The sequence below is a fragment of the Eschrichtius robustus genome, chromosome 19 (genome assembly GCF_028021215.1).
Source record: "Eschrichtius robustus isolate mEscRob2 chromosome 19, mEscRob2.pri, whole genome shotgun sequence".
NCBI lineage: Eukaryota > Metazoa > Chordata > Mammalia > Artiodactyla > Eschrichtiidae > Eschrichtius > Eschrichtius robustus.
The window spans coordinates 60,007,373-60,123,419 of NC_090842.1; the positions used below are offsets into that span (position 1 = coordinate 60,007,373).

At 53.4% G+C, this 116,047-nt stretch overlaps 5 protein-coding genes and 1 non-coding gene across 7 annotated transcripts; 2 read left to right on the forward strand and 4 right to left on the reverse strand.

The window, feature by feature from the left end:
- Positions 1-5,502: 5,502 nt before the first annotated feature.
- On the reverse strand, positions 5,503-26,975 carry EXOC3L2 (exocyst complex component 3 like 2). Its single transcript, XM_068527627.1, has 12 exons — positions 26,917-26,975; positions 22,564-23,102; positions 19,396-20,029; positions 18,047-18,158; positions 16,934-17,035; positions 16,733-16,833; positions 16,403-16,513; positions 14,905-15,040; positions 11,809-11,931; positions 11,180-11,335; positions 10,250-10,371; positions 5,503-7,985 (listed from the first exon to the last, which is right to left on the reverse strand). The coding sequence occupies exons 2-12, from the start codon at positions 23,084-23,086 to the stop codon at positions 7,706-7,708; spliced, it is 2,400 nt and encodes a 799-aa protein (XP_068383728.1). The 5' UTR covers positions 23,087-23,102; positions 26,917-26,975; the 3' UTR covers positions 5,503-7,705.
- A 4,267-nt stretch (positions 26,976-31,242) lies between these two features.
- Positions 31,243-60,619, forward strand: MARK4 (microtubule affinity regulating kinase 4). Of its 2 annotated transcripts, XM_068527519.1 has the most exons (18): positions 31,243-31,565; positions 36,097-36,297; positions 38,250-38,303; positions 38,401-38,449; positions 39,169-39,234; positions 39,315-39,385; positions 40,506-40,562; positions 42,871-43,107; positions 46,727-46,846; positions 47,314-47,413; positions 48,788-48,897; positions 49,004-49,163; positions 52,056-52,273; positions 54,684-54,787; positions 56,971-57,249; positions 57,393-57,472; positions 58,475-58,519; positions 59,307-59,469. In XM_068527519.1, the coding sequence occupies exons 1-18, from the start codon at positions 31,515-31,517 to the stop codon at positions 59,369-59,371; spliced, it is 2,067 nt and encodes a 688-aa protein (XP_068383620.1). In that variant the 5' UTR covers positions 31,243-31,514; the 3' UTR covers positions 59,372-59,469. The 2 variants fall into 2 exon arrangements, with proteins under 2 accessions (XP_068383620.1, XP_068383619.1); XM_068527518.1 differs by lacking the exon at positions 57,393-57,472 and having other exon boundaries at positions 59,307-60,619.
- A 3,052-nt stretch (positions 60,620-63,671) lies between these two features.
- On the reverse strand, positions 63,672-72,755 carry CKM (creatine kinase, M-type). The gene is made up of 8 exons (XM_068527491.1): positions 72,733-72,755; positions 70,466-70,676; positions 69,414-69,568; positions 68,766-68,898; positions 66,399-66,570; positions 65,328-65,451; positions 64,721-64,910; positions 63,672-64,199 (listed from the first exon to the last, which is right to left on the reverse strand). The coding sequence occupies exons 2-8, from the start codon at positions 70,656-70,658 to the stop codon at positions 64,021-64,023; spliced, it is 1,146 nt and encodes a 381-aa protein (XP_068383592.1). The 5' UTR covers positions 70,659-70,676; positions 72,733-72,755; the 3' UTR covers positions 63,672-64,020.
- Positions 72,756-82,678: 9,923 nt separating this feature from the next.
- KLC3 (kinesin light chain 3) lies at positions 82,679-91,364 on the forward strand. The gene is given in 15 exon segments (XM_068527214.1): positions 82,679-82,876; positions 82,878-82,969; positions 82,971-83,080; positions 86,221-86,486; positions 86,976-87,206; positions 87,534-87,603; positions 88,013-88,232; positions 88,657-88,744; positions 88,818-88,919; positions 89,457-89,630; positions 90,275-90,365; positions 90,440-90,480; positions 90,572-90,678; positions 90,871-90,934; positions 91,240-91,364. Coding segments are annotated over 15 exon segments (1,926 nt in total). The 3' UTR covers positions 91,312-91,364.
- On the reverse strand, positions 89,886-109,284 carry ERCC2 (ERCC excision repair 2, TFIIH core complex helicase subunit). Its single transcript, XM_068527213.1, has 23 exons — positions 109,227-109,284; positions 108,803-108,902; positions 107,730-107,807; positions 107,584-107,646; positions 107,310-107,423; positions 102,796-102,912; positions 102,591-102,707; positions 102,113-102,236; positions 101,920-102,016; positions 101,701-101,834; positions 101,448-101,616; positions 99,119-99,237; positions 96,884-96,953; positions 96,724-96,793; positions 96,531-96,632; positions 95,292-95,355; positions 94,649-94,770; positions 93,136-93,228; positions 92,964-93,036; positions 92,670-92,740; positions 92,422-92,565; positions 92,149-92,292; positions 89,886-91,714 (listed from the first exon to the last, which is right to left on the reverse strand). Exons 1-23 carry the CDS (start codon positions 109,229-109,231, stop codon positions 91,622-91,624), a joined length of 2,283 nt encoding a protein of 760 aa, XP_068383314.1. The 5' UTR covers positions 109,232-109,284; the 3' UTR covers positions 89,886-91,621.
- Positions 105,192-105,330, reverse strand: LOC137753970 (small nucleolar RNA SNORA46). Its single transcript, XR_011071652.1, has one exon. It is a non-coding gene; the product is annotated as a small nucleolar RNA SNORA46 (small nucleolar RNA).
- Positions 109,285-116,047: the final 6,763 nt, after the last annotated feature.

Below are 116,047 nucleotides of genomic sequence, written 5' to 3' on the forward strand. Positions count from 1 at the left end.
ATGTTCTCTCTTGTCTCCTTATGCTACTCCAATTATACCCATAACAGATCATTTAACAGTGACCCACATACCTCACGCACCTCCTTTGTTTTTTACTTCCGTTCTTTTGTCTTGGAGCTTCATTATGAATAATTCCTGTTGACCTGTCTTCAAGTTTACTGTTCTTTCCTTCTGTTAGCAGTAGTCTGCTGTTAAATCCATCAAATGAGTTCTTTTAAAATTAACATTATAGAAGTGTAATACACGTATGATAAAAATGCTCACACTACCCTTGTAGGGTTCACTGAGTTCTGAAAAATATCTACACTTCCATAATCACCATACAAATCAAGGTATAGAGTGTTTTTATTATCCTCTTTCCAGCCAATCTCCCTTAACTCCTCCAGGCAATCAAAACTCTGATTCAGGTTATGATTGATTAGCTTTGCCTATACTAGAATTTCATATAAATGAAATAACAGCACCTGTACACTTTTAGGGCTGGCTTCTTTCTTTCAGCATAATGGTTTTGGATTCACCCATGATGTTGCGTGGATGTGTCATATTCCTTTTTACTAATGAGTGGTATTCCTTTGTATGAATATACCGCAGTTTGTTTCTATTCACCTATTAATGAACATTTGAGTTACTTCCAGTTTTTTGATTTTATGAACAAAGCTTCTATGAACATTTGTGTAAAGTCTTTTTAAAGATATATATTTATATTCTTTTGGATAAATACCCAGGAGAATTCTGAATCATAGGGTAAATGTATAGTCAGCTCGACAAGAAACTGCCAATCTGTTTTTCAAAGTGCGGGTACTATTTTAGACTCCCTTCAATACTATGTGAGAGTCCTGTGAGTTCAATACTATGACAGTTGTAGCTGCTCTATATTTTTCCAGTGTTTGGTATTGTCAGTCTTTTAAAATTTTAGCCTTTCTAGAAGATGTGTAGTGATATCTCTTTGTGGCATTAATTTGAATTTCCCTGGTAATTGTAGATGTTGAATGTCTTTATATGTTTGTTGGCCATTAACATATCTTATTTGGGGAAGTATTCAAGTCTTTTGTCCATTTTAGAGTTGGATTTTAAAACATCTTTTCATTATTAAGTTGTAAAGATACTTTATATATTCTGACTTCAACTACTTTGGTAGAAACCATACTTAACACATATTTTCTCCCAGGTTTTGGCTTACGGTTTCATTTTCTTAACTTTGTCTTTTGAAGGGCAGAAGTTTTCCATTTTGATGAAGTCCCATTTATCTTCTTTTTTTTCCTTTTAGGGTTAGTGCTTTTAGTGTCCTGTCTAAAAAACCTTTGCTTCCGCCAAGTTTGTGAAGATTTTCTCCATTTTTTTCTAGAAGTTTTATAGTTTTAGCATTTATATTTAGGTCTGTGATTCATTTGAGGCAATTTTTGTGTGCATTGTGAGTTAGCTTCAGTTTTGTTCATGCAAATGTCCAGTTGTTTCAGCACCGTGTATTGAAAAGACTATCTTTCCCTCCCCTTGAATTACACTACATATTTATAGAAAATCAACTTTGGGTTTAGTTTTGCACTCTCTATTCTGTTTGTATGATATATATCCTTACACCAGTACCACACTGTCTTGATTACTGTAGCTTAAAAAAACATTTTATTGAAGTATAGTTGATTTACAATGTTATAAATATATATTCTTGGGCTTACCTGATGGCGCAGTGGTGAAGAATCCGCCTGCCAATGCAGGGGACCCGGGTTCGAGCCCTGGTCTGGGAAGATCCCACATGCCGCGAAGCAACTAAGCCCGTGTGCCACAACTACTGAGCCCTCGTGCTGCAACTGCTGAAGCCCACGCGCCTAGAGCCTGTGCTCCGCAGCAAGAGAAGCCACCGCGATGAGAAGCCCACGCACCGCAACAAGGAGTAGCCCCCGTTTGCCTCAACTAGAGAAAGCCCACGCACGGCAACGAAGACCCAACGCAACCAAAAATAAATAAATAAAATTTTAAAAAAAAGTCATGCCCAAAACTGAAGAAAATGTTTGCAACACATATATTTAATGAAAAACTTGTCTCCAGAATGTATGAAGAACTCAATAATTAATTAAAAGACAAAACACCACAACAAAAAATAGGCAAAAGCCTTGGACACTTAACAAAAGAAGATATATGAATAGCCAGTAGGCTCATGAAAAGGTGTTCAATATTTTTAAACATTATGAAAATTCAAATTAAAACCACAATGAAATGCCACTACACACCTACTAGAATAGTTAAAATTTTAAAAGACTCTCAGTATCAAGTGTTGGCAAGGACAAAGAATACCTACCTGCCTGGTACTACACAGGAAAGAGCCCAAACGTTCATCCACAATAGAATGGATAAATAAAGTCTGACAAGTTACTGCCATGAAATCCCATAGAGTAATGAGAATGAGCAAAGTACTACTTTGCACAACAACGAGGTTGAATCTCTCAAATACAGTGCTGAGTGAAAGAAGATAGAAGCCAGAGTCGCTGGAATGTATGATTCCAACGATATAAAGTTCATAAACTGGCAAAAGTAATCAATGGTGTTGGAACCAGGATAGTGGTTACCTTTGGGGGGCAGAAGTGGTTGGGAGAGGGTTTAAGGGGGAAAGGTCTATGCCTTGACCCGTTTTGATTACATAGATTCACTCTGGATATTCATTGAGCTTTGCACTAATGATCAGTGTGCCTTTCCGTAAAATCCAAAGAGAATAGTTTTATGAATCAGAAAGTGGTAGCCTTTCTTCCTCCAATCCTATTCCCCAGAGGTAGCTATGGATACAAATTGGGTAGTGTCTGTATCCAGTTATAAATATATTTACTGAGCTGTCTCCACTGTCCCTCACTTTGCATTTTTCACGTAACAGTGTATCTTGGAGGATGTGCCATATCAGAACTGTAAAGAGCTGCCTCCAGTCTTTTATTAGTTGCGTTGTGTTCCATTGGGGGCGATACCTACCAGACCCAGTATAACCAGTCACCTGTTGACTGTTTTCCATATTAGCCACTTTGAGCAGTGTAGCAGTGTCCATTTTGCACCTGTGTGAGTATTGCAAAGGGATGCATTCCTAGAAGTGGGGTTTCTGCGTTCAAGGATTTGAGCATTTTAAATTTCCATTTGAAAACCGCTCCATGTATAACAAAGTGCTTTAGGCGAGACTGTAAGAAAATGTGGGAGATCTATTGATACCATTTTCCGCCTCAGGGCCTCTGGGATATTGTGAACTGCAAGATGATATCTGTGTTCCAGGTGAAGGTTGAATTTCAGAGCAGATGCTTCTTCCTCCAGGAAGCCCTCCCTGATTTCCAGACAGGGTCAGAGAATTCTTGGGCTTCCCCAACTGCCTGAGCTCCCGACCTCTAGCCCTGACCACTCTGGATGATAGATGTGTCTCCCCACCCCCACCCCCCAACTGTCAGTTCCATAAGCACAGGGCCAAAGCTGTTGAGGTCACCACAGTGTCCCCAGCACCACCCTGCACAAGGTTGGGCACAGAGGATGAACTCGGATGGATGAATGGATGGAATTTATAGGACTAGAGAGAATGGAGACTCAGAGCAGACAGGACTCAGCTCCCAGGGGCTCAGAGAGGGGAGTAGAGACTTGAGGATTGGGAGGGGGCTTCCAGAAGGGGACAGGGTCTCAAGGAGAGAGAGACTCAGAGAGGGGTGGCATCTCAGGGATAGGCATGGGGACTCAGAGAGGTGACTGGGGTTTAGAGAGAGGAGTTAAAGCTGGCGACCACGGATGCTCCGATAGGGGGTGCAAGTTGCAGAACGCCTGGGAGCTGAGGCTCCAAGGCAGGGTGCGGGTTCGGTAAGGTCCCTCCTTTGTCCTCCTCCTTTTGCAGACAGCGAGACCCAGGCTTGTCTCCTCAAGCTTGACACCTGCTCAGATCTGGAGGGCTGGGGAGGGGCCCAGGGGCTTTGCTGGGTCAGCACTGGACACCGTTGACCTCTCCCCTACACCTCAGGGGCCTCTTCCACACTGTTCATCAGAAAGGCACTGGGCTGAAAAGGAGGGTCCCCACCCTCTCTGGGCAGGGATGGAGGGGAGGGGGCGGGAAGCCCCAGGGCAGTGTGGATCCTGACCCCTGGTGCCTCTCCTTTCCCAGAATTTCCTGCCCAGGTGACTTTTTGGTCCTGGCTGCAATGTCACGTTTAGATGGAGTTGAATTATCCTGATCCCAGTTGACTCAAGCCCAGTCTGAGGAGAGGGCATGGCCACCTGGAGGCTCCCTGCCTCCCTTTCTCTCATCTGGACCGTGGCCGTGGATAGCCCCCTCCCCATCTGGCTTCATCTTTCTCCCCAGTGGTGGGGCTGCTCAGCCACTTCCTGGTTGTGTGACCAGGGTGACCGTCAGAGCCTTGGGGACCTCATCGGTGCACCAGGAAAAGTAACGCCATCCACCTCACAAGGGTTGACAGGGATAGGACCCGGCAGTGAGGCACAGGGTACAGTGAGTTAGGTGCATGCTTGTCCTGGCACACAGCGGGGCTGGCAGACAGTGGCCAAGAGCTCTTGGAGTCTATCTGATTGGGGTTCAAACTCCGGCCACTGCCTCTAACATACTGTCCTAACCTTCTGAGCCTACTTCCTGCCTGACAGAAACAGTCCCTTCTCCCAGGGCCAGGGGGATGGTGCCATGAGATGCTCTGCATTTAAGATACACTCAGGGAACCCCTTGCACAGAACAGGTACCCAATAAACAGTTGCCACCCTGCCCCAATCCCACAGCCAGAAATCAGCTCCGTCTGAATCCAAACAGTTAGTGTTTTACAAGCGCTCTCTCTGGGTTAGGATCTGAGCCAAACGCCTCACACAGCCTCCTCGCTGAGCGCTCCCAGCCCGCTCGCTTGGCAGTGGGGCTGTTGTCAGAGCCTGGGGTGAGCAGGAGGGGTCCTGCCCCTGGCACGCGTTGGATGGTGACTTTAGCTGCACCCCTGCCCCCATCTGGGCCTCTGTTTCCAAATCTGCAAGTTTGTTGAGTGAATCCTCGGGAGCATGGCACTTGGCACGCAGTAGGTGCTAAATTAATGCAACTGTTAGGAATCTTTCCCCCATTTTACAAAACTGGAAACTGAGGGAGTTCCCTGGTGGCCTAGTGGTTAGGATTCCAGGCTTTCACTGCCGTGGCCTTGGTTCAGTCCCTGCTCGGGGAACTGAGATCCCGCAAGCCGTGCAGCGAGGCCAAAAAAAAAGAAGAAAAAAAAGTGGAAACTGAGGCTCAGGGTAAGGTCAGAGCTTCTCAGGGGACCAAGAAAATGTTTGTAATCTAGAAAAAAAGTGGAGCACAATGTTCATAACCAAAAAGTAAAAAAAGCCTAAATGTCCGTCCGCTGATACACGGGGAAATAAAATGTGGTGTTTCCATACAGTGGAATGTTACCTGACAATAAAAAGAAATGACATACTGACACATGCTACAACATGATGAACCTTGAAAATATTATGCGAAGTGAAAGAAGACAGACCCAAAAGATCACTTATTTATTCACAATAGCCAAGATACAGAAACAACCCAAATGTCCAGCAGCAGATGAATGGATAAAGAAAATGTTGTATAGCCCATAGAGCAGAATATAATTCAGCCTTTACAAAGAAGGAAATCCTTCCATTTGTGACAATATGATTGAACCTGGAAGCCATTATGTGAAGTGAAATGAGCCTGTCACAGAAGGACAAATTCTGCGTGATTCCACTCACGTGAGGTATTCAGAATACTCAGACTCGGGGGGTCGGGGAGGGATGGATTGGGAGTTTGGGGTTAGCAGATACAAACTACTATATAAAACAGGTAAACAACAAGGTCCTCCCGTGTAGCACAGGGAACTCCAGTCAATATCCTGTGATCAACCATAATGGAAAAGAATATGAAAAAGAATGTCTACATATGTTTTGCTGTGCAGCAGAAACGAACACAACATTGTAAATCAACTATATACTTCAATAAAAAAATAATAAAAAATTAAAATACTCGGATTCGTCAAAGTAGAGAACAGATGGGATGGGGGGAAGGGGGAGGGGGAGTTGTTTAATGAGCGTAAAGTTAAAGTTCAAAGATCTGCTGTTCAACATCGTGCCAGTAGTTAACGCTCCTGTGTTGTGCACTTAGAAATGTGTTAAGAGGGTAGATCTCACGTTGTGCTCTTAACACAGACACACACAAGACCACATATTCTATGATCCCATTTATACGAAATGTCCAGAACAGGCAAATCTATGGAGAGAAAAAGTAGGCCAGTGGTTACCAGGGCCTGAGAGGGATAGAGGGGTTGGGTTGATGGTTAAGGGGTGCAGGGTTTCTTTGCGGGGGTGATGAAAATTTTCTAAAATTGACTGCAGGGGTGATTGAACCGAATTGTGCACTTTAAAAGGATGAATTGTCTGCTGTGTAAATTATATTTCAATACAGCCGTTTTTAAGCGGGGCACCAAAATCTGAAAAGAATCCGGCCAAACCAAGGTGAATACATCTTTAATTAAATACGTACAAAATGTTCATTCCTCAACTCCTCTCTTGTATATCAATGACATTGAAAGTGTCATTTTAGGATGTCAAGTGAGGTGCATATATCCTCTGGGCATCTCACCTTGTCTTGGGCAAAGAGAGGTTAAGCAGTTCCTCAGGGAGGGACAGGAACCACAGCCCAGAGAGGGTCAGCTTCCTGTCCGGAGGCACACAGCCCTGGGGCTCCAAGAGTCCCGAGCCCCCACCTTCAAACGTGAGTTCAAATGTGCGTGAGGTTCTAACCCCAGCTTCCACGCTGACCCCTGGCTGCCTCCTCCTTCCGACTTCGCAGGGAAAAAAAAAAAAAGCCATGCCAGGAAGCATCCATCAGAGGCTGTCCAACTGGGCCGGAGGGGCAGGGGTCAGCAGGGAGGTGACCTCAAGGTCTCCGTGGGGACCAGGATCCGGCAGGGCTGGGGGTGAGAGCCTGGAATTTTTCCCACCCTGACATTTTCCTGCGTCAACCCAGGAGGGCGCCCTGGATGCCGCCAGCCCTGCCCCCAACCTCCTTCCTCTCTTGATACAGTTTCCCGGCTACGGATGGGGGAGGGGGGGGCTTGCCAAGGTGGAACCACTAGGCCCAGGAAAGAAGGCACTTTGGGGTTGACAAAATGAGGGACGCTGGCTCAGAGAGGCCAAGGGCCTGCTGTGGAGTCACGCAGCCTCGGAGACTTGGTGTAAACAGGGCGGCCCGGCTGCTCCTGCACTGCAGGGCCTGCCTCAGCCTCCACTGCCCTGCCCAAGAGTTGGACCCTAGCCCGGCCTTGGGCGTGTGAGAAGCCCTTGGCCCTGGGCCCTGCCCCGGGTCCTTCCTCCCCCCCACACACTGGGGACTCAGCCCTTCCTTGTGTTAAATAGAAACCTCTTTATTCTAAGTATCGTACGTTCCTTAATACATTGGATTGAGGCCAGACCTTGAGGTGAGGGGAAAGGGGGGGCCTGGGATATTTCTGTAGAGCCTTCCAAAACACCACCCACCACTCACTGGGCTGGGGAGGTGGTGCTGGGAACGGGCTTCATGGCCTTGGGAAAGTCCTTGCTCCTTCTGGCCGGTTTCTCTTCTGTACAGGGAGTTTGGGGGTAGGTGAGGAGACCTCTAAGGAGCTTTCCAGCCCAGGGGTCTGTGGCCCCAGACAGGGAGGCGGGAGGATGGTCTGTCAGCAGCAGAGATGGGGGGCACTGAGGCGGAGCCGGGAGAGTCTCAGTGTTGGGCCCGGGGCCGTGATGGAGACGGAGATGGAGGCCGAGGCCAGGGCAGGCAGGCCAGCCGGGAGAGGGAGAGGCGGCCCAGGAAGAGAGGGAGGCTGAGGCAGAAAGGCGGCCGGGGCACAGGGATGTCTGCAAAGAAGGCACGGTCCCGGGGGGGCGACAAGGTTCCCCCCTCAGAGAGTTCCAAGTCCCGGGCCACTGCCAGGATCTCGTGGCGGGCGACTGTGTGGTGCAGGCCACGGATGTCCAGGAGGGCTGCCACGTGCTTCCGCCTGGGGGTAGAGGAGGGGACAGGTGCACGGGGTCCTCCAGGTACACTCCCAGCCCACCTGTGGGCCCCACCCGGCCGTCTGTTCCAGAACCTGCCTTAGCTCTGGAGCCCCTTCGCTCCCTCTGGATTCCTCCTCCATACCAGTCCCCCCCAGATCCCGCCCTCCCACCAGCACCCCTAGATCCCCCCCTTCATACCAGCCCCCCTCCAGAGCTTCCCTTCCAAACATTTCCAAATCCTCCTACTCACAATGGATTCCAGAACTGTCACCTCCCAACCCAGCACAAGAATATTCCTTTTTGCCCCATCTCAGCTCCTGATTAAAATAACCTTCCATCTTCACCCCCAGCTTAGCTCAGACAGCTCCTGAATTTCCATTCTGGTACCCCTGCACCTGTTTAAGCTCTGGACTCTATAGCAACCCTTAACTTCATCTTCACTTTCATCTCAAACAGCCCCACAGCATCACTCAAATCCAGCCCGGAAGTGCTCACCCACATCCCTATCCTAACCCTCACCTCCCCCAACGCCAGGTCTGGAGTCTTCACCACTGCTGTTCCAGAACCCTCATCCAAATTCGGCCTTGGAACACTCACTTCACCTCTAACCCATTCCTGGAATTGTTCTCAACTATAATTCTCCTCCAGAACTTAAAATTCACCTTGGGGACCCTCACTCCAACCAGAAGCTTTGTGCTCAAAACTGACTCTGTTCCACAACCCTCGCCCCTAAATCCAACACAATGGAACCTTCCCTTCACCCCAATCTCAGCTCCAGATCCGGGATCCAGAACTCAACTCCAGAACCACCATCATATTTCAACTCAAGATCCTGAACCCAACATTCATTTCCAGAACTTTCATTTCAAACAGAGTTCTGGGGTCTTCACCACCCCCTTCAACCCAGCTCCGTCTCTTCACCCTCCCGCATCCCAAGTTTTGAATCCCCACAGCTCCAAAACACTCATCAAAAATGGGGCTCAGGAACCTTCCAGCTCAACAGAGGTGCAAAACACAGCCCCCAAACTCAGCTTTGGAACCCCTCCTCCCAGCCCAGCTTGAGACCTTTCAAACTCAGCTGCATATCCAAGTTCAGAGTCAAGTTCAGAAACCCCAATCCAGCAGGAGTGCCGGGACCCTGGCCCCCATGCGACTCCAGGGCTCTGTGCTTTCCCAAGGACATAAGCCCCACACCTCAGAAGCAGAACCGTCCGTCCTGAATCAGTTCCAGAATCCTCACCTTCAGCCCCATGTCCTCAACCTCAACCCAGCTGATGCCTTACTCCTGGGTCCTGGGGGGTCGTCTCTCTGGATACAGAATGTCTGTCTGCCCCACTAGCAGCGCAGGACTGCCACCACCTTATGCAAGTGGCAGTGTTGTGTGGTGGTCAGGTGTACCAGCTGTAGAGCCTGCTGCCTGGGCTCAAGTCCCAACTTCGCCGCTGGCTAGCTGTGACATTGGGCTCAGCTACTTAATTTCCGCCTGCCTCGGATGGTGCTAAGCACTCAGAACAGTGCTGCCTTTGACGTGCAAAGATTTTCTCAAATAGCTTATATTCTAAAATAACTCTTACTTGCTGCAGCCTTGCAGCCAAAAAATAAAAAATAAAATGCTCAAATACTGCCTACAGAAAATAATAATAATAATAAATTAATTAATTAATTAAATAACTTACTTACAGAGTGGGTATGTAAGATGCTTTCTTAGGTCTGACATAAGAACTCAATAAGCAAGAATTGGTATTGTTACTGCTGTCACCACGGGTGATGATTAATCAGCCCCCAATAATCCTATGAAAAGAGTATTATTGTCCCCATAGATCAGAAGAGGAAACGGGGGCTCAGAGAGGATCACAGAGAAAGGAAATGGTCCATCAGGATCTGAACGGCGCCTGCCACTGTCCCAGTGCGTGTGCGCCCGTGTGCCCGTGCGTGTCCCCGTGTCCCCCGCGGCTCCCCAGCTGGGCCGGCCCTTCCTGCCGCCGGGCGGCCCCGCGCCCCCCTGCCCTGGGCTTCCTGTGACTGCTTGTTTGTTTGCGAGCCCTGGTGGCGGCGGCGACGGCGGCGGCGGCAGGAGAAGGAGGGAAATCGTATTAATAATGCCCTGGTTCCAGCAGGAAACGGCCGTCAGACACGCTCGCCGCCTCCCTCCCTCGCCCAAGGGGCAGGAAACGCGGGGACGGATGCCAAGGCTCGCCGGGAGACCTCGGCCTGGCGGCAGCGCGGGCAAAAAGGAACCAAGGCGGCGTGGGGGCGGGGATCTCACCTGATGTCTGGGTAGTCCCGCACCAGCATCCCCACCTCCATCTGGATGCTGGGCGTGTCTTCCAGATGCAGAACTTCGGCCAAACGGGGCACCACGGCGTCCAGCCACGAGGCCTGGGATTCCTGCAGGGGAAGACCCCGGGCTCACACTCAACACCCACCCCCTCGAAACCCACAGCCTCCCAAGGCCTCGCCTCGCCTCGCCTGGCAGTTTTCTCGTCCGTAAAACCGGGCAGAGGGCAGACTGCAGTCAGAGGTTATCTGGAACCTTTGGAAATTTGAAGAAAAATCCATAATATAACCTACTCCCAGTTTTGCAGATAATTTGGGGCTCGGGGGCACCCCTCAAAACCTATTCTAAATTTGCAAAATGTTACCATTGGGGGAAACTTCATAAGGTATGCCAGCGATCTCTCTGCATTCTTTCGTATAACTGCATGTGACTCTACAATTATCTCCCCCAAAATTAAAAAGAAAATTCCAAGGACTCTAGGTTAGAAACTCCTGGAATAGCGGCTGAGTGAGACCCTTCCCGTCCAGCTCATTACAACTGGGTACAAATAAGATTTGCTGATTTTTAAATGCTTGGATTTGGGAACGCTAAGGTTCCGAGTTTCTCTTGCATTTAGCGACTGTCTGTGCTCATAATAATAGCTAATGTTTAGGTCCTAAGCCCTTTTAATGGGATTTATCTAATCCCCACAACAAGGCATAGGGACCATTTTTCTCTTCATTTGCGCCCAGAGCGCTCTCTCTTTCAGTTAGAAAGCCAATTTTTACCCTCAGAGGGCGAAGATCAGAGTGTTACTATTGGCTGCAAATTGGGTGAGGGTCTTATCCTAAGCCCCCGCCCCCGGCTATCGAGTCTGGGGATTCCGGAAGCCAGGGTTTTCCGTAGTTTCGGAGCCCCCCGCCCCCGGGCCGCACTGACCAGCCGTCGGAACAGCCTCTGTAGCTGCGCCGCGTCCTCCCGGAGCCTGCCGGCCACGCGGCTGCGGGTCCGCGCGGAGCCGCAGCGCAGGCGCCCGCGGAACAGGGGCCGCACGTACTCGACCAGCGCCCGCCGGTGCAGCTCGGCCACCAGCTCCTGGGGACCCGGTAAGACGCGAGGGGATGTGAGCCGCCGGTGACCCCCCCCCCCCCCCCGCTTCCCACCCGCCCGCTCCTGCTCCGGACACCCAACGGGAATTCCTGCCCACCCCCAGCCGCCGTCGGCCCTCCCGGCTCCCAGTGGGTGACCCCTGTCCTGCCCCCCCAAATCAGCTCGCGGACCCTCCCCCACCGGCCCCCAAAGGGTGCCCCATCCCAGCCCTCTCCGCTTTCTCCGGAGCTCCACCATCCAGAGGCCGCAATCCCGCCAGCATCCCGCGCTACACCCCGGTATCCGCGGGCACCCTCCGCGCAGACCCCAGGTAGAGCGCCACCTATCTCGCCCTGAGAGAGCTTCTCCCCACCTAGGACCGGTCTCTCCCCTCTGAGCGCTCTAGCTCCGCTCTCCCACTCTCCCCCCACCGGCGCCGGGTTCCACCCTGCGTCCCTCCCCCGCACAAGCAGACGCACCTGGTAAGGCTCATCTTGCATCCTGCGCAGTGCCAGGGCCTTAGCGCCCAGCGTGCCCACGATGCCATCCAGGGCCTCCGAGCTGCTCAGCCACTTCCTGCGCATCAGCTTGCTGAAGTGCGGCTGGGTGGGACAGAGTGGGCAGAGGGTCACAGTTCGCCTCCCTTCCGCCCTCTTTCTTCACAGATCAATTCAACATTTGTTCCCAAAACGCTGCTCCGAGCTGAACCAGGGCTGCGCAGTGCTGGGGACACAGCAGTGAGGAGACAGTCCAGCCCTACCCTCCTGGGGCTCTCCTCCAGAAGAGGAGACAGACCCGTTCCCCAGACAGTGACCACTCAGAGTGGCCACGGCTGGAAAGAGGGAGCCCAGGGGTTTAGGAAGCCCAGCCTGAGTCAGCATAGAGAGTCAAGGAGGGCTTCCCGGAGGAGGGGGCACCAGAGCTGAGGCCAGGAAGATGGTCACTGTTAGCCAAGTGAGCGGTGGGAGAGGGAGTGGCTCAATCCCAGGGGAAAGCCAGTGTGAAGAAGGTTCAGATTTCAGATGGGCTTGCGGGTCAGAGGACCAGAAAGAAGGTCAGTGTGGCTGGCAAGACCATCTATATAACTCACGGGCCCAATGCAAAAATGAAAATGGGAGACCGTTTGTTCAAAAAGTATTAAGAACTTCAAGACAGAGAGAGCAGAGCTTTAAACCAAGCTAGGACCCGTCTAATCAGGGGGATGGGGGGGGGCGCTGTATGACTGCCCAGTGAAGAGATGGGGCTGGTCAGGTGAACCTAGGAGAGCACACAGGCCTCCTGGGCTTGGGAGGAGCCCCAGATTTCTCTTGAGGGCACCGGGGATCCATGGCAGGTTCTAAGCAGAAGAGGGAGAGGGTCAGCTTTGTGCTCCACCGAGATGGCTGGGAGGGGGCAAGACTGAGGCAGAAATGGGGGGTCTGGAAGGAGGGGAAGGGGTGAGAAGGGATGAGGAGGGGGAAGGAGAACGCAGGTGGCAGATTCATAGGATGTAGTAAGTGGCCACCAGTGGGGGGAGGGGAGGGAGGCAGCTGGATCCTGGAGGTGGGATGGGCAGTGGGTCTGTCCCTCAGATGGAGGCTGGGAGGAGCGAGGGGGAGATGCTGCCGTCGGATGGACACTGGGAGCACGAGGTGCCCGGACACCTCTGGGGTTGGTGTCCATGGGGGTCTGAAGCAGGTTCCTATCCCACTCAGCCCAGCACTCCCTTCCTGCTTTCTCATCCCATAGTAGACCAGTTTTCTGAACCTCCAAAAATGAGGCCTGTGGGCTTTTGTTGGAAAGCAGGTGTGAATCAAATGAGCTGCCGCTCTTGGTACAGCACTCAGCTCAGGACGTGTTGCTGTTGCTGTAAACTCTGTACATTTATGAAGTTCCCTAATGGCCAATACCCGAGGGCCAGGACCCAAGCTAAGTACTTTATGGCCACAAGCCCATTGCTTCCTCACAGCCATCTGAGAAGCCTGGAATTCCTGGGCCCATTTCCCAGATGAGCAAACATAGACCCCCAAAAGGAAAGCCATTTGCCTAAGTCCCCCTACCTGGAAGCAGTACAGCCAGGCCTGGAACAAAGACTGTACCCCCTTCCCCCCAACACTCGCTTACTTTCATTCCCATGCTTGTCCATTTAGTCATTCAACAAACACTCTCTGAACCCTTCCTGTGGCCCAGCCCTGGGTGGATCACTGGGGATACGTTAGAGAACGCTTGGGGATACGTTAGAGAACGCTTGGGGACACGTTAGAGAACGCTTGGGGACACAGCACAAAAGGAGATAAAACTCCAAGCGCTTGATAATTATAAGCACTTGGGGGCCTCTGAATTCTGATCTGATATTTGATGATATTAAGGAATGATTGTTCCATTTGTTAGGTAGGAAAATGGCATTGCGTTTACATTTGTTTAAAAAGGCTGGGTTCCTTATCTTTTGGAGATACAGGCTAAAGTGTTGACGGATGATGACAGGATGCCAAAGATGTGCTTGAAAAGAATCCAGTGGGCAGGAGAGGTGGGGCGAGAGGTGGAGTTGATACTTGCTGGAGCCAGTCCACAAGAGGTCATTCTGTCATTCTGCCTACTTTTGTGTATGTTTGAAATTTTCCATAATAGAAAAGTTATTTTAGAAACATTCCAACAAATCCTTGCCCTTGAGAAGCTGACATTCCAATGGGAGGAGACAGATTGGAAAAAAAAAAAAAAAAAAAGCAAAGGATATAGCCTGGCAGGTGGTGATAAGTGCTTTGGAGACAAATAGAGTGGCGGGGCGGGGGGGTGGGCATGTGGGAATCTCAGGGGCTTCTATTTTAAATAGGGCAGTCAGGGGAGGTCCTTCTGAGAAGGTGACATTTGAGTCAAAACTTGAAAGAGGTGAGAGAGGGAGCTTTGTGGCTATTGAGGGAAGAGTAGTCCAGGCAGAGGGAACAGGTGCAAAGGTACTGAGGTTGGCATGTGTCTGACACCTTAAGGAGCAGCAAGGGGCAAGGAGGGAAGTGGGAGGAGATGAGGTCAGAGAGGGAAAGGGCAGACCATGTGGGCCTTGGGGGCCACAGGGAGGACTTCGGCTTTTGCCCTAAGTGAGCTGGGAGCCATGGACGGTTCTAAGCGGAGGTGGGACACAACCCGACGAACAATGTGGATTGAGCATGAATTACAGCCAGGGACATGCACACCTCTCAGTTCCATTCCCGGGTACTCCCACCAGCTCCTCACCCCGCTCTCACCCACCTCTGAACCTAGTCCCCTCTGGGCATGTGCAGGACCCCGGGGATGAGTGAATGAGGCCCTAGGGTCTAGGAGAGGCTGGGCAGGGATTTGGAGGACCTCAGTGAGGAGGGGCTACACCCAGTCCCCTAGGCCCCTTCGTGCTGATGGCTCTCTGTCCTCCCCCTGACCATATCCTCCCACCTCTTCCTTCCTGTGCCCCCCCGTCCCCCTAAACGGCCCAGACATGGCCATCACCCCCCCACACCCCCTCTGCTTCCCGAACACTGAGTCATGGGCTGAAAGGAACTGCAGGATGGGGCGGGGGCACTCCCCTGTCCTGGCCCCGGCCCCACCCAGCCCACTGCCTCTCTCACCTGCAGCTCCTGGAACAGCAGGTCGGTCAGGATGCGGTGGCAGAGTCGGGTCACTCGGTCCAGAGCGCTGGCTGCTGCTTCCCGGGCCGGCTCACTCTCAGGGGGTCCCACCCGGGCCAGGCGCTCCGCCAGAGCCCTGTGGGGATCAGTGGAGCCGAAAGTCAAGGAGCCTCAACATCTCAGCCCAACTGCCTGGACCTGTCTCCCATTAGACGGACCCTATTTTGTGGGGCACAGGGGCGACAGGTCAGATGGGGAGCTGGGGGAAGTCAGGGGCTCTGGGTGGGGGGGCCTGGGGGCTGGGAAATATCAGGGGATGTCTGGAGGGTTGGGGGTTGGGGGGCTCTGTGGAGTGGCTGGGAGTCTGGGGGATGGAGTGGGGAGGAAGGGGTCTGTTTTGCTGCTCTCTGGGTGAGAGTGGGGATGCTTCCATCCTAAAAGTTTGTGCTTCTAAAGGACTGTAATTCTAAAATTCGACCCTTCTCATTTTCTGTCATTGTGACAGTTGATGACCCTCTCCATCACTGAAAGGAGAATAACTTGGTTTGGAGGGCAACTGGGCACTTCCTGCCCAAATCCCAGCAGATCCCCTTCTGAGAATGTATCCCTGGTCCCCACACTTGTGGGAGTTGACAGATGTGCCAGGTTTTTCTCTACAAAAGAGTGGAGGCAACTGTCCATCCACTGGGGACAGATTAAATGAACGATGGCACATCCAAACAGTGGAAGACAGTTCAGCTATAAAAGATAAAAAAGAAGCTGGTGGGAACTCTTCAGGCGCTAACAGAAAGATCTCCAAGGTGTTAAGTGGAAAAGGACAGAGTGTGTTCAATATTCTACCATTTGTATTTTTTTTTAAAGGAAAAGAAATAATATGTATGCACATAGTAATAGATTTACTTGTGTATTATGAAATATGCATATGCATGGTACCTATGCATATGCATGAAGTGTGTCTATGCATATATACACTTATTTACACATATTTACTGGTAAATGTATCAAATACCCCTGGAAAGATATGTGAGACATTAGCAATAACCGGAGGGAAGGAGTGGGGGAGGGAGGCTTTTCACTGTGTGCCTTATTGTATCTTGAATGCATTCCCAATTTTAAAAATTCAATTAAAAATAAGTTAATAAAAAGGTAAAGTAATATAACTTGAATCACTTTGCTGTACAGCAGAAATCAACACAGCATGCTAAATCAACTATACAAGGAAAGTATTATAAGATAAAAATGTTGAAAAATATGTAATCCCTAGAGTCTGGCTTCTAGGTTCCTGTAATTGTAACACTCCCAGGTTCTGATTACTCTATAATTCTAGTGCTCTGTGATGCTACGGTTCTTTCTAGGAGTCCCAGGTTTTATGCTTCTAAGGTCCCCTGTATATGCCGCTCGGGGCTAGCTCTGCGATCCCCACCCAGGATCCAGGCACCCCAGTTCAGCTTGTCACCCAGGACTGGCCTTCTCGCCCACACACTGGGGGTGCTCTCACCTCAGGGGGGGCCCACAGTTGACCAGGGAGATGGTCCTGCTGATATAGGTGTCGGGTAGCAGCTCCCGGACTCCTGGGTTCTCATGGAATCGTTCTACGCGCTGCTGGAAGCTGGTGGGAGGAGAAAGGGAGGATGGTAGACAGATGGAGCACCGCTGGATAAGGGTCCCTGGCTGGGCACTCAGCCCAGCAGAGCCTGTGATCCCCACAGAGGCGCCCCTGCCCATTCTGACTTGATTCACTTTCATCTCTCCTCTCTCTGCTGGCTCCTGGGTCCAGATGCCCCACCGCCACCCCAGCCCTGCGCCCTTCCCCCCCAGCCCTCCATACCTCTGCAGGAATTCTGCCAGCCCCCCCAAGCAGCAGTGGGCCATCCGCTCCCCAAACTCCTGGCTGATGCGGGGCGCTCGCTCTGTGTGCTCTTCCAGCAGCTGCGTGGTCCGGGGGGATGAGAAGTGATGAGGAGGTGAGGTCCCACCTTCCCACTGGTCGCCATCCAGCGGATTCTCCGTCCTCTTCCCCGCCCCCTACCTCACACACATCCTGTGCCAGGCTGCTGGACCGGTCCTCCGCACTTCCCCAGTGCTCCTCGTCCTCCTGCAGCACTCGAAGCAGGGCCGCCCGTGTCTGAGCCTGGAGTGGGGAAGTGGGGGGAGAGGCAGGAGTCAGAGTCCCTGAGAGCCTCTCCCTCCCTTTCTCACACCGCGATTCCCCCCTCTTCCCCGCTCCCCCCCCACGCCCCCCCATCCCGCCCCTTAGCCCCCAGCAGGTCTGGATTCTGCCTGTGAGCTCATCAAGGTAACGCTGGGGAGAGAGCCTGGACCAGAAAACTTCCCCAGCCCCTTCCATTCCTAAGTCTACAATTTGGCACTTGATATTGAGTCTGTGGTTTTAAGCCTCCTCCATCTAATAGCCAGAGGGTTTAAGGGCTTATTCTCTCATTATCTGATGATTCTAAGACTCTGCTCTCAGGTCTGCAAGACAATTCTTTCCGATTTCCAAATTCTGTGATTCAAGAATTCCAAGTGTCTAGGATTCTAAGGTTTATACATCTCTTGATTCTCTGGTCCTATGTTGTCTTCAATTCAGTGAGTCTGAGAATGTAGACTTGTTTGGTCCTGAGATTCAGAGCTCTCAAGTTGCAAAGATACTAATTTCTGTGGCTGGGGCAGGACTGGCTTTTAGACCAGAAACACTCCTGTGGCTGGGATGGCTGTTTACAGCTTGGGCCATTCTGCTCAGCGGTGCCTGTGCCCGGCCAGTTATTAACCGTGTTTACTATCAGCCCTGCTTATATGCAGAGATGCTTTGATGCCCTCCTTCTGTGAGTTTTTGAGTCTGCGAGCTGAGGTTCTGTGACTGACTCTCTCTTGCTGTAAGATTTGAAGTGTCTGAATGTATTGAACCTTTACTGAGTGTCTCCACGCCCGGCTGGGTGCTTTGGGTACACTGAACATAAGACAGAAGTGATCAGTATGGACTTACATTTCTATGTCCTTTGGACAGAACTCGGAAGTCCATAAAGGGCAAGGGGAGATGGAAATAGGGAAGGGGGGCGGGGAGAGGCCCCCAAGCTCAGTGTGACCCCTCCCTCTCTGCAGAGTGCCTCCCGCTCCCTAATCAGCAAAGCCAAGTTCCAGGTACCTTAACGTCTGTGACACATTCATCCTCCAAGCCACGAAGGGTGCCGGGGGACAGAAGGGGCCCCAGCTCCCCATTTTCCAGGGCGACCATGTCCACCAGACCTAGGACCTCTCTGGGGGTGGGGGTAAGAAACAGGGGGGGGTCTGTGAGAGGTGGGGCTGGGCAGATGAACCCCTCCCCACCCCCATCCCTTCACAGCCTGTGTGTTTGTGACCTGGGCCTCTCCCTTCCTCTCTCGGGGCCAGCTTTGCTCATCCCTCAAAGGAAGTCTCTGGAATTGTTGCTCCCCTGGCTCCAGTTCCCTGAGTCAGCTCCCTGATGGATGGTGTCCGGGCAAGACTCGTAGGGGTCAAGTCCAGGCTCTATGACCTGGCACGCAAGAGCTTCACCAGACAGAAGCTCCCTTCCACCTCCGCCCCTAGTCCCTACGTCCCCACCTAGCCTTGGAAGCCTCGCCACTCCAGCCCTCACTCCCTGCCTCTACCCTCTTGCATGCCCCGGCCTGTGCCGTGCCATCACTCTCCGCACACCTCCCCACCACCCCTGCACACACCAGGCCTTTGCTCATGGCATCCTTGATCACCGTACTCCATCCCCCAGCCACAAGAATGGAAATGTTTTAAGATCCAAAGGCTCGATGGTTATCGGATTCTAGGACTGGGGGGGTCAATGGTACTCAGGTTCTAGATGCTAAGGTTATAGACTTCAAGGGACCAAAAGCGCTACCATCCTAAAACTGGAAGGACCGACTGTGTCAGAGTTCTAGGATCCAAAGGGGGGATGAAGCTAAGATTTAGGATTCGAAGGCTCATTGGCGCTAACGTTCCAGGATTGAAATTGTCATCAGTTCTGAAGTTCTAAGATTGGAAGAGTCATCGGCGCTGGTGCCCTAGGGTCTAAGGCGAAAGCAGTGTAAGGGTTCTAGAATTCCAAGGGCCAACAGTGCCAAGATTTTAGGATGAGAAGGGTCATTGGTGTTAAGTTTCTAGGACTGGAAGGGTGGGCAGTGCTAAGATTCTGAGAATGTTGATGATTCTAAAGATTCTTGGACCGGAAGGGTCAACAATGCTAAGATTCTAGGACCGGAAGGATGGCGGGTGGTAAGGTTCTAGGATCAGAAGTGTCCCTGTTGCTGAGGTTCTAGCGCGGGGAGCGTGGAGAGCGCTAAGATTCTCGGATTGTAAATGTCACCAGTGCTGAGCTGGAAGGGTCAACGATATTAAGGTTCTAGGAATGAAGGTCCAGGAGCGAGCGTCCTTAGGTTCTGAAGGGGCCGGGGCTGGAGGGAGTGGTGGGGAGCGAGGGTTCTACGCGACCTTGGGGCAGCCGATCCCTAGGCCCTCGCTCACCTGGGGTACACCTGGTTGTGCCAGTGCAGCAGCGCGTAGCGGTCGGCCAACTGCAGCCTCCGGCGGGCGGCGGCCGCGATCCACTCGGCCAGCGCGCCGTGGTAGCCGCGCAGGTAGACGCCGAAGGCGCCCAGGCCGGCGGGGTAGGAGGGCGCCAGGCGGCCCCGCACCACGCCCATATCCTCCAGCAGCCGCCCCCGCAGCGCCTCCAGCTGCCCGGCCAGGCCCCCGGGCGCCCCTGGCGCCGCCGCCTCCAGGCGCTCCCGGGCCGCACGCGCCACCGCCTCCGCCCAGCGGGCGCGCAGCTTGCGGGCCGCCTCGGGTCCCCGGCGCCCGTCGGCCGCCTCCTCCTGCACCAGCACCTGGCCCAGCTGCGCCACGGCGCCCGCCCCGGCGCCTGCGCCCGGCCCGGGGCCCGCCAGCGTCTCGCGCACCAGCGCCCACATCTCGCGCTGCAGGGCCTCGTACAGCAGAGCCACGTCCCGGGCCCGGCGGCCCCCGCCCGCGCCCTCGGCCTTGGGCGGGCCGGGCGCGCCGCCCCCCGACGACGCCAGCTCTTCGGCCTCCAGCTCCAAGATGTGCTCGTCGGCCCGCGCGAGCTCGCGCTGCTGGATCAAGCTCAGGATCTCCAGCACTGTGGGCGCAAAGCGGGAGATCAGGGGCTGGAAAACCGGGCGGAGGGGGCGAAGAAAGGAAACGGGTAGGAGGCGAGGGGAAGGGGGTCGGGAAGGGGGAGAGGTGGGGGGCAGAGAGGGATGTGGGGGCATTTCAGGAGAAGGGGAAGAGAGAAGGGTGTCAGGTGAGGGGCCTAGGAGAAGGGAGGGGGAGGAGATGGAGGAGGGAGCAAGGGGGAGAGCCAGGACAAGGGGGAGGGAACAGGAGGGGGTTGGGGAAGGGAAGAGGGGGTTTGGCGACGGGAGAAGGAGTCTGGATATAAGGAGGAGGTCAAAAGATTAAAGGGTGTCCGATTAGGAAGAGGATAAGATGAGAGGAGGAGTCAGAGAAAGTGGGGTTAAGGGAATGAGGAAGAAGGAAAGGGTTAGGGCTTGGGGTAAGGGCTCAGGGCTAGGAAGAGAGTATCAGGGCGTAGGTGAGGATGTGGGGAGGAGTTAGGGGAGTTGAGGGCGGATAGGATAGAAAAAGGGCATCAGGGTCAAAAAAAGGCATCAGAGGAAGTGGGGCGGCCAAGGGAGGACAGTGGGAGCCAGGTAAGGGGGTGAGGGATGGAGAGAGCCAGTGGACTGGGGGGCAAGGTGGGGGCATGGAGGTGGGAAGAGGGTATGAAGACCAGAGATGGGTCTTTCGGGGGTGGGGACAACTATAGGGGTGACCTGGCTCTCTGATGGTTTCACCCTCCCCCAGGAGAGGGGAGTCATGGGCTCGGGAGGCCTCTGAGTGAAGGCAGAGGGTCCCAGTGGCCCAGGGTTACCCCCAACACCTCCAGCCCCCTCCACTTCCTCCCTGGCAGAGAAACTATTTCCTGGCCAGTGCTATTTCTGCCCATCCGTTTCCAGAAGGCGGGGGCTTGAATCACTCCCTTCTCACCTCCCTGTGGTGCCCTCCCAGTCCCTAGGGAGCAGGGGCTGAAATAGCTTCTGGCGCAGGATGTGGAGGGCATCAGGTTGAAGGAAGGGCTCTCCAATGATGGGGCAGCAAGAGCTGTCCATGGGGGGAGGGTAGGAGTGGGGATGGGGGTGGGGGGATAGAGACAGGGTAGGGGATAGGGTTGAAGGAAGGCGGGGATTGGGCAGGGCTGGGGCTGGAGAAGAGGATGGGGATGAAGGTGGAGGCTGGGATGAGGGCGTTTAGGATTAGGGTGAGGTTGGGGCTGAAATCTGAAGAGGGAGATGGGAAAGGAATTGAGAATGTCATCTGGAGTTTGGGGTAGGGATGGGCTTGGAGATGAGTTTAGGTGAAAGTTGAGGATAGAAAGAAGGTAGAGATGGAGGTGAGTTTGAAGAAGTCTGGATGTGAGTTGGGGTTAGGAATGTGGACAGTTGAAGTTGGAGGTTGGAAATGGGGGGGTTAGGATTGAGACTCGGGATGGGTGTGGAGATGGGGTTAAGAGGTTGAGTTTGGGGTTAAGGTTGAAAGTGGGGGCTGGGAGTGCGACTAGGACTGAATGAGGAAGTTGGGGAGGTGCATGGGGTTGCAGGGGGACGCTGAGATGGACCTGGGGTTGGGGGTCGGGAGTGAGACTGAAGAGGGGAAAGGGTTGAAGCTGCACACAGGGATGGGATTGAGGATGGGATGGGAGTAGAGGAACGAGCTATGGCATGGGACTGGACCATTTGGCGGTTGTCATGGTGTTGGGCATAGCAGTGAGGTTAAAGATGGCATTTGGCGAAAGGGATGGATTGGGAATAAGCATGCGGATGTGCCTCAGGTGGCGATGGCTGATGGGGTTGGAATAAGTATGGATGGAAACCAAAAAGGCATTGAGGAAGACACTGGGGTTTGGGGTAGTATTGGGGTTGAGGATACAACAGGGTTCAGTGAGTTGAACTGTGTTTGTCCCCCACCCCAAGAAGAAGAGATATGTGAAGTCCTAACCCCCAGTACCTCAGAATGGGATCTTATTTGGAAATAGGTAATTTACAGAGGTAAGCAAGTTAAAATGAGGTCATAGGGTGGGCCCTGATCCATTATGACTGGTGTCCTTCTAAGAAGGGAAACTTGGACACCAAGATAGACATGCACAGAGGAGAAGATGATGTGAAGACAGAGAGAAGGCCATGTGTGGATGGAAGGTGGGAGGGATGCAGTTACAAGGCAAGGAGCGCCAAAGATTGCCAGCAAAGCACCAGAAGCTGGAAGAGGCAGGTTTGAAAGGAGATGGGATTGAGGTTGAATTTGAGGATAGTAACGGAAAGAGGGTTGAAACTGGGGACAGGGAGGGGATTGGAGGAGATGAGACCAAAGTTGGTCATTTGGTTGTCGTTGGACAAGGGGACGAGGTTGAAGGCAGATGGAGAGAGGGACAGATTGGGCTGGGGGTGGACACGGGGCTGAGGCTGGAGCTTGGTGATGGAGATTAGGACCGCAGCGGGGACGGGCTGGCCGTGTCCATGGAGGTGGGCAGATGGAAGCTGGAGATGCGAATGGCGATGGGGTCACGGGTGGAGACACTGTGATTCTCCCGGGTCTGGGCCAGGGCTCGCGACTCACCTGACAACGGCTCCTTCATCTTTGGGGGCTCCGGGACCTTGGGCGGGGGCTCGGGAGCCGCCTCGCCTGCGGGCACCACCCTCTCAGCCAGTGACGCGCGCCGGGGCTTGGGCCCGCGCCCCAGTCTCAGGAAGGCCAGTCTCCGCGCAGCCTCCCCAGCCGCCTCCTCGTCGCCGTGGGCTCGGGCCCCCTGGAGCCTGGCCAGGAGGCCAAAATCTGCTGAGCTCCTGCGGATCCCCGGTGTCAGCACACGGCCCAGGAAAGAGCGAGGCTGCCCGTCCCCAGGGCTGCCCGCCCGCCGGCCAGGGGTTCTGCCCAGCCGGAAGGGGGCCAGGCCTGCCAGCTTCTCCAGGGTGGCACGGCGGCGACATGATGTTCCGTTGGGCAGGGTCTCCCGTTCCCCAGCCTCCTCTTCTTCCAGCCCTGAAGCTTCCTCAAAGGGGTTCCGAGAGGACCTCAGGGGCAGTGTCCCCGCCCGGGACATCTTAGAGTCTGCCACCCCTAGACCCTTCAGGATGGGCATTTTGACAGGCGGGGACCTGGGGAAAAAATAAGGGACCATCGGTGGTGTTGATGACGGGTGGCATTGATGACAGTGCCTTTGTGTACCCAGCACTTTGGGGCATGTGTGCCGAGCACTGGTCCGAGCACTTACTTACCCCTTGAGTCTGCACAATCTCATGAAGAGAGTAATGTCACTATGCCCATTTTGCAGATGAGGAAACTGAGGCTCAGAAGAGCACAAGTGTTTGCCTAAGGTCCCACAGTGATTCGGGGACAAAGTCGGGTTTCAAACCCAGGCCTGTCAGATTCCAGACCCCGGGTTCTCTCCCCTGAGCATCGGCGTCCAGACCCTTCCCCTACCTTAGTCCTGCCCAAGGGTGTTCATCATCTTAGTGCACCCTCCTACTCCATGAGGAAACAGGCTCAGAGAGGGGAAGGGTCTTTCCCACGGTGGCACAGCCAGCGAAGGGCAGAGACTGCATGGGGACCCAGGCCCCACCCCACCGTCTACCCATGTGTCCTGTTCACACAGTTGGGCATCTGCTTCGTCTCCCCTGTCCAGTCAGTACCCCTGTTTCCTCTACCCTACCGCATTCATTCCTCCAGCAAACATTTTACCGGGAAATATCCAGAACAGACAAATCCATAGAGACAGAAAGATTAGTTGTTTCCAGTGACTGGGAGAGGGGGACTGGGCTGTGACCACTTAACTGGTACGGGGTTTCCTTTTAGAGGGATGAAGATGTTCTGGAATTAGTGGCGATGGTTGACAACATTGTGAATGTACTAGATGCCACTGAATTGTACACCTTAAAATGGTTAGTATGGTAAATGTTCTGTAGATTTTACCACACACATCCCCTTACACACATCCCCATGCACACACACACACACACACACACACACACACTCGTGCACACACACACACACACACAAACTGATTAGGTATTTGCATGGGCCCAGCCCTGAGCAGGCACTGAGGACACAGCCGTGGCCAAGGCAGACCCAGTCCCTGCCCTCATGGAGCTCGAAGCTTCCCGAGTCCTGCCCATTCCTTCTCCTAAATCCCTGTCTCCTACCTCTTCATGGCCCCTGCCCCAGTCCAAGCCCCCTCCTGCTTCCCTGCTGCAGCCTTCTCCCTGATCTCCAGCCTCTAGTTCTCCTGTCTACCTTGGAGGACCTTGTTAAGGCCTAGACCTGCCCCTCCTCCTGCTCTTAACCCTCCATGGCTCCCCAGTGCCCTCGAGATAAAATTCAGGCCCCCCTGCTTGCCAGCTGTACACCTCTTCAGCACTATCCCACCTTCTCCTCCTCCTCACCTCAGGCTCCTCTGGGTTTCAGCATCTGTTTATACATGGAGGCCTGTTCTCCATGTTCCATTCAGGCTTCAGGACCCAGCCCCAATGTTGCCTCTTCCCAGATGCCCAGGCTGAGTCAGGCGCACCCCCCTTGAAACTCCCACTCTGGGTCATCACTGTCTGGGAGTGGGTCTGTGTCCCCCACTGGGCTGTGAGCCCCAAGAGGGCAGGGGCGGGGCTGCCCCTGTGTCCACTGTGTCCACCACTGTGTCCCCAGCTCCCAGGGCAGGCACTCTGGGAATGAGTGGGTGCTAAACAGGAAACGAAGGAGACAAGGTCTTCATTCCTCGTGGGAGAGGAGGAATGATAAGTCAAAACGGAGAGGTGAGCAAGGAGCAGGCCACGCAGGGCCTTGAAAACCATAAGGAAGGGCTTGGGCTTTCTCCTGAGGGCACTGGGAGCCATAGAAGGGCGCTTTTGAAAATGATGAAATATTCCAAATGTTCAGAAAAGTATAGAAAATAAATTTAATAAACACCCCTGTGCTTACGATCCTAGCTGCATCTAATGCAAGCGTTTGCTCTTTTGGGTTCTTTTTTTTTGTTTTGTTTTCTTTTAAGAATCAAGCATTGCAGGAATTCCCTGGCGGTCCAGTAGTTAGGACTCTGCGCTTTCACTGCCAAGGGTGCGGGTTCAATCCCTGGTCTGGGAACTAAGAATCAAGCATTGCAAATGCACTGAAGCCCCCCAAGCCCCTCCCTGATCCCACCCACTCTAGCCCTCTCCCAAGGAGAGCCGTCCAAGCGGACTTTGACCCCGTGCCTGCCTACCCAGACTGGTATCCAGAAATAATGTACTGTTTTACGTGGTTGCGAACTCTCCATAAATACTGTCATACTACATGTATCCCCTGCATCTTGCTTTTTTTCCCTCACATTTTACATGTGAGATTTTCCATGCCTGTGTCTGTGGCACTAATCAAGTGCTGCACACTATTCCACCGTATGGCTATGACCAATCTGTGTTAAGTATCAGCTGTTCACACATCCTCCTATGACTGGACACATAGGTTGTTTTGAACCGGGACAGGTTCTGAGCAGGTTAGGGACAGGGTCAAGATGGGGCAGTGGGTGTGGGAGTGCACGGGGGGCCTGGGAGGAAGGCTGATGCTGCAGGGGCCCTGAGTTGGCTGAGCCATGGGCAAGAGCATCTCCTTTCCTGGTGGGGATGCCCCTTCTTTCCTCCCTGACTTCACCCTCTACACCTTAGCCATTGTTTCTCAAGCCTCCTGTTTCTAGAAACACTGTCCCAGCCTCTCTCCAGTCTCCATGGTCCCCGATCCCCCAGGGAGGCAGTCACCATGGCAACCCTTGCCTGGAACCCCCATGGCTGTGGGCAATCGATACCAGCCCCCCTCCCCATACACACGCTATTCACACACCGATTTCTCTGTCTTTCATCTTCCAAACTGGCCTCCACATGCCTAATCCCCAGAATGGCTCCATCATCCCCCCCAAAAAAAGTCTACCTCCCCCTCAAAACAGGGGCCTCCAGTTTCCCTCCAATTGAATTCAACATCACCCAAACTGGATTTGTTTTCACCCACGCTAGATTTGACATTCCCACGCTGGCTCCCATATCCACCCCTAAACTGGATCCCCCCTCAAACCATTTCCAACATCCTCAGACCTGGCTGCAACATTTTCCCAAAACTGGCCCCGATGTCTTTCCCCTTCCTGGCTCCAACACCCACCTCTGCAAACTGACATCCTGCCCCCTCCAGCCCCCTCGTCTGCCTCCCAGTGCCCGGCCCCTGACTCACTTCCGAGGCATCCCTCAAGCCCCCAGCCTCCCAGCTCCTGCAGGATGTCTTGGCCACCAGAGCTTCCCTCTTTGGGCTCCTCCTCCTCTTCCTCACTGCCAGCCTTTCCCCAAAGTCCCAAACCCTCTGCCGGCCAGCCGACCTGTTTGCAGAAGTCAGCACCTCCAGTCCTGTGTCTGCATCAGGGAACTGCCCTTACAAATTGTGTCCAGTACAACCGCAGTCCAGACCTTGCCCCCAAACAATTCTGTCACCAGCCCAGCCTGTTTCAGGCTCATCCACATCTTCATTCCCAACCTCATCCCATCTCCTGCTCCATCTGCATCCCAACCCTTGTTCCAGCTGCATCTGCAAGACCCCATCTCCTGGGGATGGAGCAGAATGCCCATCCCTCTCTGGCCTCAGCCTTCCCACCTGAACTCAGAGAGCTTCCGACCCAATGACATCTTGTCTCTCTTCTCCCTTGGTGGTTCCAAGCTCTCCATGGCTCCCTGGCAACCTAGATCGTCCGAGTCCCCAAAGTCTTCCCTGCACCCTCCTCCTGCTCCCCCATCTCCTCCCGCCACCCTCTTGCTGGTTGGCACCCTCCCGAGGTCAGGCTCTAGAGTTTCTCTTTGCCCCCAGCCTCTCCTGGCTTCAGGGCACACGTTCTCCCAAATTCTGGTCCAGCCCCCAATTCAGAGGGCCCCAGGGGCGTGTGAATCCTGCCCCCTCCTCCCACAGACTCACCTCCTTGTCAGTGCCCCTCTGTCCGTGCTGCTGTCCTGTCCTGAGGCTACTTCAGCCAGGACTGCTGAGAGCTTGGATCTGAGGAGGGGGGGGTTAGAGGAGGTCAATTTCCTGTCAGGAAACCCCTCCCTCTCTGGGGCCAGGGGCGGGAAGGACTTGTTATCTGTCTGCCCTTTTAGGCCAGGCTGTGGTTGGGCTGGGAAGAAGGACAAGGCCGCAGTCAGGTCCCCACCCTCAGCCCCCAACCCCAGGCCGGAATTGGCACCGCCCTCCCCCCCCCCCCCCCCGCCTGCTCTTCACACCTCCCAAGGTGGCAACACCATCCTGGGTACCGCCGGAGACACCCCATGCTGGATGTGAGCCCGAAGCTCTCTCTTGCGTTCCCTGCTCTGGGGTAAAGACATGAAGGGAGGTTCTGCTGGGCCCAGGGGCTGGGACTGGAGCCCTAAGGGGGTGACCCTGGGCATGACTTTGGAACAGTGGTTCTCTCTGCCTAAAAGCCCCCGTCCCCAGGTCTCCATACGCCCCACCCCTCCTCGTTATCATCCAGGTCTCAGCTCCAGAGTCCTTTCCTCAAAGGAGACATTCCCTGACCAGCAAAAGTACTTCTGCCAGCCCTGTACTCTCTCTCCCCAGGGGACATTGCTCTGATTTGCCAGTTCCTTTATAGCACCTTCTACAATCTGAAATGATCAAATTCCTCTGTCTCCCTGGTAGATTTTCTGACTGTCCCAATTGAATATAAATTCAAAGCAGATTTTGCTTACCATGTTCATCTGCTATCCCTAGATGCGTGCCAGGCACATAGTAGGTGCTCAGTAAAGATCTGTGAACTGATTGCACCAATGGGGATAGATCAGAGCTAAGGATTGGAAGTTGGGGATAGAGATGGCAGGTCTGTTGGGACTGGGAATGGGTTGGGGGTTGGATGGGGTGAGATGAAGGATTAGGGTGACTTTGAAGGCTGGGTTTTAGGTGTAGGTGGCCCTTTGGGGGCTCAGGCGTAGCATCCCAGGTGTTTGGCCTGAGAGAATGATCACTTGCCTCAGCAAAACTGGGGTTGGGATGAGGTAGGGTTGACATCGGGGTCAGGGGCTGGACTCAGGGATCACTGCTATCCCCCAGCCCCAGCGAGGGCTCTGTAGACATTAGGTTGGGATAAGTGGATCAAGGGTTAAGATTCCAAGGTCTGAAGGCTTCAGTTCAAGGACTGGATTTGCCGGACAATGGGCCCTGGGGAAGGGGCTGGTTTGCTGGCCTGGGGGACGGGGAGAAACAGGTTATGTCCTCCCCGAATCAGTGTGGACCTGTGGTAATCGGAAGGCAGCCCGAGCTGGAACCAAAGTGGCCTGTTATGGGCCGTGGCCACTGTTGGATCTCTCCCTCTTTTTTTAAACTTAATTTTTTTATTGAGATAGAATTCACATGCCATAGAATTCACCCTGTTAAAGTGTGTAAGTCAGTGGTTTTTGTTTTTTGTTTTTTTTTGGCAGTGATGGTTTGTTTGTTTGTTTGTTTTTAATTTATTTATTTATGGCTGTGTTGGGTCTTCGTTTCTGTGCGAGGGCTTTCTCCAGTTGTGGCAAGCGGGGGCCACTCTTCATCGCGGTGCACGGGCCTCTCACTATCGCGGCCTCTCTTGTTGCGGAGCACAGGCTCCAGACGCGCAGGCTCAGTAATTGTGGCTCATGGGCCTAGTTGCTCCGCGGCATGTGGGATCTTCCCAGACCAGGGCTCGAACCCGTGTCCCCTGCATTGGCAGGCAGATTCTCAACCACTGCGCCACCAGGGAAGCCCGTCAGTGGTTTTTAGTACATTCACAAGGTTGTGACAACCATCACCAGTATCTAATTCCAGAACATTGTCACCAAAAAGAAATCCATGTAACCCGTTAGCAGTCGTTCCCCACTCCTCTCTCTCCCGCAGCCCTTGGCAACCCTGAATCTACTTTCTGTCACTAAGGATTTACGTATTCTGGGTATTTCATATAAACGGAATCATACAATAAGTGGTGTTTTGTATGCTTCTTTCCCTAAGCATAATTTTTTAAGGCTCATCCGTGTCATAGCCTCCCCTCTTTAAGCCTCAGTCTCCCTATCTGGGAAATAGGGTGGGGATAGTACTGGGAACTGGGGAGCCAGTGTGCACCCCGCAGTGTGGTGGGCAAACGTGTATAAGGAGGTGATCTTCTGCCCCCGTGTGGTGTGTAGGAGAACTGCAGCTCTCAGCGCTAGAGCTGGGATGGGATTGGGCTGATTCAGCCCCCTAACCCCAAGACCCCACCCCTCATCCCGCAGAACCCTTGAGATCCCAGAGCTTCTAGAACAACATCCTGAACTCCTCCCTCTCTGCCTCCCACCCTCCCTGAGACTCCTCAGGCTCCATTTGCTGAAAAATAATATCACCCATTTAAGAAATTCTAATCTGTTCCCACGTGAAGCACTTTACTTACATAGTCTCATTAATTTGTTGCAGACAGACTTTGCTGCTATTACCATCCAGGGATAGGGGACCGTAGTGGTTAAGAGCCCAAGTTCTGGAGTTTGGCGACACTTTTGTTCAAATCTCAGCCCTGCTGCTCACCAGCTGTGTGACCTTCAGCGTGCTGTTTTTCCTCTGTAAGTGGGGGTGATAATGATGGTCCAATCTCATGGTGTGGCAGAAAGGATAAAGTGCTCAGAGCCTGGCACAGAGGAAGCCTCTGTGAGTCGATGTAGCTGATAGTATCAACCAGTGATATACTGGTAAATGTGTAACGACCAGCTCTCTGGGGAATGAGGGTGGAAAGTCTTGCTTTGTAGCACTTGCCAATTTCCATGGTGTAAATATTCCACCATGGCTAATTTCAAGCTACCAGGGTGACATCACTGAAAGCGTTTTGGGAGGAAGAGATGTGCAGTCACCCCTTACACAGCAGTTTCACTATGTGAATACAATAGATGTAAATAGCCACAGGATCACACATAGGAGTAAAATGTAAAATAATGAGGATGTGATGAGTATTTATTATCTTTGTTTTAAATATAATTTAATTGTATGTTTGCATAATTTAATTTTTAATAATGGCTGTTTAAAAACCAGTTCCAAAATCTCTGAGACTTCAAAAGTCAGCTTGCTTGAGCTGGCTCCAGCACACTGCTGTTATTTTCACACCCATTTTTTAGAAAGGGAAACTGAGGCTCAGGAAGATGTTCAAACAGACAGGGGCAGGGCATAGGTCCCATGCAAGGGCTGTGTGACTCCAAGGCCAGGACAATGCCCCTCTTTCTTTCATCCCACCCTGATCTAGAGGGAATGCGTGGTTCCCAGGGCACTGTGTGATCTCAGCAACGCCCTTGACCTCTCTGGTCTCAGTTTGCCCATCAGGAGAATACCTGCACCGAGTTCCTTTGGACCTACTTCAGCCCCGCTACGAAAGCAACATGCAGATCCTCCCCCTCACTTTATGGACTGTGAAACTGAGGCCCAGAAAGAGCAAGTGCCTGCCCTGAGTCACAGAGCTGGACAGAGTGAGTCCTGGGACCCCAGCTGGGGTGCAGAAGAGAGGAGACTGCAACCTACAACCTTGGGGTCTGGAGTTTTCTGGGAGGTGGGAGGCAGCATTGCTAGAGAGGTAAGTCACCCTTCCTCAGTGGCTCCGCCCATACACCATCCCCCCAGCATCCTTAGCCCTCGGTCCCCAGAGCTTCCTGGACTGGGGAGAGGGGGGCTGGGAGAGAGAATGTGGACAGCGCTGCCTGCGTGGTTCTTGCCTCTGAGGGCTTCTCTGTCAGTCCTGTCTCCATTCTCTTCACGGGTCTCTGCATCTCTGTCTCTGCCTCTGTCTCCGTGCGTGGGTCTGTCAGTCTCTGTCGCTCTCTGTGTCTCTGTGTCTCTCACTCTCTTTGTATGTGTCTCTCTTTCCCTACGTTTCTCCCTCTTTCTGCCTTTCTCTGTCTTTTGGTCTCTCCGTCCTTTGGCTGTCTTTTCATCTCTGTGTCTCTGTGTTTCTCCCCACCTCTGTCTCTCTATCTCTGTGTCTCTTTGTCTCTCTCTTTTTGAGCTTCTCTATCTCTGCGTCTCTCAGTATCTTTCTCTGCGTCGCTGGTGCTGTGCCTTGGCGTTTCTCCCTCTTCTCTTCCGGTGAGTCTCTACTCTCCAGTGAGAACACGCTCCCCCTCAGCGCGCCCAGACCTGCCTCTGCCCCCTGAGCCCCCGGCCGGCCCTGGCCTGCGCCTTTAAGTGCCGGCGGCAGGGGGCGGGGTCTTGGCGGCCCCGCCCTGCCCGCCCCTCCCCCTGACGTCCCTTCCTCCCCGGCCCCTCCACCGCCTCCCTCCGCCGCCGCCCGGGCCGGCTCCGCGCCCCCTCCCCGGCCCCCGCCTGCCCGCCGCCCCCATGGCGCCCCGGGCCCCCGCTGTGCGGGACCACTAGGACCCTCAGCATCCCCTTCCCTGCCCCGCCCTGCCCCCTCTCCCACGGCGCGAACCCGGGTGTCCACGGCGCCCAGCTTTTGAGCTCGCGTCCCCAGGCCGGCGGGGGGGGAGGGGAAGAGAGGGGACCCCGGGACCCCCGCCCCCCCCCCCCGACCCGGCCGCCCAGTCCCCCGAGACCCGGAGAAAATGTCTTCGCGGACGGCTCTGGCCCCGGGCAACGATCGGAACTCGGACACGGTGAGTGGGGGCCGGCCCCTTGGGGAGCCCCGGCTGGGTCCGGCCGCCGGACCCCTCGCCCTGCTGTGTCCCTCGCCGCGCGAGCCCCTACCCTCATTTCCCCGGCCCGGCCTGGCTCGCCACCCACCGACCCTCGCCTGGACTTCCAGGCCTCTCGACCCTCCCCCACTCCTCAGCCCAGCCCGACCCCTGGGGGCGCCCCTCTCGCGGGACCCCTGTCTTGTCCCTCTGCAGACCGCTTCCGCTCGGGTCTCTTCCCTCCAGGAAGCCCCCTCCCCTGCCTTGCAGGAGCCCCTCCCTTCTCCAGCGGGTTCTTAAGCCCCTTCCCCTCCAGGCCTCCCGCATCCGACAACGGGCCCCCTTCCGGATTTGCCGGGCTCTTGACCCTAAGGCCCAGCCCCAGCCCTCTCCCAGGAAGGCCTGGCCCAGTCCTGCCTCTGGCCTTCCCTGTCTGGATCTGGGTGCCGGGCTCCCCAGGATCCCCCCCGTCCTCTCATTCCCAGCTTTCTGGCCCTCCGGGATCCTCCCGGCTCCTGTGGGCACCCCCTCACAGGAAGCCGGTTCCACCTTTCCTGGGCCGAGGGTCCTTTCTAGCTTGTTCAAGGTCTCTCCACTTCTAGGCCTGGTCCCCATCTTCCAAGCAGCGCTGTCCCTGGATTCCCAGCATCTCCAGTCCCCCCAGATCCCCCCAGACCCTCTCTGGTCTCTTCCTCTCCCAGGAAGCCTTGGCCTCCAGCTTCCAGGCCCCCAGCTCAGTCTCGGATTTCTAGGCCCTGAACCAGTCTGACTCCAGGCCTCATCCTCCCTGTATCAACTTCTCCACTTCAGGCAAGCCCCCTCCCCAAGCCCCCAGCCCCTTGACCCCACTCCTAGGCCAGGCCCCTTCTCACAGGATACTACCTCATCCCTTAGCTCTCCAGGCCCGCATCCCTTCCGCTGCCCCAGGGCCTCCCCCTTCCTTGCCAGGGGTCTGGCCTCCCAGGGAAACCCCCTCCTCAGCTTCAGAGTCCTTCCCCAGCTCACAAGGCCTGGCCCCAGATTCTTCTTACAGAAAACTCCTGGATTTGAAGCCTCTGGTCTTGCCCTGGCTCTAAGCCCTCTTCTCTTGGGGTCTGTCCGCTGGGAGCTTTCTCCCCAAGTTCCTAGGCCTCTTGACCCCCACCAGGCTCAGCCTTTATTCCTTGGATCTGCCCCTTGCCTGGGAAGCCCCTTCCTCAGGATTTCAGGCCCCTGGACTTTTCTCTGGTTCCAAGGAGTGCTCCTAGAAACCCCTTTCTTTGACTTCTAGGAGTTTCCTCAAGACCCAGGCCCCTGGCTCAGGTATCCTTGGCTCCTGACTTCCATTGTCCCATGGCTTGGACCCTTCCCACTATTCCCAGGCCCCCCTGTCCCTACACCACAGCCAGGAACAATCCCAGAGAGACACCCCCCCCCCCATTTCCCTGATTTCTGGTTACTCTCACTGCTTCAAAAGACCCTCCCACCAACCATTGCCAGACTCCTCCCCAGCTGGGGTCTTTGCCCCTTTCCCCCAGGCCTTCTGCCAGGTCCCTGCCAATCCTCAGCCACCCTCACCCCAGATCCCCACCAGAGAGATTTGTCTCTGTCCCTTCACTTTGTAGGACCCTGCCTCATAGAGATCCCCCATCACCACCACCACTGCCGTCACGACCCATCATGCTGTAGGCCAGACTCTGATTTGGAGTCTTCGATGAGAAACCCACCTCTCCCCCACCCCACCCCAGTCACTCCAGAAAGTGACAAGGAGCCCACAGGCCTGGGTTCAAGTGCTGCTTCTGCCAGCCACTTTGCACTGTGACCTCAGGCAACTGGCTCTCGCCTTCTGAGCCTGTTTCCTGCCCTGCAAAATGGGGTGATGGCTTGAGTCCCTCAGAGGGTTAGTTGAGATGATAGGGGCAAAGCCTGACACATAGGATGCACTCCACACATGTTCGCTGCTATTGTGACTGTGGATGTGAGTCAGACGGCCATGGATCCTCAACCCAGGGCTGTCATTAGTTGTTATTTGAGCTTACAGACCCACTCCCTGCTCGGAGCCTCAGTTTCTTCACCTCTGAATGGGATTGATGGTAGCACCTCCCTGTTAGGGACGTTATAAGGAGCCAAAGAGACTATGCGAGTGAGATGCACAGGGCCAGGCCTATTGTAGCTGCTATTATTATTGTTGTTGTTGTTATGACTTTGATTTTTCAAAGACGCGTAAGTTCAAATCTAGTGTCTGTCCCTCCCTAGCTGTGTGACCTCAGGCAGGTGACCTCACCTCTCTGAGCCTCAGTTTCCTCATCCGTAAAACAGGGCTTGTATGAGCACTTCCTCCTCCTCTTATTGTTCAGATTTGTGCATCATGGGGACTTGGGGATGGCTAATTCTCCCCTCTCCTCCCAGCTCCAGTCTGTAAGACCTGCTTGTCAGTCCTGGCAGAGGGTCACCTCTCTCCGTCTGGAATCTGAGGTCATAGCCCCCTCCTCTGCCACTTGGTTACCATGATGACAGCCATGTGGGGTCATGCTCCCCGACCCCAAGTTCCAGGCCCCCCACCACCCAGCCTCTCTGGAGGTTCCCTAGCAACAGACCCGGTGTTGGGGCACCAGCCGGCGGGAGGGAGTCAGGCCAGCTGGTGGTGCCAGCCAGTTTTAGCTCCCGCCCCCGGCCCCTGAGGGCCTTGTCACCCACTGCCCCAGCTGCCCCTTGCAGGGGTCCCTCAGCCAGGCTGCCTTCAGTGGGGTGCCAGCCCAGCCCCAGTTGGCTCCCCTCGTACCACCTGCTGGGGATTCTTCTCCAAGCCCTTATCTGGGTGAGAATCAGAGGTCTTATCTGCCAGGATCTCCAACTCCCTTCCTGCCCTCCCCGGGAAGGAGGCCTGGGGTTGTGAGCAGCCCGGTGGGGGATGTGGGAAAGAGCTGGGAGCTCAGGAGTCAGCAGACCCGGGTTCGAATCCTAGGCACTCTGCTCCATCTGCCCTGTGACCTTGGGCAAGGTACTTAACCCTGCCCTCAGCCTTAGGGTCCCCATGTGGAGAGTGCGGGTCATAATTGGACCCACCTTGGAAGTCAGGTGAAGGCACAGTAGGCAGCAGGCATGTGGTTAGGGCTCCGGCAGTGGCGGCTGTCTTTCTGCCCCTTGTGGGGAGCATTACCTTTCTGCTTCTTATGAATGAACTGTGTGACCTTGACAAGGCACCGTCTCACTGCAAGCCTCAGTTTCACCTCTGGAATATGGGGATACAGGTGCCGCCCTCATTGGGCTACTGTAGGAATTAAATGCAGATGAGGTGCTTTAATGCCCAGGATTTGGCCAATAGTAAAGCCTATTTAATAAAAATGACAGGAGTGTGAGACGGTGTGGCACGGCAGCGGTGAAGACATCAACTTGGGGGTAAACTGTCCGGGTTCAGGTCCCATCTCTGAGCCTCAGTTTCCCTACCTGTAAAATGGGAACGATGGTGCCTTAATGGCCAGCGCTCATTAAATGGTGATCCTCATCACCGTTAAGTGGCCCGGCAGATCCCTGCAAGGAGCAGCCCGGGTCCTCCTCTTCGTTGCCTACATGGCCTTCTGTCTTCCTCAGCTCCCTGTGTCCTCCTGCGTCCCACCCCCAGCTTTGGGAAGGGCGCAGGGATAGCCCAGGGTCTGAGCAGAGCCGTCTTGGCTGGGGCCCCTGTCACCCACACCTTGGGCCCCAGCGCTAAAAGGGAGGCACAGTCCCTGGGGCTCACAATCAGGATAGGATAGCCAGGAGCAGGCAGGTGACCTGCGGGGGAGAGAGGCCCAGGGGGGACAGGATGGCAGGAACACAACGTCGGGGACAGATCGCGGTGTAGCGTGGGAGTCAGCGGGTGAGGGCGTCGAGGGAGCAGGAGCGGTTCACAGGCACGCCCACCGCAGTGAGGAAGCAACAAAGTTTCCCACAGAAGGAAGGTTAACAATGTGCGGCTACAATGTCAGGGCGAAATGAAAGACGGTTGGTTACAGTGCTTGGAGTAGAATTTGGGGCGGTAAGGATCAGAAGAAAGCATTGCAGGCAGTAAACTGGAAGTCAGGTGTTGAAATATGGGCTTGCCATAGAATTGGAGGGCTGGATGGGGACGGTGATGGATGAAATGGAATGTTGGAGGCAGTGAGGGTTGGGGTAGAGGGTTGAGTCCACACTGAGCCGGCGTTGATTGGGGGTTGAGGGCTGCAGCATTAGGATGCGATATCTTGGAGCTGATGGAGGGCCTAGTAATTAGAAAAGGAAGCTGGGGGAGTGGGTAGACTGATTGCAGGGAGGGCTGAAGAAGGGACCTGATATCTGGGGTCCCAGGTGCTGCAGAGTTGGGGGAGCCCCAGCATCTTTGTTCTTGGAGGTGTCTTTTCGCAGAGAAAGATGGGGGACCCAAAGCCTTCTCTCTGGCGTGGGTTTGAAAAGTGCCACGAGGGGACCAGTGGCTGTGGCTGGACTTAATCGCCCCAGCACACAGGTGGATTGGATGGGCGCTGCCCACCTCTCATGCTCCGTCTCCCCCGCCCAGCATGGCACCCTGGGCATTGGCCGCTCCTCGGACAAGGGACCGTCCTGGTCCAGCCGCTCCCTGGGTGCCCGCTGCCGGAACTCCATCGCCTCCTGTCCCGAGGAGCAGCCCCATGTAGGCAACTACCGCCTGCTGAGGACCATCGGGAAGGGCAACTTTGCCAAAGTCAAGCTGGCCCGGCACATCCTTACCGGCCGGGAGGTGAGTGAGGGGAGAGGGCGGGGCTCGGGGCAGAATCCTGCAGCCCTCGCACTTGGTGGGAGGTAGGGAGAGGTCAGGCTTGGCCCTCACTTTGCTTTGTGACCACATATAACTCCCTCACTCTCACAATAGAACATTTCGCATTTTCCCAGAACAGCTCAAGTAGGAAAAGGGAGCCAATTTCAGGCATCCCTGAAATTGTTGGGCTGTCTCAGATCACAGACAAGCCATGTGTAGTGTTTCTAAGAAGTCGTATGGTTTTTGTATCTAAACCTAGGCCACCTCCCTGTTTTAATGGTGGACTTTGGTTCCACCAAATCTTACAGTGATCTTGATTGAGAACACAAGAGGCTTATTCATATCTACACAGTCTCACTCTCCCCACTTCGCCTTCCAGGCTGGGTATATGTACTGAGTATGGCAACATTATTGCAGAAAGGGAGAGGACGCATCTAACTCACACTTAATGGGAAAAAAAAGATGGTGGGTGGGTTTATGACCCCTCTGCACCTCTTTCAATTTTAGAGAAAGTAACTGGAGCAATTCATCCTGCCTTCACACTATCTGTGCCATACATACAAAAGTCACCAGGCCCCAGTGGTTTTATGGGCAAATTGTATCAAACATTTCATTTTTATGCTAATACCTCCAGAGACTAAAAAAAGAGGTTCCACTGCCAGACAGATTTTATGTGCTCTTTGGTGACAATAAAACCAGATAAGGCATAAAATTGTGGGCCCGTCTTACATGTGAATGTAGGTACAAAAATCTTAAACAAAATGTTAGCGAAAAGAATCTGACAGATCAATTAAAGAAAGCTGTGTGGTGGCAAAGCTGGGTTTATCCGAGGGATGCACAGTTCTTTTCAAATTGACAATTTATTCATGTACTTCACCACATTCACAGATTCAAGGGCAGAAACCATATGATCATCTCAATACTGGCATAAAAAGTGCTTGACAAGATTAAAAACTCGTTTGTGAAAATATGAAGAAAGCTAAGGGACCCTCTTCCCCCACAAAGAGCACATTGTTCCTCTCATGTGGTCTTGAACGTGATTCCAGGGTTTTCTAAGGGAACAGAGCCTCCCGAGGGAAGAGTTCTGTAATCCAATGGATCTGGGGTGATTGGGGGGGGTGACCCCAAAACCCTTTGGGAAAACTAAAGACCTAAGCTGGATTACGGCTTTTGAAGTGCTGTACCCCAGTGTGAAATTCAAAATAAAAACTTAACTAAACTTCAGGATAAGTACAAAGAGGATTCAGTAACGTTCTGATTTTTCCCCCATGATGACTACCTCAAAGCTCTTTCAAAGCTATCTATAGATTTTAAGTGTTTAGGAGGTTGACTCTGTCAGGCTGCATAAGTTCAAATCCCAGCCCACAAACTTACCAGCCAAGTAACCTTGGCCAAGTGACTGAACAGCTCTGTGCCTCGGTTTCCCCATTTGTAAAATGAGGATAATCTCATAGGGTTGTTGTGAGGATTAAAAGAGTTCTCATTTGTAAAGCGCATAGACCAAGGCCTGGCCCATGTGACTGCTCGGTAGATGTGAGCTCTGGTTATTATTTCTTGTTCCACAGTTTGTGCCTTCAAAACAAAGATGTGATGGGTGAATGGTCTGAGATGCCCTCCCAGAGGGGCCCCTTCAAGGTCTCAGTCACCCTCACACTCACTCACACAGGCCCTTGGAGCCGCCCCACCCAGGCCCCATGGTGGTATAGGGGATATACTTCCCTGCAGAAGTAAGGGTAGCACTGGACATGGTAAGAACAGCATGTGCAAAGGTCATGAGGCTCAGAGCCCACATCCACTAAGAATGGCCCAGGTTGAGAGCTGTCTCTGAAAAGGGACAAAGGAGGGATATCCTAGGCTGATCTGGGTTGGGGGAACCTTTCCCAGCTCGAGGGCCTGTGGTACCTTGACCTTTCCCCCCTTTCTTCCGTCTCTAGGTCGCCATCAAGATCATCGATAAAACCCAGCTGAACCCCAGCAGCCTGCAGAAGGTGAGGGCCAGGGCGAGGGAACAGGGCAGGGGCAAGGTTGGGAAGAGGGTCCTCGAAACGGCCCACCCTCATCTTTCTCTTTCTTCCTTTCTTCCAGCTGTTCCGAGAAGTCCGTATCATGAAGGGCCTAAACCACCCCAACATCGGTGAGGAGGGGAAGGGAGTGGGCTCGGTGGATACCAACCAGGACACTTGGGAAAAGAGAGTCGGGGGAGGAGAGAACTGGCTGTTATAGTAATTAGAAAGACCTGTTTTTTTGTAGCAGTATCCCTGCTTCCTGGCTGTGTGACCTTGGGTGAGTCACTCAACCTCTCTGAGCCTCAGTTTCCTCCTGGGGGGGTGATAAGAGGGCTTACTTCAAGGTCATTGCGAGGACTGGGTAAGGTCATGCATGCAGAACACTTAGTTCGGAGCTAAGCTGTGGGAGCTGGTCTGATTATTGTTATCGGCAGCATCCATTGTCATTGCCATTATCATTAGGCAGAGTGGAGAAAGTGGGGTCTTTACAAAAGAAGCAGGATTTAGCCTGGCCTGAATGCGGCCGTAGCATTTATACATCCATTTGTTTATATATACTCAGTGAATATTTATTGAGTGGCTGCTTATGTGCCAGACTGTGGGGCACAGCGGTAAAGAAAACAGGTACAAACCCCTGGCCTCATAGAGCTGACATTCTTGTGCGGAAGTGGAGAAGGTGGTAAAGTGGGGCCAGGGAGTTTGGAAAATCTTGCCACCAGTAGGGAGCCATCGAGTGTTCTTGAGTAAGGGGTGTTATGGTCAGCACATGCGCAGGTACCAAGTGCTGGTGGAGGGTGAGGGGTCTCTTCTCTTGTAACTCCCCACCCCCATCCCCCGGCCATTGCAGTGAAGCTCTTCGAGGTGATCGAGACAGAGAAGACGCTGTACCTGGTGATGGAATATGCAAGTGCTGGTGAGGCTCCTCCCCTCCCCGCCCTGCTCTCTGCGCCCCCCCATTCCCCGCCCTGACCCCGCTTGACCTCTGCCCTGCAGGAGAAGTGTTTGACTACCTCGTGTCACACGGCCGCATGAAGGAGAAGGAAGCTCGAGCCAAGTTCCGACAGGTTGGGGTCACGGCTGCCGGTGGGGCTGGGAGGGGAGCCCCAGTCTCTGGGGATGAGGGTCTGATTGCTGGGTGTGGGTCTGGGCTGTCCAAGGACCTGGGGGCATGGCTTAAGGCAGGGTGGGGGTGAAGGTGGAGAGCTGGGTGGCTGTGGGCGTGCAGATGCCCAGGTGTGAGGATACCTAGATGGAGGGATGCAGGTACCCAGGTGGATGGGCAAGAGGGTCAGGCATGAAAGTGCCCAGGTGTGCCAGTGTCAGATGTGTGGGTTTGAAGGTGTGCCCCGTATATAAGAGTGTGCCTAAGAGGGCACACAGGTGCCAGGGTGCTGAGGTGTGTGAGTGCCCAGGTATAGAGGTGTGTAGCTGTGTGGGTAAAAGTGCATGTGGCAGCCGGGGTGTATGGGAGAGGGGGGCCCAAGTGTGGGTATCTTAAGTTTGTGGGTAAGAGGGCACACAGATATGTGGGTGCCCAGGTGTGTGGGTAAGAGGGCCTGTGGTTTCAGATGTGTGGCAGAGAGGATGCCCAGGTCTGGGCACAGAGGTTGGTGAGCAGGAGAGTGTACGGTGCGAGGATGTCCAGGTGGATAAGAAGGTGTGTGAATGTCCAAGTGTGTGGCAGTGAGGGTGCCCAGATGGGTAAGAGGGCGTTCAGGTGTGAGGGTTTGGTGGGTGACGAGATCTGAGCGAGGGTGTTGGTCCGGGACTGTCCAGCTGCTGCACGCAGCTGTACTGGGTGCGCGGGGCTTAAGCCCTGGTATGTTGGGCCGCGTGTCTGTCTATAGCTGTGCGATGTTCTCATGCGTGTTTCTTGACATGAAGGTCAGGAGGGGCCAGCCCTGTTGTCTTGGTGCTGATGTCCTTGCTGGGAGGGTGTCCCAATGTCTGGGTGCAAGGATGTCCAGGTGTCCGGGTGGAGGTGTGTGTCTGTGCAGGTCCCACATCATTTCCTGCTGTGGCCGAATTGGGGGGTGGGGAAGGGCACCAGCCTCACAACCTGTGCTTGGGGAGGCCTGGAGTCCAGAGCTCAGTTGAGGGGCGGGTTCATGGGGTCTCTGAGGGAGGCTGAGGGGTTTGGGAGCCATAAGTAACTGACCTCCCCTCCTCTCCCCTCCCCTCCAGATTGTATCGGCTGTGCACTACTGTCACCAGAAAAACATTGTACACAGGGACCTGAAGGTGAGCCTCCCAGCTCAGCCCACAGACCCCTGCTTGTCCCCAGCACCGCCCCCCCCCCCATCCCCTGGGGTGCCCTGTACCCTCCACCATATTCCCCTCCCTTTTGTCTTCGTGCTCCTCCCTCAGCATCCAGAGCCCCTTGACTGTTTCCCAAGCTTTTGTGGCAAAAACAAGGCCAGCTGATGGGGGAGCAGGTGGGGGGTGGGGGCAGGAGGAGTGAACAAAGGGAAAAGAAACAAAGTGTCCCCCGACCAGCCTCAGACGGTTATGTGCCTCCCGGACAAGGTCACTGGAATGCAATAAAAACTTAGTCACTCCCGGAGCCTCTGGAGACTTCAGAACATTCAGGAAACTTCAAGAATTGAGATCTTAGAGCCCCAGAGTCACACAGCCTCCAGGGTCTTAGATTCACAGGCATCTTTGAACTTGAGAAGGACCTTTGGGAGGGCTAGTGCCCCTCGGGGAAGGGACTGAGCAGGGCCTCCCCCCACCCTCCCCCCACTGCCTGGCCGAGCTGAGCAGGGGCAACTCCTTGTCCCAGGGCCCCCGCTCCACAGCCCCACCCAGAGAGAACCTCCTGTCTCAGGACTTCTCGTCCTAGACCAGCGAGAGAAACATTTGTCTGGTGCGCATCAAGTTGTCTGTTGTCTTCACCGTGATTTCTTGAGCATCTACTGTGTCCCAGGCCCTGGTCTAAGTACTTAAGGAAGTGCTTCTCAAGGTTTCTGTAGCAAAGGACCAGGTTTGTTTGAGTATTTTCAATGCCCAATCCACTGTGGACAGGTACTTTGGTAAAGTATAGTAAAAATGAAAGGAAAAGAAAGACGTGCAAAATACAAGCCCGATTTTTAAGATGATTATTCATAGATTCAAAAAACATAAAATTCCACTGTCAAATTGCTGTAGACGTTTTGAAGCACTCCCTCTCTCTGTACTGCCCTGATGTCCCCACACAACCCCCTGAGGAGGCACCTTGGAGGCTTCTGAGTTTGCCCTGCCAGCGGGGAGCCATCCATGGTGAACAACCTGGAGGAGGCACCCCCCCTGGTGGAAGGTCCTGGAAGTGGCTGAAAGGGGATTTGGGGATACAGTCTCCAGGGGGACCAACCACGGGGACCAACCCGGAAGTGAGGTTGGGGCTGAACTGCGGAGCCTCAAATGCCACGAGGGGGAGTGTCACCACTGAGCAAGACGGAGATGCCAGTAGATTGAGGTTTGGGGGAGATCCCTCTGAAGTGTGTGTCTGTGTGGGTTCTATCCCTTCGTTGGGCCAGAGGTGGGGAAGGGTGGTACTGAAATGCAGCAGGAAGTAGGGAGACCGGGAGGAAGCCAGAGATGCTGGGCTAGGGAAGGGCGGTGGTTGGGCGGGGCAAGGCACGGGCAGCAGTCTGAAGGGTGGATTCATGCATGAATTTGTAGTCAACAAGCTGGAAGAGGCGGGATGCCGGAGGCTCCTTCCACGCTCGGGCTGTGGAGATGGCAGGCCTCTTTTGGATTCCAGCTCTGCCACTTTCATGCTGTGGGCATGAGGTGGCCTCCCTGAGCCTCAGTTCCCTCCCCCCACGAAATGGCAAATAACAAACACGTGCCACCAAAAACAGACAAAACCTCATAACAGTACAAAGTATTTCTTGAGTGCTGACTCTGTCCCATGTGCTGTGGTAAGCACTTTCCACTTAACCCTGCATCCGCCCATGAGGCAGGTGCTATAATGACCCTTCAGTTTACACATCGGAAACTGAGGCACAGAGAGAGCCGGTAATCCACCCAAAGTCACGCAGTGAGTGAGTGGTGGAGCTGGGATTTGAAGCTAGGATTCTTCCAGAATCTGTACTTTAACCCCACTGTATGTAGCCACTCTTATAAATGATAGTCTAAAAGCCCGGCGCATAGTAGGTGCACAATAAATATTATATAAAATGATTGTTTTCATTTTTGTAAGTCTTGAGCGATCCGTCCTCATTTTTTTTCTGCTGGGTGAATTGAGGCTCTGCGAAGGGCAGGAGGTTGCCTGAGGACTTCCAGCTCTGCAGACCACACGGGATAATAGAGCTAACGTTATATAGCACTTACTGGGCATGAAATATTGTTCGAGGACTTTGCACGGAATAATTCACTTAATTCTCAAACGTCCCCGTGAGGTGGGGGCTATGATGATCCCCATCTTATGGATGAGGAAACTAGGCCCAGAGAGGTAAAGTCACTGCCCAAGGTCACACAGGGAATAAGGGACAGGGCCACAGTCGGACCAGGTCAGCTGGCTCTGGCGCCGCACACGTCCACCCTCTGCCCTCTCCTTGCCTCGCAGGCCGAGAACCTCTTGCTGGACGCCGAGGCCAACATCAAGATCGCCGACTTTGGCTTCAGCAATGAGTTCACGCTGGGCTCGAAGCTGGACACGTTCTGCGGGAGCCCCCCGTACGCCGCCCCGGAGCTGTTCCAGGGCAAGAAGTACGACGGGCCAGAGGTGGACATCTGGAGCCTTGGCGTCATCTTGTACACCCTCGTCAGCGGCTCCCTGCCCTTCGACGGGCACAACCTCAAGGTGCTGGGCGGGGCTGGCACGGGGGGCTGTGACTCCCCCCCGGGGAGGGTCTCTCTGGCCCTCACAGTCGGGCCCCCAAACACCTCTTCTGCAGAGGGCTGGAGGGGTGGGGCCGAGCTCACAGGGCATGACGGGGGTCAGGTAGGACCCAGGTCCCCCCAGCCACACGGCCAGCGCAAGTGGACCAGGCTGTGTCGGGGTTCAGGGTGTGGGCTTGGCCGCCAGCAGGCTTGGGTTCAAATCCCGCTCACTCACTCATTCATTCAGGACATAGTTATTGCTTACCGTCCACGGGTCAGGCTCCGTTTGAAGCTTTGCTGACACAGGGTGAACAAAAGAGACAGAAATCCCTGCCATCATACATGCTGCTCCCCAGGCGATCCTTGAAAACACTCTAAGTGGGAAGAGCTGGTCACAAAAGACCACCCGCTGTGGGCTCCCTCTCTGTGAAATGTCCAGAATAGGCAAATCCACAGAGACGGAAGGCAGATCAGTGGTTGCCTAAGACTAGGGAGGAGGTGGGGGTTGGGCTACAGGGTTTCTTCTGGGGGTGATGGCCATGTTCTAAAACGGATTCTGGTGATGGTTGCAACAACTCGGTGAATATACTGAAAGCCGTTGAATGGTGCACTTAAACAAACAAACAAAAAATCCTGCTCTCATGGACCGACATTCTTGCAGCAGAGCCAGGCAGAAAATAAAAGTAATAAGCAAAATATGTAGCACGCTAGATGCTGGCCAGTTCTGTGGAAGGGGGTGGGAAGCGTGGGGTGAGTTGTAGTGTTGGGGTGGATTTTTTTTTTCCTTTGAACTTTTTGTTCTGAAACACTGCTGGTCAACAGAGAAGTTGTCAGCCTAGAACAGGGGACAGGTGTGTACCTTTCAGGAGATGCTCCGATTGCCTGTGGCCACGTGTGCCATGTGAGTGTCTGTATATTCTTGTGGTACCGCTGTCATCACCGTTACTGATGGAACACATGGGAGTCAGTTGCAGACACAATGTCCCTTCATCCCTAAAGGCTGCATACAGCAGGGATCTCATGAGACGCGGCCTTTCCCCATCCACGATCACGCTCAGGAAATCCAGCGCTGACGTGTTCCCGGCCTCTAACCCATGGCCCATGCTCGGGTTGCATCAGTCATCCCGAGAATATCCTTGGCAGCCGTGTCTTCTGCTCCAACATCCGCTCAGGCGCCCTCATGGCGTTCTGTTGTCCTGTCTCTAGTCTCCTTTCATCTGGAACAGTCCCTCCGCCGTTCTTTGTCTTCCATGGTACGGCAGTGATGAGTTCAGGCCAGTCATCTTGCAGAAAGAACCTCCCTCAGCCTGGGCTGCACAGTGTGTCCTCACGCTTGGATCCAGGTGGTGCATTTCGGGTGGGAATTCCTCAGCAGGAGTGCTCAGGCCTGCTTGATGTGGCCGTGAGGAGCCATCAGGGGCTCAGGGAGGTCACTGCCGAGGACAGGCCAGCAGAGCCCTGAGTGATGAGGAAGGGGACCCCTGTGTCACAGTGGCATCGGCCAAGCAGCCGACTCCGCCGAGCCTCAGTCTCCACCTGTGTTCAGTGAGGACCCTAAGGTACCAACCTCACAGCAGCGATTTGAGGACTTGCTGAGATCACAGAATAATCTTTCTGAGCCCCAAGCATGAAGCCAAGAGAACTTTCCAAAGGGCCAGACCAGCCTCTCACCTGCCCCAGGCCCTTGTCACCTCCTGTTGTCCCAGTTTCCCCACCAGGCACTCCAAGCCTTGCTGGGTGAAGGAGACATGCAGCTGGGGGCAGATCCCTGCTCTATCATTTACTTGCTGAGTGACATTGAACAAGTCCCTTCCTGAACCTCCGTTTCCCCACCTGTAAGATGGGGACACTTACAGCCAGACTGGGTGTGTGAAGCCCTTCACAGGGACCTGGCATCTGCCCAGGGTGTCACGCTCGGGAGCTGCCCTGGTGGTGGTGTCAGTGGCCTGATGGCTACTTCTCACCATCACGTGACAGAGGCGGCGTGGAGTGGTGGTTACACAGCACAGGCTCCGGGGCTTGACTGCCTGGCTTTGAACCCTGGCCCTGCCACTTTGTGGCTGCACAGTCCCAGAGCAAGTGACTTAACCTCTCTGGGCCTCAGTTTCCTCGTCTGGAAAACGGGGCGTCATAACCGTGCTTCACAGCATCCTTGTGAACACAGATGTCATGTGTGTAAAGCACTGAGAACGCGGCCCAGCACCGGGTGAGCGCTCTGAAAGCGATCCTCATTGCTATGAAATATTCACGACCCTTCAGGCTGTGATGATCTGCAGGCTCCCCAGGCACAGGCCTCATCCAGCCCTTTCAGGAGAAGCCCCCGGAGGGAGCTCCCAGCCCAGGCCCTGGCAGAGGGCTCCTCCCCAAGAGACCCCTTCCCCCATTCACCCTGCCCTCCATTTTCTGTCTACCTCGGTTCTTATTTCAGGATGGAAGGGTCTCTCCCTAGTCTGCCATGCCATGGAGCGTGGAATTTATTTTTTCTTTCATAACCTTGGCAGGGCCCTCCTAAAAGGCCCTTAAAAAAAAAAAAAAAGTCAGCATATAAATCAGTGCTCATTCTTTGAAACTGCCAGGGCCTCATAGCTTTTTGGAAAGACAAATGGGGGATGGGGGGCAGGATGCCCCTCTCGCCTCCCCTCTTGTAAACCTAGCATTAAAAAAGCACTTGCGGGGACTTCCCTGATGGTGCTGTGGTTGGGACTCCGCCTGCCAGTGCAGGGGACGCAGGTTCATGCCCTGGTCCGGGAGGATCCCACATGCCACGGAGCAACTAAGCCCGTGCGCCACAACTACTGAGCCTGCGCTCTAGAGCCTGTGAGCCACAACTACTGAGCCCACGTGCCACAACTGCTGAGGCCCGCGCGCCTAGAGCCCGTGCTCGGCAAGAAAGGGAGGCCACCGCAATGAGAAGCCCATGCACTGCAACGAAGAGTAGCCCCCGCTCGCCGCAACCAGAGAAAGTCCGCCCGCAGCAACGAAGACCCAATGCAGCCAAAACTTAATTAATTAATTAATTTTTAAAATAACACTTATGGAATCCGTGACGGTCCAGTGGTTAGGACTCCGCGCTTTCACTGCCGAGGGCCCAGGTTCGATCCCTGGTCCTGGAACTTAAGATCCCACAATCCACATGGCACGGTCAAAAAAAAAAAGGTACTTGCTCTGGGCATGACTCGTGCTAGGCATTTACTTCTACAAACTCACTCCTACCCTAGCCTGGGAAATGAGTGCTGTGATCCCTGTTTACAGATACGGAAACTAAGGCCCCAGAGGCTGACTCATCGACCCACCTCCCCTCTTATCTGGCTTATAGAACTCACCCTTTCTGTAAGATTAACTCAGAGTGAAAAGTTATATCGCTTTTTAAAAAAACTTTTTTGAAAACTGCTGCATCTATGACAACGTTCCCATTTTACAGATGGGAACCGAGGTCGAGAAAAAGTGGTGGGGTTTTTCCCACTGCATCAGGGCTGGGACTTGGAGCTCCTATCACTTTTGTCGGGGGATTGGGAGAAAGATGTGTGTGTGTGTGTGTGTAATGAAAACGGGTGGGGAGGCGGGGCGGGCCCCCTCCCCCAGTAACCCCGTCCCCCCAGGAGCTGCGAGAGCGAGTCCTCAGAGGGAAGTACCGGGTCCCTTTCTACATGTCAACAGACTGTGAGAGCATCCTGCGGAGATTTTTGGTGCTGAACCCAGCGAAACGCTGTACCCTCGAGGTAAGCTAAGCCTCCAGCCCCACACCCCTCCCACTGAAGCCTTCTTGGCTGGCACTATTCCTCTCCCGTGCCCGACCTGCTGCTGGAAGGTGAGGGGAGACAGGCAGCCCAGGAAAAGGCTCCCAGGCCCGTCCTGACACTGCCCCCCAAACAGCCTCGCCCACTCCCCGACATGCCAGTAATTAGCTAATGAGCTCCTAGAGTGATTACAGGGTGCCAGGGACCCAGATGATGCGGAGGAGGGAGGGTGGCATCAGGAGGCTTCAGCTGGGTGGGTGAGGGATGGGGCGAGGAGGTGCTAGCTCTCAGGAAGCTCTTGATTCTGGGGTGCTAGGCCTTGGAGGTGGGGGCGGGGCAGGGCAGGAACCCCATCTGGGGGCCTACGTGGGAGGTGGGAAGCTATATTTTTCCCAGTTCCTTCTGACATCTCTCTTTCCCCTTCCCTGTCCTGCTCCCGATTCCTGTAGCAAATCATGAAAGACAAATGGATCAACATCGGCTATGAGGGTGAGGAGCTGAAGCCATACACAGAGCCCGAGGAGGACTTCGGGGACACCAAGCGAATCGGTGAGGGTCAGGGGGAGCAGAGCCATAGGCCGCAGAGCCAGGGGTGGGAGCTTCCCAGCACCTACCCCTTTGGTTAGTGCATCACAGAAGTTTGCAAGGCAATTGGAGAGAGCAGAGAAGTCTGGCCTCCAGTCCCTGCGCCGCTACTTTCTAGCTGTGTGACCCAGGGCCAGTGGCTTCCCCTCTCTGTGCTTCTGTTTCCTCATCTGTAAAACAGGATAATCAGAGAACCTATCTCATAAGTTTGTTATGAATAGTCAGTGAATGGATTTATATAAAGCACTTATATCAGGCATGTAATAAGTGCTTTTGTGTTAACTTTGACTATTAAGACACAAGAAATCACAGTCACTTCCAGAAGAGTTTGGTCAAAGCCATCAGTAATCTGCATGTTTGAGAAAAACTCCCACCTTGGCACATGCCTCACCCTCCACCCGTTTGGTCCCAGTCCCTTCAGCCTGGAGCCCTTGGACATTTGACCCCAAAAGCATTAGCCCTGGAAGAGCCCCTTAGGAACTATCCAGTAACCTTCATTCTACAGCTGAGGAAACCAAGGCCACCATCAGATCTGACTGTATTAATCAGGACTTCCTGGTTGCAAGTAACAGAAAACCCAAGCCATTCTGGCTTAAACCAGATAATAATAATAGGTTGAACCATGTGTAATTGCCATTGTAATAGCTCAAAAAATTTTAATACCAGCAATTTCATGTGTTTTAACCTAAAAGTGATGTTATTCATTCACATAACTGAAAAGGCCAGGGTATATCAGCCTTCAGGCACAGCTGGATCCAGGTACTCAGAGACAGTTGTTAGGGATCTTCTCAGTGGTGGCTTCTTTCCCAGGCAGCTCTCCCTGCCAGGAGCAAGCTGACAACAGCATATCCTAGTGGCCTGGACACCCCATCAGGAAGAGAAGCCACTTTCCTAATGTTCCAATAGAAGCCCTAGGGCGGTGCCCATTGACTACTCCTGAACCAGTCAATTTGACCTTGGGGATGGAACACTTTTATTGGCCAGAACTGGGTCATATGTCCACCCTAACCAGTCACTGTGGCTTTGGGTATGGAGCATTCTGATTGGCCATACCTGGGTCATCTGTCCACCCTGAACCAATCAGTATGGCCTTGGGGATGGAACACTCTGATGGTCCAGACCTGAGTTATATGCCTGCCCTTGGGGCTTGGAGCAGGCAGGAGTCAGCCAGGTGATCTGAGCTGGGAAGAAATGTTGTTCCAAGGAAAATCAGGGTGCTGCTGGCAGAAGGAGGAATGGATACTGGACAAGCCAAAGAGCAGGCATTATGTGATGCAGAAACGAGTGGAAGGGAAGGATCTGGGGAGACTGAACCTCCTCTCCATCCCCCTCTCCCAGAGGTGATGGTGGGTATGGGCTACACGCGGGAAGAAATCAAAGAGGCCTTGACCAGCCAGAAGTACAACGAAGTGACTGCCACCTACCTCCTGCTGGGCAGGAAGACTGAGGTCAGAAGGCGTCAGGGACGTTTGGGATGCGCGATACCCGGGGTGGTGGGACTTCTGGGGCACAGGGGACAGGGTCTGAGGTTCCTCGTCTGTCATCTTCCTGCAGGAGGGTGGGGACCGGGGCACCCCGGGGCTGGCCCTGGCACGGGTGCGGGCGCCCAGCGACACCACCAATGGAACAAGCTCCAGCAAAGGCACCAGCCACAGCAAAGGGCAGCGGAGTTCCTCCTCCACCTACCACCGCCAGCGCAGGCATAGCGACTTCTGTAAGTATCGGCCCCGCACCCTCACATGCCATCCCTGGTCCCAGGGCCTCGGACCTGCATTACATCAGGGCTCTCTGGCTGGCAAGCAGCAGAAACCTGCTCGAGCCAACTGCAACGAAGGGGGGAATGTCTTATAAAGGTGCAGGGACATTGCATGAAATTTGGAGGCAGCCAGACTCAGTAAGGGATTAGAAGCTGGAAAAGCAGCCAGACCCAGAGCAGACACTCTGTGTCTTGCTTCTTCTCTGCTCGTCTGGGTTTTTCTTTCTTTCTTACATATCCTGCCTTATCTTTTTCCCAGTCTCTTAACTCCTTACAACTCGGTTTTAGAGGCCAGCTCAAATAATAGCTGGAATCTCTTTGGTCCACTTGATATCAGGGTCCAGTTGGGATTAATCCACTTGACTAGGACACAGGATGACACATTGTACAAAATGGCTGCTGAGAGCCTGCCCTCTGGCCTCTCCTCCTTACTTACTAGTGGGAAGGGAGTGGGCAGACACCTGATTGTATCCCACATTCTGCAACTAACAGATATCTCATCCCCTGCAGAAAATAGACCCACCACCACTACCACCACAAATGAGACATGGGAACTTCCAGGAGGTCTCTTACCTATACCCTCAACAAATGTTAATCATCCCCACTATTTTTTAACAGCTTTATTGAGATATAATTCACATACCTTTAAAGTGTGCAGTTCAGTGGCGTTAGCATAGTCACAGATTTGTGTATCCTTCACCACAGTCAACTTTAGAACATTGTCAATACCCCATAAAGAAACTCCATAACCCTTAGTCATCTACTTCAAATCTCCCATCCACCCCAACCTCCAGCCCCTGACAACTACTAATCTATTTACTATCTCTGTAGATTTTCCTAGTCTGGACATTTCATATAAATGGAATCATACAGTATGTGACCTTTTGTGACTGGATTCTTTCACTTAGCATCATGTTTTCAAGGCTCATCCGTATCGTAGCAGTATCAGTGTTTCATTTCTTTTTATGGCCGAATAATATTCCATTGCATGGATATGCCATATTTTGTTTATCCATTCATCAGCTGAGGGTCACTTGGGTTGTTTCCGCCTCTAGTTACTGTGAATAGCATTGCTGTGTACATTCATGTACAAGTTTTTGTGTAGATCTGTGTTTTCATTTCTCTTGGGCATGTACCTAGGAGTGGAATTGCTGGGTCATATGGTAACTCTACATTTAACAGTTAAGGAACTGCCAAGGTGATTTCCAACTTTCCGTTATTTTTGCAGCCCTACTTCTCTCTAGGGGTGAAATTCTTTACTCTGGGACGGGCACTAGTACAGGAAGAGGGGAGTCAGGGAAGCTTAGCATCAGTCCTGAGCAGAACCTGCTTTGTTCTGGATGGTCAAGCCATTCCCCTCCCCTGGATCTCCTTTTCCCCACCTATAAAATAGCGAGATTGGCCCAGAGAGTCCGTAAGAAGCTTGTGACGCCAACATCCTATGGTTAGAACACGGTAGCCTTTAAAAATAACCCACACGGAGACCTTCAGGGTTCTGGGGTTCTCGGGATAAAAGATGGTTTATGAGTGCCCTGTGTCCGTCATTGTAGAGCTTGTTATGGTTCTGGGACTTTTGCGCATTAAGTTTCCTGAGGATTTAACATGCAGAAGTTCTGACTCTCTGAAGTTCTAGAACACGTTTAACCCCCAGGTTCTAAAACTGTAAATTCCCAAGATGTTCTAAAGAACAAAATTTGTTTTGTTTTGTTTTTGAAACTATCACACTCACATCCTTCAAAACTTGATAGCGCAGGAAGGGTAGGTGGTAAAAAAGTCTTTGTCCTACACGTATCTCGCAGCCCCCAGTCTTCCTTGGAGGCAGCCGCTGTTACCGGTTTTATATCAATTCTTTCGGAGAAGTTTCATTCATATATAAATATATAAAGAGACAGATGTGAAAAGAAGGAGAAAAAGAAAAATTTTTAAATGCATAAAGATGGATAAATGCAATATTAATATATTAATATACTATAAAAATATATTCTCTCCTTTTAATAGAAATGATAGCCTTTGGGCAATGTTCATTTATAAACAAGTATAGATAAATAGATACAGTTAAACACTTTTCCCCTTTTTTTTTTTTTATATTTTATTATTTATTTATTTGGCTGCGTTGGGTCTTCGCTGCTGCGCGCGGGCTTTTCTCTAGTTGTGGCGAGCAGGGGCTACTCTTCACTGCGGTGCGCGGGCTTCTCATTGCGGTGGCTTCTCTTGTTGCGGAGCACGGGCTCTAGGCACACAGGCTTCAGTAGTTGTGGAGCGCAGGGTCAGTAGTTGTGGCTCATGGGCTCTAGAACGCTGGGTCAGTAGCTGTGGCGCACGGGCTTAGTTGCTCCGCGGCATGTGGGATCTTCCTGGACCAGGGCTTGAACCCGTGTCCCCTGCATTGGCAGGCGGATTCTTAACCACTGCGCCACCAGGGAAGTCCTTCCCCCTTTTTATACACATGATAGCCCACTGTAGACCTCATACCTTGCCTTGCCTTTTCTACTTCACAGTCTATCTTGAAAATCTTTCTGTATTGGAACGTTTTTTATAGTTGCATAGTACTCCATTGTGTGACAATATCTTGACTTACTTAGTTATTCCCATATTAAGGGGCATTTAGCCTGTTCCCAATCTTTTGGCCTGAAAAAAAAAAAAAGGATGCAGTGAATAACCTGTATGTGTGTCATGTCATTTATGTGGAGCTTCTGGGTCAGTATATATGTTGTCACTTAGATGTTATCAGAATAGCCCATGCAAAGGTTGTAACCTATGTGAGGAATTCTAAGGTCCTAAGGATCATCTGGAGTCGGTTCTGGCTTTTCCAGGTGACGCCAACCCTAAACTGTCCCCTCCCTCTACCAGGTGGCCCATCCCCTGCACCCCTGCACCCCAAGCGCAGCCCAACCAGCACAGGGGAGGCGGAGCTGAAGGAGGAGCGACTGCCAGGCCGGAAGGCGAGCTGCAGTGCCGCGGGGAGCGGGAGCCGAGGGCTGCCCCCCTCCAGCCCCATGGTCAGCAGCGCCCACAACCCCAACAAGGCAGAGATCCCAGAGCGGCGGAAGGACAGTACGAGCACCCCTGTGAGTGGAGGGGCTGGGGGATGGGACCAGGGGTGCCACCACCTGTGGCCCAGCCTATCGATGCCACCTGGGTCACATTTTTCAGACTCTGCCGTTTCCTATCCTGTTCCCCAGACCACCACACGGGACTCTTTGTTTTATCCATTCAGTCATTCACTCAACAGACATTTATTGAGTGCTCTCTCTGCCTAAGCTTGTGCTTGATTCTAGTGTATAAATTAGGATTCAGTGTCAGAAAGAAGTACTCTGTGCTTTCGACGGGAAGGATTTAATACGGGGAATTAGGTGTGGTGTTTACACAATTGTAGGAAGGGCTGGAGGGGCAGGCAATAGACAAGACCTACAAGAATGACATATTGCCACAGCAGAATTGACCCACCAAGGGAGCTGCCACCTCTGAGGCCACCTCTAGCTCTGTTGAATTCAAGAACATACGGTCATGGCTGCAGTGCAAGACTCAGAAACTTCATTCTCCAGAAGAAGAGCCTCTGCTGCCCAGAAGTCTGGAGAACCGGCACTGGTGCCCTGCTGAAGCAAAGACCCTCATCTCACGGATTTGCCTGTGTGAGCCCCAGTCAAAGGGGGCAGGAAAGTGGCTGCCACCCCTTTTCCACCTTCCAGATCTTCATGAGTGCAAAGATTGGCAGAACCCATTCATATCCAGAACCTGGGCTGCAGAGGAGTTTCTGGGGAATGTAGCATTTGGCTTTCTTGCTTCTACAGCTCCTTAGAATAATATAATACAAGCTAAGGGAACCAAAATATCCTCATCATCAGAGACAAGGGTGGAGACAAGTTACAGGAAGGTGGTCAGGATGCTGAAGCTACATAGACCGGAGTTTGAATTTCACTGATGAGCTGTGTGACCCTGAGCAAGTAACTTCCCCTCTCTGAGCTTCATTATTCCACCCTGTGAAAATGAGCTCATCAAAGAACTTGGGTTGTTGGGAGGATCTTGTACAGTCTTCACACAGTGTCTGGCTCAGTAAGCACTCAATGAATGAGAGCTGTTGTAATTGTTGAAATAAACCCACACTTTAAGAAAGTAGAAAAGGAACAGCAAACTACACCACCACCCCACCCCCCGCCCAGAAAAGCAGTAGAATGAAGGAAATAATAAAGAGACGAAAGGAAATCAATAAAGGAGAAAACAGATGTACCCTAGAGAAAATCAACAAGCCAAAGTCTGATTCTTTGAAAAGATTAATAAAATCAATGGACCCCTAGAAAGACTAATTAATAAAAAAGACAGTACGTAACATTGTAAATCAACTATACTTCAATTAAAAAAAAAAAAGAAAGAAAAACTACAGCAAACACAAAATTACCACGATCAGAAGTGAAAAAGAGAACTTTGTTCTAACATAAAAAGGTAGTAAGATGGTATTAGGAACTACTCTATGCCAATAAATTTGACAACTTAGACAAAATTGACAAATGTCTTTAAAAACACAGTTAACCAAAACTGACACGAGAAGAAATAGAAAACCTGAACAGTATCAACATCTTCCCATAAAGCAAACTCCAGACCCAGATGGCTTTAAGCTGGTGGAAGTCTTCCACACACTGAAAGAAGGAATAATACCCAACTTAGGCAGACTTCCAGAGGAAAGAAAGAGGGATCGCTTTCCAACACATTTTGTGAGGCAACAGAATCCTGATTTGCCATTCCTGTCCTCGGAGAGCTCCGTGCAGTAGCGGGTGGGGATGTATGTGTGAACAGATGTGGTCACTCAGAGTGATCAAGGCTGTAGCAGGGAGTGCAAAGAAGGTAGCTGACTCAGCCTGGGGCCAGGGCGCGGATATATTATGAACTGACACCTGAAAGATAGCTAAGAGTGAGTCAGAGGGAAAGGTAGGAGGAATATCCAAGCAGATAAGACAGCATGTGCAAAGGCCTTTATGAGGAGAGACAGCATGGCATGAATAAGTATGTTTTTCAAAGTTTGATGTGGCTGGAGGTGGGGGAGAGCTGGGAGAGGAGAGAGGGGCCAGGCTGCCCCCTGGGAACCTTCCCTGACCTTCTCTCCTCCCAGCTCCAAGGCCTTCTATGACTCTCAGCCTACATTCTGGGATGGCCCACTAACCCTTCATGTCTTTAGCCAAAGTACAATAAACCACCTACTCACTTTCAGTTCACACACAGGCCCCTGCCTCGTTCCTTTTATTTTTATTTATTTTTTTATTATTATTATTTTTTGGCTGCGCCTTGCAGCATGCGCGATCTTAGTTCCCCGACCAGGGATCGAACCCGGGCCCCCTGCATTGGGAGCACGGAGTCTTAACCACTGGACCGCCAGGGAAGTCCTCCCCGCCCCGTTCCTAATGAGGGAGGCCAGAGAGGGTAAAAGGGGGGATTAAGGGGTATCCCTTTGCTCCCTCACTCTCCTCCTGGCCTTGTCTCCTGCAGAATAACCTCCCCCCCAGCATGATGACCCGCAGAAACACCTACGTTTGCACAGAACGCCCAGGGGCTGAGCGCCCATCCCTGTTGCCAAATGGCAAAGAAAACAGGTATGGAGGGAGGGCAGCAACAGGGAGGGGGCAGTGGGGTGTAGGTGAGCAGGGCCCCCCTTGATCTCAGATGATAGATGCGGGGAAGGGGTGCCATGGGGACTGGGGAGTCTGTGTCTGCCCTTCCCTTGGCAGAATCTACCCACGTCCTCCCTCTCCCAGACTCCCCTGAAAATCCTCCACCCTTAATTAATTAGCCGTCAGCACCAGGAAAGCAGTCTGACCCATTCTCTGCCTACGAGCCTTGGGAACCTGAGTTGATTCTTTTTTTTTTTTTGAATGATCCATTTTTAGAGCTGGAGAGAAGCCCCAGATTGTCACAGCTTCAACATCCTCTGGTTGGCTGGGTTTCAAACTTCTTTGCCTGAGTCTGTTCGGTCTCTTTCAGCTAGCATGTGAGGGAAACCAGTACAGACTGGCTGGAGCATAAAAAGGGAATGAATTGGTTCACATCCCAGTTCAAGTCTGGGAGTGGGGCAGACTTCAGGATAATGACACTGCCGCCCACCGGGACTGGCAGGCATGACGCCGAGGTGCACTCTGGGAAGCACCTGATAAACAGATGTTACTCTTTGGTGGGGGCGAGGTAATGGAGTGGCTGAGGGCATTGATTCTGTGGCTACTCAGCTCCGAGTTGGAATCTTGCCTCTTAGCCCTTTGGCAGGTATCTGAGCCTCCATTTCCTCCTGTGTAAGATGGGGCTGCTGTTCTCTGCCTCCAGACCCTATTAGAGGGATCCAGTGGAGATCAGGTGTGTCCTCGTACCTGGCACAGGGCCTGAGACACAGAAGGCATTTGATGAATACGAGCTTTTTTGTGGTTGTTAAATAAAAATAATAACAGCCAACATTTTTCAAGCAGTAACCATGTGCCAGGCCTCTGTACATTAGCTAGTTGAATGCCCCTAACAATTCTATGAGGTCGATCCTGCTATCTCCATTTTACAGCTGAGGAAATGAGGCATAGATGGGTTAAGTAACTTGTCCAAGGCCACACAGCTGGTAAGTCAAGGAGCAAAGAGATTCCAGACTGATTCCAGAATCTGTACTTGTAACCACTATAATATATAGCCTCCCAGTTCTGGCCGAGAGATAAGTGTATAGTTAGATTATAGATTCAGGAATGAAAAGACCCCAGAGTGCAGTGGATGAGATGGAGGTTTAGTCCTCTGTGATGCAACCATCCAGAGGTAGGAGGCAGGGTCCTCCAAGGATTCAGGACCAGTCTCAACATGAAGCTCCAGCTCTGGATCTGAGGCCACTGCACCAATTGCCACTATTTCCCAACCAGCAAGTAGGGTGGAAAGAAAGTGGAGTGCAAACTGCTTTCTTTTTAGAGGCGTGACCCAGAAATGGTACAGAGCACTTCTCTTTATATTCTGTTGGCCAGAGCATGGTCACATGACCACCCCTAGCTGCAAGGGAGGCTGGGAAATGTAGTATCTGGCTGGGCAGCCATGTGCAATGTTCATACTCTAAGGGGTTTGGTCACTAAGAGTAAAACAAGGTGTATGGATTCTGGGAGAGAGGTAGTGGTATCTGCCAATCAGGGCTCCCTCTTTGAGATCCAGGCTGGTCCCGGCTCCCTAGGATAGAAATTGGAGGTCTGGCTCCTGCTGTCAGGACTGGGAGCCTCAGAGGGCCTAGAGGAGGGTCCTGGGCTAGTGGAGCCACCTCTGCCCACACAGCATCTTGAGAGAGTTAGGGAGAGGGTGCCTTCCTCTTTCTGTTCACCTGTTGAAACGTTTTCATAATGAATGTAGGTCCCCTTGATGTTCACATCTATTCCTTTCCCACGATTGAATAATAGCAAAGTGTTTGCACACTTGGTTTGGTTCCTGAGGTTTGGATGGCAAATAGCAAGGGATTCATCCAAAAATGTATCTGAATCTATTCAATTGCCGAGTTTGGAGAGAGGAGAATTGGGATAGGGGACAGATTGGAGGGGGCAGAGTTTAAAGAAAGGGTAGTTTGAAGGAGGGACAACTTAGGAGTTGAGACGGGGAGGTAAGACAATACTAGGGCTGCACAGTGCACCGCCTGCACGACGTACACAGCAGCCCTGTCTCTGAGCCCCAGGTTGCTAGAGGTTTCTGATCTCAGGAACGACCAGTGGAGAAGCAGGGGGCTGGGGACTTGGCCTGCCTCAAGGCCCCACCCTGACTTGTACCTCTCTGCCCACAGCTCGGGGACCCCACGGGTGCCCCCCGCCTCCCCCTCCAGTCACAGCCTGGCTCCCCCGTCAGGGGAGCGGAGCCGCCTGGCACGCGGCTCCACCATCCGCAGCACGTTCCACGGTGGCCAGGTCCGGGACAGGCGGGCAGGGGGCGGGGCAGGTGGGGGCGTGCAGAATGGGCCCCCCGCCTCTCCCACACTGGCCCATGAGGCCACACCCCTGCCCCCTGGGCGGCCCCGCCCCACCACCAACCTCTTCACCAAGCTGACCTCCAAACTGACCCGAAGGTGAGCCCCACGGGATGTGGGGTCTGGGGAGCGGGATGGGGGGGCTGACGGGGCCTAACCTGTCTTCTGCTCTACTCTGCCTCTGTATCCCCACGTCTCCTCCTCTTCCTCCATCACCCTTCACCTCCCTCCTCACGCTGCAGGGTTACCCTCGATCCCTCTAAACGGCAGAACTCTAACCGCTGCGTTTCGGGCGCCTCTCTGCCCCAGGGATCCAAGATCAGTAAGTCCCCTCCACCCTCTGCTTTCACTGGCTCTGCCTCTCTTATCTGCATGTCTGACCTGTGTGCGGGCCTGGCGGGAGGGGGCGCTGTGAGTCGGGTAGGGGCTCCGGTTGTTCATTTCCTCACTCAGTTAATAAACGATAGTCTGGCCTCTGGAGCCAGACTCTTGGGGTTCAGACCCGAGCTCTTCTGAGTGCCCTTAAGCAAATGACTCAACTTCTCTGGGCCTTACTTTCCCCTTCCCTAAAATGGGGATAGTGATAACCGTACCTTCCTCATAGGGTTGTTGTGCGGTGAGGTATATCACTAAGTGAGGTGATGCATGGACTGAGCTTAAAATCTTGCCTTGGAAAATGCTTTATAAATATTTACTATTACTATTCTGTGAGTGTCTACTGTGTGCCTGGCACCATCGTGGGCCCAGAGTAAAGTGAACAAAAGGGATAAAATCCCTGCCCAGGACATTCTACTAGGGGACCCAGACAGTAAACAATAAATAAGTAAAATATATATACTGTCAGGTAGTGACAAGTACTAAGGAGAAAAAGGAAGCAAGGAAGGGGGGGTCAGGGGTGTGGAGAAGGGAGAGTGCAGTTTTAAATGGGGCAGGCCTCACTAAGGAGGTTTCATTTGAGTACAGCCTGAAGGAGGGGTGTGTGTGTGTGTGTGTGTGTGTGTGTGTGTGTGTGTGTGTGTGTGTGTGTGTGTGTGTGTCCTTCTATATGTAGGTATGTGTCTCTGCCCACCCCCACCCCCCTCTTTTGTCTTCCAAATCCTTCAGTATCTTTCCTCCAGCCTGCACTAACCATTTCAAACAGGGTTCCACTTCTGGGCATGGAGAGGGAGATCAAATCCTGACTCCCAGCCCTCCCCAGCCCAGCTCCATACAGCAGGGAGGGACCAGGGCTGAGGCAGGGCCTGCCCAGAGTCCTGGAGCCAGTGGGTTGAGGGAGAGGCCCCTATGTCCAGATTAGTCACTCTTCCCCCCTCCCCTCCCCTAGGGTCACAGACGAACCTGAGAGAATCGGGGGACCTGAGGTCACAAGGTGAGTGCATGTGCCTCCCCTGAGTGCCACACCAGCCCCTCCCCTTTTGCCTGTCTCAGACCCCACTTGTGTAAGTACCTCTCCTCACCCCCCCACCAGACCCTTAGATGGGGCCCAAGCCTCATCCTCATCCTCCAAGGCCAACTTCCTGAAATGTCCCTATGACCCTCCCTTCTCTGCTGGCTCCTCTTACCCACCCCCGCCCCCTTGATTTCCTCTCATTTCCACCTCCATCTCTGAGCATTATTCCTTGACCATCTTTAACTTCAGCCTCTCCCATCTCTAACCCACTCCTCCCCCTGTTGACACCACACCTCCTTTCCCCTCTCATCCAATGAGGCACAAGGGTTGCCAACAGCTCTGGGCCATTGTAGAAACCCAAGTGGAAATAAAGAGCCTCCCCGGCAGTTCCAACAGTCCCAGGACCGAATCTCATTGGCTGGAAATGGGTCACATGTCCATCCCTAAACCAATGCCTGGGACCAGAAGGGTGGAGTATTCTGATTGGTCAGACTTAGTGGTATGCTCATCTTTGAACCAATCACTGATTGGTTGCATGCTCTCATTGACCGGAAGTGAGTCATGTGTTCACCCTTGTGTTCATGCCCCACCTAAACCAGAAAGACTAGATCTGCAGTGCTTCTCAAGGGGAACACTCTTGGTATTTTAGGCGAGACATTTCTTTGTTAGGCAGGGAGTCTGTCCTTGGAGTCTGTCCCAAAGTGGGAACAGTGGGTTACCTTCCTCTTCTCCCCCATCTTTAACCCCTAATATCTTCCCACCTCAGTTGCCATCTACCTTGGGATCAAACGGAAACCGCCCCCCGGCTGCTCCGATTCCCCTGGAGTGTGAAGCTGACCAGCTCGCGCCCGCCCGAGGCCCTGATGGCAGCTCTGCGCCAGGCCACGGCGGCCGCCCGCTGCCGCTGCCGCCAGCCCCAGCCGTTCCTGCTGGCCTGCCTGCACGGGGGTGCGGGCGGGCCCGAGCCCCTGTCCCACTTTGAAGTGGAGGTCTGCCAGCTGCCCCGGCCGGGCCTGCGAGGAGTTCTCTTCCGCCGCGTGGCGGGCACTGCCCTGGCCTTCCGCACCCTCGTCACCCGCATCTCCAATGACCTCGAGCTCTGAGCCGTCACGGCCCTGGGTCCCCTCCTCTTTTCCTCTCCTACTTCGCTTCGGCAGGAGAGAAAGGGGATCAAGGAGGGGATTCTCCCTTTGTCATCACTTCAGTTTCCCTGAAATCGATCTGGGGGCAGAGATTGTCCCCTCTGCTGTTCTCTGGGGCCGCTGGGCAGGAGAGAAGAGCAAAGGGGCTTAGCAGGGAAAGCTGGCACATTCCTGGAGCCTCCAGCTTGTCCTGTCCCCCCTCACCCTGCCTCGGGGCACCTGAGGAAACTTTGGGGGCAGGGCGGGGGCAGAAAGGGAAACAGGAAACTTCCATTCCCCCCCAACAGCTCAAGAATTAGGCCTTGGGCAGGGGCAAGAAGAGTTGCTGAGCCTAAAGGCTGGAGAACTGGGGTGGGTGGGGTCGGGAGTGGGGGTCAGAGAGGCAGATTCCTTCCCCTCCCCATCCCCTCCTGCTCGAACCCCCCCTTCCTGCCCCAGGCTGGCGCGGGGCACTTTGTACAAATCCTTGTAAATACCCCCGGACCCTCCCCTCTGCAGAGGTCTCCCGAGGAGCTGCCGCTCTCACCTCCGGTTTTTAAGTTATTACAGCCCCACCCTCCTCCTGTCAGCCCCTCACCTGCAGCCTGTTGCCCAATAAACTTAGGAAGTCCCCCCTCTCCCACGCTGACCCTGGGGTCTTCCTTCCCTGCCCTCACCTGCAAGTGAGATGAAGAGGAGGTGTGTGACTGGGCCAGTGGTTTCTCCTTTCTGAGCCTCGGTTTTCTCATCTGCAGAATGGGAGTAGTGGGGGTGTGAGGGTCAAGGATGATTGTGGAAGAGGGCAGGACAGGACTCGGCCTCATCCACGAGGCCCCAGTTCCTATATCGGACCCCCATTCATCCATTCACATACCCACCCACATGTTATACTGGACTCTAAGCCACTTCTTACTCCAGCAGTACATTTATTCAATAAACAGTCATTGACCGGTGCCTACTCCATGCCAGGCCCAGTGTGGACACGGAGACACAGGGAGCCCCTGTCTATTGTGGGGGGGTTCTGATAGACACTAGAGAAACCATTGCTTTGGGGGCCACAGAAGAGAAGGTGAGGGGGTTTGGGGAAGGCACTCCAGAGGAACTGGTGCCAGAGTTGGGCTTTGAAGGATGAATAGGAGTTGACCAGGTATTAGGTATGCCCTGGGCACAAGCCTGGAAGTGGAAGTGCATGGTATAGCTCAGAGAACTGTGGGTAATTTCAGGGTGGCTGCTGTGTTGGGGGTGGGTGGAGAATTAGCAAGAGAAATGCTGTATTAGGACTCAGAATCCATCTACACTTAAGCAAAAAGGTATTTGTTTGCTCATTTCATAGGCCAGGGGTGCCTGACTTCAGGTACATCTGGATCTAGGCAGCAGGCCAGCTCACCTCTGCTTTTTTCAGTGTGAGTTTCATTCTAGTAGTTTCATCCAGTAGGCACTCCCTGATGGCAATGATGATGCCAGCAGTTCCAAGCTTTCATCCTTCCAGCTTAGTTGCTGCAGCAGAAAGTCTGCTGAGCTTAAAGTCATGTGATCGTCCCTGGACCAGTCGCTGTGACTCTGGAGTGGCCTGTGCCTACAACTGGACTTAGAAGGGGCTCCCCAAAGGAAAGTCAAGGTGTCAGGAGCAGGAGAAGGGAAGTGGAAGCATGATAGACTTAAGCAGTAGAGGGCTGTCCAGTGCAAGAGGGCGGGGCTGCTTCACCCAGGGCCTTGTGGGCCAAAGTGAGCAGGCTGGGCTTTCATCCGAGGACACTGGGGAGCCATGGAGGGTTGCATGCAGGGAAGAGACTTAGTCAAACTGCCTCAATTGCCCAATTAGAGCATAGTAGGGTCAACTGTTGTATTCTTCACGGAGCTGACAGGAAAGTCAAATGAGAAATGAAGGGTGGTAAAGATTAAAGAGTGGCCAGTGTTGAAAAATTCAGGGTCTGGGGCAGAGCCAAACTCCTGTCATGAGTGAGGCCAGAATAGGACTCTGCTGAAAGAGAAGTGTTTACGGTTGAGAGGGTAGAAAAATGAGGTGTGTGTCGGGGGAACCAACCCTGTCACGAAACCTCAATCCCGGAGGGCTTCCTTTGTGCCCAGCCCTGTGCTGGGGACACAGTGGTGACCAAAATAGCCCCAGCCCTGCCCTCGTGGGGCTCACGGTCCAGTGGAGGAGACAGCCGTGTCCTCAGTGATCCAGAGTGGGCAGGGCTGGTATGGGGGAGTCCAGAGCCCGCAGGAGTGCAAAGGGGGAGACTGCCCTAGCCAGGGAGGGCTTCCTGGGAGGAACAGCTTGGCTGTGATGGAGAGAACGATGAGCAGCTAACCAGACATGGCGGGGTGTGGGTCACGTGTTCTAGGCAGAGGGAACAGCGTGTACAATGGCTGGGAAGCCAGAGAGCGTACAGGTCCTTCAGCAAATGACACATGACTTGAGTGAGTATAGAGTCACTGTGAGAGATGAGGCTGGAGATGCTGGCAGGGCCTTGATGGTTGCGGAGAGGCACCTGGGCTTTGTACCAAGGGTACTGGGGAGCCATGGCAAGGTTGTGAGTAAGGGAGAGGCAGGGGCAGGTTTGTGCTGTGAATGGAGGGAAGGAATCAGGTCAGAATAGTAGCGAGGAGGTCAGGACCGGACAGAAGGTGAGGAGAGAAGGGGTGGACTTCAGCCTTATGAGGCAAAATGGGCGGGACAGGCATGGTAGCTGACAAGTGCCTGGACTCTGGATTCGGCTGGCTCAGACCTTACTGGCTGGAGTGTGTGTGGTCTGTGTGGCCTCAGGGGTGGAGCTGGGACTAGTGATGGGATCTTCATTTGGGGACCGTATTGTAAAGGGCATCCCCATGTCTAACAGGCCCTGCGTGCTTTGACCTTTGGGGTCTCTTCTAACCTTTCTGTTTTGGTAATCTCTCTGGGAACTCTGACATCCCCGGGCCTCAGTTTCCCCTCTGGAAAATGGAGAGAGTTCTTGATCTCTAAGGGCCCTTTACCTATGTGACAAGGTTTGAAAAAGTGCCTCCTCCAGGTCCCTGGGGGCTCTGTCTTCTTAACTGCCTCACCTTTTCTTCTGAGGCCTTTGTCTCTTTAGGGGCCCACGTGCTATGCCCTAGCAAATGGAGGCCTCAGCCTATTGGGTCAAGTAGAAGTGATTGACGTGGCCAACACCCAATACATGTTCAGATGTTTCTTGACGTCTATTACCAGCTTCTCCCACACGCGACCCCAAGGCCCCTTCCTGCTCTTTCCTGGGACCAAGCTCTCCGAAAGTCCTATCCTTAAAGACTTCACAGGTATGCTCTGACCCAAGCCCCAGTCTGGAGGAGGAAACAGCTTGGGCAGACATTAAGGTGGGAATTGCAGGGTGTAAGGAACAAAAGAGTATATAGAGGAATCATGGGAAAAGAACTAGAAGGATGAGCCTTCAGCAAATGGTATGAATTTGTTTGGCCTTGAAGAATCGCACTTAATACGAGAGCGTTCTAGGCGATGTGGGGAGCCATGGCAGGTTCTCGAGCAAAGTAAGGAAAGTTGGAAAGACTGCTAGCAGCTGTAGAGGGCTGAAGTCAGATCGCACAGAAGGAGGCCAGTGAAAAGCATAATGAAGTAGACAGTGATGAGATGCATGGGAGGTCTCAAACCGGAGGCCGGGGGGCCAAATTCAAGTCTCAGACATTTTCTTTGGCCTCTGTTTCTCCCTCGCGAGGACCCTGTGTTTGAGATCTGAGCGTGAGTGATTGGGAGCCGAGGTTGGGAAGGGCCCAAGCTCGGCGGTGTGACACTGGACCACACCTCTCCGGGTCTCAGATTCCCCATAGAGCTTTGTAATGTTTGTATTAGACTCTGTACCCTAACTTTGCCTCATTTTAGAGATGAGATAAAGCATGTCTAGCCCTAGGACATGTCTAGAGACGGCAAACCACTTCGAGGTCACACAGTAGCCAATTACAAAAGTCTTTCCTCCTCCTTTTCCTCCTCCCTCCCCCCCCCCCCAATAACTATGGCGCACAACGCTAAGGCCACCATTGCTTTTATTTGTTGCTTTGAACGGAGAAAAAGCATGAGCCCCAGGTGAGCTAGGGTGCTCTCCATTAGCCAGAGCTCCTGATGGTGGGCGGAGCTCAGGGAAAAGGAGAGGAGAGCATAAGGGAGGTTATTCATTGGCCAGAACCCAGAGAATGGAGCCCATTGGTTGGAACTCTGGTTGGAACTGGAACTCGAAAGAGGGTGGCTAGAGCCCCGGGTAGACTAAACCTTTATCGGCGGGACTCCGGGATAAAGGGGCGGGTCAAAGGCTGAAGGGCGGGCCTCCGGTGGGCCGGGTCCTCCCTTTGGCTGGGGCTCCAGCAGTCGGCGGCGGGCGGGCAGTGCGCCTACTTCTGGGCGGGGATCATGTTGTCGATGGATTGGCCCTTTTCCAGCTTCTTTTCCATCTCCACTATGAGCTTCACACCATCCACCACCAGCTGCACCTGTTCTACCTCCGACGAGCCCAGCCTATCGGCGTTGGACACGTCGAACACTGAGCCCACGGCGGCCGTGTCCACGCCACCTGTGGGAATAGGAGGCAGGGGCTAAGGAGCGAGCAGAGATGCAGGAGCGGGGCCCGGGACGCAACCCCCGTGCCAACGGCGACTGCCGCACGTACTGAGTGAGTGCCTACTGTGTAAAGGTTAAGTGCACGCAGTTTCCTAAGCGTCTGTCTATTCACGGGCCCACATCTCCGGCTTTAGGTACCTCACCCCTCGACCATCCAACATGGTGGGTAACAGAGTTGAGCTCTGGAGCCGGGCTGCCTGGGGTCGAATCCTGACCATCCTCCCCTTTACAGATGGGAAAGTGAGGTCCCTAGGCGGCCAGGGACATACACAGTGTATATTAATTATATAACCATGATGGTATATTGACTCATCTGAGATAAGGCGTGCTGATGCCTATTTGCAGAGGAAGGAACTGAAGCTCACAGAAGGGCAGCCCTTGCCGACCCCCAGAACTCGTGGGGATGCCCCACCTCCCCTTCAGCCGCCGCAAAGGGCCAGCCGCAGAGGCCACAGGAGGGGATGTGGGCCGCACCTGTGCCCCGCTTCTGCAGGCGCAGACGAGTGAGGATTTCCTCGAATTTGGGATGCTTGCTCAGGTGCTCTAGTTTCACATGCACGCCTCCACGCAGCCCGGTGCCCAGGTTTGATGGGCAGGTGAGCACGTAGCCCAGGTGCTCATTCCACATGAAGGGGTGGCCGGCTTTCTTGAAGATCTCCTCAATCTGAGGTAGAGGGAGAGGACCTGGGATCAGCGCCGGCGGGCGCCCCCAAATACACCCACAACCCGGACAGGGTTCGGAGGGACAGGGTGTGAGAATGTCAGTAGGGGTAGGATTCCGAGGGGGCGGGTCTGGAAGACCTGGAGGCACGAGATTCTGAGGGGAGGGGCCCGACCGCACAGGTGGTGGCAGGATTCTAAAGGGGGCTGGGCTTGAGGACGCCGGGAAGGCCGGTTCGTAGGGGCGGGGCTTGAACATAGGGGTGGGGCCGGTTTCTCAAAGGGCGGGGCCTTGGAAAGCGAGTGGGGCGGGTGCTGAGGGGCGTGGCTTGGGTATAGGGAGGAGCCGGGTTCCGAGGGGAGGGGCCTCGGAAAGCAGCTGGGGTGGTCACGTGGAGTCACGCGAGAGGCAGGCACCTACCTTGTGCAACCCCACGCAGAAGCGGCGGAAAACCTCCTTCATGTTGCCCCCCTTCTCCATGGAGATGACTCGGAGGTGGTCCTCCTCGTTCACCCACACCAGGAAGCTCTTGTTGTCATTGTGCCTAGGTCGGGCGCGGCAAAAGGCCGAGGAATCATTTCCGCGGGAACCCCATTCCCCTGCGTCTTGCAAACACTTACCCACCGCTAGGGGGCAGCGGGCCTGAAGGGCAAGAGGTGGGAGCACCTCAAAGTCTCAGAAGCTAACACCTGTAGACTCTAATGTCACTGGACCTGTGGAATCTCGAATCCTGGGATCAGTGACTTTTAGGGTCTTAATTCTTTGAACATTATAGACTCTTAGAATCTCAGAATCTTTGAAAAACGGAAGCCAGGATTCAGAATTGATAAATCTTCCCATCACATTGTAGCATCTCAGAAAGAGTTTTAGAACTGTAAAACTCCAGGATCTGGAAATGTTTGAAACCACTGAATCACAGAATCGGAAATTAGTGGAATCTAAAAATATTTAAAGTCTTGAAATCTTACAACCTACACTCTCCAAATCTTTTGAAACCTAGGTCCTCAAAACCTTTTAAAATCTTTGACTATCAGAATCAGGGATTCAAAGATTCATGGAAAGCCCAGCTAGCAACAACAGCTGGTAATAAAAATCATACTAATGGCCAATATGAGCACTTACTATATACCAGGCACTTTTTCCAATACTTTACATAAATTAACTCAATTAATCCTCACAAGAACCCCAAAAGCTATGAATTATCATGATCGCCATTTTATAGATGGGGAAACTGGGGGCAGAGACATGTTAAATCATGTGCCAAAGGTCACACAGCTAGTAAGTGGCTGCGCTGGGATTTGAATCCAGGGAGTCTGGTTCAAGTCTAAGTTTCAAGTTTCCCAAAATGTGACATGCAGATCACAGGGTGGGCAGGGGTGGAGGGCAAGATGATTCTGGATAATTACTGTTATGGTCTTGGCTTTGGTGGAAAGTCACGGGAAGGCTGGAGGAGGCAGGGGCGAAGGGGGCCATAGGGCAGGGGGGCCTCACCAGATGCCACGGGCATCGGGCCAGTCTCGGGCCATGCCTGAAGCCAGCAGCAGCGGGGACACGGGTTTGTCAAACAGGAAGTGGTCATCGATGAGTTGCTGCTGTTCCTTCTCTGTCATGCTCTTCAGAGGATAGTATTTCCCCTTGAACTCTCCCGTCAGGCTGTTGAGGGCTGAGGGGCCGCAGGAGGGAGTGGTCAGCAGCCTGCCCCACCTCGAGTGGGGCGCAGGGGCCCTGGGGACCCCACACTGCTACCCCTAACGGGCCTGGACCTTGGCCCTGTGGAGGTCCCAAAGGCGCCTAAACACTGTGTCTAAACCCAGATTCATGACCCCTCCCCAAAGCGTGCTCCTCCCCTGTCTGCCCTGGGAAAACCCACACCAAGTGCTCAAGACAAAAAACGTGGATTCTCCCCTTCCCGCCACCAAGCCTCACATCCAATTCACCTGCGAGCCGTGGTGTGCTGGTGCCTGCTCCTGCTGGCTGCCAGGACAGAGAGTCAAAGTCTCAGGAATCCGGGAGCCATCAGTAAACATTATTATATTATAGTATTTATAGTATTTGTATATATTCATATGTATTCATAATACATAATAAATATGTATTATGTGTATAATAAATTTATTTATATAATACATATACGTATTTTTATATATTTTATACATTATTTGTATAATATACCACATAATATAGTATATATCATATACTATATACTATATTATGTTGTTAAAAGTAAATTATAAAAACTTACAATTAGGGCTTCCCTGGTGGCGCAGTGGTTAGGAATCCGCCTGCCAAAGCAGGGGACAAGGGTTCAAGCCCTGGTCCGGGAAGATCCCACGTGCCGCGGAGCAACTAAGCCCATACGCCACAACTACTGAGCCTGCGCTCTGGAGCCCGCGAGCCACAACTACGGAAGCCCACGTGCCTAGAGCCCGTGCTCCGCAGCGGGAGAGGCCACCGCAATGAGAAGCCCGCGCACCGCAACGAAGACTGGCCCCCGCTCGCCGCAACTAGAGAAAGCACGCACGCAGCAAGGAAGAGCCAACGCAGCCAAAAATAAATAAATTAAATAATTTTTTTAAAAACCCTTACAATTAAATACATTATATTTAAAACATAGGGAATAAATACTCAGAACTATCACTTTCTAATTATTTTACTACACTTACTATTTTCTATGTTCTTGAAGTTATTTTCATCTATTGTATCTGTATGGTGGAAATGCTACATGACGATGTGCTACTGCACGTTTCCTCCCATTGCCCAGCTCTGTATGATGTCACGTGATCAGCTTAAAATTGGCCACAGTAGGAGAGTTTACACCAGAGAAATTGGTAGTTGCTGGCTGCAAATCAGGGCTTGTTTTTTTGTTTGTTTGGGTTTTTTGTTTTTTGTTTTTGAGAGCCAATTGTTAAAACATTTAGCAGAACAACACTGCCTGCCAGCCCTAATAGTTCTACCTCCCAAACATACCCACTCTTTCTCCCCATTCCATTGCTACCCCTCACCCCCAACCCGGACAGCTGCAGTTGCCCCCTCTCAGCCTCTCTCCTACCTTTGCCCACAGTCTGCTCCCTGCACAGCAGCCAGAGGGATCCATATTAGTCTGAACCTGTCTCTCCTCTGCTCACCACCCTCCCGTGCTTTCCTTCTCCCACAGGGTCAAAGCCATAGTCCTCGCAACAGCCCACAAGGCTCTGCACGACCTGGCCACGCACACCCCTCTGACCTCATCTCCTCCCCTCCCGCCATCAGCCACTCGGCTCCAGGCACACTGGTCTCCTTGCTATGCCTCCAACACACCTTCCCATCCCAGGGCCTTTGCACTTGCTGTTCCACCTGCCTGGAATTCTTCCCAAGCTTGGCTTCTTCTTGTCAGTCAGGTCTCAACTCCTTTCTAACGTAGCTCTCGCCTGTCATTCTGTGCCACAACCCTTGTTTCTTGGCTTCATGGCATTTTGGAATTATCTTGTTCTTTTGTTGGTTTCTGTGTTTCCTCTTATCTCCCCACCAGGCTGACAGCTCTGTGAGAGCAGTGACCTTGTCCATCTTATTCATCACGGGAGCCCCAGCTCCCCACACAGAGCGAGAACAACCGTAAATGTTTGCTTAATGGATGGGTGGATGGATGAATAGATGGACGAAGGTCAGGACCCTGGCGCAATTGGGTGTCAAGTCTCGACAGCACCCCCAGGCTTCCACCAGGGGTAATGCTGCCAGCTGTCACTCACCAAGTACTCATGACTTACCAAGTTCTTTCAGTGTTTTGGAAAATGGGGGCCCAGGGGAGTCCAGAGACCTGCCCACGGAGGAGCAGAGCCACAGCTGGGGGACCCCGGCAGTGTGCGGGGTGGGAGCTCTCACCTTCCACGGCGAGTTTCTCCACGGCCCGGCGCTCACCGCGGGAGCAGTGGGGGGGCAGCGAGAAGCCCTTGATGCTGCGGCCCGTGCGGACGCGGCTGCTGAGCACGTAGTTGGGGTCCAGGTCGTCTCCACCCTAGAGAATAGGTGGGGGGGTCAGGGCAGGGCGGGCCATCCTGTGAGCCCTGCCCCCCCCTCCCCAGCGAGGTCAAGTCTCCCGCCAGGCCCTCCCAGCTCTCTCAGCCTCTCTGCTGCTTCCTTTGGCTCCTCCCTCCCCACTGGCCTCCCTCACCACCACCCCCCCTTCTCTCTCTCTCTCTCTCTCTCTCCATTTTTCTCTCTCCATCTCTGTGTCTCTGTTTCTCCCTCTTCTACATGTCTGTTTTGTACCTGCCTTCCTCCCTGCCTCCCTCTCTCTCTCTCTCTCTCTCTCCCTCCCCACCCCCACTGCCCCCAGCCCCATCTCCTTGCCTGACTTCGTGTTTCTCTGTCCCTCTCTCTTCCCATCTCCCTCTGTGTTTCTCTCCATCTCTGTTCGTCTCCCTGTCTCTCTGGGTGTCTCCCCCACCTCCTCCCTTCTCCTCCTCTTCTCCTCATCCCTCTACCCTCTCTCTCCCACCCCTCCCCTCCCCTCCCCTGGGGGCAGCCGACCTTGAGGTTCTCGTGGTTGAGGTCGGTCTTGTGCTTGTCGGTGGGTTTGTAGCCCCCGTGCCGGTTCTGGATGATGGGGTCAAAGAGGTCCTTGAAAACCGTGTAGGACTCCTCGTCACCAGCCACACAGCCCACGGTCATGATGAAGGGGTGACCTGGGGGGGTCGGGGGGGGAGGTCAGAGGCGCTCGTCCCCAGCAAGAAAGGCCTGGGCTCCTGGGTCCAGTGTAGACAGTGTGTGTATGTGCGTGCGCATGCAAGGGAGTTCACTCGACACCTCTGGGTCAGAACTGAGAAGGCTGAGGCTTGGTAAGAATGGGGAGGGAAGGCTGGGAAAGGTCAAGGTGGCATCTGGGGGGGGTGGGAGGAAGGCTGCGGGCAGGACAGAGGAGAAGGAGTCTGGGGGGCCAGTTACTAAAAATATTACCATGTCAGAGTCCCCAAATCATGGAATCTTCCCCTAAAAAATTTCAGAACCTTAGACTATCAGCCCCCACAGATAATAAGAGACTTGAAAGACCCTCTTATTTCCCAAGTGGGGAAACAGAGGCCTGGAGAGAAAGGGCCTCTCCCCTCAATCACACCATGAGTTGGGGGCTAAGGCTAGAAGCTGGGCTCCTGCCCAGTTCCACTCGCCCTGGCGGGGTGTCCTTGGAGAAAGAAGCGCAGCACTCACGATACCCCCCTGTCAGAGTCTGAGCGCTCACTTTGTGCCAGGCGCCGCTCCATGTGTACTGATGCCTATGTTTTCCCAACATGGGTGCCCATTTTGCAGGTGAGGAAACTGAGGCCTGGGAGATGCATTAGCTTCCTCAGGGGAGTCTCACATTATACTCCTGCACATTTAGCGTGTGGTTTACCACGTGCCGGACCCTGTCCCAAGCACTTCACCCATCTCAACTCATCTGTTTCTCACAACAGCCCCATGGGTATGGTCTCCATTTTACAGATGGGAAAACTGAGACCCAGGGAGGTGGGATCGAGGCCTGGCAGGCAGCCTCCAGAGCCCCCCCAGCCTTCTGGTCCCTGTGATGCTCCACCAAGGAGGCTTACCTGGGTTGTCCACACCTGTCTGGATGACATCGTCCACAGTGAAACCAGATGGCGTCTCCTTGTCCCGCAGCTTCTTGTAGATCTCAGGGGTCAGTGCCTTGGCCATGTAGTTGTTGTGCTTGCTGAGGTCTGGGTATTCCTCCTCAGCCTTGAAGTTCAGCTTGTACTTGTTGTGGGTGTTACTGAACGGCATGGTGGCGGCGTGGGGGGCCTGGTGGACAGGGGTGGAGGGGAAGATTAGTTCACATCCAGTAGAGACCAGCCAAAGAACAGAGCCAGTCTCTGGGGTCAGGCAGGCCTGAGGGTCAGTCCTGACTCCTGTGCTGTGTGACTTGGAGCCAGAGGGATCCCCTCTCTGAGCCCCTGCATCTCGACAGGATGTATCAAGAGTTTTGTGTTAGGATCTTAGCTCCACCGCATCCTGGCAGGTGACCCTAGACTAGTAACCTTGCTAGAGACTCCGTTTCTCCAGCTGGAAAATGGAGGGGGGAACCCCTCAAGCCAGAGTAGTAATCATGGCATGGGTAAGAGTGTAGGTTCTAGAATCAGACAGCCTGGCTTTGAATGCCAGCCCTGCCACTTACAACAAGCTGTGTGACCTTGGGTGAGTTGCTTAACCTCTCTGTGCCTCAAAGTACTCACCTGTAAAATGCGGGTATAATAGCATTCACCTCATGGAGGTGTTGGAAGGATGAAGTGAGTTAATTATGTAAAGCACTTGGAATAGTGCCTGGAACACAATGATCATTATTTTGCTCAGCTATTATTATTATTGTTGTTGTTATTTTAAACTGTGAGGAGCTGGTGAGAAGATGGAGGGTGTTTCTGGCAATGAGTGTGTGAGCAGAAAAGGGACATTCTCTCCATAAACGTTCTTGGGTGCTCAGTCGAGGGATGAGGGGCAGGGTGGGAGTGATGGCTGGGTCCCTGCCCCCACCTCTGTTTGCTGACACCTCTCCTGCAGGGCACAGAAGAACAGCTCAGCCTCTGAGTTTGACAGAACTGGGTTCAAATCCCATCTATGCCATTTCCGGGCTGTGTGACCCCAGGCCAGTTACTCAGCCTCTCTGAGCCTCTGTCCTCTGTGAACTGAACGTTCCCCATGGGGTTGCCGGGAGGATTCTTTGAGCTCAAGCATGTGGCCGGTTGAGGACAGGCCCCATCATGGGTTGGGGCCTGATACCTAGAGGGGTGGCTGCTATTATTGTTATTATTACTTTTATCCACAAGACCCAGGAGAAGGGACCCCTTAGTGGTGGTGGTAGGGATGGGATACTCATTCCCAGCTCCAGGAATGGGAAGCAGGTAGGATGGTGGGAAGGAGATGGGGACCAGGGTGAGAGGAAGGCCGAGGCATCAGGCCAAGGGGGATGAAAACCCACGAAAGCCTTTGGAGTTGATGTCCAGGGTTGGGGATTTATTTTTAGAGTCTGGCAAACTCCTCCTCCCCCGCCGCCACCCCCCACATTCCAGGGTCTCGGCTTGCACCAAGTCAGCAGGCCAGAGACAGGTGGACCAGGGTGGCCGGGAGGATATGCATTCAGGCCGTGGGGCTCAAGGGCTTTCAACCCAGAAAGCCCCCTTCAGAGCATGTCCCCACCCCCATCCCTGCTGGGGAGAGGCCAGGAGAAGGCACGGAAGCAAGGTTGGTGAGCCCAAGAGACACCAGGAATCATAGCCCCAGAGCCCCACGCACACACGTCACCATGGACCCCCAGATCACACCGTAAACGGACCCACACTCGCACACCTCCAAGCTCAGAGACACACCCAGGATACAGGTACTCATGCAGGAGCCACGGAAAGTTAGCCACAAGGGCACAGTGTGTGGAACACCATAGGGACCCACAAGGTCACCAACGCAAAGACCCCGCAGTCCCTGCCCTCGCAGAGACCCTGACAGGTGACACACAGACCCCTCCCACAGTTTATGGCACCCAGTTCTGGTGGCAAAGCATCATGAACAAGGCCTGGCCCGAAGCCCCTTGCAGGGGGTGACAGCTGGCATCTGTCAAGACTCCTTCCCGTTCTGGGAACCCTCCCCAGGACCCTGTGCCGCAGAGATCACAAGTCACAATCGGGAGTCAGGGGCTCACAGGTAGAGGGGACTCTCTGACACGAGGTCCACCTTGCCACACACTGACCCACCTGTGTGCAGGAGGACGCGGGGGAGGACACGTAAGACCCCTTCCAGAGCCAGCTCGTCCTCTGATTCCAGAGGAGGACCCCACTCTGGACCCCACCCCAAATCCCACCCCAGGCAGTACCTGGCTGGGCTGTGCTGGAAGGGGCTGTCTGTATCCCGGAGGCAACACTGACCCGAGGGAAAGGCCCGCAGCCCTGGCCTTATATAGGGGGGAGCCCAAGCTGTGCTATTGGCTGGGAGGGGCTGCCCCCCGGGAGGGGGCTGGAAGGCAGCTGAGCCTCTCACCTCACCGCCCAGGCATCGTGCCCACCCTGAACCCAGGCATGCCTCACGCCCATCCCCATGGCCTTGTATGGGCCGCCCCAGGGTCTGGGCCCAGACCCCCCCCACACCCGACCAAGCTGGTCCCCTGACCAAGTGCTGAGTCGGGCTGGCGGGGACAGCTGGCCCCCCGCCGGGGCCACGGGATAGTGTCAGGGAATGTCCCAGGCACGTAGAAGCCACCCTCCCCTGGCCCTCCGCTGGGCCACCAGCCTCTCCTCAGCCCCCAGCGGCCTTGACCCCAGCAAACAGCAGGTCCTGAGCCCTAGCCCTGGGGAAACCTTGCAATGGCCCCTGAAGGTCAGGTGTCTGGTTTTCCAGCAGAGGAAACAGAGATCGAGAGAGGCTGTGTGATTTGCCTGCTGTCACCCAGCTACAGGGAGCATCTGACCAAAGCCGAGGTGGGAACAGGGGTGGCCTGACTCCAGAAGCCTGTGCTTGGATGTACTTTCCTCCTTGGGAGCGGGTGGGAGGGAAACAGGCTGGGCTGAGTCGGGGCTGTTCTAACTCAAAGCCAGGTTGGAGGCGGTGGTCACCTTTCCCACTCCAGTCCGCCCGCCTGGTGACACTGGGAGATTTCCGCTGTGGAGGGGATAGGGAGGGACGTGTCCTGCCGGGAAGGGAGGTTATTTTTAGAGCTAGCTCTCTGTGTCCTCTGGGAGACCCGAGGTGCTGGGGATGGGGGGTTGGGGGGGCAGGTGTGAGGAGGTGGGGTCGCCACGTGTCCGGGTTAATTATAACCAGGCTTCTCGGGTGTCCCCAGGCCTCGCCTCCTTACAAGGGCAGCCGCGGAGCCCGGGAGGCCAGCCCCACCCGCAGGGGAAGGGGGCTGGGTGGCGGCTCAGGTCAGAGCGCAGGACTCGCTGGGATCCGGGCTTTCAGCACCTCGACCGTGACGGGGAACCTCAAGGGCCGAGGATGAGATTCTTCGGAAATGGGACGGCACAGAGGAAATTGCTTCCTCCGCCTGGAAGGCGCCAAGACTTGGGCAAGCGGGGGCAAGTCCAGGGAGCAGGAGGAGTTCAGGGAGCGCCCGGATTGAAACAAAGAAGAGAACGTTCCTTTCCCTCTGAGGTTCCTCCCTCCTGCCCGATCTTCCCCACTTCTTCCCAGGCATGGGGGCACTGATCTAGGGAAAGGGGACCCTCTCTACCTCTCCCTAGGTTACTATTGGGAGGGGGAGCTGCTTAGAAAACTTTTCCTTGGGGCCCAGCCCCTGATCTCTCCACCAACTTCCCCTTCCCAGTAAGGTCAGAGTGGCAAAGTTCTCCTTCACAGTTAGGGAAACTGAGGCTCAGAGAACTAAAAGGAACTGGTCTAGAATTATTATGCATTTATCATTTCAACAATTATTTATTAAGCACTTAATGGGAACACAGCAGAAAATAAGCAAAACCCCTGCCCTCGCGGAGGTGACATTTTAGTGAGAGTAAACAAGTCAATATATGCTCTAATGTCAGGGACGATGGGGCTTTGAAGGAAAGTGACAGAGGGTAAGGGATGAGAGTGATGGCACAGCAGAGGAGATCAGGTCAGACCTCTCTAGGGAGGTGACATCCGAGCAGAGACTGGAGGGAGCCAGCCATGTGGGGATCTGGAAGAGGGACAGCAGGTGCAAAGGCCCTGAGGTGGGAGTGGCTTGGCATATCTGAGAGACAGGGAGACGGCTGGAGGGCTGGAGCAGATGGGGCAGAGGGGAGAGTGGGAGGGAGAAGATGAGGTTGGAGAGAAGACAGGAGCAGACCTGTAGGGTCCTAGGGGCCGTGGAGGAGTCTCCATCCCACTGTGAGTGGGATAGGAGCCCCTGAGAGCTATGAGCAAGGGAGAGACAGGATCCAGCCACATCACACACAGCTCAGCCCCCTGGATCCCTAATAACCCCTTGTGTGGACATTTGACATTCCTTTTGGCCACACAGCATCCGAAGCCCTTTCTGTGTCTGGGGAGCCCCCCACCCTCTGACCACCTCCTTTGGAGAAGCCAAAAATGTCAGAAACTCGGTTTCCCATAATCCTTTGCAGCAATGGTTCAGTCATGTGACCAGGGCTGAGCCAGTTAAACACTCCAGCAGACCTTGTATCATAAGCTCTACCTCCTTTATCTTCTTTGAGTCTCACAGAAACAGTTGGCCTTGGGGAGCACTGTAATCCCCATCATATATCTTCCTCCCACTCCCAGCCCCTGAGCCCATCAGTCTCCAAGGCCTGTCCATCCCTCCTACCCTAGCTCAAGACCTCCACATTCACTCCTGCCCTAGCAGCCTCGCTGGTCTCCTGCCCCAGTGTTGCCCTGTCCCACCTACTCCCTACTTGCTGACCTCTCCTGCTCAGAACCTGCCATGGCTCCCCAGTGCCCTCAGGATAAATGAGTATTTGTTGACTAAATAATAGTAGCTTTATCAGTCATTTGGAAACCCCTTCACCCAGCTTAAGTAGAAAGGGCTTTCCTACCAGATATTAGGTGCTCACAAAATTGTTGGAAGGGCTGAAGGAGCAGGCTCTAGGCTGGGCCTCCAGGAACACCTCTTGCCCCCAGAATCATGCTTCCTCTGAAAAACTGGACGTGCTAGAAGGAAGTTAGCATGGATATTGAGTGGCCACTCCACAGTCTCCACCCTAACAGTTAACTCTCATGGAGCACTCCTATATGTCAAGTACCAGGCTAACTGCTTTACATATATTAGCTCATTTAACATTCCCAACAATAAGGGTCAGAGAGGTTAAGTGACTTGCTCAAGGTCACACAGCTGGGAAGGGGCAGAGCTGGGAATCAAACTGGCACAGGGCTGCTGAGAGTGGGTTTAGGCTTTGGTAAAGATAATTTTCAGGCCTCTCAGCAAGGTCAGACAATATTGTCAGCCCAGAGTCTCTTTCTGGGTCTTTAGGCCCTGACAATTTGTACCCACATCCCCTTGCCCCCTTCATCACCCTAGCAGTCTGGTTTCAGGATTCAGTCACTGTATGTGTATTAACCAATTTAATTCTCCAACAGTCCTATGAGGTAGATATGCAAATTTTACAAGTCAAGAAAGTGAAGCCCAGAGAAGTTGAGTCACTTTCCCAAAATCACACAGCTGGGAAGTAGCAGAACCAGACTGGACCGGGTAGTCATTCCCTTCCTGATTCCACCTGTTCATGCTAAAGCCTCATTTTACAGCGGATGGATGCTGAGGCTGGAAAAGGGCAAATCGCAGATTTCTGGTATCCTCAGGTGGCAGAAGGTACAAGAGAGCTTTGTGGGATCTCTCTTATAAGAACACCGATCCCATTCATGAGGCCTTCTCCTCCTACTAATACCAAAGGCCCCAGCTATTAATGCTATCACCTTGGAAGGTTAGGATTTCAACATATGAATTTTGGGAAAACACAAACATTTAGATCATAGCACCAAGATATATTGCTAAGTGGGGGGGGGGGGAGAAAAAGAAAAAAATATATATATTCCTGTTGCCACAAAAATGCTGTGAAACATACCATCCCAAAATGCAGGAGCTTTGAAATGGATGTGGGGTTGACTGAGAGTTGGCTGATTTGGGATGGGCACAACTGGGAAGCTTTGCTCCGTACTCTTATGTCAAAAACAAGACAACAGGCTCAAAATGCTAAGCCCCATGTCACCAAATCAAGACTTAATGACAGTTTCGGCTCTCCCAGAGATGGAATCTTAAACCACCCACTCAGATCAGCACTAGTTAGGTAATCTGCCTGATAGACCCCTGCCGTCCCTAAAGGAAAGTGACCTTGCAATAACCAGCCTGCTTTTTTTTGCCTGGTACAACTTTCTTGTTTCTGCTCCCTTCCACCTATAAAAGTCTTTCATTTTGTTTAGTTCCTCGAAGCTCCTTTCTATCTGCTAGATTGGATGCTGCCTGATTCGAATCGATTTTTGCTCAAACTCAATACAATTTTAATATACCTCAGTTTATCTTTTAACACTACAGAGACGTTGTGGTGTGTGGGCCAAAGGGGGAGCAGTCACGCAGGGGAAGCTTTTCTCATGCCTGTGCCTGGGCGCAAAAGGCAACGTTCAAGGCCCCTTAGGTCGAAGCTCAGAACTGGCATGACTGGCACTTGTGCCACTCTGCTATTGACTAAAGTAAGTCACGTGACCACACTCAAAGTCAAGGCCATTGTTCAGTCTACCTCCATGGGTAAGGTTTTTCTCATTTGTGTTTTTCTTAAATGGTCACTCATGCTCAGACATCCACACACAATTCATATCCCTGGAATATCTCAGGAAGGATACTAGAAACTGGTAATCATGTTTGCTTCTGGGAAGAGTGGGGATCACGGAGTGACAAAGACCTACTTCTCACTCTATAGTCTTTTGTTCTCTGTGAACATCCTTTCTGACAGCACTTTACTTCTTAAATTAAAAAAGGGGGTAAATATAATTCACACTGCTGTATGTTACATGAAAGTTAAGGGAGTAAAAATAAATAAATAAATAAAAATTTAAAAGGGGGGAGGCTTTTTAAAAACTATGGCCAAGAGATGAAAATAGAAAAGCCCCCATCACATCCACCCATTTTCCTGACATGGCAAACTGAGGTCTTAAGTGATTGGATGGGGATTTTGTTGAGTGCCTTCTTCTTTTTTTTTTTTTTTGTCACTAGTTAATATGAGTTCATTTGGAATGATTTTGATTTTAGAAGGAAGACAAGTTCAAAGAATCGTTTCATAGAAAATGAAACCAGGAGTTAGTTGTATATGGATGGATGTTGAAAATACATTTATAAGCTAAAATGTATGACAAATTTCTCTTCTACCCAGTGTCTCTTTTGTTTTGTTTTCTAATTTATTTTATTGAAGTATAGTTGATTTACAATGTCGTGTTAATTTCCGCTATACAGCACAGTGATTCAGTTATACATATATATCGATGTATACATTCTTTTTCATATTCTTTTCCATTATGGTTTATCATAGGATATTGAATATATCCCTGTGCTATACAGTAAGACCTTGTTGTTTATCCATCCTATATATAATAGTTTGCATCTGCTAATCCCAAACTCCCAATCTATTCCACCCAGTGTTTCATTTTTTTGTTTTCTTTTTTTTTTTTGACATAGGCTCTTTTTTTTTTTAATTAGCTGTGCTTTATCTTTTTTAAAATAAATTTATTTTATTTATTATTGCCTGTGTTCGGTCTTCGTTGCTGTGCACGGGCCTTCTCAGTGCGGTGGATTCTCTTGTTGTGGAGCACAGGCTCTAGGCACGCGGGCTTAGCTGCTGCGCAGCATGTGGGATCTTCCCCGACCAGGGCTCGAACCTGTGCCCCCTGCACTGGCAGGCAGATTCTTAACCACTGCGCCACCAGGGAGGTCCCCACCCAGTGTTTCTTAATGGATACTTCAAAATGAAACAGTTTGAGATCTTCACATTTGGTTGCTGCATTTTTATTTAATTAATAAATGTCTTGGCCATTTTTCATCTGGTAAAGCAACCTAACCAGGAAATATTCCTGGTTAGGAAATATTCCTGGTTAGGAAATATTCCTGGTTAGGAAACCAGGAAAGCATTACTCACCCTATTGCCAATAAATTAGAACATGGCAACTGAAGACATCTGAGTTTGGTTGGTCCTTGATCTTTTCATGGACCATTAGGAATAATTTCCACAGCGTTCTTGCAAGTGGAGGAAAAAGGTGGAAATGCTAAAAATTGAGTCCAACAGAGAAGGCGACCAGGGAATTGGTTATGCTTTGACTGAACTAGAGCTGCCTTCCGCCAGCTAGAATCAAGTTCAAATGCTGACTGCCTTGTTGACTGTGGTCTTGGGTGAGGGATTTCTCCTCTGTGAGCTTCAGTTTCTTCCTCTTTCTTAATTTTTTTTTTCAGCCAAAGATGCTTCTACTTTATTTTCAATTCTCACCATTACAAGTGTTGGATTCTGCAAGATCATAGTTAAAACACTTTGGTGTAGGATATCAATTTTACACATAACGGCTGGATCCAAAAAGCCAATTTTGGGCTCTGATATTAAATTAAATTTTATATGAATACATGAATTTGAAACTCAAAAACAACCTAAATGATAACAAGAACTCATCAATACATTTATATTCTCTATCATAAATGATACATGAGTAAGAATTCAACTATTTTTACATCTGCAAGTCAGATGCTATCAAGCCAACTGCCTTGTACCATCCATAATCCTCTTACATTTTTAACTCAAAGACAAATAGGAAGATTCAGTACATTTTAATTTCCCAAATGTTCTCAGAAAGAATGATCAGAAGCATCCTCCAGTTGTTTTTTTTTTTTTGAATTTTATTTTATTTATTTTTTATACAGCAGTTTCTTAGTAGTTATCCATTTTATACATATTAGTGTATATATGTCAAGCCCAATCTCCCAATTCATCCCACCCCCCCCGCCACCCCCTGCCACTTTCCCCCGCTGGCGTCCATACGTTTGTTCTCTACATCTGAAGCACCCTCCAGTTTTCAAACACAGTTGGGTAAATCCATTTACCCCACAGGAACTACCTGTGTGTGTTGTAAGGTAGCAGTGAAAGACTATGATCCTCTGCGGTAGTGATGCCTTCAATGCGGAAGCCTTCCCTCTTCACATGAAGCGTGTGACTAACAGGAAGGGACAGAGTCACCCTCATTATTTCCTCAACTATTGGTGTTTTCATAGGATTTTAAATGCCTGATTTCAATTTTACAACAACAATACCAATATTCATTCTGAAAGGTAATCTTATGTTCCAAGTAGCAGATATTTACAACTTCCAACATGATCTCTAGGAACAATTTGCAGTTCTTTTTTTTTTTTTTTTTTTTGGCCACACAGCTTGCAAGATATTATTTCCCCAACCAGGGATCGAACCCGTGCCCCCTGCAATGGAAGCACAGAGTCATAACCACTGGCCTGCCAGGGAAGTCCCTAATTTGCAGTTCTGAACTATGCTTTGGAAAAACATTTCCAGCAGTCTGTGCAGGATTTACGCCTATTCCATTATGGGTAATAATTGCAGTTATTAGATGTTGCAGGAACTTTAAATTCTTCTGTTGCAAACTTTAAGACTGCTGTGAAAGGTGTACTTTTGGGAACACAGAGTACTTTGTGGGGCAGCTGAGAGTCTGACGTCAGAGTGATCTTAAAGAAAACCTTTGACATGGCAGAGCCAGTCCAGAGACCCCACCAATTCCACCGGCTAGCCCCACGTCCTCTGAAGTGCAGCCTGGCCCAGTTTCCTCCTTTTTAGGTATGGCAAGTAAGAGTGCCTATCTCAGAGGGTGGCTGTATGGATTCAGGGGCTCTGCTACTCCTTGGCTGTGTGATCTTGGACAAGTCGCTTAACCTCTCTGTGCCTCATCTTCTTCACCTGTGGAATGAGGACAATCATAGCAGGTTGGTGTGAAGGTGAACAGAATTAATCTACAAGACAAGACCTGACATAGGGCCTGTCTTGGGTAAGAACTCAGGAATGCCAGCCCCAGCTGACGCTGTGCAAAAGTGCTTGGCACAGGGCCAGCCCAAATGGTCACCTTGGTTAACACCTTCTTTCAGCCTTTATCTCATTTAATCCTCACCACTATGCTATGTGATGAGTGCAATCATCCCTGTTTTATATTTATTTATTTGTTTATTTATTTATTTATTGGCTGCCTTGGGTCTTCGTTGATGCGCGTGGGTTTTCTCTAGTTGCAGCGAGCGGGGGCTAACTTCATTGCGGTGCCCGGGCTTATTGCGGTGGCTTCTCTTGTTGCGGAGCACGGGTTCTAGGCGCGCGGGCTTCAGTAGTTGTGGCACGTGGGCTCAGTAGTTGTGGCTCGCGGACTCTAGAGCGCAGGCTCGGTAGTTGTGGCGCACGGGTTAGTTGCTCCATGGCATGTGGGATCTTCCCGGACCAGGGCTCGAACCCGTGTCCCGTGCATTGGCAGGCGGATTCTTAACCACTGCACCACGAGGGAAGTCCCCATCCCTGTTTTATAGATGAGGAAATAGGTGCTCAGAAAATCATGGCTTGCCCCAGGTGACATGGAAAGGAAATGTCAAGACCAGGATTTGAATGCAGATCTACCTGGCTCCAATTCCCTCCCTCCCCCCACCCCACATACACACACAGTGTTTACCATGTGCCACTCTGTTCTAAGCCTTTTACAGGGATTACCCATTAATCCCCACATCAGCCTCACAAAGTAGGTTACACATGTGAGTCCATTTCTACAGATCAGGAACGTGAGGACCAGAGAGGTTAGTTCCTGGCTCAGGGGTCACACAGCCAACAAATGACAGAGCAGGGATTTGCACCTAGGTCATCTGGCTCCAGTCCCTGCACTGCTTCGTGGTAAGCGTGTGGCAGTTCCAGAACCAATGTCCAGTGTCCTGAGGCCAGAACAATGGGAGACAAGGACTCAGCTGCCCCCTTCTACCCTGTTCCCTAGAAATACCTGGAGAAGTTAGAGCATGAGTTTGAGTTTTATTTTCCATCAGTCAGTCAACAACCATTGCCCCGAGTGTCTTCTCTGTGTTCGGGCTGTGCTGGGTAGCACTGGGCACACAGCAGGGACTGAGACTGCCTTGGCTCTGTCTTCCTTCCTGGGTCTTACAGTCCTGCATGGGAGACAGACAAGTGATGACCCAGGATGGGCATGGCTGGAACATGGGAGCCCAGGAGGTTGCAGGAGCCCAGGAAGGGCGTTTCCTCCAGCCTTGGGGTGGTCAGAGAGAGCTTCCGGCAGGAGGGAGCATCTGCACTGAGGCTCGGAGAACTCGGGAGTAGAGAGCCGCGCGGGAATCTGGTGCCTGGTCTACGGACCAACAGCGCCCTCTGCTGGAAGTATCCTGTAGTGCAGCGACCGGTGTACTGCCAGGGTTTGGCAAAGCTCGCCTTGAACCAAATTCGATGATGCTAGAATCCTGTGCGCCCAGCTTTGGCCAATTTATATTTCTAGGACTTGATTCATTGAGTCAGTCACTCAACAAATATTTCTTGAGCACCTAATTTGCGCCAGGTTGTTTTAATGCTAAAGATACCGTGCTGACAGTACAGAGCCCTGCCCTCAGGGAACTGGCATTCTAGTGGGGGAGAACCAATAATGTAACACCATAAAACCAGTAGCTAATAGTTGCTAAATGCTTCCGATCCATATATTAATGCATTCAATGCTAACAGGCTCGGCTTCCCTGGTGGCGCAGTGGTTAAAAATCCGCCTGCCAATGCAGGGGACACCGGTTCGAGCCCTGTTCCGCAAAGATCCCACAAGCCGCGGAGCAACTAAGCCCTTGCGCCACAACTACTGAAGCCCGCGCGCCTAGAGCCCGTGCTCCGCAACAAGAGAAGCCACTGCAATGAGAAGCCCGCGCGCCGGTAGACCCCGCTCGCCGCAACTAGGGAAAGCCCGCGTGCAGCAACGAAGACGCAACACAGCCAGAAAAAAAATTCTCACAGCCTTTGACTACTCCCATTTTACAGATTAGGGAAACGGAGACAGAGAGGTTAAGTTACTTGTCCAAGGCCTGCGCAGCTAGTAAGTGCTGAAATCGGATGTGAACTCAGAGCTCAATTTTTAGCCTCACCAATAATGTGATGTAACACAACATAGTAATTATAATGTTACATGAAATAATTTTAGGTCCTGAAAACTTTTGTGAACAAAATCAAGCAGAGAAATGAGGTTGTCTTTTGGCGGGAAGGTGTAATTTAGAAGAGACAGGCAAGGGAGGCCTCTCGGAGGAAGCGGCCTTTGAAAAGGGACCAGACAAACGTCGAGATCTGTGTGGAGAGATGTCCAAGCAGGGCGCACAGCCAAAGCAAAGAGCCGGCGGCTGGCACTGCAAGAAGGCCATCCGTCTGGGATCCAAAGTTTCCAAGATTCTAGTTTCGCTGAGACTCTGCTTTCCAGGCCTCCTGCGCACTGGAATCATCTCAGATTCGACGTGCCCTAGAGGCTACGGACTACGCGCGCGCGAAGTTCTGCGGTTGCCGCAGGGCCGGGGCCGCAGGTCTTAACTTTCCCCGGGCGGTGGGCGGGGCCGGTCTCACCTGCGGGGGCGGGGCTCCCGGCCACCCCGCCCCCCGGAGGACCCGCCCGCGGCCCGAGACTCGCTGCGCAGCTGGAAGCGGCGGGGCGTGCGCGGCGGGTGGGCGCAGCGCGGCGAAGCAGGACCGGGAGCTGTCTGCGGTCAGGTGGGCGCCGGGAATGCGGGGTGGGAGTCCCAGGAGCTGCGAGGATGGAGGCGAGGGCGGAGGGTGTGGGCTGGGCCTGGCGCACCCCTGGGCCCTCTGGCCCGGAGACGGGGACGGGTTTTGGGGCCCCTGGACGCCCCCTGTCCCCCCCTGGGGCTCCCCGGGGTCTGGAGGCCCAGCTGGGGCCGCGCCCCCTCCCCCGGGCTCAGGTAAACAGAAGCGAGGACGGGGCGGGGCCTGGGGGCGGGAGGGGGCCCTTGTGACGGCCTGGCGGCGGGCGGTGAAACCGGGGTGAGCGGGGCTGGGCCGGCCGGCCAGGGGTAAGTTGTGTGGTTTGGGGGGCTGGCCATGATGGGGGCCTCCCGCCTGCGAGTGTATGTGTGTGTGGAGATGGTGTGTGCATGTGCATGAGAGATGGTGTACGAAGCTCAGGTGTGTGTGATGGTGTCAGGCTGTGGGTACAGGTGGGTACAGGAGATGGCCTGTCCGTGTAAGCCTGCGAGGGCACAGAGGGACTGCTTGAATGATGTGAAACTGTTTCAGTGATGTGAAAATGTGGGCGACCTCTGATTGTGTGTCTGTAATGCTGTGTGTGTGTGTGTGTGTGTGTGTGTTTGGCAGGGAGTTTAACTGTTTATAGGGTTAGGTGTGTCACCAAGAAATTGTGTGACCGTGGTTGTCTCTCTGCCTGTAAGACTGGGGGGGTGACAAGGAGGTGGGCACTGTGGGTTCAGGATGGATACGTGTGGGGTGTCACTGTGATTATCGTTGTCAGTTGCGTGGTTGTGCGCACGGGGCTCAGCTGGTGAAGGGGAGTTTGCTGTTTGGAGGCCGGCATGAGTGTGGGAGCCAGTGTGTGTCAAGGAAACAGCCCGAGTGATGTGTGGCTGTGCGTGTCGCTCTGTTACTGTGCAGAGGTTGCGTCTGGAACATTCGGCTCAGCTGTCTGAGATTGTGCGTGATGTTGTGGGAGGTTGTATGCGTCCGCAAACTTTCGTGAATGATAGTCATGGTTGTCGGGATGACTCAAAGAACGGGTGTGGTTGTGAGTGTGACTTGCGTGTGGAGTGTGAGACTACGTATGGTGTGATATACCTACACACACTTATATACTACGTACACAGAGAGATTGATATATGCATGAATACGTATATACATAGAGAGATTGATGGCGATGGAGAGACTGCAGTATATAAAATCCGCAGGATTACACACCTGCCCTTACTCTGTGTCTGAGTGGATGTGATTGGGAGCATGTGCACAGGTGCTAAAAGCGCTGGGCTGTTCCGGAGAACACAGTGGCTTGAGTGAAGTAAGCCTGAGAGACTGTGTGCGGAACGCATGGAACTACCCGTGTCTCTACAGCTGTCTGTGTCATGGGCACCCGCTTGTGACGGTGTAAGAGCCTGGCCTCAGGGGTCATTCGCACGTCCGCGTGTGAAGCTCTATAGTGTGTCTGTGTGTGCGAATCCCTGGCTGGCCAGGTGGGGAGGAAGGAAGGAAATGGGGAGGATGGTGACGGGTCCACCGTGAATCCTGGGAGCATGGAGGAGGCGCTGGGCATAGGATGGAGCGCTAGGTGCTGGCAGGACTGTGGGAGTGTCATGGGCATAAAAGTTCAAGGAGACAGTCCCAGTGGAAGTGATTCGGGATTTGGTTATCTTTTTTGCAGGTGAGGGGGGCTGAGGGAGGAGACAGTTTCTTTGTGTGTTGGCTTTTATTTTGTTTTTAAATTTTTATTGAAGTATAGTTGGTTTACAATGTTGTGTTAGTTTCAGGTATACAGCAAAGTGATTCAGTTGTAAGTATTATATATATATATATTTTCACAATCTTTTCCATTATAAGTTATTACAGTGTATTGAGTATAGTTCCCTGAACTACACAGTAGGTCCTTGTTGGTTATCGATTTTATATACGTATATGTTAATCCCAAACCCCTAATTTATCCCTCCCCACCCCTTTTCCCCTTTGGTAACCATAAATTTGTTTTCTATGTCTGGCTTTTATTTCTGAAAGGAATATATACCTGTGTGTTGAGTTGTATTTCTCAGAGGGGAGTGTGTATATGTTATTTCTGAAAGAAGAACATATTTGTGTGCGTGCCTTAGTGTGTTGCATTAGGTTGTATCAATATTTTGAAAGGAAAATGTGGATGTGTGTGAGGGTGTGCTGAGTTGTATTTTTAAACGAAAGTGTGTGTGTGTGTCATTTCTGAGAGGACAATGTGTATTACGCTGTATTTCTGAGAGGTGTGTGTGTATGTATGTATGTATGTATGTGAGGGCCCCAGAGGCATTGTCACCAGATGTGTCATTGACCTTGTCACCCATATACAACCCCATGAAGTCCCACATGTGAACCCCCCCATCCATTACCATCTGGGCCTCAGACCCTCAGCTGTCACATGGCCAATGTGACATCCATGGGCCACGCCTGCCACACGTGTGTCCCAACACACCTTGGGCTGGCTGAGCATGTCTGCAGTGGTGGGGTGGAGCCCGTTTCCTCTGGGTCTGTCGGGTCCTCGGGCTCCGGGAGCCACCACCTGGGGCCCCCCTTCCTGACCTCCCCAGTCTAGAGGCCTCTGCTTCCAGCACCCCAGCCCCTTGGCCCTCTCCTCCTGCCCCACCCGCCCCCAGTGGTCTGACTGGTTCCCAACAAAAACACCCTAAGAATGAGCTCACAGAGAGGCTGCCGCCTCCACACGTCCTGCCCCACACGCCCAGCGGGAGAGGGCACCTCTGGTCCCAAGGTCACACAGCCAGGAGTGCTGGGCCAGGGTACCCAGGCTCCTTGGGGTGGGCTGGGCTGGCCGGGTGAGCTGAGGTGGGTGGGAGGCCTCGAGATGGCTGTTTGCCCTCCTCTGGTTAATCAGACATAACGAGGTTTTGGAGTTGCCCTCAGGGCAGGGCCCTGGGCCGAGGACAGGGAAGGAGACTAGGTTTCCAGTTGCCCGCTGGCCAGGATGGGCGTGGGACAGGGTGCTGGCCGGAGTGAGGAGAGCACGGAGGCAGAGGGCTGGCCGGGATGGGCGGACAGGGAGAGGGCTGAGGGGACCTGTGGCGCAGATGGCGCGGAGGCAGAGGGGCTGACTTGCCCGGCCCTGGCAGTGATCCCCTGATCCCGGTCACCCCCAGGAGCAGCAATGTCCGTGAAGGTGGCGGCCCCGGGAAACATGGGGCTGGGCCCGGAGCACCTGAGCCCTGAGGAGCTGGTGCGACAGACGCGACAAGTGGTACAGGGGCTGGAGGCCCTGCGGGCGGAGCACCGGGGCCTGGCTGGGCACCTGGCGGAGGCCGTGGCAGGACAGGGCCCGGTGGCTGGCCTGGAACTGCTGGAAGAAAAGCAGGAGGTGGTGAGCCACTCACTGGAGGCCATCGAGCTGGGGCTGGGTGAGGCCCAGGTATGAGGGGGCCAACTCAACTATGGGGGATGTGGCTCAGGCCTGGGGGTTGCCCAGGGATGAGGGGGCAGCCTGGGTAGAGGGAGGACTAGGGGAGCCAGGCCCGGGAGGGGGAGGCTCCAGTCCTGAGATGGGATCCCTGGGCTGCATTGGGGATGGGGGTCCTTATGTGCGACAGGGACCCCTGAACCAGGTGGGGTCCTTCCGTGGAACTGTGGGTCCCGGGGAGACTTTGGGGTTGCACGGGTGGAATGTGAAGTATCCTGAGGGTAATTTGTGTGCCTGGGTGAAATCAGAGGGGTCCCGGGGCAGGATTGGGGTATGTCCCCGAGAGCCTCTGAGCATCCCTGGAGCCACAATGGAGGGGTCTCTGTATAATCCGGGGTACCCTGGAGAGAATGGGGTGCTCTGGCTTGATCCGAGGCCCTGGGCCGGGTCGGGGGCGGGAGGGACCAGGCCTCTGACTCGCCACCCCCGCCTCCCCGGCAGGTGCTGCTGGCCCTGTCGGCACACGTGGGCGCGCTCGAGGCTGAGAAGCAGCGGCTGCGAGCGCAGGCCCGGCGGCTGGCCCAGGAGAACGCGTGGCTGCGGGAAGAGCTGGGGGAGACGCAGCAGCGGCTGCGGGCCAGCGAGGAGGCTGTGGCCCAGCTGGAGGAGGAGAAGAGCCACCTGGAGTTCCTGGGGCAGCTGCGGCAGTACGACCCGCCTGCGGAGAGCCAGGTGCTGCGGGACCCAGCGAGGCGGGGGCCGTGATGTGCTGGGGACCCCGCACTCCTTAGCTACCCCACAGCCCCCATCCCTCCGTGGTGCCCCCCAGTGCCCCAGACCCTCCGAAGAATCCCCCGACCCTCTGCAGAGCCCCACAAATCCCAGACCCACTAGAACTTCCACAGAAGCCCCCCAGCTGCTCCACAAAGCCCGAGGATCCTCCCCAAGCCCTCAGGAGACCCCTGACCACCACCTCCCTCAAACCCTGGGATCCAGGACCCCAGTCTCTGACTCAAACTCCCAAGCCTCATGACACCCACTTTCCTGTCCTCTCCGCAGCAGCCCGAGTCCCCCCATCGGCAGGACAGCCTGGCCTCCCTGTTCCCCAGTGAGGAGGAGGAGAGGAAAGGTGGGTGTGGGGAGCTCAGCCAGGAGGATGAATGGCCCAGGCTGGGGGGGGGATCTCTGATTTGCTGGACCCCCAAGGCCTCTGAGGGAGGATGGGGAAGGTCAGGGCGGGGTGTCAGGAGGATGAAGCAGGGGGCTGTGGGGGTCACAGCGGGCAGGTGACGCTGGAAGCTGCAAAAGCAGGCCTGCCACGGCCCCAGGAGCCAGGTGGCTCCCATGTTTCTGTCCCGCAGGCTAGGACACATCCCACGGGCCAGTAAGATGCCTGTGATTCCAATCTCAGACGTCAGAACAGGGGCCCGTGGTCCCAGGGGCCAGCGAGGCAGCTGCAGCTTTGGGGTGCATGTGTCCCCTCGTGCGGGGCCGCAGAAGTAGGCGGCCTGCAGTGACTGGGCGCCCGGCACCCCCAGGTCCCGAGGCAGCGGGGGCCATCTCTGCTCAGCAGGGTGGCTACGAGATCCCGGCCCGCCTTCGGACCCTGCACAACCTCGTGCTCCAGTACGCGGGGCAGGGCCGCTACGAGGTGGCGGCACCCCTGTGCCGCCAGGCCTTGGAGGATCTGGAGCGGAGCTCGGGCCACTGCCACCCTGACGTGGCCACCATGCTCAACATCCTGGCGCTGGTGTACCGGTGAGGGCTGCAGCCGCCACGGCTGGAGGGGGCAGGAAGGGCGGGGACCTGTCTTTGGGCAGAAGAGGTGGGGACCCTGGTGTCCTGCTCTGCCAGCATAGGGCACCAGGGGTGGTGGTGGAGGGAAGGGACAGAGATCTGGGGAGGCCACTCACTGAGACCCAGGCAAAGAGGAGTTAGCATGGGCAAGAGAGACCACAGCGGAGTGGGGAAGAGACCTGGGGTGGCAGAGGCTTGGCAGCCATCTGGGAGTGTGGGGACCCTGTGCTAGACTTGGGAGGTATGGGGACCCCCAGAAGGGACCCCCAGAGGGTGCCACCCATGCTTGGTCGTCAAGTCCCTGGGCCTGCGGGATTCAGCCCAGCCGATGGCCCCTGCTACCCCAGCCTGGCCAAACGCCCTACACCCTTGGGCCGCCCCACAGGGACCAGAACAAGTACAAAGAGGCCACAGACCTTCTCCATGACGCCCTGCAGATCCGGGAGCAGACGCTGGGCCGGGAGCACCCCGCGGTGAGCGGGGGCCCAGGAGGGAGGGCTGCAGGCTGTGCCTTCCCACCCCTGACCCGCCACTCGCGCCCTGCAGGTGGCCGCCACCCTCAACAACCTGGCCGTCCTCTACGGGAAGCGTGGGCGTTACCAGGAGGCGGAGCCCCTGTGCCAGCGCGCCCTGGAGATCCGTGAGAAGGTCCCGCCCCTACCCGGCTCCCACGGAGCCCGTCCTGAGTGGCTCTCACCCTTTGATCCTGAATTCAGCGCTCAATTCTGTGGCCCTTGCATAACCCTGATTTGCTCCTGCGGCCTCTGACCTTCTGTGCCCCTCCCATTTGACATCGTGTGCCTCCAATTTGAACCTAGAGCACCCAATCCCATGACCCACCACCCTTGACATACCAATGACTTCCGTTTGGTCTTCACTTCTCTCATAGGTCAGCTCATGCCCCCACCCGGTCCTGACCTTCCAGCCCCACGTGACCAGTACAACCCCATCCTTGATCTACCTGCTTGACCCATAATCACAAGGTTTTGCAACACTATGACCTCTGACCCAGCTACTCCCCAGTTTGACCGTGCAGTTCCTGCCCTCCACCCCCAACCTCCTGTAATTCTCCATCCACTTCAATCCTATAACCAACCCATGACCCTCATTACGGCTGTTGGCATCATGTGGCCCGCCCACCCCGGCTGACCCCAGTGACTTGTGATCCCATGACTTGACTCCTAGGTCCTGGGCGCTAGCCACCCGGACGTGGCCAAGCAGCTCAACAACCTGGCCCTGCTGTGCCAGAACCAGGGCAAGTTCGAGGAGGTGGAGCGGCACTACGCCCGGGCCCTGAGCATTTACACGGCCCTCGGTGGGCCTCACGACCCCAACGTGGCCAAGACCAAGAACAACCTGGTGAGGGCGCCTTGGGGCACGGGTGTCCTGGTCCTGGGGCCGCAGCACTGGGGAGCACCCATCGGCTCAAGGGTGGGATACCACGGAGGCCAGGGGCCCCACCTCTGCCCAGCCCTCGAGCTGTCCCATGAGACGCGTCTTCCAAGCTGGGCCCTGACAGGTGAGGTTGCTCAGCACAGAGGACACGGAAGCATCAGGAAACAGGCAAGTTGGTGGCAGCCCGAGAACAGCTCCAGTCAGAGAGGAAGCCAGAGAGACGGGCCGGGAGCAGATGAGAGCATTTATTGAGCTAAACCCCCTTCTTAGGACTTTGCCTGTACTGTCCGTTTCTTCAAGGGCCCTATGAGGTAGGTGCTCCCGTTGCCCCATTTTGCAGATGAGGAAACTGAGGCACAGAGAGGTGTGTCACTGGCTCAAGGTAGAGTGGGGAACAGGTTCCTGCTCTGAGTCAGGAAGTCACCTACGCTATGGGAAGTGGTGGGGTTGGGCTCCAAGCCCACCCTGCTGTCGGCCGAGGCCTGGAGTGGGGGGTATACCTGGGCTTCTTCCTGCGGGGGCTGGAAGGATGTGCCTGGGTGCAATGCTGGGGCCTGGGAAGCTACCAGATTTGAGGCAAGGTCACCCAGGCTATGCCCTCCCTGCAGGCCTCAGCCTACCTGAAACAGAACAAGTACCAGCAGGCGGAGGAACTGTACAAAGAAATCCTCAGCAGGGAGGCCCTGCCCGCCCCTCTCGGTGAGCCCCCAGCCCCTCCCCTCTCCCCCAGGGGGCTCAGCACCCCCAGAACAATGGCCCCATCTGTTCCCCAGGAGCCCCCAACACAGGCACAGCTGGTGACGCAGAACAGCAGGTGAGAACAGGCTTTGCCTCAGCTCCCAGGGTGGAGGTGGGGACTGGATGGAATGGGGGGGACTGACCCGTGTCCCTGGCGCCCTCCCCAGACCCTTCGTCGGAGCAGCTCATTCTCCAAGCTCCGAGAGTCCATCCGGCGGGGAAGCGAGAAGCTGGTCTCCCGGCTCCGAGGCGAGGGGGCGGTGGGGGCAGCTGAGTGAGTGTTGGGTCAGGTTGGTGGCCGAATCTGTAGCCCACCCCTCTCCCTGCCCTGCTCAAGAACCTTCCATGGCTCCCACCTCCCCTGCCACACATACAATCAAACCTGGCGCTGGAGAGGTCCCTTCCAGGGTGGGAGCCAGACACTCCCGGGCTCACTTGTGCCCCACCCCCCGACTTTCCTCTGTAGGATGAAGAGAGCCGTGTCACTCAACATGCTGAACATGGATGGTACCAGGGCTGCTGGGAACCAGGTGAGGGGGACAGCCGGGTCGAGGGTGGAGTGAGGGGACACACTGACAGGCCCAGAGGCAAGGGAAGGGTGGGAGTGGTCAGGCTGGCGGTGGAGTGGACACCAGGATAGGGAGCACGGATGGCTTTTACTTGGGTAGAGGCGGGGGAACGGATGGATGGAGTCAGGGTGGACGTGGGGACAGGAGGATGAGCAACACGGCCATCAGGACAGACAAGCTGGCAGCCAGGCTGCTGGGGAGGAGCCCTAGGGGCAGCTGCAGCAGAGCTGTGTCCTGCCCCTCACCCACCCCGTGCCTGTCCCCAGTTCCCCAGCCGGCACCTGAGCGAGGCCTCTCGGACCCTCAGCGCCAGCACCCAGGACCTGGGCCCCCGCTGAAGGCGACAGAACCACGTGGCTGCGGCTTCTCAGGAGGAGCGGGAGTGGGATGGGAGGAGGGGACGGGAGTCCTTTCATCTCCCTGACTCGCTCCCACCCCTCGGGGGCACCCAGTGTCTTGGGCTTCCCCGCTGTCCTCTCCTCCTGTGATTAAAGGCTGTAGACTTGGCAGCCAGAACGTCTGCCTGAGGTGTCCTGCAGGGACCTTTAAGCGCCTCCCCCGGAGGCGCCCTCCAAGCTGCTGGGACCCAGGGCCAGGTAAGGCTCAGGAGTCACGGCCAACTCCTTTTACGGCCCCGCCCCCACCCCGCTACAGCTGCTGAGCGATCTGCTCTATCCTCCGCAGCGTCTCCTCCGACTCCAGCTGCTCCAGGCTGAGCAGGGACAGGCCCAGCTGATCCTCCTGGTGGGGGGCAGGGGGGGGGGTGTCAGCTGCTGCGCTTCCTAACACAGGGGTCCACGACTCAGTAGGGACAGGTGGCCTGCCCAGGGGGCTACAGGACAGGATGCTTGAATTTCAAAACACCCGTATAACCCAGGGCATCCCGTCCCTGGAACCAGAAGATGGGCCGAGGGAGGGAGGCGGCAGCCAGAGAGCTGTGTCCAAGCTAGAGAAGGACTGGCTTTCCAGAGGCCCACAGCCTGCTCGGGGCTCCCACTGGAGACACACGCTCCATCTGTAGCCCTCAACTCTCCCCGCAGTTCCAGCTCCCAGGCCTGGCACGCGGGTGCACACAAACCCCTCTCTGTCGGGGGCAGGGAGCCGGCTGGGCTTGGGGCTCAGGGAGAAAGCCAAGGGCCCTTCCTGGAAGAGGAGCTTAGGCACCGTGGGCTCACCCGGTGGAATGGCTGTGCCATCTGCCTCAGGAAGTACTTGGCGACCTGGACCCCCTCGTCAACGGTCAGGTTGAGGTTGGCGTCGGTGAGGTGCTCCTGGATCCAGCGGGGCAGTTTCCCCCGCTTGTCGGCCCGGGCAAACCGCTGTGAGTGGGCGAGAGGGGGGATGTCAGGACCCTGGCAGGGGGAGCCCGGGCACCCTCGGCCTGGCCCACCCCATCTGGGAAATGACTGGGGGAACAGCCTGGTTGGCGGGGGCCCCAGAACCCGCACCTTGTCGGCGAAGACCATGAGGCCATAGTCAGTCTTGCCCCTGATGGCCCGACCCACACACTGGGCCGCGTGGCGCATGGCATCGAAGGTCAGAAAGTCGTTCTCTCGAATCTGGAACTGGTCCCGAAGATATTCCAGCCGCGCCTGCGGGTGCGGAGATGGGGAGGCAACGTCCCTTCCTCACACAAGTCCTAAGGAGAGGGCCCGACAGAGGCCTTCACGTCCTACCGCCCCCAGGCGCTGCTCACCTTGAGAATGCGGCTCTGGGTGTAGACATAGGGCACCCCGAACATGATGACGGCCCGGCCATAGTGGTGAACTGCGGGGCAGAGGAGGGGGAGTGAGAGGGCTGACCTCGCGTGGCCCGGGAGCTCATGCTGTTTTGAGTGGCTGCGCCCCAAGGGCCCTGCAGAGCACCCAGGGATGGAAGGAAGGGGAGGCCCCGTGCGTGCCCAGGCTATGGGCCGCCGGTCCCCTGGGGGAGCAGAAATGGCCAGACATCCACGCAGGCGCTTGGGGAGGGGAGAGCCTAGTCCACTCACCAAAGTCAATTCCCTCAGACACTTTGCCTCGGGCCACCGAGAGCAGGATGGCCCCACGGCCGTTCTCGCAGGCCTGGGGAGGGGAGGCCAGGACACGAGATGCGTCACCTCGGAGCTGCCTCCTCTGGCCCCTCTCCACCCTGGACTTTCCTCTTCCCCCGGTAATACCCACCTCCTGGTACTTCTCCAGGGCCACACTGGTCTCAGCCCCATCTTGGGTCTCAATAAAGAGCAGCTTGTTCCTCTGGATGTTCTCGAGGATGCCCTTAGGGAAAGACAGCAGGGAGGTCAGGCTGTGGGTTGGCAGAAGGATTAAAGGACAGGGGAGTCCTGGTTAAACTCAACTCTGCCAGATTCCCATGCAACAGACCACCTCTCTCCCCAGGCCTCAGCTTGCCCACTGGAGACTTGGGGAGGGTGGTGGTACTGTCACTTCTTTGGAAAACCCTGTGACCCGGGGAGGGAACCAATCCTCATCCTTTGGACAAATGGAACAGGCATGTGGCTCAAGATGGCCCATCGGGATGCAGGTGATAGGTGGAGAGGCCAGGCAGAGCCAATCAGAGGCTGCCTTGAGATTTCATATTTGACACTGAAATAGATGTGCGGTACTAATCAAGGACAGATACACAGATGGACCAGTGAGACAAAACAGAGGGTCCAGAAACACACACACACACCGCCCCCCCCTGCACAGATGGTCACTTGTGCCACTCAGTGCGGGGAGCTCTTTTCAGTAAGTGGGGCTGGAGCAACTAGATTTCCATATGGGAAAAAAATGAATCTTGACCCCTGCCTTACATCATACACAAAGATAAATCTGAGGTACCTCACAGCCCTTGGATATGAAAGCTAAAACTACAAAGCGTCTAGACGGACACACAGGAGACCATCTTCGTGACCCTGGGGTAGGCAAAGTTTTCTTAAATAAGACACGAAAGGCACACAGGATGTGGTGCTCAGGTGGCTGACAGCCACCTTTCCCACTGTGTGGAAAGAGCCTGAGGACAAGACCAAGGTCTTGGCTGTGCGTGAAATGAGGTTCCCACACATTGCCTGGTGCTCACATTAGACAAGTTCACTCGTCTCAGCCCAAAGCGCTTGCCCTAACTTACCCGAGAGCTGGGCCCGTGGTGCATTCAGAATCAGGAAGGACAGGGTGCCCTTCCCCCATCCACATCCTGTTGGGTTGCCAGTGCCCAGCTGTGGTGAGCCCCATTGCCCCATGACCTCACCCAAATGCTCCCCAGAAGGGGCTCCTGCAGGTTCTTTGCCCCGAGCCTGTATCCAGCCTTAATTCTCCAGAACCTTCCTCTAGCGGCACAGCACCCAGCTAGAGTCACACCTGCTACCCAGTGTCTCCAAACCAAGCCATGTGTGCTGGAGAGACAGTCATGAAGTAACCCCAAAAACCCATAAGGTGGGGTGTTGTCACCTCTCCTGAGGGCCACGCCTCTGAGGAAGGGGCCCAGCGAGGCTGCTCATGTCTTAGTTCTTAACCTGGATGTTGGGAGAAGAGTGAACGCTATTTATTCTTTAAACTGTCCATCTGTGTTTTATACGTTGTCCTATCACCTATGATACATGTCACCATTTAAAACACAAGAGGAACGAAGCCAACACACAGGGGAACAGAGCCAAGAGCTGAGACAGGGGCCTTCTGTGGAGTGAGTGGCTGGGCGTACCTGCTCGTACCAGGAGGCCACGGTGCTCTCCATGTACTGGTAGCTGGTAAAGAAGGCCACGATGCCATCGGGCACCACAGCGGACATCTCCAGCAGGAGGTTTCCGTAGTTCCGGATCACCGCTGTGAGGGGTCAGAGGTTGGACTCTCTCCCGGCTTGGTTCCTCCTCCCCACTCCCTATCAGAGCGTTCCTGTCTAATGGCTTGTCTTGAACTTGGGTTCCTAAAAACCCCACTGAGGCCTCTGTAGGACTGTTCAAACATTCCGCTTTTCCTTGGGAGGATGGCACCCCCAAAGCCCTGAAGCTAGGCGTGGCCATGTGACTTGCCATAGCCGAATACAGAAAGGGCCACGTGTCACTTCCAGGTGAGAACCTTTACGAGCCAGTTCACAATTCACCATGATCCCTCCTGTCACAGCTCACCACCACAGTGATGTGTCCAATGGTGGAAGTTCCCAGCATGAGGAGACATGGGGCAGGCCCCCACCAACCCATGATGGCATGTACTGTGGGCAAGAAGTACCTCTGCCTAAAGCCACTTCGATTTGGGGGTATTTGTTACTGCATCATGACCCAGCCCACGCTGACTGCTCCACCTCCCCTCCTGGGACCCATATAAACCATCCCCTGTGGGTACCATACCAATATCTTCCCGGGTCTCAAATTTGGAGCTGATGGCCACCTGGTCGTTGCCACGGCCAATGATCTGGAGAGAGCAAGAGAGGTCATGATAAGGGAAACAGCAGCAACCGCTCCAACGTGTGAGTGCAGGTGGCCTGCTAGCACTGTTCTAAGCTTTTTATAGACACAGTGTCATTGAATGAACCCTCAGCCATGCTGTTATCTGCATGGCGCAGATGAGTAACCTAAGGCTCACAGAAGGCGTGTCGCCCGCCCAAGGTCACACAGCAAATAAACGGCAGAGAGGGAACTGAACCGAAGTCTACCCATGTGTCTCAGCAGCAAGTACCCTCTTAGCCCGCACCGGCCTCCCGCCAGTCGGTTCAGGAAGTTGCCTCTCACCCCCAGCTCGACAGCCACTGTGCAACGCCGCCAGCAACCTCATAGAAGCACGAGGCGGTACATGGCCCATGGTCAGCACCAGTCCACAACCCCTGAAGGGCAATTCCAAAAGCAAAAACGCTCTGGAAACTCCAGATGTTTAAGTTTGGCACGAACTCCTACAGCAGCAAAACCTGCCCCGAGCCTATTCCGAGTCCTGACATATCTCCCTTAGTCTGACTCTTCGAAACGTTTGCTGAAATATGACTCTCACTGGAGGGACTTGCCCAGACCCCACTGGCGGTGTTTCCAGTCTGGAAAATTCTCAATTCTAAAACACATCTGGGGAATTCCCTGGTGGTCCAGTAGTTAGGACTCCATGCTTTCACTGCCGAGAGCCCGGGTTCAATCCGCGATCAGGGAACTAAGAGGCCACAAGCCGCGTGGCGCGGCAAAACAAAAAACAAACAAAAAAACCCACATCTGGCCCAGGAACTTCAGATATGGAACTGAGGGCCCGTGTTACGATGTTCATTTTACAAAGAAGGGGACCAAGGCAGAGTGGAAGGGTCACTTAGCAAGGTCACAGCCAGACGATGAACCGGGCAAAGCCAAGCTAACCAAGTACCAGGCCCTGGGCCACAAAAGCCTTTCACACCCGCTATCTCACTCAGTCCCCTCAACCACCCTGGGAGATCACGGAGGGGGTGTTCCCATTTCACACATGAGAAAACTAAGGCTTGGGGCGTCGAACTCAAGCCCAGGTCTGTCTGAATCCAGAATCCCTCAGCTGCCTGAGAAGTGGCGGGGAGCGGAGGGAGGAAAGGCAGCCCTCATTCCCATCTCCCCTCCCCCATCACCTCACCCTCTCCCACGCACCATGGGGCAGAGGCAGACCCGAGCCAATGTCATGGTGAAGGTTGCCATGGTGACGGGGTGGAAGTCCAGGATCTTGGGGTAGATGTCCAGCGGGGACAGCGTCTGTACCAGGGACAGCAGGAGGGATCTTAGCAGGACTGGGCAGGAATCAGGAGTCCCCCAGTGGAGGGCTGGGGGCCAGAAGGGCCCTCACCCCAGATGTGATGATGACGGACTGGAAGCGCTCGAACACGGGTTTGATGGCCAGCGAGGCGTCCATGCAGCTGTGAGGAGCGGACAAGGGTGGTGAGTGCCAGGCTGGGGGGCCCAGGCCCCTGTGGTCCATTCACACCCACTCTGGGGTCAGGTCTCACCTGAAGTGCAGGATGGGGTTGGCGATGGTTGGGGTCCTGTCGTCAAAGGGCTCAATGATGATGGTGAAACCTACAGGGGGCCGGTGAGATTCCCTGGGCGCCAGTCATGACCATGCCCACTAGGCCACCCCCTACCCCTGCCCCCCACTTTCTCCCTCCACCCCAGTCCTCCTCCCCTCACCTTCCTCAGTGAATGGGACCAGCCACCAGCAGTCCAAACCTAAAACCCAGGCATCTGAGTCCAAAATATACCCCAACCTGCCCACCTCTCCCCAGGGCCGACACCCGTGCAAACGTTCAGAGGACCCTGAGCCAAGAGTACCGAAGGCTCACCCCTCACTCTCCCGGGGCTGCAGGGGCCCACCCACCAACTCAAGCCAAAGTCTCGAACCTTCTCCTACCACCTGTCTAAGCCATCAGGAGGCTGGTCAGCTCTGCCTCCAAAGTCTAGCTGCCCACTTCCCCCAACCCCGGCCCAGTCCAGCCGCCATCACCTCCCACCTGGACCACTGCAGTCGCCTCCTCACTGGGCTCCCCGCCCCCACCCCTGCTCCCTTCACAGCAGCCAGAGGGACTCTGTGAAATCCTGAGTCAGTTCACAACTCTCCCCTGCTCAGAAGCCCCCCCCACTCCTCCCAGGGTCCAGAATTGTCTGTGGGATCCTGCCACGATGACCCCCTTTCCTCCTTGCTCACGGGCCTCCTGCCTCACTTTCAAAACCACCAGGTTCATTCCACCCCGGGGCCTTTGCACTTGCCCCACTGCCTGGAAAGCTTCCCAAGGCAGCTGGCTCCATTTGGTCATTCGGAACTCAGCTCAAATGTCAGCTCCTCAGAAAAGCCACGCCGGCCATGTAGATGTTCTCCAACATGGTGACATGTTTGTTTCTCATGAAAACTATCACTTTCTGGAATCATCTTCCTTACCTGTGTCTGCATCTAGGCTCCCTGTCTTCCCAGCTAGAACATAAGTTCTGAGAGGTCAGGAATGAGGTCTTTCTTGGTTCCTGCCACTTCCCCAGTGCTGGGCCTGGCCCATTTGTTGAACCAATAAATGAATGAATGAATCCACGTATTCATTTTCACTTAGTAAAAATTTTTGAAAAAATCAAGTCCTCTGTGCCTAGCCCTGTGCTGGGAATGCAGCAGTGACTGAGACAGCCCTGGTCCTGCCTTCTCAGGACTCACAGTCCAGTGATGGGGACACGGACCTGTCCCCACAGAGCGACCACTCTGAGTGGGCAAGGCTGGGACAGGGGAGCCTAGAGGAGGGGCCAGCCTGGGAGCCAGAAGTGGCTTCCTGGAGGAGGCGGCGGCATTTCTCCCGAGCCGAGAACTGAAGGATGAGGGGGAGACAGCTGGGGGCTGAGGAAGGTGGGGAAGGACGTTCCAAGTAAAGAATGTCAGGTGCTGGGAGACGGCGAAGTGGGGAACAGAGGAGAAAGACCGAGAGGCAAGACGGGGTGGACGGAGGGATGGATGCAGAAGGAAGCTTCCAGTGAGACTTGCTGCTGATCGGCCCTGGGGTGGGGGAGACGGACTCTCTATCCTCCTGCCAAGGCCACACCAGGCCGCAGGACATCAGGCAGGCCTGACCTAGTTTCCTGGATAGAGGAGTAATCCCCGGGGATCAGACGAGCCCTTGGCCAGCTTAAAGCTGAGGAAGCGGAGGGAATGCTCCCCTCTCCCCGGCAGGCTGGAAATCTGACCATCCTCCTCGACTCCTCTCCCCCAGGCCCCGCACGGCCAGGCACCAAGTCCCGGCCTCTTTAGCTCCACGTCTCTCTCCAGCCCCTCCTTTTCTCTCCTCCCGCACTGGCCCAGCCTCTGCCAGAAGAATCATTCTAAAGCACAAATCTGACCCTGCCTCTCCCTTGCCCAGAACCTGCCATGGCTCCCCAGTGCCACTGGGAGCAGCATGACCAACCCCTTACCCCACCCCCCAGTGTGAGCAGACCCCACAGAACTTCTCCGGCCTCATCTCATGCCACTGCCCACCCCCATACTTCTCCACTCTGCAGCCAGAGGGAACCTTTGAACACGCAAATCTGAGCGCGAGGCTCGCTCACTCGAGAGCTCTTCGTGGCTCCCCGCTGCCCTCAAACTAAAGCCCAAACTCCCGAGCCCAACCCTACGAGGTCCCGCCTGTCCAAGTCCCAGGGGCAACCCTCTAGGTTCTGCCAGATCCCGATTCCAGCTGCCGGGGGCCGGCAGAGGCAGGGAGAGGTGAGCTCACCCTTGGCGTAGGTGCTGACGAGCGTGGCGAAGTTAGCCAGGAGGGTGAGAGGGGAGAAGTCAGCGAGGTCCGCGATCTCCAAGGTGTGCAGGAGGGAGCGCAGGCGCTCGGCGCAGAACCTGGCGGGGTGGCAGGATGGGCTGAGGGAAGGCAGCGGGCCCCAGAGTCCCCTCCTCGCCCTCAGAGGACGTGGTCACGCACCGTCTCCCCAGCCGCCTGGCAGTTCCGTGAGGGCAGGGCCTGGGTCTGTGTCAGTCACCTCTGTGTCCCCACCTTGTACAACTGCATGTCCCACGGGGCCACAGCCCACAGAGTCGCGCGGTCATGTCACGTGAGGTCACACTCTCACACGCAGGTTCTCGGTCAAAAGGGGCGACCCAGCATCCCACGGTCACAACGCAAATCCCGCACGACCACACCGTCATACCCTCACGCCCAGAACCTCTCGCAACGTCTCAGTCACACTCGCCACCCTCGGTGACACTCACAGCGTCGGAGTCCCACACGCTCACAGAGGACAACCTGACACCCCCTCACAGAGCCGTACACGCAAGGCCACCCAGCTGGAGGCTCCCACCCCTCGGGGACGGGCGGCGGAGCAGCAGAACCTGGCTTTGGAGCCAGGCAGGCGGTCACGTTGAAAACCGGCCTCCTGAGCCTCCCTCCTTCAAGCCTGTCTTCTCTACCCCCAGGCTCGATCAGGTGCCCCCCTCTGTGTTCCCTCAGCCCCCAGGACTCCCCCGTACCAGCCCTGGGTTGGCCCTATCTGGGACGGGTCTGTCTCCCCAACTGAACTGTGAGCCCCAGGAGGGCAGGGCCAGGGCTGTCTCAGTCATCACTGTGTCCCCAGCACAGTGCAGGCACTCAGAACGTGTACCATGTGGCTAACTAAGATCCCCTCTGTCCTCACAAGCCTCTCAGCTGGGGGAGAAAGTTGAAGCCACACCGAGGGCTCCCCACCCCCTCAGAGGCAGAGCAGCCAGGAGCTTTGGAGCCCTACAGGCCAGGCTTCGAGTCACAACTGCCATATGCAGTGCTGTGGGGCCCTGGGCAATGGCTTCTCCTCTGCGGGACACAGCGTCCTCATCTGCAGCACAAGGCAAGGACACTGTATTGACAGTTTTTTTTTTTTTTTGCCCGCGTGGCATGTGGGATCTTAGTTCCCCAACCAGGGATCAAACCTGTGCCCCCTGCAGTGGAAGGGCAGAGTCTTAACCACTGCACTGGACCGCGAGGGAAGGAGGACACTGTACTGAGATTCCACGGGATGTGGACCGTAAAGCACTTAGCTCATCATCAGTGCTCTAGACCGGGTAGGTTCCTGGCGTCACTGCTCTGTCATTTAACCACCACCGGAGGGACCTCCCTGGTGGTGCAGTGCTTAAGAATCCGCCTGCCAATGCAGGGGACACGGGTTCAAGCCCTGGGCCAGGAAGATCCCATATGCTGCAGAGCAACTAAGTCCGTGCGCCACAACTACTGAGCCTGCGCTCTAGAGCCCACAAGCCACAACTACTGAGCCCGTGTGCCACAACTACTGAAGCCCGTGGGCCTAGAGCCCGTGCTCCGCAACAAGAGAAGCCACTGCAATGAGAAGCCCGTGCACCACAACGAAGAGTAGCCCCCACTCCTCCAAAAAGGAAGAAACTGAGGTTCAGAGAAAACCAATGACTTATGCAAAACAGCAAAGGAAAAGCACAGGAAACTCCATCCCCACTCCCAGGTCCATTCACTGCCTGCCCTGTTATGGGGAGACTGACCCTGCCCCCCAGATCGCACTGAGGGGCTGCTCCGGCCCACAGGCTGGGGGCCGGGGTTGCGGGGGGGACAATGAGAGGCACTGAAGGGAGGAGACAGGGGTCTGGGCGGAGGGTCCCATTTTCTCCCAGCTCCCACTCCGCTGAGCCTCATCAGGAGCCCCTCTCCAGGGCTGCTCCCTCCCCTTCCCCTATGGCCTGGGGCGGGAATACCTCTGACCTCTAGCAAGGGCCCAGGGGCCTCCCCACCCATCAGCTCCTCCACCCTGCCCGCCCCCCTGTACACAGCCCCTCCATCCAACTCTCCTCAGGTAAATTCTCTGATCGAGCCATGTGTCGCCTGCCGGGCCCCTGTCCCACCAGGGTCCCAGGACCAGCTCACGGACCTGCCCGCTCTGACCCACGAGTGTACACATGCACCCCCCCACACTCTTCCCTTACTCCTGATACTGGTGACACGGTGACCCCAGGCCACAGGCTGGGAGGACAAGGCTCAGCGAGTGCCCAGGGCTGGCCTCACCCCCCCCTCTGCCCCTCGCAGGGACCCACCCACCCAGCCTCGGGGGCCGCACCTGAGGGGCTTGCGCTGGATGCACACGCGCTGGGCCAGGCCGCTCAGGAAGGCGGGTGGGCTCTCCTGCACCACGTGCTGCACGCGCAGCCGCCACTTGACGTACTCCAGCAGCCGCCGCAGGAAGCCCAGGAAGTGCTCGGCCGTGCGGATGGAGCCTGGCACCGCCTCTGCGGGAAGAGGGGCTCAGCCAGGCGCCGCTGCGGGTCCAAGCGGCAGGGGTGCGGGGGGCGCGGGGGCGGGCAGCAGCTCACCCTGCAGCACCTCGTCGGGCAGCACGGGGTTGGCCAGGTGGGCGTCGGTCTCCCGGGCGGCGCTGGCCTCCCGCAGCCCCTCCACCAGGCGCCGGTACTCGTCCCGGAGACGCTGCTCGTCCGTCTCCTTGATCCTGCGGGGAGACCAGGTGTGGGCAGAGCTGGGGACACTTGCGGGGCAGGTCAGGCGCCAGGGCCTACCAGCCGCAGCATCCCCACCTGAGCACCGTCTTCTGCAGGGTCTCCAGGTTGCCCTGGCACCGATCCAGGGTCCGGCGGGTGAGGTTGACACTCATGGAGTCGATGCAGACATTGTCTGGAGGAGAGTGGGCAGCGGGCTGGGCTCAGGCAGGTGGACGGAGCGGCCGCCTGAGGGGCTGGCATCGCCTCCCTGCCCTGGCCCCCTCCTCACCAATGTTGTGGGCCTCGTCGAAGACGACGACGGCCTTGCGGGCCAGCTCCTTGGACACCAGGTCGGCAATCTTGGGGTCCAGGAGGTAGTGGTAGCTGTAGACCACCACGTTGGCGTGCAGGATCTGGGGGCCAAGGCGGGCAGGGTCACCCGGGGCCATCTGCCAGCACCCAGCCCTGGGGGCCTGCCACCGCCGTCCACAGCACGATGCCACATCACTGCCCCGCAGGCCCACAGAGGCGAGGTGAGGCAAGAGGCACAGGCAGATGGACAGACAGACACAGATGGGCAGGCAGAGGCGAGGCAAGACAGACACAGGCAAGGCACAAATACATATAAGCAAACGGATAGAGACTGACAAACAGATACAGGCACAGACCAGTAGGGAGATCTAGGCGGGCAGGCAGACAGACAGATGGGCAGGCAGCCTGTAACCCTCACACACGCCCCTCTGCCCGACTCCTGCTGGCCTCCTCACTGAGTATCGGGCAAGGAAGTATGGGCACCAGCCCTGGCGCTGCCCCACGGCCTTCAGGTCGTCCAGGTTGTAGATGCCAGCGGGGAGGGGCACCTGGCGCCCATGGACATCAAATTCCTATGGGTGAGAGGGTACCTAGGGGTCAGGGAGGTTGGCCGTTGCTAGCAGTCCCGCCCTCCCTCTCTCACCGCTGCCCCGCAGGCACCTCGTAGAAGCGGCAGTGGGGCAGGCTGGGGTCCCGCTGGTACTGTGCCCTTATGTAGGAGGCCGTGAGGCTGTGGCATTTTCCGTCGACGTCCTTCCCAAAGCGCAGGGGCGTCACCTGAGGGGCCAGGGAGCATCTTAGCACCGAGACAGGCTGAGCGGCCCAACCACTCCTCGAATCCGGGGCTCAACAACACCTAACGGCTAGGCGGGATAGGAGGCCATCCTGTTCCAACCGGGGTGAGACTCGGGCATTTGTGGAAAACTTGAACCTCGATCTGCTTTGTTATTATACAGTTAAGACACCTGAGAACTTACTGCAGGGATGCAAGAGTGGTACAGTTGTTAGGCTCTTATTCTTTTTAAAATGTTAACCCCTATATAATGCCAATTACATCTCAATTTTTCAAAATATTAAGGCTTGAAGATTCTTTAGCATGTAGATGAAGGATAACTGCTTTATCTTTTTTTTGTGGCCGTGCCGCACGGCATGTGGGATCTTAATTCTCCAACTAGGGATCGACCTGCATTGGGAGGGGAGTCCTGCTATATCTTTTAAAATGCTAAAACAGCCAGAACTTTGGCAAGGTCCAAGAATCAGAGGAGGCTGTGATTGCAGTTTGAGAACCTGCCTTACGTTTGCCCTGCTCCGAACCCTCTGAGGCTCCATTGGTGGCACCGTCACAGCCCAGGGCTCCCTCTCCTCAGAACAAAACCTTTCCCTCACCAAAGGGAAGGCTCTGAGGCTGCTGACCCCTCCCTCTCCCTTTCCATCAGTTGCCAAGGCTTTTTTTTTTTTTTTAAAGTCTTTACTGAATTTGTTACAATATTGCTTCTCTTTTATGTTTTTTGGTTTTTTGTCTGCCAGGCATGTGGGATCTTAGCCCCCCGACCAGGGATCGAACCCGTACCCCTGCACTGGAAGGCGAAGTCTCAACCACTGGACCACCAGGGAAGTCCCTAGTTGCCAAGGCTTATACTACTTCTTTCTCTTTCTTAAATGCCTTTACATTTTATTTTTTTTTAATTAGGTAATACAAATACATCATATGGGACTTCCCTGGTGGTCCAGTGGGTAAGACTCCGTGCTCCCAATGCAGGGAGCCCGGGGTTCTAATCCGGGTCCAGGAACAAGATCCCGCATGCCACACTAAGAGTTTGCATGCCACAACTAAGGAGCCGGCAAGCCCTAAGAGTCCACATACCTCAACTAAGAAGCCCACACGCCACAACTAAGATTCCGCACGCCGCAACTAGTAAGTCCTCATGCTACAACTAAGAGTTCGCATGCCTCAACTAAGAAGTTGGCATGCCGCGACTAAAGATCCCACATGCCGCAACAAAGATCCCACATGCCGTGACTAAAGATCCCACATGCCGCAACGAAGATCCCACGTGCTGCAACTAAGACCCGGCGCAGCCAAAAATAAACAAACAAATAAATAAACAATAAATACCAAAAACAAATCACATAAAAAAACAAATACATTGGGCTTCCCTGGTGGCGCAGTGGTTAAGAATCCGCCTGTCAATGCAGGGGACACAGGTTCGAGCCCTGGTCCGGGAAGATCCCACATGCCACAGAGCAACTAAGTCCGTGAGCCACAACTACTGAGCCTGCGCTCTAGAGCCCATGAGCCACAACTACTGAAGCCCGCGCGCCTAGAGTCCGTGCTCCACAACAAGGGAAGCCACCGCAATGAGAAGCCCGTGCACTGCAACGGAGAGTAGCTCCCACTCGCCGCAACTAGAGAAAGCCTGCGTCCAGCAACAAAGACCCAACTCAGCCAAAAATAAATAATAAATAAATTTATTAAGAAAAAATACATTGTACAAGGTATACAATGTTAAGTGTCATATATGCTCCCACAGAAAAGTATTTTAAAACTATGAAAACTTTATCTAGGATTGAAGCAGAGACCCAATGGCAAATCTATTTTGAAGAACTAAATTCAATCCAAATGAAAACTTCAGCTATGCTTTTAAATCCTTCCAAGGCAGCAGGCATGTGGAGCGACAAAACCAAGATGGAATTATCTGTCACAATCTTTAGCATTATCCAGGTCGCTATATATCTCTGGAGACAACTAAGATACCATCCTGACATACAGCTGAATACTACTTATACACGTATCACATTTCCAGAAAATCTAATCCAGTTAATTAATTCTCAACTTCTCACTTCCTAAGGGGGACAGAACCACCACCTGAGCGTGTTCTGGGCACACGCATACATCCATTTACTACATGGTTCCTCTTCATTTATGCCTCTAAACTTAAAATCATAATTTAAACTTTTGTTTAAAAGAAAGCATCCTGAAATTTTGCTCCAGAGTCTGTGGAAGCTTTCATATACCCCAATCCTCCTTGCTATCAGGTAACAAAGGCTGAATAGAGTTACATTCCTTAATTCCACGTAGCAACAGCAGGATGGCACAAAGTCGGCTGTCCAAAAAGAAAGAGGCAGGGATATTTTTGCACTACAGCATCACCAAGAATGGGAAAGATTCCCATCCACAGGTTTAAACACAGTGCTGGGGTGCCACTGCTCTTCAGCCATCATCCACCATCTGTATTATTTCTCATACATTCTTACAAATAGCATTACATAATGTATATTCCAGGACTTCCCTGGCGGCGCAGTGGTTAAGACTCCACACTCCCAATGCAGGGGGCCCGGATTCGATCCCGGGTCAGGGAACTGGATCCCACATGCATGCCGCAGCTGAGAGTTCACATGCCACAACTAAGGAGCCCACGAGCCACAACTGGGGAGCCCACATGCCACAACTAAAGAGCTGGTGAGCCACAAGTAAGGAACCCACATGCCACAACCAAGACCTGGCACAATCAAATAAATTATGTAACCAAAAAATAAATAAATAAATAAATAAATAAATATAGATATATATACCCATACACACACATACACACACACATATATATATATATAAAAATAAAAAATACATTCTTGGAATACATTATACCACACTAAAGAATTACCATACTTGGGCTTCCCTGGTGGCGCAGTGGCTGAGAATCTGCCTGCCAATGCAGGGGACACGGGTTCGAGCCCTGGTCTAGGAAGATCCCACATGCCGCGGAGCAACAAAGCCCGTGAGCCACAACTGCTGAGCCTGCGCGTCTGGAGCCTGTGCTCCGCAACGGGAGAGGCCGCAACAGTGAGAGGCCCGCGCACCACGATGAAGAGTGGCCCCCGCTTGCCGCAACTGGAGAAAGCCCTCGCACAGAAGCGAAGACCCAATACAGCCATAAATAAACTAATTTAAAAAAAAAAAGAATCAGATTTATTAAAAAAAAAAAAAAAAAAAAAGAATTACCATACTAAAGCACTTAAAACCGTGCCTGGAGCTCAGTGACCCCAATGGTTTTGTAACTTAATGATAACAACTATTTTTCTATGTAGCATATATTAATATTTATTAATAGCACTATAATTTCTAATTTTTTTTTTTTTTGGCTGTGCCGTGTGGCTTGTGGGATCTTACTTAGTTCCCTGACCAGGGATCGAACCCGTGTCCCCTTCAGTGGAAGCGCAGAATCCTAACCACTGGACCGCCAGGGAATTCCCCATAATTCCTAACATTCTTTTAGCTCTTCATACATGTGAAGGGCTATACATGCATTATCTTGCCCAATCTTTTTTTTATTATTGAAATATAATTGATATATGACATTATAGATCAGTTTCAGGTAAACAACATGATTCGATACTTGTATATGTAGGGAAACGACTACCACCATAAGTCTAGTTAACATCCATCACCATACATAGTTACAATTTTTTTTCTTATGATGAGAACTTTTAAGATCTACTCTTTTAGAAACTTTCAAATATACAATACAGTATATGACTTACAGTCACCATGCTGTACAGCTGTCCCTCAATATCCAAGGGGGAATTGGTTCCAGGTCCGCCCCGTGGATACCAAAATTAACAGATGCTCAAGTCCCTTATATAAAGTGGCGTAGCACAGTTGGCCCTCCCTATCTGCAGGTTCTGCATCCACAGATACGAAGGGTCAACTGTACGTTATGTAACTTACTTATCTTATAACTAGAAGTCTGTACTTTTTGACCCCTTCACCCATTTCGCCCAACCCCACCCCCTTGCCCAATCTTATCAACAACTGTATGAAGCAGGTGATTAATTATCCCCATTTTACAGAAAGGAGGATTGAGGCCCAGAGTGCAGAAACCACCTATGCAAGAGTATATAGCTAGTACATTTCAGAATCAGGAAACCAGGCCTGCCAGCCTCCAGGAGCTGTCTTTTTAACTTCTCTCAGGCTGGGGAAAGTGGGAAGGCTCCCCAGAGGAGGTGTGCCTGGGCCATGAACGATGAGTCGGCACTGGATGAGAAGAGAATTCTGTGCATGGCACCTGCACATCTTCCTGAGATGTCTGGTCTGGGTGGGGATCTAGGACTCCTGGTTGGATGGAAGAGTTTCCTCCACCCTGAGGCTTAGGGCGAGGGGAGGATTGGGCACTCACCTCGGGATGAATGCACAGGTTCTTTCGGGAGCTCAGAGCCAGCCCCAAAAACGACAGCTTCTCGCCCTCCTGTTTCTCATAGAAGTTGAGTAACTTTCGAAGCTCTTCAATCACCTGTTCCAGTTGATAAGGGGGTGGGGGGGGACTTGGCCTCACTGAAAGCCCCAGCCCCTTCCCCAGCTTCCCACAGGCCCCCAAAGCTATGACGGCAACCGCCAGGGGGACCGCTGGGTTAGGGGACGGTGAGGGGCACTGGGACTGGTCCCAGGCTCACCTTCTCAATCTCAGGCACAGTCCTCGAGCAGTAGATGAGTTTAGTCACCTCCAGTGGATACGCCTGCCGACGACAATGGGTTCAGCCTCGGCCCCTGTCCAGCCTCCTCCCTCTTCCCCCCTCCACGGGCCCAGGGGGTCACTTACCCGCTGGTACGCCATGATCAGGGCCAACAGGGACACTGTCTTCCCAGTGCCTGAGGGCATCTCCAGGACTCCATGACCCTGCGTGATCCGGGCAGGAGGGACAAGACACAGGCTCTCAGAACTTCAGGGACACAAACTCTGGGAAACCACCCCCGCCCCGAAATGCCACCATCTTGGAATAGCAGGACAACACAGCAGTTAAGAGTCTGGGCCCTAGGGGCAGTGGATTTGAACCCCACTTCTGCCACTTTTGTTGAGTGGTCTTAGGCAAGACCTCTCAACCTCTCTGGGGCCTCAGGATCCTCATCTCTAAAAATGGGCCTAAAAAGCTCTTCTTCATAGCATGACTATGAGGATTAGTGAGAAACTGGGGGTTAAATATTTAGTACAGTGTCTGATACGTAGTGAGCCTTTTTTGTTTTAATTTGGCAAGCACCTCCACAGCACTTACTCTGTGCCTGGAACTATTACGAAGTGTCTTACATCAGGGTTTCTCAACCTCGACTCTCTTGACATTTTGCGGCCGGATAATATTTGTGAGGGGGCTGTCCTGTGCACTGTATGATATTTAGCAACATCTGTGGCCTCTACGTACTAGATGCCAGTAGCACCACCACTCCACTAGTACTGACAATGAGGAATGTCTCCAGACATTGCCGAATGTCTTCTGGGGGTCAAAATGGTCCCCAGTTGAGAACCTCTGCCTTACTTAGTGAATTAACCCCTACTGCCCTCATATTAAGCTGAGGTAGGTACTACTACTATGCCCATTTTACAAAGGTGAAAACTGTGGAACTGGGAGATTAAGTGATTTACCCGAGGACACACAGCTGTGGGTAGTCGATTCCAAAGTCTCTATATTCCTAAGCCAACCACTGAGCAGCTTAGCCTTTGACAAGTGTCAGCTGCTGCTATTATTAACTATTATTATTTGAGGTAACAGGAAGTTTGGCAGCGCTGGCTTCCCAAGGACCTCAGATTTCTAAACTCCAGACGTCCTGCAATCTCAGTCTTAGACGCACATGCGGCAGCCCCCGCTGTCAGATGGGCAGCAGGGGGGCCGGCCCACCCACCTTGGCATCCAGCGTGCGTTTGAGCTCCAGCATGTAGGAGAACTGCTCCGGGTAGATGTAGTCGTATGGGAAGTAGACCAGCAGCCCGTCCACGTTGAGCCTGGCGGCGGGAGCTGCCGGGTCAGTCCCCCGTCCCCTCGGCCCCTCTCCAGCCTCCACACTCCCCTGCCGTCGAACCGAGAGGGGTTACGGGCCCGCTGCCTCCCCCCCGGATATCCCCCAGTTCTCCAGAAGTCTCCGGGTCCCTTCGGCATCTCGTCTCTGACCATCCCCGTTACCGCCCCGTGGGTCCCCGCGGCTATCCCTACCCCTCCCCTTCAGCCTCCCCTCGCCCCGCCGGGACCCGAGGCCTGCCCACTGGCCCCTGCATCTTCCAGACCCCCCACGCCCGCTCGCGAGCCGCGAACCCAGACCCCCCTCTCACTTCATGGCGCAGGTCGCGGCTTGAAGCGGCGTCGGCCCGCCTCCCTCATGAATATTCAGTAGAGGCAGGATCCGCAGGGCGTCCTCGAGGTGCTGCTCCACCTTCGTCACGACTCTATTGGCTGATCCCGCCCGTCACTGCACTAGGGCGAAGTCAATCGGGGTAATGCGCGTGCGCACGGCAATGCGGGGGCGGGCTCCGGGAGCGGCGGTGCCGGAGGCATCGCTGAGGATCGCCGAGTACCAAGAACAAAACATGGAAGGAAGAGGACCGAGAGAATCGATCCCATTCACTGGGTTTCGGTCTACCGGCATCTGTCCAGATCATCTGAGTAGCGAATATATACTCAGTTTCATTCTATTATATTCTTGGTTTTAAGATGTCCTCCCTCCTTTCCCCACACTTTAACAAAGTAACCAGGGCTGGAATGGGGGAACCCAGACAAGGTTCCTGACCCAGCCTGGGGGATCAGAGAGGGCTTCCCGGAGGAGTCATCTCTGAGAACTAAGGTGAGGAGTAGGGATGAGGCAGGGTAATGTGGGGCAGACGACACTGCAGGCAAAAAGGAAAGTGGAAAGCAGGGAACTAAGCAGCAAGATGGGGCTGGAATGTGGCTTGAGGAGCACAAACTTCTCTGAAGTGGAAGATATCACCATCATTTATTCCCAACTATCTGATGTCACGTGTGTTTGCTCTTCCCAGTTTGTTCTCCTCGTACATGGTACTGCAAGGAGCATCTCTGTGGTATCTCTTAAGGCTCAAGGTCATGTCAGCAACCTCACTAACTGGCTCAACACCCGCCCCTACCGCCACCACGATCATGAGTTCTACTAGCTCCCTAGGACCTATTGTCAGAGCCTTTGCCTAACTTTGGAAGTATATTCTCATTTGTATGACTGTGATTAATGTCATTTGTTGATGTAAGGGTCATCATCGCCACTTTAGAGGCGAGGAAGCTGAGTCTCAGAGAAAAACTTGCCCAAGGCTTTACAGCTAGGCCAGGTGCTGTTCCCCATCCCACCTTCATCCCAGCCCTGCCCACTCTGGGTCGTCACTCCCTGGGGACGTTTCTGTCTCCCCCACCGGACTGTGAGCCTCAGGAGGGTAGGGCTGAGAGTGTCTTGGTCACCACTGTGTGTGCCTTTTGCCACCCAGTACAGGACATGCACAGAGCAGGGGCTCAGTGAATATATGCTCAAGTTCCTTACAGTCTGCCCTCCGTATCCACGAATTCAGAACTCGCAGAAACAGAAGACGAACCGTACTAGGACATTTTATATGACAGGCTTCAGTATTCACAGATTTTTGGTATCCGTGGGGGTCTGGAACCAATCCCCCCCGCTTATACCAAGGGACGACTGTATTTTCAATCTGCTGTTGGTTGAGCGGAACCCATGGATAGTGAGGACCTAGTGTATTGCATTCCTTAGGATACATCACTACAACAAGCCCACAGTCAGGGGGAGGGGCTACTGAAGGGCATGAATACCTGGAAGCAGGGGTGGTTGACAGCAGTCAATTAGAATGACTGCCTCCTGCCTCCTCCTGGCCTTTGTAGTCATTATTCTCTGTGTCTGAAAGGCTCTTCTCTGAGATCTCTGCATGGCTTCTTTCCTCACCTCCCTCAAGCCTTCCTAGAGTCTTCCTCAAGCGTCCTTTCCCCAGCGAGGCCTTCCCTGACTACCCTGTTTAAATTGCAATACACCCTGGATAGGCTGAATAATGGTCCCCAAAGATCTCCAGGCCCTGGAACCTATGAATGTTCATAGGTTACATGGGTCAACCAAAAACAAAACAAAACAAAACACAGAAGGTTGCAAACAAGAGTTTATATGGGGTCTTAAGAATTGCAATTCAGGCTGTACACCTGAAACTAACACAACATTGTAAATCAACTATACTCTGATAAAAATTAAAAAAGAAAAAAAAAGAATTGCAATTCAGGAGACACAGATTTGGGTAAAACTGAAGGAGTGTTCTGAGGAAGAGAAAGCATCAGGGGCTTATAAAACAAAAGCCACAAGGTTGTTAAAGTTGTCTGGTGAGAATCGTGATTGGCTCTGACACAAGCCAGGGAATACTTGTCCTTAAGGAATCAAGAGTTATTTTAGGGTAAGGGTCCCACAAGTAGATAGGCTGTCATGAGTTATTTTAGGGTAAGGGTCCCACAAGTAGATAGGCTGTCATGAGTTATTTTAGGGTTAGGGTCCGATAAGTATCTTGCATTTTTGGCAGATGTTCTTTTTTTTTTTAATTTTATAAAATTTATTTATTTATTTATTTATTTTTGGCTGCGTTAGGTCTCCGTTGCCGCATGCAGGCTTTCTCTAGTTGCAGCGAGCAGGTGCACGAGCTTCTCATTGCGGTGCCGTCTCGTGTTGCGGAGCACGGGCTCTAGGCGTGCAGGCTTCAGTAGTTGTGGCTTGAGGGCTCTAGAGCGCAGGCTCAGTAGTTGTGGCACACGGGCTTAGTCGCTTGATCTTCCCGGACCAGGGCTCGAACCCGTGTCCCCTGCATTGGCAGGCGGATTCTTAACCACTGTGCCACCAGGGAAGTCCCTTGGCAGATGTTCTTGATGCCTATGTTAAGACAATAAGTGATCAAAAGGTCAGATTCCATCCAGGCTGGGATGTGCGTAAGTCACACTTCGTCGATGGCCTCTCAGCTCCACTTTAGAGAGTTCTCTTAGCGATACTGACTCCATTTTTATTTTCCTTCCGCATATGGCAGAAGGGAATTTGCAGGTGTGATGGTTAAGGATCTTGAGAGATATCCAGGTGCGTCCTAAATGTAATCACGTGTCCTCATAAGAGGGAGATTTGACAGCAGGACAGAAACAGAGGCACTGCTACCCTGAAGCCGGATGCCCTGCTGTGGGCTTTGAAGTTGGAGGAAGAGGGCAGAGCCGAGGAATGTCAAGAATGCAGCTCTAGAAGCTGGAAAAGACAAGGAAATTGATTCTTCTCTACAGCCTCTGCAGGGAGTGCAGCCCTGCCAGTACCTTGGTTTCAGCCCAGTGAAACTAACTTCAGACTTCTGATTTTATGAATTGTAAGAAAATAAATGTGTGTTGTTTTAAGCCACTGAGTTTGGGGTCATTTGTGACAGTAGCCACAGGAAATGAATGAATACACCTCCAATCAGGCACAATATATCCACTTCTGCTTTAGTTTTTTCCATAGCAGCGATCGGCATCTGATAGAATATATTTTTTGCTTATCATTTTGTTTGTTGTCTGTCTCTTCCATTAGAATGTCAGCTCTGCAAAACCAGGGGCATTTTATCACCGGTTATTAAGGACAATTTCAAATGGATACAAAAGTTGAGAGAATAGTCTAACGAAGCCCCACATACATGAAGCTTTATCAATCTTCAACTCAGGGCTGATCTTGCTTCATCTACACCCCAACCACTTCCCCTCCCACCAGTTGATTATTTTGAAGCAAATCCCAGACATCATATCATTTCATCCATCAGTATTTCAGAATGTAGCTCTAAAAGTAAAGACTCTTTGTAAAAACATAACCATAATATCATAGTACATCTCAAAAAAAAGGAGTAATAATTGCTAAATATAATCAAAGTTCCAGATACTGTTTCAATTTGAGAGCAGGGACTTTTGTCTGCTTGGGGTTTTTTTTTGTTGTTTGTTTGTTTGTTTTGTTTTTAAATTTTATTTATTTGGCTGCTTTGGGTCTTCGTTGCTGCACGTGGGCTTTCTCTAGTTGCGGCGAGCAGGAGCTACTCTTTGTTGCAGTGCATGGGCTTCTCATTGCGGTGGCTTCTCTTGTTGTGGAGCATGGGCTCTAGGCGCGCAGGCTTCAGTAGTTGTGGCTCGCGGGCTCTAGAGCGCAGGCTCAGTAGTTGTGGTGCACGCGTTTAGTTGCTCCGCAGCATGTGGGATCTTCCCGGACTAGGGATCGAAACCGTGTGCCCTGCGTTGGTAGGTGGATTCTTTACTACTGCGCCACCAGGGAAGTCCTGTCTCCTTGTTTACTTGTTCTCCTTTGCTACCTTATGTGGCAAAAAGGACTTTGCAAATGTGACTAAGTTAAAGATTCTGAGATGGGGAGATTATCCTGGATTATCTGGATGGGTCCAGTGTAGCCATAAGTGAAAGAGGGAGCCAGGAGGGTCAGAGTCAAGAGACAGAGATGTGACAGTGGAAGTATGAGATGGAAGAGATGCAAGAGCTGGCTTTGAAGACAGAAGGGGGCCATGAACCAAGGAATACAGCCAGCTTCTAGAAACTAGAAAAGGCAAGGCAAGGGCTTCTTTCCCATAGTCTCCAGAAAGGAACTCAGCCCTGCTGACACCTGGATTTTAGTTCAGTGAGACCCATTTCAGATGTCTGACCTCCAGATGGTAAGATAATAAATTTGTATTGTTTAAGCCTCCAAGTTTGTGACAATTCGTTACAAGCAGCGATGGGAAGCTAGTGCAGATTTTGGTACTGGAAGTGGGGTGCTGCTGTAACAAATACCTAAAAATGTGGAAGTGGATTTGGAATTGGACAATGGGCAGAGGCTGGAAGAATGTTGAGAAGATGATGGGAAAAGCCTAGATAGCCTTGCAGACCATTTGTAGAAATATGGGTGTTAGCTATTCTGCTAGTGAGGACTCAGAAGGAAGTGAGGAGTAAGGTAGAGTAAATCTCTATAATCTTAGAGAACACTAAATCATCATAAACAGACTGTTGGTAGAAACATAGGCAACCTCTAGAAACTGGAAAAGGCAAGGAAACAGATTCCCCCCAGAAGAACATGGCCCTGGCAACACCTTGATTTTAGCCCACTGAGACCTGTTTCAGACTTCTGACTTCCAGAATTAAAAGACAATAAATTTGTGTTATTTAACCTACTAAGTTTGTGATAATTTGTTATAGCAGTAATGGGAAACTAACATATCTCTGTTATGCAAAAGAGAGATCAGACTAGTGTAAACACATACAAAATAAAGAAGCCCAGAAGAAACAAAGATTACACAGGAAAAAAAAGAAAGCTACAAAACAAACACAAAAACACCTGTAACTAAAATACTGTAAAAAATACCTAGCAAGATAATAGATGATATCACATTTATAAAATAGGAACTGGAGGCTATGAAAAATGAATAATTAAATAACAAGAAAGAGTTCTTGGGAGTTCAAAATAATAGATGAAACATAAATTTTAATAAAAGGATTAGAAGATAAAGTCAAGGAGATTTCCTAGAAAGTAAGGGGAAAATTAACAAAGAGATGGAAAATAGTGGTGAAAAGATAAGAAAACTGAAAGCTCAAACCAGAAGCTTCAACATCCAAATAATAAAAATTCCAGAAAAAGAGAGCAAGAAAACGAAGAAGAAACCAACACACACACACACACACACACACACACACACACACACACACAAAGAAACCAACACATAAATATACAAGAAAATTTCCCAGAACCAAAGTCTCCAGATTGAAAGGACAGACTTAGGGTCAGAATGATTAATGAATAAAAGCGACAGTGAGGCATATCCTCATGAAATTTCAGAACAAGAGGAAGAGAGAAGATCCCAAAAGCTTCCAGAATAAAGCAAGTCAAATACAAGTTCAAAGCAGAGGGAGAATGAAAACAAATCTGAGGGGAAAACAAAAAACCAAACAGGTTTCCTTTGTTATCTAAACTTGCATTCCAACTTAGGAAGAAAACAGATTTGAGTTTCAAGGGATACATATATTTCCAACCTAGAATTTTATACCCAGACAAACCATAATAAAGTTGGAGGATAAAGTGAAGATATATTAAGCCATGCAAGAACTCAAAAATCTTTATCTCTTCCTCTCCCTTTTAAGGGAACGACTGGAGCATGTGCTCCAGCAAAATGAAGAGTCAACAAAGAAAGATAGACATGGAATCCAGGAAACAATATCCAACACAGGGAAGTCCAGGATAGCTTAGTGTAGGCCTAGAAAGCATCAAGCCCACATTCAAGTAGGAGAGAGGACTTTAGGAGGGAGGAAAAAAAACTTGAGTGAGCTGTTAGTAATATGGAAGATTCCATGGAACATTTGAAAAATATTAAGTATAGGTGCAAATAAAATTAAGCAAGTGACAGAGGTAAATTTAATTCTCAAAAATTTAGAAGTTTGTGAAGAGAAAATTCTAATATACTGCATGGCTCTAGTGAAAACATATTTACATATCACAACATTTAAAAAACTATTGATTGATATAAAAATTATGATTTCATTGAGGAGAAGGAAAGTAGAGTCAGATTAATAGACCTCAAACCTCATCTACTATACCAGGAAATCAGTAGAGAATGTCTAAAATTGACAAATCAAGAAATAGCAATGCCAGCATGTTTAGAAACATACAAGAAAATACCAGAGGAAACAGCTATAGCAGTTGAAAGTAGTAGCCTCTGGAAAGCAGATGGGAGTAGGGAGAGGTAGCAGGAGGACTGTTTTTCTTCGTTACAAATATCTTAGTACCAGTACCATTTGATTTTTAAAGTATATTCATGAAAATTAATCGGCAGTGATAGAAGCGGCTACCCCTTATGGGGAGGAGGCATGCATATATTGACTGGGAAGAGGCACGATGGAACTTCTGGATGATGGAAATGTATATCAGCTTTACTCAATAGAACTTTCTGGGATGATGAAAATGTTCTCTATCTGCACTGTCCAAAATGGTAGCCACTAGCCACATGTGGCTACTGAGCACTTGAAAAGTGGCTAGTGTGACTGAGGAATTGAATCCTTAATTTTTATTTAATTTAAATTAACTAAAAATAATTAAAATTCCCACGTGAGTTGTTTTGGACATTGCAGACAATGACAATGT

Excerpts from the sequence above, each read along its gene's own strand:
- EXOC3L2 (XM_068527627.1), bottom strand. The coding sequence starts at position 23,086 with ATGCCCATCCTGAAGGGTCTAGGGGTGGCAGACTCTAAGATGTCCCGG. Across the intron at positions 16,514-16,732 it reads CTGGCAGAATTCCTGCAGAG|CTTCCAGCAGCGCGTAGAAC; the intron begins GTATGGAGGGCT and ends TCCTCCCACCAG. Across the intron at positions 11,336-11,808 it reads TGCAAGATGAGCCTTACCAG|GAGCTGGTGGCCGAGCTGCA; the intron begins GTGCGTCTGCTT and ends CCGGGTCCCCAG.
- MARK4 (XM_068527518.1), top strand. The coding sequence starts at position 31,515 with ATGTCTTCGCGGACGGCTCTGGCCCCGGGCAACGATCGGAACTCGGAC. Across the intron at positions 38,450-39,168 it reads CCTAAACCACCCCAACATCG|TGAAGCTCTTCGAGGTGATC; the intron begins GTGAGGAGGGGA and ends CGGCCATTGCAG. Across the intron at positions 49,164-52,055 it reads GCGCAGGCATAGCGACTTCT|GTGGCCCATCCCCTGCACCC; the intron begins GTAAGTATCGGC and ends TCCCTCTACCAG.
- CKM (XM_068527491.1), bottom strand. The coding sequence starts at position 70,658 with ATGCCGTTCAGTAACACCCACAACAAGTACAAGCTGAACTTCAAGGCT. Across the intron at positions 69,569-70,465 it reads GACAGGTGTGGACAACCCAG|GTCACCCCTTCATCATGACC; the intron begins GTAAGCCTCCTT and ends CGACCCCCCCAG. Across the intron at positions 66,571-68,765 it reads GGAGAAACTCGCCGTGGAAG|CCCTCAACAGCCTGACGGGA; the intron begins GTGAGAGCTCCC and ends GCGGCCCCTCAG.
- ERCC2 (XM_068527213.1), bottom strand. Across the intron at positions 96,794-96,883 it reads AACCCCATCCTGCACTTCAG|CTGCATGGACGCCTCGCTGG; the intron begins GTGAGACCTGAC and ends CGCTCCTCACAG. Across the intron at positions 92,566-92,669 it reads CCCAGAGCCGCATTCTCAAG|GCGCGGCTGGAATATCTTCG; the intron begins GTGAGCAGCGCC and ends CCGCACCCGCAG.